This window comes from Macaca nemestrina, chromosome 4 (genome assembly GCF_043159975.1).
Source record: "Macaca nemestrina isolate mMacNem1 chromosome 4, mMacNem.hap1, whole genome shotgun sequence".
Lineage (NCBI taxonomy): Eukaryota > Metazoa > Chordata > Mammalia > Primates > Cercopithecidae > Macaca > Macaca nemestrina.
This window is the reverse complement of record NC_092128.1, coordinates 184,797,553-184,915,072: the sequence shown is the minus strand read 5'-3', so window position 1 is coordinate 184,915,072 and position 117,520 is coordinate 184,797,553. Positions and strand designations below refer to the sequence as shown.

At 49.1% G+C, this 117,520-nt stretch overlaps 3 protein-coding genes and 1 long non-coding RNA gene across 13 annotated transcripts in view; 3 read left to right on the top strand and 1 right to left on the bottom strand.

The window, feature by feature from the left end:
* Positions 1–2,340: 2,340 nt before the first annotated feature.
* Positions 2,341–15,657, bottom strand: LOC105472594 (uncharacterized). 3 transcript variants are annotated; one of them, XR_011622848.1, is made up of 6 exons: positions 15,380–15,657; positions 9,156–9,248; positions 8,531–8,729; positions 5,270–5,368; positions 4,808–5,002; positions 2,341–3,301 (listed from the first exon to the last, which is right to left on the bottom strand). It is a non-coding gene; the product is annotated as an uncharacterized lncRNA (long non-coding RNA). The 3 variants fall into 3 exon arrangements; XR_011622847.1 differs by lacking the exon at positions 15,380–15,657 and having other exon boundaries at positions 9,156–9,398; XR_011622849.1 differs by lacking the exon at positions 15,380–15,657 and having other exon boundaries at positions 4,842–5,002; positions 9,156–9,398.
* Positions 15,658–18,918: 3,261 nt separating this feature from the next.
* LOC105472595 (C2 calcium dependent domain containing 2) lies at positions 18,919–89,567 on the top strand. 4 transcript variants are annotated; one of them, XM_011725979.3, is made up of 14 exons: positions 18,919–19,513; positions 30,698–30,796; positions 50,971–51,084; positions 55,348–55,452; positions 56,068–56,190; positions 59,901–59,994; positions 62,176–62,284; positions 65,115–65,179; positions 66,842–66,966; positions 67,451–67,625; positions 68,778–68,891; positions 73,163–73,290; positions 75,496–75,805; positions 85,493–89,567. In XM_011725979.3, the coding sequence occupies exons 1-14, from the start codon at positions 19,235–19,237 to the stop codon at positions 85,711–85,713; spliced, it is 2,061 nt and encodes a 686-aa protein (XP_011724281.2). In that variant the 5' UTR covers positions 18,919–19,234; the 3' UTR covers positions 85,714–89,567. The 4 variants fall into 4 exon arrangements, with proteins under 4 accessions (XP_011724281.2, XP_011724280.2, XP_070951850.1 ...); XM_011725978.2 differs by having other exon boundaries at positions 18,920–19,513; positions 59,871–59,994; XM_011725981.3 differs by lacking the exon at positions 18,919–19,513 and adding an exon at positions 19,549–20,836 and having other exon boundaries at positions 59,871–59,994.
* Positions 89,568–96,148: 6,581 nt separating this feature from the next.
* LOC139362657 (basic proline-rich protein-like) lies at positions 96,149–98,450 on the top strand. The gene is made up of 2 exons (XM_071094158.1): positions 96,149–96,263; positions 96,386–98,450. Exons 1-2 carry the CDS (start codon positions 96,149–96,151, stop codon positions 97,123–97,125), a joined length of 855 nt encoding a protein of 284 aa, XP_070950259.1. The 3' UTR covers positions 97,126–98,450.
* LOC105472597 (PR/SET domain 15) overlaps positions 96,477–117,520 on the top strand; it is a 77,107-nt gene continuing 56,063 nt past the window's right edge. For 2 of the 5 annotated variants that reach the window (XM_024790028.2, XM_011725986.3), the window contains exons 1-2: positions 96,477–96,549; positions 117,265–117,310. In XM_024790028.2, the coding sequence (XP_024645796.2) occupies positions 117,274–117,310 (37 nt within the window). In that variant the 5' untranslated portion in view covers positions 96,477–96,549; positions 117,265–117,273. Of the gene's footprint in view, positions 96,554–112,183; positions 112,328–117,264; positions 117,311–117,520 lie in introns of those variants that run through there. The other 3 variants (XM_011725984.2, XM_011725982.2, XM_011725983.3) reach the window with 2 other exon arrangements.

Genomic DNA, 117,520 nt, shown 5'->3' with positions numbered 1-117,520 from the left:
GGGCATGGTGGCACACACCTGTGATCCCAGCTACTCAGGAGGCTGAGGCAGGAGAATCACTTGAATTCCAGAGGCAGAGGTTGCAGCGAGCCAACATGGCACCACTGCAGTCCAGCCTAGGCAACAGATCGAGACCCTGTTTCAAAATAATGAATAAAAATAAAAATAAAAATCCAAGAGCTGATCAAAACCAATCAGGAGCAGGCCCTTGAAACAGAACAGCTGTTGATCAAGAGGCATCTGGGGAAACTGCCTCATGGTCACCCAATCACAGTGACCTCTAAGGTTAAACTGGGGAGACAAACTCCAACTAATATTAAAGGAAGAGTCTATTATACATTTTAAACCAAAGGGGCCTTGGTAAAATAACAAAGTCTTTTAATACCAAAATATTCTTCACACAAATCATCTTTATACTGGACCTTATTAAAAGCAGAAGGTATATCATTCATATCAGCTCAGGGAAATTCTTCCCATGCGGCACTGAAATAAGGTTTGGGTTTTTCTCCTCATCATCTAACGTCATGTAAGTCTTTGTCAAGAAACAGACGCTGGTGTTGAATGAGGCATGGGAAAAATGAAGAGAGTTGACTGAAAAGGACGTGGTCCCCAGCCCCGTTCTTGAGGCTGGTTCTTTAGGGGGCCAGGAGGTGCGAAGCTGAACACCTCCTGCATGAGGCTTCACCCACCCGCAAGTGTATCGGGACTCTGCCTGCATAATGTCATCGCAGGCCCTGGAAATGCCCTTGTCCCCCGTGTGTCCATCTCTTGGATGCCAGATGTCCTCCATGGGCCTCTGCCCCTGAGGTCTCACCGCACTCCTGGTGGAATTCATTGACTGGGGCCTACGGAACCCCGTTCTGTGCTGCATTTGCTCGCAGGAAAATGCCAGCAAGCCCCTCCCCTGCCTGGCTAGCGGCAGGCACTTCCTCCCAGCGGGGATTGGGGAGCACTGGCTCCTGCTCCTCCTTGCAGGGCCTCGGGGGAGATTTTATGGGAACAGAGGCTCCTTTGGCCTGGGCGCTTCTGCAGGGCGTTTCCAAGTGGAGGCGGCTCCAGCTCATCTCCTCTGCCTTGTCTGTCTCCATGGCCTCCATCTGTGACCCTGACCGGGTTATCTCTGCTCCTTTTACCCAGCATGGAATAGAGCACAGCTTTCCCAAGCCCCTCTCTCCTGAACACAGCTTCCCCCAAGTCGGCTGACAGACCACCCAGCCCCAGTTTCTCGTGCATCACTGGGGGTCTCAGACTTCATATCCAGCACAGCAACCTCACAAGCCCCTGAGTGCAGTGCCATGGTACTCCTGGGAGGACGAGGGAGCCAGGGCTGCCACCAGCCGGACAGGCCCTCTCCTGCATCAGAAGGACACCCCTTCCTCCAGGCAGACGCAGTCTTCCACCAGGAGGTACACTGGCCCCACTGCTCCTTCTGCCAGGTGTCCTGGTGCAGTGAGAGGCCTGAGTAACTGAACACAAATGTGGTAGCAGTCATAAGAGCTAAGAGACTGCAGCCTCCAAGGCCACTACTGCCACCTCTGTGCAGTGCAAAAAGGCATGAAGCAGGTGTCAGGAGTGGGAGACCTACAGCCTCTAACTCCAAGAAAAGAAATGGGAGCAAGAAGAAAGAACAATTCCTACTGTGGTACATCTAAGCCAAGGACAAAAGAATATCTAGAAACAGCTAACTATAGGCTGGCACCTTTATTTTAATCATTTTCCATCTTTATAGATGTAAAATAAATGTAATATGTGGAATTTTGCTTTTGATGTGTGTTATCCACACTGTAGCAAGATGAATGGCCTGAAACGGCCCGGATGAAGAGGCTTCCTACCTCCAGACACAGCAGTGCCATGACCCGTGATTTTGAAGCCAAGATTGTATTTATTTTAAAGAGAAGCATATTGAATTGGGGAACACATTCTAACATCCCAGCTCCAGCGGGTGGAGGAATTCTGCTCTGCAAACCTCTCTCCAGGGCTGATTTGCTGTTGTGTCCCCGCTCTGTGGAAGCCACGAGGAATGGTCATGAGGATGTTGATCTTGGGCCCCCTCGGTGTGCTAGTGACTGGCAGCAACAGTGAGGGACAACCAGCTGTGTGTGTGTGTGTGTGTGTGTGTGTGTGTGTGTGGTGTGCTCGCAGGCTGGAGCCAGCCAATACCAGGGTAGCTGTGGGCATGCATGCATGTTTACATGCGTGATCTCAGCTTTGGTTCTACTTGAATATTCCTGACAACTGCACAGTCTCCTTTCTGCCCTTCACAAAAGGGCTGTCACTCAGAGGCACTGGCCAGGAGACTGAAAGCAGCTTTTGTCCCACTAACCCCCTGCCCTGAGTAAGATGCAGGAGGAAGTTCATATTTTGCAACAACAGGGTGACTAAATTCTGGGACACCAAACAAAATTGCACTTGAAAACCCAGCCAGGCATGGTGGCTCATGCCTGTAGTCCTAGCACTTTGGGAGGCCGAGGAGGGAGGATCACAATGTCAGGAGATCGAGACCATCCTGGCTAACATGGTGAAACCCCGTCTCTACTAAAAATACAAAAAAATTACCGGACATGGTGGTGGGCGCCTGTGGTCCCAGCTACTCAGAAAGCTGAGGCGGGAGAATGGCATGAACCCGGGAGGCGGAGCTTGCAGTGAGCTGAGATCGCGCCACTGCACTCCAGCCTGGGCGACAGAGCGAGACTCCGTCTCAAAAAAATGAAAATAGAAAGAAAACCTTCTTGTTGGCTTTTGTGACTTGCATTCACTCACTCATTCATTCACCCATTCATTCAATTATCTAACAACCATCTGTTGAGGCTACGCCATCTGACCAGTTCCCCATCCCATGCTGGGATACAAAGCGGAACAAGACAGTGAGGGAAGGAGACAGACCTGATCGCAGGGTGACTGTCTGCTGTACACCCGGAGCCGATGGAAGTGACCTTGTGCCAGGTCCTGTGCTTGCACATATGCTTATTAGTTACCTGGTCCTCACAGAGACTGTAAGAAGTGGATGCTCTCATTCCCCCGTTACAGATGAGGAAACTGAGGGGCAGTGAGGTGAAATGATGTACCTAAAATCACAGCAGCCAGAATTTGACCCCAAACAGTCGGACCTGGAGTCAGGGGTCTTAATCCATACGTGACACTTCCTGCTGAAGGAGATCATGTCTACGGTGGTCCGTTTCCAAGACAAAGTGCCTTGAATTGGCTTAGGTCAGCAAACTACAGAAGAAACAGGATACACTAGGCCCCTGCTTGGATCGTCAACGCCTGCTTGTCCGCTGCCCCTGCCCTCAGTTGCCGTCACCTGAACCAAAGAAATTTAGTCTAAGATGAAAGTTTACTAGCCTTCAAAATAGCTCACTTTGTCTGTTCTTATCAGCCTGCCGGGCTACTTAGGTCATAAATACTTGAAGAGCCCCTGAGCTAACTAGGATTGCAATGCATTGTGCCTGCAACAAAATGCAGCAGGACAATCCTACAAAACAAACAAACAAACAAACAAAAAAACCACCTAAAGTCCCTGCCCAACAACCAAGAGTGACATCTGGGAAGATTGTGAGCCCCGGTGTGTTAGTGACTAGCAGCAATGAAGAACCAGGGGAGGGCCCTGCACTCCAGGGGATAAATTGCCTGTTAAAACCATGCTGGGTATGCCTGCCCATCAGACACTTGATTTTGCAAGACCATCATTAAGAGTCTCACTCTCAGGCCCAGTGGCACAGGCTCAGTGGCTCGTGCCTGTAATCCCAGAATTTTGGGAGGCTGAGGCGGGCAGATCACCTGAGGTCAGGAGTTTGAGACCAGCCTGGCCAACATGTTGAAACCTGTTTGTATGGGAGGCCGAGACGGGCGGATCACGAGGTCAAAAGATCGAGACCATCCCGGCTAACACGGTGAAACCCCGTCTCTACTAAAAATATAAAAAAATTAGCCGGGTGTGGTGGCGGGTGCCTATAGTCCCAGCTACTCGGGAGGCTGAGGCAGGAGGATGGCGTGAACCCAGGAGGCGGAGCTGGCAGTGAGCCGAGATCAAGCCACTGCACTCCAGCCTGGGTGACAGAGCGAGACTCCGTCTCAAAAAAAAACAAAAAACAAAAAACAAAAAAAATTAGCTGGGCATGGTGACTCGTGCCTATAATCCCAGCTTCTTGGGAGGCTGAGGCATAAGAATCACTTGAACTGGGGCGGCAGAGGTTGCAGTGAGCCGAGATCACGCCACTGCACTCCAGCCTGGGCGACAGAGCAAGACTCCGTATCAATTAAAAAAAAAAAAAAGTCTCACTCTCACTGTTCTCCAGGTCTCTGAGTCTGTTCTTTGGGCTTGGACAGGTGAGTTTGTTTCTCACACTGCTAAGGGGTAACTGTGATCTGATTCTTGGAGGCAGGAGAGAGATTTTCAGGTGAGGAAGAAGGGGGATCTGCAGGCAGAAAATGGTAGGGGTGATGCCAACCGCTGGGCTGGCTGGGGTCTGAGGAGGCCCTGCAGGAGGCTGGATGTGCCTGTGGAGGGTCAGGGGTGCAGGGATCAGAGGGATTATCTGAGAAGGGAAGCCTGGCATTGTTTTCCAGGCTGAAGGGCTTGAGCGCTTCCCTGTGGTCAAAGCCAAGGAGTGAGTGGTCGCTTCTGCACCCCAGAAAGACACCCGGTCTCCACGGGAGGACTGATCCTGAGAGGGGAGGGGGCAGGGCAGCCCCAGCCCAGCACTGGAGGGCCTGGCTGCTGCAGGGCCTGTGCACACCTGGAGTAGTAAGTACGTCTTGCAAAGAGCAGCCCTAGACCCAACTTAACTTTGGTGCTAGAGCTACAAACCTCTAATTGAAATCAAGAGATGTTTCTAGAAAACCTGCAGATTTTTGAGGAGGAATTCAAAGGACCGTAAGGCCTGGTCCCAGTCCTGAAGAAACTGAGTCCAGCCGAGGCGATAGGCACACACACGAAATGTGAAATAGCAATCCGGGTCCCCATGACATTCCACAGGATAGAGGAGGTGTCTCTGGACAGCACCTAAGGAGAGTTCAGAAAGCAGCAGGTGCAGGCGTGCAGGTCACTGCAGGCAGCTGGTCAGCAGTGTCTTCAGCAGGATGAAGCCCAGGGGAAGGGAAACTGTGGCAAGGAGCACTGGCTGAGGATCCAGGGGACGGGTCTGGGGAATGGGGAATGGAAGGTGATTAAATGTGTATGTGGAGGGAACATAGGGGAGCCCCATTGCCAGGAAGTATTCCTAAGTAGCCGTGGGCGACACTTGCGTGAGGCAGGTCCCGGGATCCTTACCTGCCCTCTCGCCTGTGTTGGGCACCATGCAGGAGCTTCATGCCTCCTGCTGTGGTCTTCCATCCTTTCCATGGCCCAGTGAGCTAGGTAGCCTCATGCCTGTTTTACAGATGGGGAAGATGAACATTAGGAAGGGGAGATAACACGTCCAAGGTCACACAGCTTGGAAGCCCCCTGGGGGGATCCACAGCCAGGTCTGTTCCAAAGTCCCGGCAGCTGGGCTGGCAGGTGGGTGCGGGATGGTGTGAAGGAGAAGGTTCCCACTGGAGAGCCAGCAGATGGACCCAGCGGGGAAGAAGAAAGAAGCTGCAGTTCAATCACAGAGAGAGGGCTGGCGGGATTTGGTTCCTGATTGGTCGGATGAGATGGGATCGAGGTTAGAGAAAAGGAGGCTGGTATAGAGATGATTCCTGGGTGTGTGTGTGACAGGTGGTGATTCCAAGATCTGGATGGAGAAGTCAGAATATCTTCGTTGCTGAATAAACATTTAAAATGGTATTTGTACGTGGTCTCTCCAACACAGTGGGTGCTCAGTCCAGATGAGCTGCACAAATGAATGAATGACTCTCTAGACTCTCTTCACTTGTATTTAACCAAAAGAAGCATCACCAGCCAGGAGCGGATTCCTCTGTTCTCCTTTTGACTCATTTTTAATGTTTTTTAAACACTAAACAATGGAGGGGGCCAGCTCACCAACCCAGATCAGCCTCCAGGGTCACCCCCTTCTTCCCCCTACTATCTCCTGGGGCCATCTTGGTCAAGTGCAAATATGATCTCATCTCTTCTCTGCCAAGTCAGCCACTCCTTTCTTTTGCTGTAGGAACAAAACCCAAAGTTTGTTTTTGCTGCTTATTCATCTGAAGTTAAATACACTTGGCATGAAGGGTGCACTTAGAGCTAAATGAATTCTTCCCTATTCTTGGCTCTGTGTAACAACAGTCATTATTGTGCTGTACAGAGCGCCCGCCATGGGCCAGCCACCGTGTCTGTGTACATGTGTTACCTCCAGCCCCATAGCGGCTCTTTGCAGCAGGACTGGCTCCCACCTACAGTGGAGGAGGCAAAGCCCACGCCCTTCATGCTGCACCCATGTCCTCTCAGAGCCCTGAGCCCTGGAGGCAGGATGGGGCAACCCGTATGCCAGGGAAGGTACCCAACCTCCCCTCCTCACCCAGACAATTGCCCGGTGGGCCCCTCTGGTTGACCTCACTGGTCTTTTCCCATTTGATAATTCATCCCAAGACTTACTAATTACATCCTTTCCCAGTGTTTTGTGACGTTCACACCCAGGCATCAGTTTCTAGAGTCTGTTGTGTTTGGGAGCCTCGCCATTCCATTTCAAGGTGCTGCTTTATAACACGTGCCCACAGGGCGGGTGCCTGGCACTGGCTCAGCACTCGGTCTCTGCCACCCCCACTGTGGAACCCTTTCTCTTCCCTGACTATTTCTTGCCTTTAGAATTTCTCAACCCCTTCCATGGTCCTCTCCTTCGTTTCTATCTTCTGGCATCTCAGACCAACGAGATAATCCCGTGGGCAGGCATTGCTTTATCCTTGCTGGGGTGGCCTCTCCTCACAAGCCCTGCCCCACACACCCGCTATGCTGCCTACGGGAGACCCCTACATGGCACCCTCTATAGCCCACTCCCACCTGCCACCCCCTCCAAGTGCATTGTGGAGGGGCCTGGCTCACCATCCCAGCTGAGCCTCCGGGTCACCCACCTCCTCCCCCTACTGTCTCCATCTTGGTCAAATGCAAATATAATTTCATCTTTTCTCTGCCAAGTCAGCCACTACTTTCTTTTGCTATAGGAACAAAACCCACAGGCTCATTGCAGTCCTGCCTGAGCCCCTTGCCCACCCTCCAGTGGCATCGCAGGGCTTTCCTCAGACTCCTCTTGGCCACTACTCCCAGCTGCACGGCTGCCCTGCCACCCATGCAGTTCACACAGTGACTTGTGGAGTAGTCCCTCTCTCTCTGCTGACTTCAGGTCCCATGATAATTGATTTAGCTCATCACTAACCCCCCAGCATCTAGCCCAGCCCCTGACACACAGCAGCTGTTCAACAAGTATTTGCCAAATCAGTGAACAAAAAAGTGAACAAACCACCACACCTGGCCCATAACAAAAGCCACTCATAATATTTGTTAAACTAACCAGTCAAGCTCTGTTTTACACGGTGGTAAGATACACATAATATTAAATGTACCATTACCACCATTTTAAAGTGTATCATTTGATGGTATTCAGCACACTCAAAATGCTGCGCATCTGTCACCCCATCTAGTCTTCCAGAATGTTTTCATCTCCCCCAACAGAAACCCTGTGCACATCAGCAGTCACTCCCTGTCGGCCCACCCCTATCCCCTGGTAACCACTCACCTGCTTTCTGCCCCTGTCGCTCACTTATTCTGGGCATTTCATGTAAATGGAATCATGCAATGTGTGCCATTTGAATCATGCAGTGTGTGGCGTTTGGATCATGCAGTGTGTGGCGTTTGGATCATGCAGTGTGTGGCATTTGAATCATGCAATGTGTGGCGTTTGGATCATGCAATGTGTGGCGTTTGTGCGTGGCTTCTTTCACGCAGCATTGTGTTTTCACGGTTCACCATGTTGTAGCCTGGGTCAGTGCTTCATTCCTTTCTACGGCTGAATAATGTTCCATCACATGGAGAGACCGCATTCTGTCTGCTCATTCATCTGCTGATGGACTTCTGAGCCTCCCATCTCAAAAGGCTGGTATAACACTTCGCCTTCTTGCTGCTGGTCCCAGAGCTACGGGAGGAAGGCAGGGATGCCTCCTGGCATAATGGACATTCTCTCTTTTGCCTGCCCCCCTTTCTCTCCTTCATCTCAGGACAGGCTTATTAAACACCGGGGACGGACCACCAGGAGTAGCAGCTCTGCCACCGTCAGCGTGCACCAGGACAACCCCTCCCGTGGCCTCCTGGGACAGCTCCTGCAAGAGACTCTCATCTACAGCATCAGCAGTGGCCAGTCCAGCTCTCCCCAACACAGAAGAATACTCCCTTGTCTCTGCTTCTCACCAGAAGCTTTGAATCTTATAAACCTGCAGGCAAGAAGCATCTCCATGTTTTCTCTCCATCGTTTGAGCGGGGAGGAGAAGCTCTGGTGAGGAGATGGCTATCTGGATCACCTACCTTTGTCCTCACCAGGGAACCCTCCCGGGGAGATTTAGAGAGAAAGGAAGCAGTCACTTCCTGTCGGCCCACCCCTATCCCCTGGTAACCACTCACCTGCTTTCTGCCCACACATTGTTTGTGTCCATAGTGTCCATAGTTCTGGATACTCTCTGTCTAGGAGGACCTTGCGTGCTGTCGTTGACAGATGGAGGCTGTCCCAAGGCCAAAGGGTGCAGGGACTGGAGCAGGCACAGTACCATGGCCACATGTTGACCCAGTCTCCAAAGGACACATTTGCACACTGGACACACCTCTATCAACAAGAGAACTTTGCTTCAGTTGCTCCTTGAATTCTGCGTAATTTGTTAGATCAATTTTTTAAAAAGACAAAAATTTTTTTAAAAGGATCATTTTCTCTCCAAGAGTAGTGGATTATTGCATCTGAACAAATGCTTATGCACAAACCCTTCAGTTATCTCGGGCCTCCCCATGGATGCCTGGCTTTGGTGCTTTGACTTCTCACTGCAGAGCAGTGTTGACGAACATGAGCATGCATGGATTTATTATTGGAGCAAATAATGCCAACCAGCCCTTTCTAACACTTGGCTGAATATGAAATGATTCCCAAAGACATCTGATGGAACTGATGTCTTAGAAAAATGCCCTCAGGACTGAGGCTTCGCTGCTTTGCAGTCACTTGTCTTCACAGAGGCGTATTCTCAGCTAGTAAAGGGGTTACCTGTTTGGCGTCCAAGCTGTGGACACACCGCTTCAGCCCCAGCTGACTTCATAATAAGTGGAGTGTCCTTGATGAGGACTTTGGGTTCCTCACCTGCAGGACAGTGATAATAACATCTGTTTCATCCACCTCATAGCTTTTTTTGTTTGTTTGTTTGAGATGGAGTCTCGCTCTGTCGCCCAGGCTGGAGTGCAGTGGGGTGAACTTAGCTCACTGCAGCCTCTGCCTCCTAGGTTCAAGTGATTCTCCTGCCTCAGCCTCCTGAGTAGCTGGGATTACAGGCATCTGCCACCATGCATGGCTAATTTTTGTGTTTTTAGTAGAGATGGGGTTTCACCATGTTGGCCAGGCTGGTCTCGAACTCCTGGCCTCGTGATCCGCCCGCCTCGGCATGTTTATGAGGGCTAAAATAAAAATGTGCCAGTATCTAATTTCTTTTTCATCTTTTCAATTCCCTTTAAAGGGTCTTTGGTCAATCATTTATTGGACAGCCCAGGCTCCATCACATTGGCTGAGATTCTGGGTGCTTTAACCTGGCTTCTCACTATTTCTGTGGACTTGCCCTGGAATCTGCATTCCTTGCAGCAGCCTAGCCGAGGGGTCTCTGGGCACCGACTAAGGATTTCGCCCCACAGAGGGTCCTCTGCCAGGTGCCCTGAGCATTCCCACCCTGACATCCCCTGCAGAGGAAGGACCCTTCGTGTTCCCCCAAAATTCACATGTTGACCTTTCGTGTTCCCCCAAAATTCACATGTTGAAGTCCTTACCTCCACCGTGATGGTATTAGGAGATGGAGCCTTTGGGAGGTGACACTGAGGTCACAAGGTTGAACCCCCGTGAATGGGATTAGTGCCCTTGCAAAAGAGACCCCAGAGAGCGCCCTCCCTTTCTTCCCACCGTGTGAAGAAACAACGAGAAGGCGGCAGTCAGCAACCCCTCACCAGAACCTGACCCTTCTGGCCCCCTGATCTCAGGCTTCCAGCCTCCAGGATGGGGAGAAATAAATGTCGTTTACAAACCACCCAGGATGGTATTTTGTTCTAGTGGCTGAGCGAAGACACCTTCTTTTTTAAGGAATGTCTGCATGGATTTCTGAGGTTGTGCAGCTTCCCTGACTTCACCTTTTAGTCCTGGAATATTCTTTCTCCAGTTCTCTCTTGAAGGGCTCTGTTCAATGTGTGGGGCTCGCGTCCAGCAGCTCAGCAACAGCCTGTGTTCTGGCCTACAGTTTTCTTTTTTCACGATTTTCCTTTCTACAGACCCCCTGCTCCTCAGTGACAGAAGGCCACCAAGCCTGCCCTGCTTCAGAACACCAGGAACCCAGCGGGCTTAACCTGGCCACCCTTTTCCTGTTTTTGTTTGGGGAGAGACTTGAGACTCCTTTTAAAATCAAGCCTAGCCATGCATTTGGAAGACTGCTTTTGTGATTCCATGCAGTGCCCTGAGATGGGGGGAGGACAGTCCCCACCCCCTTGCTGGACACAGAGGTACTGGTTCAAACAACAGTTGTGAGGATCATGGGGACAGCCGCACTCACCCACCTGCGAGGAAGGCCGCGATGCGCTTCACAGACTGAAAGAGAATGGCTTGCGAGGCTGTTTTCTCTCCCACTGGGCCCCACTGGTGCCCCTCTCCCTGTCACCAGGGGCTTCTATTAGGTTGGTGCAAATGTAATTGCGGTTTTTGCCATAATACTAACAAAAGGAGAGCCCGGAGGAGGAGCTGGGGCTGCTTCCTTCCTGAGGGTCCCTGGCTTCCTCTTTGTTGCCCCTTTAGCCGACTGGACAGGAGAACAAGCTGGGGAAGGGGCTGGACTGGCAGGCAGTATAGATGCCCCGAGTGTGGTGACCGCCCACTCTGCAGGGCCCATCCCTCCCCCGGGCCCCGTGAGTGGGAGCTGGCAGAGCTTCTGGAAGGTGACTCCACGGGGAAATGACACACCAAGAGAATACACACAATGACTTCGCGTACTCTAGTACAGTCCCAGCTCCTTGCTCTGAGTAGCTAGAGGAGATGATGACCCATCAAAATCCGGGGAGATGACACATTGCAATAAATCTGTGTTGATAAGCTGCTCTTCTCTCATTCCACGGGGGTGTCGTATAGACTTGCTGCTTGGTGCGGCACGGGAGATCACGCAGCAAACACCTGGAGTCCAGGTCTAGCTCCGCCTCTAACCCTAACCCTAACCACATCGTTGTTGTCCCCGGTGAGTCGCTCAGCATCTCTAAGCTTCCACCTCTCATTCCCATGGTGGGGGTGATAATTCCTGCCTCTTACTTGTTATAGGATTTCTTACAATGTGCTAGGGAAACAGAAGCATGAATATTTCCTGGAGCAGCAAAATTATTCCCTACATCTTTATTGCACTATTTGGGGTAAACACTGGAATAGATAATAATTATTTGTAATTAGCACTGAGTTATGGGTAGATACATGTATGCTCCTGGATTGTTTTTAAAAGCCCTTTAATGGGATTTCCTTTAACTCTTAAAGAGACTATTCCTCCAGATATTTAGTTGATTCTACTCACTGTGCTCAATAAAAACAATAGCAGAAAGGAAAACTGTAGCCCAGAAGACAGGCAAAGCACTAATTACAAGGAATGTGCCTTGCCCTGCAGGGAACAGGGGCAGCTTTCCTGATTCCTGTGCTGGGTAAGGGGAGACCCCTCTGGCCTGCGGGGCCTGGCTCTTTTCTAGAGGAGCTGCCCATAGATCAAGTGTTATTCCAGAGTCAGTGCTGGGAACAGCCAGATGGCTGAAGCTGCAGAAGTAGAACCCACAGGTTCTGAGAAACTAGGAGCAGCTCCCATCCTGCAGTCTAGGGGCCATCCCCAGCAAGCAAGGCCCCACTGTGGCCACCCCTCGCTGGAGCCTGTGCATGGCATTCATCAAGAGTCTCAGCATGGGGAGGGGTCATCTCACTGCAGCGGAGTCATCTCTCTCTCCCTCAGTGCACTCCCCCTGCCACCTGACACATCCCTACAAACTCAACTTCTACACGATGAACACATCTGTTTTACTTTTTTCAAGACAAGGTCTTTGCCCTGTTGCCCAGGCTGCGGTGCAATGGTACAAACGTGGTTTACTGCAGCCTCAACCTCTTGGGCTCAAATGATCCTCCTGCCTCAGCCTTCTATGTAGCTGGGACCGCAGGTGTAAGCCATCACGCCTGGCTAATTTTTAATTTTTTTTTTTAATAGAGAAGGAGTCTCACTTTGTTATCCAGGCTGGTCTTGAACGCCTGAGCTCAAGCTATCCTCCTGCCTCGGCCTCATTCCAAGGTGCTGGGATTACAGGGGCCCGGGCCAGGAATACATCATGAGGTCAGTTCCTCCAGGTCAGTTACTCCAACAGTGTGATTTTGGTTATCAGTGCATAGGTGTGGGACCAGCATTCTTTGGAGTTGGAGAAAATACACAATTCAGTTAACTGCCTCCTTGGAAATATATTTAAAAATTGGGGGCAGAGACCGGGCACTGTGGCTCATGCCTGTAATGCCAGCACTTTGGGAGGCCGGGGTGGGTGAACCACAAGATCAGGAGATCAAGACCATCCTGGTCAACACGGTGAAACCCCATTTCTAGTAAAAGACAAAAAATTAACCAGGCGTGGTGGTGGGCACCTGTAATTGCAGCTACTCAGGAGGCTGAGGCAGGGGAATCGCTTGAACCTGGGAGGTGGAGATTGCAGTGAGCCAAGATTGCACCACTGCATTCCAACCTGATGACAGAGTGAGACTCCATCTCAAGAAAAAAAAAAAAAAAATTTGGGGGTTGGAGGATCTCTTGAGCCCAGGAGTTCAAGACCAGCCTGGGCAACACAGTGAGACTCTGCCTCTACAAAAAGGAATCGAGGTTAAATATTTTCATTCATAAAGTTGGTCCCAGCCTTGGGTACAGGCAAAAATGTCAAGTCACCTTGCTCCTGGGCATTCCCAAGGGAGGCTTAACCGAGCCACCTGGCGGAGGCAGGGCAGCCATCTGAGCCACATTCTTTTGTCTGCCCGGCGTGGGCACAGACTCACAGGATGCATCATTGGGATTGCCTGGGGCAGACTCTTGGCAGGACTGGCTGGCCCGCAGTGGGCTGGCAGGCCCTGCCTCAGATGCTGCCCGGCCGCCTCCCAGCATCATGGCGTGACTCAGGCTCCCTGACAGGCTGTCACCAGGGTGGGATTTGAAGGAGCAGCGTATCTGCTATTCACTCTTAGGGTGGGTGGTGGACATCCTGGGAGGCTCTTCTAGGTTGGCACCTGTGCAGAGACACTGATCATGGCAAATGCTAGGGCTGGATTCATCTCACGTCTTTCCCAGAAAGGACATGGGACTGAATTCACAGAAGCTCCATGAGTGAAGTTCCCCTCTGGGTTTGAGCAGCCATGTCTCCCGGACTTCAGAACACAAAAGACAATTCTTTAGGCGGATCTTTGCACATGAACGTGAGCAATGGGGCCTCTATTTCCAGCTTTTAACATTTTTCTCTGGTTTTGGAGAATTTGTTTGCCTTGACCTTTATGAAAGGAGATGGAGAGAACACGGCCCCTTGGGTCAAACCCTGGCTCAGCCACTTTCTTGCTCGGTGGCCTTGGACAAGTTACTTAGCTTCTCTGAACTCAGTTTCCTTATTTCTAAAATGGGGCGATGCCCTCCTTCACATGTTGCTGTGAAAATGTAGTGAGTCCATGAAGTCGAGTACCCAGGTGGTGTCTGATGGCAGGAGATGCTCAGTACACACAGCTGTGACTTTCTGAACACCCGCCAGGTGCGTAAGAGTGCCTGGTGCATCTGTGGGGACCCGGGAGGGAGCCAGAGGGAGGCAGGGGCTCAGCCGATGGCACTACCATTTCCATCAGTCTCTCCTGGGAGGGACGGCAGGCATGTGGTCTGGTCTTCACTCTCAGAGACTATCACGCGGCCATCTGAGGCTCACCTGGAGAGTTAGTGCAGTTACTCAGCATTGCTACTTTCCTCCTGGGGAAGGCATCATGAATGGTGTCTCCGTAAGTCATGTGAATGATTACAAGAAGAACTCACGGCTTCTCCTGGAGGGGAAAGCCCTGTCTGGCGCAGGGCCAGGCTCTGGCCACCGGTGACCTTTGGTTGGGTCTGCTGGCTCCGGTATTGACCGTGTGAGCAGGACAGGAAACAGGCTGGAAGCACATTCCAGCCTCCAGGTGGTGGAAATGACTAAGCCAGTGAGATGGAGCCAAGGAGATTGGGTCAAATGTCTCCACAGCCTCTCTGGTCTCCAGAAATCTCGCTTCCCACAGCAGCTGCCGAGAGCACTGAGCCAAGTCTTAAAAGCATTTTGCTCAGAGGGAATTCTCGAAATGTCTGCCCCTAAGGGCTGCTGGGGGGAAGCTGTGTATTTCCACTTGCTAGAGGTCCTTCGTAGGGCCTGTGAAGTGACCATCACAGCCCCCCGGGCCCCCCAAGGTGCTGACCTCTCAGAATATTGAGGCCCAACTTGATCATTGAAGCAATACTAATAATATGAACCGCTTCAGGGTGAAGGGAAAACTCTTCACTCAGAGACAAACTATAAATGTTTTGGACCCTCTTCTTTTCCCCGCTTCTAGAAATTTAAGAATTACATGACCAACTTAACAAAAGTCCCATATTTTTCTAAACGTATTTTTTAAAACCCAAAAGTATAACAAAGTATAACTGCTTATAGACATGAGATTCATGACACTAGACATATCTATTAATTTCTAAAAATCTCACATCATCCCAGAACCTCCTGGGCTTGGTAGAGGAAGGTGTTCAAAGACTCCCAGCTTTGACGCAGGGATGAGGCACTGCACCCAAGACTGGGTGACTCAGCAGAGATCACCCAACAAACAATTCTCATCTCTACCTCGAGCATTTTAGAAATGTTTTAAAATGAAAAATAGAGCCGTGGATCTTGACTCTGGCCTCAAACCCAGCTACTAAAGCATTATGAAGAATAATTTAGAAACCTGGCTTCCTCCTTCCTGCCCAGAGGCCTGCCCTGCTAGCAAAGCAAGTCCTGGTCCAAGGTTTCTGGTGGACCCAGCAGGTTGTTGGAAAGCGGGCTTAGCTTGACCTAAACAGCTGGGAGCTGGGAGCTCAAGGGGAGCATGCAGGAGGAGCCACAGCCACAGTGATTTCCTTTATGAGCAGCTAAAAATAGCAAACAACCACTGCAGAGTGACAGACACCCATTTGAAGGTTTTGGTGGGGACAGAAGCCCTACCTGGGCAGAGCTGCTGTCTCACTCCTCGGGTCGAAGGGAGATGGGGTGGAGAGAGCGGTGCCGGGAGCAGGAAATGACACTGCGGGGGTGAAGAATACTGTGCTCTCGGAGAACCCAGCCCTCCAGTGTCTTCTGCAGTGGGAGAAGGGGACTGGGAGCTGGTGGATGTGTGGGGCTGGGAGCTTACGTAAAGGGAGCCTGCTCTTTTTCATAGATTTATAAGATGTTTCTGTTCCAATTTCGTGTTTTAGCCAACTGCATTGTCCTGCAAGCCTGCATCATTCCTTATTTTCCCTCAATTTGCTTCTACACATAAGTAATCCAATATCTATATGTTGACATTCTCTTTGAAAACACTTAAGGGGGCTGGGCACAGTGGCTCACACCTGTAATCCCAGCACTTTGGGAGGCTGAGGTGGGCAGATCACCTGAGGTCAGGAGTTCAAGACCAGCCTAGCCAACATGGTGAAACCCTGTCTTTACTAAAAATACAAAAATTAGCTGGCATGGTGGCAGGCGCCTGTAGTCCCAGCTACTTGGGAGGCTGAGGCAGGAGAATTGCTTGAACCCAGGAGGTAGAGGCTGCAGTGAGCTGAGATCGTGCCACTGCACTCCAGCCTGGGTGATGGAGCGAGACTCTGTCTCAAAACCAAACCAAACCAAACCAAATCAAACAAAACAAAAAGGAAATTAGCCGGGTGTGGTGGCACACTCTTGTAATCCCAGTTACTTGGGAGGCTGAGGCAAGAGAGTCACTTGAACCTGGAAGGCGGAGTTTGCAGTGGGCCGAGATTGCGCCACTGCACTCCAGCCTAGGTGACAGTGAGACTCTGCCTCAGAAAGAAAGAAGAAGAAAGAAAGAAAAGAAAAAAGAAAAGACAAGACAAGAAAAAGAAAATACTTATGGAGGTGTGACAAATTCCAAAGTCGGGGTGGTGGTTAGTTTACAGTTTGTTAGAAGTCTCTAAGCCAAGTGGGATGGGCCAGCACACCTGAGACCTGAAGGAATGAGACGGGTTCCACCGGTCACACAGGACAGGCTCTTGTCACTGCCCACACGGCTGCAGGCAGCCTGTGTGCACACATGGCACGGGGGACACCGGGCCCTCGGTTTCGTCACCCCGGTTATTCTGGCAAGGGGACCAGCAGGACTCTAATTATCCAACTGCCTAGGTCTAGCTACAGGTCAGGAAATAATTAGACTTTTCTGCCAAATAAGAAGGGATTTCTTTTGTTTCTGCCTAAAGTAACACAGAATAGAAGAAAAGAAGAGCAGTTCCCCCACCCTTACAGACTGGAGTGCCTGTGTGTAACAGATGGGTCACTTGCAGGAAGTTGATAGTCTCATTCTTTTTTTTTTTTTTTTTTTTTTTTTGAGATAGCGTGTCTCTCTGTCGCCGAGACTGGAGTGCAGTGGCGCGATCTCGGCTCACGGCAAGCTCCGCCTCCCGGGTTCAAGCCATTCTCCTGCCTCAGCCTCCCGAGTAGCTGGGACTACAGGCACCCGCCACCACACCAGGCTGTTTTGTGTGTGTTTTTAGTAGAGACGAGGTTTCACCATGTTAGCCAGGATAGATAGTCTCATTCTTATTTCCACTTTCTGATAACAGACCTGGCTCGCAAGGGCCCATCCCCAGCTCACCTGGGCAATCCCCGTCTAATTTTACCTCCCTGCCAGCTTCCTATCCTGTTCCCCACAAAGGCTCCCTGTCCAGCTGCTGTGCGATTCCTTCCTCTTTCCTGAAGAAAATCCAGACCCAGGGATTCGGGGCCAGAATCCCCTCTGATGTACCAACTACCGGCCCCGCAGCAGACTCCTGGCTAGGGTAGAGAAGATCAAATGCTCAGTCTATCTAATTCCTTTCAAGGTCAAGTTCCCTTAACACAGGTGCAGAAAATAACAGGTGAATCACTTTCTCACGGTTTAGGCCTGTGTTAGGCCCTGGAGAATCTCAGGCTAGTATGTTTCTATGGCACTCCCTAAGGACCGCATCCACTCTGCAAGAGGAGGGCACAGGGACACGTCCCACACACCACACCACACACACACACACACACACACACCACATGCACTGCACTTACACTTCACACATACACACACACCCATGCACCACCCATTCACACTCGCACCACTCTGTGCACCCCACACACACCACATGCACCGCACACACCACATGCACCGCACACACCACATGCACCACACACACCACATGCACCACACATATCACATGCACCACACACACCACATGCACCACACATATCACATGCACCACACATACCACATGCACCACACACACCACATGCACCGCACACACCACATGCACCGCACACACCACATGCACCACACATACCGCATGCACCACACACACCACATGCACCACACACACATGCACCACACACACCACATGCACCACACATATCACATGCACCACACACACCACATGCACCACACATATCACATGCACCACACACACCACATGCACCACACATACCACATGCACCACACACACTACATGCACCACACATACCACATGCACCACACACACCACATGCACCACACATACCACATGCACCTCACCACACACACTACATGCACCACACATACCACATGCACCACACACCACATACACCACACACACATGCACCACACACACTACATGCACCACACACACATGCGCCACACATACCACATGCACCACACACACCACATGCACCACACACACCACATGCACCACACACACATGCAGTGCACTTACACATCACATATACACACACATCCATGCACCACACTGACACACCACACACACAAACACATGCACCATGCTTACACATCACACATACACACACCACACCCATGCACCACACATACACACACCACCCTGTGCACCACACACACCACACTCACAACACATCACACCACATGCACCACACACGTCACACCACATAAACCCCCGGCCCCATACACACTGAATGAATAACACAGCCACACAGAGGGCAGGGCCTGGGCCCGGTACTGAGTCCCTCCTTGCCTCTGAACAGCACACCCCCTAAGGCAGGCCCAGCCCACGGCTCCAGGGGCTGTCACAGATTTCCAGGGACTTTCCGAGGAGGGAGCCTGGAGCCTGTCTTGCTGGCGAGCAAATGGCAGTCCTCGAGATCACCCTGACTGCGCGCTGTGCACACGCACACTCACACGTGCGCACACACACGCACTTGTGCAAGCGCGCACACGAGCCAAGCCAGGCAGCCGCACAGCAGCCGCCAGGGTCGGGTTGATGAATCCGGAGGCCCTGGTCACCTCGCGGCCCGCGGACAGGCGCCGGAGGGGCTGGCGGCGCGCGCACGTGGCGGGGCCCGGGCGGCGGGCCCTTTAAAGGGGCGGGGGCGGGCCGCGTTGGTAGCAGCCTGGAGAACGGCGGCCCCCGCAGGCCCAGCCGCGCCCCCTCCCTCGGGCACCGCCCCCGCCCCGCCCCGCCCCGCGGTCCGAGCCTCCTCCGGCCGCTGCTGGGCCGCGGGCGGGACGCCTGGGGCGGCGCGCGCAGGAGGAAGCGCGCCCGGCCGCGGCGCAGGAACTTCCCTGACGCCGAGTCGGGAGCGCCGGCCGCGGGGTCCGCTCGCGCCTCTGTTCCGCAGGTGTGCGGGGCTTTCGCCCAGTCCCGGCTGCGGCCGCCGCGCATTTCCTCCCCGCTCGCCCCGCCCGCAGGCCCCGGGCCGCGCTCCTCGCCGGGCTCCGACCCCGCCGCGCCCCCTCCACGCCCCCCGCGCGCCGCGGCCGCCGCCAGCGCGTGTCCTGAGTCCGCAGCTTCGGCCCGGGGCTGCCGGGGAAGTTGGGGCGAGGCGGGCCGGGGATGCGCCATGGCCATGGCCCGGCTAGGCTCGTGGCTTGGGGAGGCGCAGTGGCTCGCGCTGGTGTCGCTCTTCGTCGCGGCGCTGGCCACGGTAGGCCTGTACCTGGCGCAGTGGGCGCTGGCCAGGGCGCGACCCCAGCCCCAGCGGCGGGCGGTGGAGCATGGAGAGGGGCAGCGCCCGGGGTCCGACGCGCTGCTCTCCTGGATCCTGACGCTGGGCAGCTGGAGGAGCCAGTGGCAGGCGGCCTGGGTGACCGCCCTGAACGAGGAGGCCGAGAGGAAAGGGGTGAGTTTCCGGGACTGCGGGCCGGGGGGCGGCCGATGCCGGGGCGGTCTGTCCGGGCCAAGCTCTTTCCTGGAGGCGTCGCCACAGCCCCTGACCCAGGCGAAGTGTTGAGTCCTCTCCCCAGCGCAGAGCATCCTCCAGAGTTAGGAGAGAGACGGGGGAGCGAGGACCCTTGACTGAGAGACAAGACAAAGTGATTGATTTTATTCTCCAAACGGCAGGTGCTCCAGGCCCTGGGCTCCGCGAGGGACAGGCTGGCGGTTGGAGGGACTGTCAGTAGCGCTCATCCGCGCCAGTCGGTACCTCCCCTGCCTGGAGTCCCGACGCGAATTCCCGTGCCCGATCGGACACTCACTGAGCTTGCACATGATACACGAATAGCTGTGACCCCAATGTGCTTCCACCTCTCATAGAGCTGAATTTCACCAAGAATTTATCTCCAAAGACTTGCATTCCTTGGCATATAAAAACAGCGACCGTTTGCTGAGGGCCAGCCGCTGGGCAGACATCCTACCGAGGCTTTCGGTGCGTCTGCCATCTCTGAATCCTCACAACTCCCCGGACATAGGTGTTATCACTGTTTTACAGATGAGGAAACCGAGGCCCAGAGACGGCAGGCAGCCTGCCCAGTGCCACACAGCTCGTGGGCGGCAGAGCTGGCATGTGAGCCCAGCTGCCCTGGCCTGCAAGCTAAGGGCCTTGTGTCTTACCTCTGCTGCCTCACAGTCCTGTGGGCGTTTCTGTAGTCGCCGATTGTTCCTTGACTTATTTTTGCTTTTAAGACATCTTAGTTTAATGACAAGTTCCTGGTATGTACTGTTCTTAGGCATTTCACAGGAGGAGTTGGAGCCTGGGTGAGTTTGGGGAGGCACCCCTAGTCTTGGCCGCTGCTCCGCCCTTCCAGGCCACAGTTTCCTGCACCTACATATAAAGCTCAGTGGTCATTCGCTGTGGAAATAGCAGAATTGCTAATTTTGAACGTCTGGCCCCATCAACCTTCAAAATATTCCATGGCAGGCCCTGTGCCTGGTCCTTGTGCCATGGCCTTGGAAGACATGGCCATGGAATTAAAAAACAAAAAAGCTTTGACTATCAGCAGACATCCAGCAAATCAAGAGACCTTGTTCTGAACTCTTGAAAAAGAACATAAATGACTGTACTTTTTGGAGGAAAAAAGGCTTCAGGGTCAGTCGACTGACTTTTGTCCTGGTGCCCAGAATCTGTGCCTCAGCTGTCCAGAGCTGAAGAATTTCTCAGGGAAACCAGCGGTCTCTTGTGGGAGCCCTCCACTCCTGTTGGCCTCACATCCAGGAGCAAATGCAGGTATTTCCCCAGGAAGCTTCCATCACTGACCCCTGATTGACCTAGTATCAAGGCTTCTGAGGCTGAGTCCCCTCCAGGCTGGTGGCGCGATTGGGCACCAGTCTCATCCGTGCCCTTTGTAGGAGGCAGGCGAGTGTTGGGTGAATGACCTGTGAGTTCCGCTTCTAACTCTGGAGTTTCAGGCCCAGAGGCAGTGACCTTACCTTCTGTATATTTGGGATGGTTTGTTTCCTGACATGTATGGATTGGCTTCAGAAAATATGATCCCCTTGGATATGATCCTTCCATATTCCCATCTGCCTGAAGTGTCGAGAGGCAGAGAAGAGGACGTCCCTGCCCTGACATCTGTCTTGGGCTGGTCAAGTCAATCTGAGAACACGGAAGGAAATATTTGAAAGTTTTGGATAAAAACTTTTTACCTGAGTCTTCGTGTGGGATCAGGGAAGGTTTGCATTCAGGGAGAGAGAGGGTCTCAGCTTGTCTGCACCTTCTCTGTTCTCTGTCTGCTGTTGGCCACACACTGCAGTCTCATACCCCTGTCTCTCCTGACTTCCTGCCCGGAAGAGGCAACAGTGTCCTGGATTCATGCTCAAAGCAACCCAGGACCATCTCTGCCATATTTGCATGGACATAGTCCATTAGTTCTGTGATGACAGTCTTTGGTATTGCTTACTTTCCTGGGGACTGGGGTGGGGGAACACAGTCCTGATGCCTGGGAATGTCATTTCATTTCCATTCGAATGGAACGTGTTGCTGGCAGATAGGATCTGGGTGACTGGGCTCCCTATGAGTGATGGTCGCACACCCTCCCCGCATCCTGAGCCATCGCTGCTGTGTCAGTGATGGCATTGTGGGTGAGCAGGTGGTGGTGTTTGCATTCCTGGCCGCCCTGAGTCCGGTGATTGTCACATACATCCGAGCATCCTGGGCCATCGCTGTTGTGACAGTGATGACCGTGTGGGAGAGCAGGGGCTGCTATGTCCATTCGTGGCTGCCCTGACTCTGGCAGGAGTTTCTCGCTGCCCTCCCCCACCTCAATTCCCACTAATCCCGGATTAGGGCTGACACTCCGAGCCCGCTCTCGCCCGGAAAGCCACAGCTTAGTGCTCCCCCTCCTGCCTCTGCCTTGTCCTGATGTCACTCTGTCCTACCCAGGGAGGAGACCAGTTCTTGGCCTGTCACTTAGGGATTGAGAAGACCTGGTAATAACTTAATCACATCCAGCATTCTGTCTGAAAAGTGGAGTTTTTTATACAACGGAGACAATAACTCCTCCCATTCCAAGTTTTACCCCACCTTTGTATTTTAAGATGGAAAGAAACCCTAAACTCTTCTAGCCAAGCCCCTTCCTTCTCCAGAAGAGGAGACTGAGGCCCCTGAGCTGGAGGAATTTGCTGAGGTCTGCCCATCAGTGGCTGCAGCCTGTTCCCTTGTGGGAAGCAGTTTCAACTTGGAGACCTAAATGTTTCCTTTAAATGAGAGCCAGCGAGAACGGCTCAGAGAATAGAATTGTTAATGTGTTATCCTAAACAGTGGGGCTTGCACCTCCCAGGATCCAAGGACTGGGCAGCACCCTAGGAGTCCTCGTGCTCTCTGATGACCACTGCAGCAGCGCAGACTCCCCATATCGCAGGGGACCTCGGATTCCCACCCTCACTCCAGAAAGGGCTCTAAATTTTATGTGACAGTGATTTGCACTGACCTCAGAGGAAACCATTGCTGATCTGCCAGCTGGCCAGGTGGACGCCAGGTATGCAGAGATCGCAGGAGTCCCTCCCAGAGAGCTTAGCGACACACATGCCTGCCCCCCACATCTGCCTCAGTAGGCTTGGGGAGCACACTGTGAGGGTGTCCCATGGTTGAGAATCACTGGTGAGAAGCTACTAGAACACACCTGCCATCCATCAGAGTTACTCTTTCTTTTTTTTTTCCTTTTTTTTTTTTATTGTTATACTTTAAGTTCTAGGGTACATGTGCGCAAGGTGCAGGTTTGTTACATAGGTATACATGGGCCATGTTGGTTTGCTTCACTCATTAGCTCATCATTTACATTAGGTATTTGTCCGAATGCTGTTCCTCCCCCAGTCCCCCACCCCCCGACAGGCCCTGGTGTGTGATGTTCCCCACCCTGTGTCCATGTGTTCTCGTTGTTCAACTCCCACCTATGAGTGAGAACATGCGGTGTTTGGTTTTCTGTCCTTGCGATAGTTTGCTGAGAATGCTGGTTTCCAGCTACATCCATGTCCCTGCAAAGGACATGAACTCATCCTTTTTTATGACTGCATAGTATTCCATGGTATATATGTGCCACATTTTCTTAATCCAGTCTATCGTTGATAGGTATTTGGGTTGGTTCCAAGTCTTTGCTATTGTGAATAATGCTGCAGTAAACATCCATGTGCATGTGTCTTTATAGTAGAATGATTTATAGTCCTTTGGGTATATACCCAGTAATGGGATTGCTGAGTCAAATGGTATTTCTAGTTCTAGATCCTTGAGGAATCGCCATACTGTCTTCCAAAATGGTTGAACTAATTTACACTCCCACCAACAGGGTAAATAGAGTTCCCCTTTCACCCAGCACCACCTAAAAGCAGTTGTTTGAGCTTTGACTCTTGCCTCTCCATTTGGTGTGGTGTTGCAGACACCTCATTCCCATTGATGTGATCACTCTTTGGTCATAGAGAACAGAAGATGCCAGAACTGGCTCAGTCTCAGGTCAGGCTCCTTAGACTGAGAACTAATATTATGGTATCCAAAAGCACCAGTTGAGATTTTCTTTTTGCTCCCCTGTGATTACATCAGTATTTACAAAGTGGTTCATGATCATCAGTTATACCCTCAACACCCGCTTGGGAGTCTCCGGGACTGCTGTCCCACAGTCTCCTTGACTCTGGGATCCAGCGTGCTTGCTGCCGATGGCCGCTGCCCGTGGGCTGCATAGCACTCCCCCCAAGGCTGATGCTGTCTGGACCACGTGTGGGCAGCACCCGTCCCGAAGTGAGGCCTGTGTTCTGTGGCCTGCGCTCTGGGCTTGTCTAGTAGCGGCCCACCTGAGTGGGATGAGGCCCCGGACGAGGAGGGTCCCCAATGCTGTTTGTTTCTTTAGTCCTTCAGCCCAGGGTTTCTTTAAAGGAATGTTCCAAATACAAATGATCAAGACTATAACTATCAAACAATTTGTGGTCTTTGTAAAAAGAAAAAAAAAAAAAAAAAAGAAAGATGCTGTGTGGACTTGGAACATGTTATTAATAGCACTGACTTGAATAGAAGTTTCTGCATTTACAAAGTAAACAAAGTGGCCACCAGACTTCAGAGTCTTTGCATTATATAATGACCTTCCAGTTGTGCTCACAAAGTCCAAACTCCTTGACCAGTGACAGTGACTGTGGTGTAGGAAGAAGCCAGTTGGTAGAACTGTGGCAGCCACTGTGGGGAAGGGCCATGGAGCTGCCCTTCCCTCCTCCAGTAGAAGGAACTTGGGCCTTTTTGGGGCTGTGAACCCTGCGCCCTCCACCGTGACCCCTTCTGTCGCTCCAGTGTCCAGGGACTTTTCCTGTATGGGGCCTTCCCACAGGTCATTCCTTTTGTTTGGAATTCTTATCTTTTTTTCTGCTTATTTGACTTCTCTAAATCTTTTGGATCTTGGCTCAGAGGTCCCTGATCCTCCCCTTCAGCCAGGATGCTCCCCACCCTGCCCTCCTCCCGACCCCCTGGAGTCACTTATGCCCTGGTCAGCTCCCGGCATTGTGAGCTGGGGCAGAGCCAGGGGCCGTCCAGGCAGAGCCAGTCCCAGTGCCCGGCACAAAGCCGGCTCGCGGCAGGCTCTGGTCTCAGTGGGGTGAATGATGGGCCTCTGGAGGAGGAGAAACAGTGGTGATGCCCATTCCTCCATCTGGACTCAGGCCTTCTGTCTTGGGAGCCGGCCAGGCCTGGGCAAAACAAGCTGTTTAATGTGCTTTGTTTTTCACTTCTAAAGCATCAACATTAAAGGAGGCTCTGATGACTTTGCAAGTCATCAATGCAAAACCCAGGAATAGGCGCCAGTTCAGTTTGTTCTTTGCACTCACCCATTCTCCCAACAAGACAGGAATTCAGGAAAGTGTGGGTGTAGTGTTCACATCAACTAAAATTCCCCCAACGCTAACTTCCATTCCCGCGGGCCCCTGGTAGGTTGCCGAGGAGGGAAGGCACTTCTTCAGCCTGTGGAAGAGCCTGTGGGGAAGCCGTGGAGCTGGGTGCGGGTTTGCTTGGTGCTCCAGCTCTGCCCTCCCAGCTGTGCGATCCTGGGAGAGTCTCTGTGCATCACCTGCAGGAGGGAAGACTTTGGGTTCAATCCGGAAAACAAAATCCACTCTCCTAGCGGTGAGATCAGATCTGTGTGAGGCATTTAGCAAAATGCCTGGTGCATAGTGAGACAATAAAGGTAGGCTGCTCTCTTTAAAGTCTTATTTTTTAAACTTTTTATTTTGAACTGCTTTCACAGAAAAGTTGAAAAAAAATGATTTAGCTTCCATATATTAGTCGCTCAGCCTTGCATAACCACAGCTCAATGATCAGAACCAAGAAATTAACATTGGTGCCATGTTACTATGATTCGTAACACAATAAGATTAATGTAATGTAATAATTCAAGAAATTTAGGCCAGGCGCGGTGGCTCACGCCTGTAATTCCAGCACTTTGGGAGACTGAGGCGGGCGGATCACCTGAGGTCAAGAGTTCAAGACCAGCCTGACCAACATGGAGAAACCCCCATCTCTACTAAAAATACAAAATTAGCTGGGTGCGGTGGCATGTGCCTGTAATCCCAGCTACTTGGGAGGCTGAGGCAGGAGAATCGCTTGACCCGGGAGGCAGAGATTGCAGTGAGCCAAGATTGTGCCATTGTACTCCAGCCTGGGCAACAAGAGTGAAACTACGTCTCAAAAAAAAGAGAGAGAGAGAAAGAAAAAGAGAAAGAGAGAGAGAGAGAAAGAAAGAAAGAAAGAGAAAGAAAGAAAGAAAGAGAAAGAAAGGAAAGAAAGAAAGAAAGAAAGAAAGATTAACATTGTCACAACGCCCAATGACTAAAGCGAAGGCCTTCTTTGAATGTCACCAGTTTTCCACCTGTCTCCTTGTATTGTTCTAGGTTCCCATTAAGGGTACCTGTGGCGTTGAGTTGTGACTTCTTCATCACCTGCAGTCTGTCAGGGTTTCTCAGTCTTCCTTTGTTTTTTATGACCTTGATAACTGAAGACTATTGATCATTATTTTGCTGACTATCTTTCCATTTGCTTCGCATTTTCATATGGTTGGAGTGAGGTTATACAAACCACAGAAGTGGTGTGCACTGTGTCTGGGGCTTGTGACGTCAGTGTGTCTTGTTGCAGTGGATGCTGAGCTTGGTGCCTTGGTTAAGGTGAGTTCTGCTGGGGTCATCCTCTTGTATTTTATGTCTCCTCCTGTATTAGTCTATTCTTGCATTGCCAGAAAGAAATGCCTGAGACTGGTAGTTTATAAGAAAAGAGGTTTAATTGACTGATGGTTCTGCTGTCCAGGAAGCATGGCAGATTCTGCTTCTGGGGAGGCCTCAGGAAACTTACAATCATGGTGGAAGGTGAAGGGGAGCAGGCTCATCTTCTATGACCCAGAGCAGGAGGGAGAGAAAGAGGCAGGAGGTGCTACACACTTTTAAACAACCAGATCTCATAAGAACTCACTCAATGTACAGTACCACGTGGGGATGGTGCTAAACCATTCATGAGAAGTCCCCCTACCATGATCCGGTCACCTCCCACCAGGCCCCTCTGGCAACACTGGAGATTACAATTCAAGATGAGATTTGGGCAGGGACACAGATCCACATCATGTCACCTCATATCTTTCCTGCTGTAGTTAACAGGTAGTGTGGGGACATACTTTGAGCCTGTGCAGATCCCGTCGCTCCTCGAACTTTTCCTCACTGATTTCACAACCATTGGTATATCTTGTGTGCAGTGATGACGCAGGTGCAGTTCGCTTGATGGTGACTTTCTGTTTCCTCTTCCTTGCTCTCTTTATTATCTGGAACTCTACTGCAGGAGAGATCTGTCATTTCTCCTCCAATGAGATATTTATCTGATTGTTTAGCTCAATATAGACTCAATGGGTATTTATTTTATTCTGTGGGTTATAATCCCATACTATCACTATTTATTATATTGTTGTATCAGTTTGTTTTCCCACTGCTTTGAAGGACTTCCCTGAGAGTGGGTAATTGATAAAGGAAAGACATTTAATGACTCACAGTTCCACATGGCTGGGGAAGCCTCAGGAAACTTACAATCATGGTGGTAGGGGAAGCAGGCACCTTCTTCACAAGGTGGCAGGAGAGGGAAGAAGGAAGGAGGAACTTCGAAACACTTATGAAAGCATCAGATCTTGTGAGAACTCACTATCATGAGGACAGCATGGGAGAGACCGCCCCGTGATCCAGTCACCTCCCTCCCTCTACAGATGGGGATTACAGGGACCTCCCTTGACACGTGGGGATTACAAACAGAGCCACACCAAATCAGTTGCTTAAGTTGTTCTCCTTTGGGCCATCAGGGTGCTCCTTTGAGAGTAGCCTCTTGTGTTCTTCCATCAAGCCCACTTTTTTTTTTTTTCATTTCCTTCATGTTTCCACAAAATGTTTGTTTTTGGCTCCCCACAGGCCCTGGATTCAGCCACTTCTTCAAGCAGCCCTGATTCCTTTTATTGGAGAAGTGTTTAGAAACCAAGACCTAGGCATTGGGTGTGTTCATTACCGCTTGGTTCTCATTGCTCCTCTTCAGTGCTTCAGTGTTCAGCAATAGCAAACATACATGTGTATACCAACATGTGTGCGTGTGTCTATATTTCTGTGTATTTCTCACTGCATTTAACTTAAAAATCATGATTGTATCCTGTACCTTGGGTTCTAATCCAACAGAGTTCATTTTAGTTTTTTCCCTTTCTTATTCTTAACTCCCTTCTCCAAGAGTAAGACATTGGACATCTGCTGTCTTATTTACTTACTACTTATATGTTCAGTTCTAGTATATGCATAAAGTAGTTTCTGAGTTCCCAACCTATGAAACACATTTACTGGATTACAGCATTTATGTGCAGTCAAGATGCAGTTTTCCAAGCTTCTTAGGTTATATCTGTATTTTTCCCATCCCCTTCAGGGTGGTTATATTGTTCATTTGTAGTGCATGTGTTTGTTGGTGCACCAGAGCCACACAGTTTTAATTATGGGGTTTCTGTAGTCTGTTTTAATATCTGGTGGAGCTAGTTACCCTTGTCTTCCTTTTTCAGTGTTTTCCTGGCAATTCTTGTGTGTTTCTTTTTCCATGTGGACACAAAGTCTTCCTTTAAGTGGACTGGGGTCTGGAATAAGGGTTCTCTCAGCATTGACACAGCAGCAGAGATGCAGAGATACCTGAATTTGTGGTTGTGTGTGGCAGGCAGGCACACCCTGCTCCTGAAACTCAAGGTCTTGGCAGATCAGAAAAGGAAAAGCAATCTCTCTTAATAATTCATTTTCTTTGTGAGACCACCCCTTGACCTTAAGTTTCCCAGCAAACTCTTTTTTTTTTTTTTTTTCTTTTGAGATGGAGTCTCGCTCTGTCGCCCAGGCTGGAGTGCAGTGGTGTGATCTCGGCTCATTGCAAGCTCCGCCTCCCGGGTTCACGCCATTCTCCTGCCTCAGCCTCCCGAGTAGCTGGGATTACAGGCGCCTGCCACCAAGCCTGGCTAATTTTTTTGTATTTTTAGTAGAGATGGGGTTTCACCATGTTAGCCAGGATGGTCTCGATCTCCTGACCTTGTGATCCGCCCGCCTCGGCCTCCCAAAGTGCTGGAATTACAGCCGTGAGCCACCGTACCCGGCTGCAAACTCTTTTCAAGGTTTGAATTCAGAAGGTAGCAAGGGAAGAGGGTAAACACTGCATCTGCTGCCCCAGGGGAGCATGCATCTGCACCTAGGCTGGTGTAGGGCAACGTCGTATCTTTAGACTACTACAGAAGGTACATTGTTTCTCCACTGCATCCTCCCAGCGGCTGGCATGTTGCCTGCTCATGGTTCTCTGCCTGGCACTGTTCTCTGTGCTGGGTTCTGTTCTCTCAGGCCAGAGAGCCTGGTGCACAGAACTGTCTCATCACCAAGCTCACAGCGTGGCCCTGGCCAGCAGGTCCCACCCAAACAAGCTCCCACCACAGAGAATGCCAGCAGAGCAGCCCTGAAACTGTGATTTCATCCCTGTTGAGTAGTGCATTTAATTCTTTGCTGATTTTTTTGGGATGAGGTAGATAGTGCAAGAACAGGGTGAGGTTAGAAGTGTATAAATCAAAATGTTCTGTCGCTTTTAGGTTTACTTGGGTCATTGGGAATTCTTAAGAAATAGCCTCAGCATAACCTCATTGCTTGCTCACTTGCACCATGCTTGCTGGAATTGCCATGGCACGGTTTTACACCGCTTCCCGTCTCCCACCCTCGGTCATGCCTTGTAGCTGGACCTAGCTCACTGCGGTGGAGATGATATACAATGGGAGCCTGTGGGGCTGCGTGTTTTTTAACCACCCAGTCGGAGCTTACTTAAACCTGATGTGCTTTCTACACCATGTCAGTAACAGAGTTCAAGGAGAATTTCAGTGTGGGGTTGTGTCGTTGGCAATACACATTTGGCCTTTCGAGAGCTTAGTTTTGAAAGAGCAAGACTTGGCTGGCCACATAAACCCTGGTTTCTTTGTTATAAAACGTTGGTCTTGTTGCCTTGTGGTCCTGTTTATTTAATTGTGCATCTCTTGTTTGGGGATTTAATTCTTTCTCTTTGAGACAGGGCCTTGCTCTGTCGCCCAGGCTGGAGTGTGATCCAGCTAAATACAACCTTCACCTCCTGGGTGCGAGTGATTCTTGTGCCTCAGCTTCCTGAGTAGCTGGGATTACCCATGTGTGCCACCACACGCAGTTAATTTTTGTATTTTTGGTAGAGACAGGGTTTTGCCATGTGGTCAGGCTGGTCTTGAACTGCTGGCCTTGAGTGATCTGCCCGCCTTGGCCTCCCAAAGTATTGGGATTACAGGTGTGAGCCACCATGCCTGGCCTTGCTTGGAGATTTTTAATTGGAAGAACCAGAACAGACATGAGCTGACCGAGTTTCCTGAAAGGATGCTGGGGGAACATGCAGAGCCATGGGCAAAGGTGAACCTTGGGGCCAGGTGGCTCCAGAGAGCTGTGAAGTAGGAGCCAAGGAGTCTACGCTGTGGGCAGCCACCAGCTGGGCTCATTTCCAGCCAAGGAACCTTGGTCACCCTCTCAGATCCCAGGCAGAGACCAGGCCTAGGGGGTAGGAGAAGAGAATGGGGGCACCCTAAGTAACCGTGCCATAGCAACCACACGCAACAGGGAGAGGTGCCTCTCCTAGACCAGAGTAGAGGACCGTCCCTAGCAGTCAGGGAGGGTACAGCCGGAGCCCACTGTGCCAGCCAAGGTGACCGCTAGACCCACAGATCCTCTAATGTGCACGAAGCGGCCCTGCCCCAAGAGTCTGTTTCTTTCCTTATGCTGTCAGCAGGAAGATTCCGAATGCCCTTCACAGGCTTCCTGCAGCATCTTCAGCTTCGCTCCTGGGTGCCTGTCCTTTCCCAGCCTTCTCCTATAACTGAATCCTGCGCACTGAGCACAAGCCATCAGCAGCTGCTCCTTGGATGTGCAAACCTACTGATATTTAGCCGCTGCTGCTATTTAGAAGCACAGGGTTAACAGAAAGACGTGTTAGTACATTTTCTTAATTTTTCAGAATTTTAAACAGATACGTAATTTAAAAGATGCAGCCCCTCCTGTGCATGCCCCTCCTCATGCCACTCCTCTGTTCCAGGGCCCGCCTTTCCTGTCCTTTGAGGAGGACCCGCGGCAGCAGCCCCTGGAGCTGGCAGTGCAGGAGGTCTCCAGTGTGCTCAGGTCGGCCGAGGAGAAGGTGAGCCCGGGAGCCCCTTTCCCTGCAGGAGGAAGTGAACTTGGTGCCGGGGACGGGCAGTTTGCTTTGTTTAGAATCATCGGGCCGGGTGCGGTGGCTCAAGCCTGTAATCCCAGCACTTTGGGAGGCCGAGACGGGCGGATCACGAGGTCAGGAGATCGAGACCATCCTGGCTAATACGGTGAAACCCCGTCTCTACTAAACAAATACAAAAAACTAGCCAGGCGCGGTGGCGGGCGCCTGTAGTCCCAGCTACTCGGGAGGCTGAGGCAGGAGAATGGCATGAACCCGGGAGGCAGAGCTTGCAGTGAGCTGAGATCATGCCACTGCACTCCAGCCTGGGCGACAGAGCGAGACTCTGTCTCAAAAAAAAAAAAAAAAAGAATCATCGAAAACGCAGAACCCTTTACAGTAGGAAAAAAATCAAAACCACCATCTGGTCCATCAACTGATGGGTGGATGAAGAAAGTGTGATCCGTCCACATAATGGGACGTTATTCCGCCTTGAAAAGGAGCGAAATTCTGACACTCGCTCCAGTGCGGATGAACCCTGAAAATCAGGTGTCAAGTAGAAAAAGCTGGACACAAAAAGCCTCGTATTGTGTGATTCCATGTATATGAACTATCCAGAGTAGATAAACCTGCAGAGACACAGAGGAGGTTCTTGTTGCCAGGGCCTGGGTGAGGGACTCTTGGGGGAAAATGGAGAGTGACTGCTGATGGGCTGAGGGGTTCATGTTGGGGGGATGAAATGTTCTAGAATTGATGGTGGTGTTAGTTGTAGAACTCTGTGAATATATTAAAAACCATTGATTTGTACAGCTTCAACAGGCGAATCATATCTCAGGGCATCTGATATCTGTTGCTCAAATATGTACATCCTGTTGTAGACTTTATATATTATGATATATCTCGTTTTATATACATATGTTTACATATATATGAACTATGTAGATGTTATGTAGAATTCATTTTCCTGTTGCTAACAGTTTATATGCTCAACTTACTAGACTCATCAGATACCATAAAGCATAAAAGCTTCTGAAATAAGTCCTAAGACACTTTCTCTCTGTCTTTTTTGGTTTTGTTTTGTATTGTTTTAGGGATGGGATCTCGCTCTATTGCCCAGGTTGGAGTGCAGGGGCATCAGCTTACTGTACCCTTAAACTTCTGGGCCCAAATGATCCTCTGGCCTCAGCCTCCTGAGTAGCTGGGACTACAGGCGCGTGTCACTGTGCCTGGCTAATTTTTTTTATTTCTTTTTTTGCAGAGATGGGGTCTTGCTATGTTACCTAGGCTGGTTTTGAACTGTTAGTTTCAAGTGATCCTCCAACCTCAGCCTTTGGGAGCAAGTGCTGGGATTATAGATGTGATTCTCCATGACCAGCTGAAATTTTCTCTTTAATACAAGTCTTACCCTTGTACTCATTATATTATTGTTGTTGTTGTTATTATTATTATTATATTTCTTACTCTTGGGCTCTGAATTTTCCCCATTAATAAAAACGGTTTATTTGCCAGTTATGTTCAGCATAACTAGAAAAAATCCAAAGACCACCTCCATGTGGAGAAATACAATGTTCTTGTTGGCTGCTGAATGCACTGATTTGTAATTTACAGTCTAGAGTTGCAGTTAGACATGAGGGTATGGTCTCACTTTAGGAGGGAAAAGAAGGAATCAGTGCTTCCCCCCTTCCCCATAACTCACATGTATATTTCCCATATGTGTATATAAAGAATCTGTTTTTGAAAGCATCATCTATAATGAAGTTCCATTCTCTGTTCCTCCTCTTCCTACCTACACTGATGACTGTTCTTCTAAAGTTGGTCTGCTCTTTCTTCATTTTCAGCCTGTGTTTATATGTTGCCTGTGTTGCTGTATGATGTTTATGGCTCTGTCTGCATTTTTTTTTTTTTTTTGAGACAGAGTCTCGCTCTGTCGCCCAGGCTGGAGTGCAGTGGCCGGATCTCAGCTCACCGCAAGCTCCGCCTCCTGGGTTTATGCAATTCTCCTGCCTCAGCCTCCCAAGTAGCTGGGACCACAGGCGTCCACCACCTCACCCGGCTAGTTTTTTGTATTTTTTAGTAGAGACGGGGTTTCACCGTATTAGCCAGGATGGTCTCGATCTCCTGACCTTGTGATCCACCCGTCTCGGCCTCCCAAAGTGCTGGGATTACAGGCTTGAGCCACCGCGCCCAGCCTCTGTCTGCATTTTATTATCAAGTTAGGTGTGTGGGTGCCATTTAGCAGACAGCAAGGAGGGGACGCCTGTGTGGCCCCAGATGGAGGAGAGTGTTGCGGGCCCCTCCACCCCACCTCTCACGTATCCCTGTGACAGCTGGAGTATTTGTGTGTTTAACATGTTTATCATTTTTTATGTACTTTTGCAACAAGCTTTCTCTATGTAGATCACTGTAATTTTGAGACTTCTCCAGGTTAGTTTTTGTAGTTCTTTTATTTGTTGTTCATTTTGCTTCAGCTATAATTCAGGATTCCAGATGAACCCGAGCTCACTTACCCATCTCCTATTACTGGGTAATTAAATTGTTTTCTCTTTTTCGAAAGTACAGGTTGGTATCCCTTATCTGAAATTCTTGGGGTCAGGAGTATTTTGGGTATCAGATCTTTTTTTGGATTTTTGAATATTTGCATTATTTTTTACTAGTCAAGCATCCCAAATCCAAAATACTCCAGTGAGCATTTCCTTTGAGTATCACATCGGCACTCAAAAAGTTTCAGATTTTGGAGCATTGCAGATTTGGGATTGTTGGATTCAGGATGCTCAGTCTGCACAGAGAGTGCTGCAGCAATTGTGTCTGTTCATTGCCTCCCGACTCCTCAGACAAGCACCGGAGGATCCCAAGAGAAGGCATGAGCCTGGCGGGTCGCTGGTGTGCACACTTCAGCTTGGCCAAGTATTCCTGAGTCAGTCATTAAAGTGCTGTTCCGGTTTTCTTTGCCCTAGCAGCATAGGAGAGCTCTCCTTCCTGCATACCCTTGTCAGCACTGGAGCCACACTGTTACATAATCCTTGCGATGAATGTGAGGAAGTTACTGGAAAATACTGGGGTTGCAGGAGGGAGCCCATGGCAGCAGTGCAGGATGCTGAGCCTGGCACAGCCTGGAGAACTGGGAGGGCCCTGCGGCAGGTGGTCCAGTGCCCATTTTACACCTGGGGAGCTGAGGCGCAGAGAGCCGTGGGCCTGCCCTCCTGGAGCCCGCTGCTTTGGAAGTGCCTTCCCGGATGGCGCGCACCCTCTCTATTTGTGGCAAATAGGGACTGAATCCCTTTGTGGCTGGGTGGTTTCTGTATGGTGTTTTCTGGTGCTTTCCCAGTTAAGAGAGGAGTGGAATGTTCAGGCCTGGCCTGGACAGAGAGTGGAGGAAGCGGAGCTGTGGAAATAGCAAGACTCTATCTTTAAAAAAACTTCATATTGCCAGAAAAGTGGCCTGAGACAGTAGGTGATTCAATTGTAATCCCTTTAATAAATACAATTCCAGAAATGGACATGACAAAAATAGTACATGTAAATTAGAAGTTAAAAACAGCATTGTATTTGTACAGCCATGACCATAGTAACATTTTTCATAACGGTTGAAATGTGGAAGCCACCCAAGGGCTCACTGATAGGTGAATGGATAAGGAAATAGAATAGAATTCAGCCATAGAAAGGAAGGGCATTCTAGGCCGGCCACCGTGGCTCAAGCCTGTAATCGCAGCACTTTGAGGCCGAGGTGGGCAGATCACGAGGTCAGGAGTTCGAGACCAGCCTGGCCAACATAATGAAACCCTATCTCTACTAAAAATACACAAAAAGTTAGCTGGGCGTGTTGCTGCGCGCCTGTAATCCCAGCTATTTAGGAGGCTGAGGCAGGAGAATTGCTTGAACCCGGGAGGTGGAGGTTGCAGTGAGCTGAGATTATGCCACTACACTCCAGCTTGGGTGACAAAGCGAGACTCCATCTCAAAAAAGAAAAAAAAAAAAAAAGGAAGGAAGGACATTCTGACATAGGCTATAACATGAATGAACCTTGAGGACATTATGCTCAGTGAAATAAGCCAGATGTGAAGGGACAAATGCTGTATGAGTCCACTTCTTAGCGGTCCCTAGAGTAGCCTGATTCAGAGAGACAGAAAGTGGAATGGTGCGTGCCAGGTGCTTGGGGGAGGAAAGTGGGGACGTAGTGCTTAGTGAGGACAGAGTTTCAGTCTGGGAAGATGCAGCTTCTGGAGGTGGATGGTGATGATGGTTGATGCAACAAAGTGAATGGACTTAATGCCACTGAACTGTGCACTCAAAAATGGCTAAAATGGTCAATTTTATGTTATGTGTATTTTACCACAATAATAAAAGATATGGAAGGGTATAGAGATTTCTTAAGGTTTCATTAGTTCACATAGCAAGCTTTGTTTAATTTGTTTACCCTTCCTTTACCTGAGCTATGATTTGTCAATCCTTGTCATGGGTCAGTGACTTTATTTTCTTTTTAAAATTTATTTTTTTAATTGACAAAAATTGTACATATTTGTGGTATGCATCTTGATGTTTTGATATATATATACATGTGGAATGGCTAAATCTAACATGTGGATGATGTCATATACTTAACATTTTGTGTGGTTAGAAATTTAAAATCTACTCTTTTAGCAATTTTCAGGTATATAATATATTGTTACTAACTTTAGTCACCATGGTATCCAATAGATCTCTTGAACTTATTCCTTCTAACTGAAATTTGGTATCCTTTAACCAATACCTCCCCAGTGTCCCCAACTCCCTAGCCCCTGGTAACCACCATTCTGCTCTTGGTTTCTTTGAGTTTAACTTTTTAAGATTCTACTTATAAGTGAGATCACGTGGAATTTCTTTCTGTGCCTGACTTATTTCACTTAACATAATGTCCTCCAGGTTTATCCATGTTGTTGCAAATGACAGGATTTTCTTCATTGTTAAGGCTAATATTCCATTGTGTATATCTGCCACATTTTCTTTATCCATTCATCTGTTGATGGACACTCAGGTTGATTCCATCTCTTGGCTGTTTTGAATAATGCTCCAGTATCTTTTTAAATTACTGATTTTATTTCCTTTGGATCTATAATGGACCCTTGAACAGCATGAGGGTTACGGGCACTGACCCCTTGTGCCATCAGAAATCCACATATAGGCCGGGCGCGGTGGCTTACGCCTGTAATCCCAGCACTTTGGGAGGCTGAGGCGGGCGGATCACAAGGTCAGGAGATCGAGACTGTCCTGGCTAACACGGTGAAACCCCATCTCTACTAAAAATACAAAAAATTAGCTGGGCATGGTGGTGGGCACCTGTAGTCCCAGCTATTCAGGAGGCTGAGGCAGGAGAATGGCATGAACCCAGGAGGTGGAGCTTGCAGTGAGCTGAGATCGCACCACTGCACTCCAGCCTGGGTGACAGAGCAAGACTCCATCTCAAAAAAAAAAAAAAAAAAAAAAAACCACATATAACTCTTGATTCCACAGAAACTTAACTAATAGCCTACTGTTGACCAGAAGCCTTACTGATAACATAGTCAATTGACATGTATTTTGTATGTTATCTGTATTACTCTATTCTTACAATGAAGTAAGCTAGAGAAAAATGTTATTAAGAAAATCATGTGGGCCAGGCATGGTGGCTCGCACCTGTAATCCCAGCACTTTGGGGCTGAGGCGGGTGGATCATGAGGTCAGGAGTTCAAGACTAGCCTGGCCAACTTGGTGAAACCCTGTCTCTACTAAAAATACAAAAACATTAGCCAGGCATAGTGGCAGGTGCCTGTAATCCCAGCTACTCAGGAGGCTGAGGCAGAGAATTGCTTGAAGCAGGGAGGCAGAGTTGCAGTGAGCTGAGATCGTGCTGCTGCACTCTAGCCTGGGTAACAGAGCGAGATGCCATCTCAAAAAAAGAAAAAAGAAAAGAAAATCATATGGAAGAAAAAATCTATTTACCATTCATTAACTGGAAGTGAATCATCATAAAAGTCTTCATCTTCATCGTCTTCACGTTCAGTAGGCTGAGGAGGAGGGAGAGGAGGGGTTGGTCATGCTGTAGCAGGGGTGGCAGAAGTGGGAGAAAATCCACGTATTAGTGGACCTGTGCAGTTGAAACCCATGTTGTTCAAGGGTCAGTAGTATACCCAGTAGTGGAATTGCTGGATCATGTAGTAGTTCTCTGTTTAGTTTTTAAAGGAGCTTCCATATTGTTTTCTGTAATGGCCGTAATAATTTACAGTGTCACCAACAGCGCACAAGGGTTCCCTTTTCTCCATGTCCTTACCAGCACTTGTTATCGCTCATATTTTTGCTAATAGCTATTCTCACAGGTTTGACGTGATATCTCCGTGTGGCTTTGATTTGCCTTTCCCTGATGATTAGTGATGTTGAGCATTTTTTTCAGAGACCTGTTGGCCATCTGTATGTCTCCTTTTAAGAAACGTCTATTCAGGTCCTTTGCCCATTTTTTAATTGGGTTATTTGTTTTCTTGCTGTTGAGCTATTTGAGTTGTTTATTTATTTTGGATATTAACCACTTATCAAACATACGCTTTGGAAATATGTGATTCCATTCTGTAGGCTGTCTCTTCACTCTGTTGATGGTTCCTTGGCTGTGCAGAGTTTTTAGTTTGATGCAATCCCATTTGTCTGTTTTTGTTTTTGTTGCCTGTGTTTTGGGGATCATACCAAAAAAAATCATTGCCCAATCCAATGTCTTAAAGCTTTCCTTCTGTGTTTTTTCCTAGTAGTTTTATAGTTTCTGGTCTCACATTTAAGTTCTTCATGCATTTTGAGTTGATTTTTGTATATGTGTGAGATAAGGGTCTAATTTCATTCTTCTGCATGTGGATAGCCAGCTTTCCCAACACCATTCAAGGAGTCAGGACTTTTTTTTTTTTTTTTTTGAGACAGAGTCTTGCTGTCTTGCTCTGTCACCCAGGCTGAAGTGCGGTGGCGCAACCTCGGCTTACTGCAACCTCCGCCTCCTGGGTTCAAGAGATTCTCCTGCCTCAGCCTTCTGAGTAGCTGGGCGCAGTAGCTCACGCCTGTAATCCCAGCACTTTGGGAGGCCGAGGCAGGTGGATCATGTGGATCAGCCTGGCCAACATGGTGAAACCCCATCTCTACTAAAAACACAAAAATTAGCCGGGCGTGGTGTTGTACACCTGTAATCCCAGATACTCGGGAGACTGAGGCAGGAGAATTGCTTGAACCTGGGAGGCGGAGGTTGCAGTGAGCCGAGATTGTGCCATTGCACTTCAGCCTGGGTGACAGAGCCAGACTCCACTCGGAAAAAACAAACAAACAAAACAAAACAAAACAAAACACGAGTCAAGGCTGTGAAGCAGCAGCCGTGTTGTCCTGGTTAGGAGCAGGGTTCCTTGCTCCGTTCTTTTACTTCCTTATGTGGCTCGGCTTCTTACCTGTAAAGGTAGAGGATACTATCCACCCCCTAGACAGGCTATGAGGATGGAGTGAGTTACTGCAGGTACAGCATATGGAGCAATGCCAAGCCTGTGCCAGGCTCAATATTTTCGCCTACCTCTATTGTTATTTTTGCTCACGTGTTTATTTCTTCACTGTTCTTAGACGTAGAAGAGTAGAGGTACTTGAGAAAGAGTATGTGTATTTTTAAGGATCTTGATACGTTTTGTCAGAAAAGCAACCTTAGGAAATAGACTACTTTTTATTTTTTGAGACAGTTTCCCTCTGTCACCTAGGCTGGAGTGTACTGGCACAGACACTGCTCACTGCAGCCTTGACCTCTTGGGCTCAACAGTCCTCCTGCCTCAGCCTCCCGAGTAGCTGGGACTACAGACATGCACCACCATGCCTGGCTAGTTTTTTATTTTTTCTGTAGAGATGGTGTCTCACTTTGTAGCCCAGGTTGGTCTTGAACTCCTGGGCTCAAGTAGTCCATCGTCTTCTGCCTCCCAAAGTGCTGAGATTATAGGTGTGAGCCACCTCATCCGGTGAAAGTGGATGATTAAATTGCATTTGTTTTGATACAATTACAGAAATAGTTCATGCTCATTAAAAAGTTAAAAATAAAAATGTCCCAACTTTGATTATTATTATTTTTTAACTATTGACCTCCTGCTGCCGCCTGCTGGGATGGGGCTGCTGTTAACCTTGTTCTTGGAAGTTTTTCCTGCCAGAGAAAAAGCACACAGCGGACTCTTGTTTTCTTTTGCAACAATGTTCCGCATAGCTCTTGACTTTTATGTTTTTGTGGCCAAATGAGGAAAGGAGCCCTTGCCACTGCCTTGTCCTGGCTGTGGCTCTCACTGTCCTTTGAGGTGGAGTGAGCCCACCGGTTGGGTAGACGGGTCCCCTCCCCTCCCCTCCCCTTTTACAGGGCTGTGAGTGTGGGAGGAGGAGCCCGGTCGCTCTTGCCAGCCTGGATCCTGTGCACACCACAAGGAGGAAGTCCTGTTGGGATCTGCCTGGGCTCCTGGGAAGGGTCAATCAGGAGTAGAACACCCTCGGGTGCTTGGATTCTGTACATGGCCTTTTCCATTCTTGGACGAGCATCTTGGCCAAACATGACACATTTTTAGGGCACTGTTTTTGCAAAGGCATCCAGCCAGCTTAATCTCTTATAAAATGTCCAGGGTGAGACACTGCTTAGTTCATGCGTTAAATGAAAATGATAAGACAGCAAGGCCTCTTTTTGTTAATACTGTTCTGTGAGTTCAGCTCTAGAACTGCCGTGTAGGGCACCGGGTTCACAATGGTGTTCTTCTTCTCTGGTATCTAAGCCACACACCCCCGTGGTCTCCAAATTTGCACTGAATTCCGTGTCAGCACCGCCTCGTGTTCCCTCAGCTGGGCATAATTCTTGAGAAGGAAAAAAAACTGTAACAGAACTTGAGGACCTGTGACAAATAAGAGATAGAAAAGAAATAGGAAGTTTTCATTCCAGGGCATTGCCCCTCCCTTTCAAAGCTCACGCCGTGGTGTCAGGTTGCATCTTCCTCATCTTTTTACTCAGCCTTGACAAGGGACATGTGGTTGGCATTTGAGCCAAGACAGGGACAAGGCCGCCGGAACCCAGCCTGTTATATAATGCCATCTCTGATCAGTGGGATAAGGCTGAGGACTGGCTGGCCTGAACTCCCCACCTCCTCTCCCTTGACAGACACCTGACTGGTGTTCCATCTGGAGTCTCCCTGTGGGTCGCTCTCCCAGTGGAACTGGCTGCCCTGGCTACTGGATGCCCTTTTCTTGGACTTCCTCTTGCCACCCCTGAAGGCCTCTGTGTGTCCAAGTCATCACCTTTGCAAATATCTGGTTCATCTGCTAAACCCTCTCTGCATAGTCTACACAGAGTGAGGTCTTCCAGAGCTTGAAGCAACTTGAGTCATCCCGCAGGACCAATGATGGAGAAGCGCGGAGTCTACACCCGGCCCAGCCACGGCTGCGGCGAGGAGCGGTCTCAACTATGTTTACTCACAACACTTTCGACACCAAATGTGTGTGGGTTTTTCTCACACCAACTATTAGTTCTTCAACTCTGGTGCCAACTGGGTGTCCTACACTTCAGCTCCATTCTGACATTACTGAGACTTAACACAGATCCCACAGGCTCAGGGCCGGGTCCCACAGGACTGCTCCCACTTCAGACACCAGGCATAAGCTCTAGGTGCCCCCGTTCTTCTGACTGTCTGTAGATCGGAGATTTCCCCAAACCACCCCCTGAGGTTCACATATTTTACTGGAGCGGCTCACAGCACGTAACTCAGGAAAACAGTTTTCTTACTATTACTAGTTTATTAGGAAGGATATGACTCAGGATTGGCCATGTCGAAGGGATGCTTAGGTGGGTGGAGAGGGAGGGCAGGGACTCCAGCAGCTTCATGCCCTGCCTGGGCGAACCACCCGTCCGGCACCTTGATGTGTTCACCACCTTGGAAGCTCCCCGAACCTGTCCTTTCAGGGTTTTTATGGAGGCTTCATTCCCTAGGCGTGATTGATTACATCATCGGCCATAGGTGATTGAACGCAGCCTCTGGCCCCTCTGCCCTCCCTGGAGGTGGGGTGGTGGGGTGCTGGAGGTGGGGTGGTGGGGTGCTGGAGGTGGGGTGGTGGGGTGCTAGAGGTGCGGTGGTGGGGTGCTGGAGATGGGGTGGTAGGGTGCTGGAGATGGGGTGGTGGGGTGCTGGAGGTGGGGTGCTGGGATGCTGGAGATGAGGTGGTGGGATGCTGGAGGTGGGGCTCAAAGTTTCTCAAGTGACCAGCCCCCATCCTGATGCTATCTGGGGTCCCCCCAACAGCCCTCTTGTTAGCATATAAAAGACACTTGGCCAGGCGTGGTGGCTCACATCTGTAATCCCAGCACTTTGGGAGACTGAGGCAGGTGGATCACGAGGTCAGGTGATCAAGACCATCCTGGCCAACATGGTGAAACCCCGTCTCTACTAAAATACAAAAAATTAGCTGGGAGTGGTGACACGCGCCTGCTGTAGTCCCAGCTACTTGGGAGGCTGAGGCAGGGGAATTGCTTGAATCTGGGAAGCAGACGTTGCAGTGAGCTGAGATTGCGCCACTGCACTCCAGCCTGGTGAGCGAGCAAGCAAGACTCCATCTCAAAAAAAAAAAGGCACTTTTCTCAAAAGACTCTCTCATCTCTTGGGAGATTCCAAGGGTTTTAAGAGCTTTGTGCCAGGCATCAGGAACAAAGACCAAACACATATTTATCACAGGCGGCAAGCCCTGCAGGGCTGTGGCATTTTCCTGAGGGAATTCTGCTGGGTGCCTGCCTTGCAGGGTATCTGCTCAGACCAGGTGTGGAAGCACGTTCCTGCCCGCAGCCCCTGTGAGCAGGCTCCAGCGAGGGCTGGCTTGGAGGCAGCAAAGCATGGCCTTCAGACTTTTCTCTGGGGGCTCTCTCCGCATTCTCTTCTAGTCCCAACATGTACCGAGCGCATTTATTTCTCCTAGACTTTAATTACATTCTTACACAAGAGCAGCAAGTTTCTACCTATGTTGTCTTTCCTCATGTCATGGGAGAGATTTGCTCTAGAATGTGTGACCTAGAAGAAGGAAATTCTTATTTCCATATCTCAAGCCACCTGAGAGCCAGCCCTTCCCCCGCAGGGGCAGCCACAGCCCTTCCCTGGCACGTGAGGGTTCAGAAGCTTTTCTTTTTTCTTTTTTTTTTTTTTGAGATGGAGTCTCGCTCCGTCTCCCAGGCTGGAGTGCAGTAGCGTGATCTCGGCTCACTGCAAGCTCCGCCTCCCGGGTTCATGCCATTCTCCTGCCTCAGCCTCCCGAGTAGCTGGGGCTACAGGCGCCCGCCACCTCGCCTGGCTAGTTTTTTTCGTATTTTTTAGTAGAGACGGGGTTTCACCATGTTAGCCAGGATGGTCTCGATCTCCTGACCTCGTGATCCACCCGTCTCGGCCTCCCAAAGTGCTAGGATTACAGGCTTGAGCCACCGTGCCCGGCCAGAAGCTTTTCATGCTCCCTTCCCTGGGGGTCTGAGGTCCACACATCGGTAAAAAGATGAATGTGAGTCAGCGCTTAGGAATTGTGCTGTGACAGGTTGCTCACTGAAAAAGAGTTGCATTTCTTTTAGGAAGTGTTGTAACTGAATACCCCCATTTTGTTTTTTTTGACAGAGTCTTGCTCTGTTGCCCATGCTGGAGTGCAATGGCGCATTCTTGGCTCACTGCAACCTCCGCCTCCCGGGTTCAAGTGATTCTCCTGCCTCAGCCTCCTGAGTAGCTGGGACTATAGGCCCGCCACCACGCCCAGCTAATTTTTTGTATTTTTAGTAGAGATGGAGTTTCACCGTGTTAGCCAGGATGGTCTCGATCTCCTGACCTCATGATCTGCCCACCTCGGCCTCCCAAAGTGCTAGGATTACAGGTGTGAGCCACTGTGCCCAGCCCTGAATACCCCCATTTTCTAAGAAAAAGAGAATGAGTTATTGTTGTTTATTATTATTTTTTCTCTTTTCTTTTCTCCACTTCCCCCTGCTCCCCACTTTTTACTTAGCCCTTTAGAAATGCAATTATAGCTTCTTACCTCCCTTTCACCAGACAGTGCCTACTGGGAAAGCTCGTCTAACCATGTGCTCTGGAGGTCCGAATGAAACCCTCACCCACCGGGAGGTTTCCTGGAGAGATAACAGTCGATTTACAACCCAAAGTGTGCCCATGACGAAATTCTCTCCCACCGGAAGACTTTCGGCTGTTACAACCTAGTCCTGCCCACTAAGGCACCCGTGGTCACCAGCTTGGACACTCAGTAGATAAGGTGCCAAAGCAAGTTATGTGAACCCTCACCTGCTCGCTTCTTCCCTTTCATGACATTCATGCCAAGCCCCTTTTTGAAAGTGCCTGCTTTCTGCCCCAAAATATGAGTGGTATCCTTAAGGCAAAAGCCTGTTCTTCCGCTAAGCTAAGCTTTGGAATGCAGAGTCACTGTCTTTATACCAGACCTGCTCTTGTTCATCGTACTCTGCTAGCAGCCACTGCCTGCATTTTGGTTACAGTATGGTGAGTGTAGCTTTCAACTTAACATTCATTTGGAAAACTTGCTGATGAAGGCAAGAGCTGATCACTTTGTGATCTTTGGAGACTTGAGTGATGTCGCCTGGCACGGTGTGGAGCCAGGAGTCCTGGACATGCTTTAGTTGTGTGTTTTCAGTTTCATTTCTAAATAAATGGAGGCTCCCAATGGTATAACGATCAGCTGGAATTGAAAGTTTTAAATAAAAGTTATAACCCACCTAGCCTGGGGAGAGGCCCATCTCAGAAGCCAGGGAGACCCTGATTGGATCTGGGCTTGTTTGGGGCACTTCCTTCTCTCTCTGAGCCACAGGTTCTGTGTCCGTGCTGTAGAAGCCCCTCCCTAGCAGGGCTGTAGGAAGCAGGGCAGGCCTGTGCCCGTGCAGCACCCTGCCTGGCACCTGCCATGTTGTGGCATGTGATGGTATCAGGTGTGACCAGGCCCTGGGTATAGAGCTTGTATCCATTCTCATGAGAGCTCACAATGAGCCTGTGTCAGAAGCATCATCCCACTGTACAGAAGGAGAAACTGAGGCAGAGAGGTGCAGTCACTTGGCCAAGGTATGGAGCTATGATGAAGCAGAGGCTGGAGTGAACCTCATTTGACCTCCAGAATCTGGCTCCAGCCACTGCACAAAATAAACCATGCTGCTAGTATGATTTTTTTTTTTTTTTGCATTTTTATTACTTTTTTACTTTTTAAATTTTTTGTAGAGGTGGGATCTCACTAGATTGCCCGGTCTCGTTTTGCACTCATGGACTCAAGTGATCCTCTCGCCTTGGCCTCCCAAAGTGCTGGGATTACAGGTGTGATATTATCACTTTTATTATTTCACTTAAGCTCCTGCCTCCACCACATCCTCACCATAAAAAAGACAACGAAGATAGGGAAAGGAGAACTGGTCAGCATTATCACCCTTTTCATCTGTAAAACCACAGCTACAGACGGAACTGGGCGATCGTGTGGAATTTCCCCCAGAACCTTATTCCATATCCTTTCTAGGGGAAACCCATAGCTCGCCCTGGGTGTGTGTGGTGTGTTGTGTGCACGTGTGTTCTACCTGATGCTGAAATATGCCTTGAGAGCTGTGGGGTTGGGGGGTGGGGGGCGGTCCCCTGCCCTGTCCATAACTCAAAGGGCTGCTTGTTTGGTGTGGGCACCATGATTTAAAATTGTCCACATTTGTCACTCCAGCTAGCTGTAAACAGGAAGCTCAGCTCAGTTGTCTTTTTTTTTTTTTTTGCTTTGCTTTGTATGATTTGAAATTCCGGGTATTCCATGAACCTGGAATTTATGCTAAAATGCTAACAGGTTGTGAAATTGTTTTGAATGAGGGTCTTTTCTAGGGCGGGTGGTGGAGGTTCCTTGTTGGAGACCCCGTCCTCTGAGATCCAGGGCAGATGCCGCCCATAAATGGGACTCCCACAAGGCCACCTGTTCGTCTGGATGATGGTGTGTGGAATTCTGGGCCGAGCCAGCCTGCAGGTGCAGCCTGACTGTGGCCTGGAGGATACAGAGTGAAAGACCTGTGGTGGCCCCAAGGTTTCGTCGGTTGGTGGGAATACAGAGCATGGGGCATAGGAGGTTGGTGTGGTCGAGCGGCCTGGCCCTGTCAGGAAGCACTAGCTGCCAGCCTGGAGAAGACCCACTTCCCTTCTGCCCTTCATGTTAAAGGAACTGTCTTGTTTATGTCTTTTAGTGTACACTTGATGAAAGAGAACACATTCACAAACAGATCTTTCTACTGTAGAATGCCCACATTAAACCGTGTGGTGCATTAACAACACTTCCTTGTAGTGCCGTATTACTGAAAGGCTTCCTTGTTTAAAGTATCTAACAAGAAAAGGGAGGGAGAGTGTTGCTGGGGGTGGGGTTGGAGTCAGGTTGGAGCAGGAGCCCCATGTGGTCGAGGCTCCCCCAGAAGAGGATAAACAGCAGCTCTTGGGGTTGGCCGCCATCTTGTTTCCAACCCTTTTCATCTCAGTTCCCTGCGAGAATTTCTTATAAAAATACATCTTGGGCCGGGCACGGTGGCTTACACCTGCAATCCCAGCAAATTGGGAGGCCAAGATGGGTGGATCATGAGGTCTGGAGTTCGAGATCAGCCTGGCCAACATAGTGAAACTCAGTCACTACTAAAAATACAAAAATTAGCCGGGTGTGGTGGTGCGCACCTGTAGTCCCAGCTGCTCGGGAGGCTGAGGCAGGAGAATCGCTTGAACCCAGGAGACAGAGGTTGTGGTGAAATGAGATCCCGCCAGCACACTCCAGCCTGGGCAACAGAGTGAGATTCTGTCTCAAACTACATACATACATATATACATACATACATACATACATACATACATATATACATACATTTTTAAGCCGGGTGCGGTGGTTCACACCTGTAATCCCAGCACTTTGGAAGCCTGAGGCAGGCTGAGGTCAGGAGTTTGAGACCAGCCTGGCCAACATGGTGAAACCCTGTCTCTACTAAAAATACAAAAATTTGCTGGGTGTGGTGCGGCACACTCGTATTCCCAGCTACTTGGGAGGCTGAGGCAGGAGAATCGCTTGAACCCGTGAGGCTGAGGTTGTGGTGAGCCGAGATTGCGCCACTGCACTGCAGCTTAGGGGACAGAGTGAGACTCCATCTCAAAAATAAATAAATAAAAATACATGTTTAGCCGTTTATTTTGAATTAGTGGGCAAACAGGATTAAATGTTGTAGATATTGGGATAATCTTTAGCTCTAATGGAGTTTACTTTTTAAATTGAGTCCCAGTTCCAGAGTAGAAATAGTGTTTTATATCCAGTTCATCCTGTCTTAAAGAATATTTACAGAGACGAGACTCGCTAGTGGTCTCACCTTGATTAGTGAAGGGTCTTTGCCTTCATTTTACTTGGGAGTTCTTTCCTTGGGTGTCACAGAGTGTGATGACAGTGAAAAATATTCAAGTATATAAACCTTCTGGATACATGTTCTCAGCTGCATTGCTAGTTTCTTTGGAGACAAAAGTAATTACCTGATTTCCAGTTCTCTAGAGTGTTCTAAGAGAAGGAGCGGAGGAAGCTGTACAAGAAGCTTAATTGAAAAGGAAAGTGAAAGAGCACAGTGAGATCTGAAGACTCAGGGGCTCTCTTGTTGGTGAACAGTTGCAAAATTTGGAGTAACTGTGCCTGGAATGTTTTGGCCCCAAGTCTAAACAAAGGAGTAGTTTCCAGATAAGCGCTATTTGCATAGGTATGTAACTACCTGAGGTCAAGGTGTTGAGGCTGGAGAGAGCAGAGAAGGTGAGTGAAGGCCTCCTCGCTCAGCCTGCTCTTCAGCCTTCAGTCTTACTTTCTCCTCCCCGTGGCACTTCCAGCTGCTGCCCAGGGCTCCCCCACCCAAACCCTCACCTGCCAACCATGAGGCCCCTCTCGGGCTTTCCACGTGGAGACCCTGACTTACCGCCAATAGCCCCCCCTCTGAAAAACACTGTCACTTATGCAGAGAGGAAGTTGTTTATTTGGAAAACAAAGTTCACCCTTCTGTTGCTTGATTTTGAAATGCTTTATGTAAATAATCTTTGCTTGTTTGGGGGAAAAAAAATTCTCAAAAAAAGGCAGGTTGGGGGATGGTTGGTTGTTGTCAAGGGAGCTCCCTCCTGCGGATGCAGACCTGGGCTCTGTGGAGTTCTGCCCTGGGGCTGGGGGCTCACTCCTGTCCTCAGAGGAGTTCACTGTCACTGCCGCCCATGCTAGATAATTGTTCTATTTAACTTTTTAAAATCCTGTACTAATAGCAGACTGTTTCAGAGGGAAACACTTAGGGCCCAGTCTGTCAGTTCCATAGAACTGGGATTCCCCGCACAGCTCACTTGGAAAGTTAAGAAGAGGCTCTCATGACCATGGCTGATTTGGGGAGGGAGACGCTAGGGTCAAGATCAGGGTCTCTACCCACTCGTGGGTATTTAGGTAGATGTTAACCCTTGACATCTGGCCACTTAGGAAGGCTAACTAGTGAGGAGGAGCTGCTTACCTGTGTCAGGTGATCCTGCCTTCTGCTGTGATGCGAGGAACGCCTCTCAGCCCGTGGGGGCCTTGCCACTGTTGGCATGGGTTGGGAGAATTTAATCCCCATTGTGGATAACACCTTAATACGCTAAAAGAAGATTACTTGTTTTTAAAATCTCCTCTCCATTTTGTCCCTGTCCATTTGGCAAATGGGGCATTATTTGTTAGGGTGACAGAGGCAGGGGCTGGCCCTGGAAGAGGATTTGGTCCTAATGGTTGTCCCTCCAAGTGCAGCAGGAGCAGTATTTTGTTTGGTGTAAAAATTTGAGGCAGGTTCAGAATGTTTCTTTTTGCTGGAATGCAATGGCACAATCACGGCTCACTGCAGCCTCAAACCCTTGGGCTCAAGTGATCCTCTCACTTTACCCTTCTGAGTAGCTGGGACTACGTGTGCACACCACCATGCTTGGCTGATTTTTTTTAAGAGATGGGGTCTTGCTATGTTGCCCAGGCTAGTCTTGAACTCCTGGAGTCAAGCAGTCCTCCTGCCTTAGCCTCCCAAAGCACTGAGATTACAGGCGTGAGCCACCACACTCAGCTCAGATTGTTTCTTTAATGAACTTTCCTAGCCGAACTCTGAGGGGAGGCCAAGAAAGGCTTGGTCTACACTCCAGGTTTTATTGAGAGGGTAGGGAAGCCCTACGGCTGGGGAAGACATGCCAGGGTGTCACTATGAAAAGATGTCACACATTCTGTCCTAGAGTAGAATGTAGAGATTATACTACTTTAGTGATGGGGCTTGAGTGATTACTTATGAGCTTTGGAGTCCTGCATTCTAGAAGTTTTAAAGTTCTTTTATCTATTTACTTATTTATTTGCTTGCTTTTAATCAAGTGCTTGGTTCTCTATGTATCAGGGAATGGGTGGTGGGAAGCTTTCTGCAGAACTGGATACCAAGGGAAATGAAATTCATTCTTGCTTGGGTTGAGGCGCTAAGTCTGTTTTCTTGGTACAAAGTTGATTAGCTTAGTAGAGAAGGCTCCAAAGGAATCATGCAGTGCTCAGAGTCAGTGTCGGGTTTTAAAATTTATTTTTATTTTTTATTTTTTACTTTAAGCAGTAAAAGGCGTGGGCTGTTGAGACCAAGGACAGGGAATTTTCTCAGTGTCGTGCCATTGGTGCGTGTAACTCATCTGGCCACAAAGCATGTTCCTCCAAAAAGGACTGTTTATAGATCATTTATTTTTAACATGAAGAGACGACATTTCTTATACAAACATTTTTTTGTTCTGGCCCTTTGTGAACTCTGGAGATGATGGAAATATGTAATTAACTCATGTGAATCAGTCTTCTGAACATGGCGTTATAAGAACCGGTAGAAAGAATCGTGTGACTTTCTGCCAATGTTGAGAGAAGGCGGGATTTTCTTTTTCTAGCTCTGTGGCATTGAGGTATTTGGTTGTGGACACTGGATGTTGACCCCTGCCAGGCCTCAATGCTCAGGTTCCGTTTTTGTTCCAGAGTGGAGTGGGCCAGTGGTGGGAAGAGCTGGATCCAGGACTTTGCTGCGGCCAGGAGCCAGTAGATGAGAAAGTATGTCCTAGCCCTGAACTTGGGGGAATAGCAGGCCCCGACCGAGTAATTATTTTGATAATCTTTCCATTTGGTATTTTAGATTCTGATAAATCCACCAGAGAATTAAAGAATTTTCTCTTCCTGTCCAGTGACTCCCTGCAGTGGAGTCAGTGGTTCTTTTGGGAATGAGGGGGTCAGTCTGACTTACCCTTAGCTCCTGATAGCTTTGCTTTTTGGCCAAACACTGGCCACCTACGGAACCCCCTTGTGCGTGCCCTATGGTCCAGCCCAGTGTGCCCCAGCCTCCCCTGCCCTCCCGGCCAGTGCACACCTGGCACCTGGCCTGGTAATTATCCCACACGTGTCTGTTTGGCCCTCTGCCCCCGGGAGGGGAGCGGGGAGGGGTCTGACCCTCATTCTAGATCAGCTTCTGTAGAGGAATCTGTGGCAGAAACTGAATCTCCCTTTGTGCCATGGTAGCTGCGAAAATCACGCCTCTTAATACTGTATGATTTATGATTTATGTCAGGAAGCCACAGTTTGGTTTATTCCTGATGTTATTATATTTCTCTGACAGGTTCTTGAATGAGCTCATTTTATAATTCTAGTTTTGGTATGACTGCATAATTTTATCATTGTTTGATACTTTGTATGTTTTTCCAATGACTCCCACCTTTTTGAAAACCATGATAGTGTTGAAATTATTTAGGTGAAAGCAACCCGTTGTGTTCTGGGTAATGTAAGAAAACTTTTTTTACTTTTAACATCTATAACTTGCTTTCTTTTTAAGACTCATTTTTAGCCAAAAAAGATGGCTAATGGCTTTGACTGTGTATGAATGTGGAAACATTTGGGGAATTAAAAATCAACTTTTGTGGAGAAACAGAACAAGATGATATTTAAAGAAAAAGACTTTGTTGGCCAGGCATGGTGGCTCATGCCTGTAATCCCAGCACTTTGGAAGGCTGAGGCGGGTGGATCACGAGGTCAGGAGATCAAGACCATCCTGGCTAACATGGTGAAACCCCGTCTCTACTAAAAATACAAAAAATTAGCCAGGAGTGGTGGCACGCGCCTGTAATCCCAGTTAATCGGGAGGCTGAGGCAGGAGAATCGCTTGAACCTGGGAGGTTGCAGTGAGCTGAGATTGCGCCACTGCATTCCAGCCTGGGTGACAGAGTCAAACTCCGTCTCCAAAAAAAAAAGGAAAAAAACTGCATTATATGTGAAAAGCACATGATAACTAGATTTGGTCAAGACTTTAGATCCTAAGAAAGTCATCAGGAAGCAAATATTTGAAATATTGTTCTAGTTTGCAAACTACTACATTATAGAAAAGATGTTAATCTGAATATTTATCCAACTTTGAAACTCTAAATTTGTATCCTTGCTAATGTATAAAGTCCAGATTATTTTGATGTAAAGATGCCTAGGCTGGGCGTGGTGGCTCACACCAATAATCCCAGCACTTTGGGAGGCTGAAGTGGGTAGGCTGGGGTCAGGAGTTCGAGAACGACCTAGTCAACATGGTGAAACTTTGTCTCTACTAAAAATACAAAAATTAGCCGACCATGGTGGTGCGCACCTGTAATCCCAGCTACCTGGGAGGCTGAGGTGGAAGAATCGCTTGAACCAGGGAGGCGGAGGTTGCAGTGAGCCGAGATTGCTCTACTGCACTTCAGCCTGGGTGACAGAGTAAGACTCTGTCTCAAAACAAAAAAGAAAAAGATGCCTGTGGCATCTGAGAACAGTGGCTCATACCTGTAATCCCAGCACTTTGGGAGGTCAAGGTGGGAAGATTGCTTGAGCCCAGGAGTTCGAAACCAGCCTAGGTAGACCCCATCTTTACAAAAAAAAAAAATACAAAAATTAGGTGGGTGTGGGGGCACACCCCTGTAGTTCCATGTACTCAGGAGGCTGAGGTGGGAAGATCGCCTGAGCTGGGGAGGTATGAGCCGAGATCGCACCACTGCACTCCAGCCTGGGTGACACAGCAAGACCTTGTCAAAAAAAAAAAAAAAGATGCCTATGTATGCTCTGTCCTTTGTTTTAGACACAGTTTTCTCCCTTACCTGTGCCGCCTCCAGGTGGTGCTCTGTCAGGTGGTGGGCCAGGCTCTTCAGTTCTTGGTCAGCGAGAAGCCTGCCTCAGGTGCTGGATGCCGGCTGTACAACGTGCGGCTCTCCCCGTTCCATTTACAGGTAAAGATGTGTAGATTTTGCGAGTTGTGAGACCTGTCACAGTTCTCAGACATGTGAAGAGTGAGCATGGTGTGAGTCATGGGGCTGTAACATTCATGTTTTTATTATTTATCATTCATGTCATAATTTTCAAACTGTAAGCTTCCATATAGGATTTTATGTGTAGGAAATGGTCATACACACACACTACACATTACACACACACACTACACACGCACACATACATTTATAATAAACTCAGGGGTTGACTCTTTCGGGCATTTGAACAAGGCGGGGTGTTGTTGACGGATATGATAAGGCAGGTGGCATCTGAGATGAGAAAAGTGATTCTGGTTCCGAATCTGGTACTGGTTGCAGCTTGGGAACACAGCTGAGCGGTGGCTGTGGGGCATTCCTCTTTTCAGTTTCTGACAAGGTCGATTTAAAAAGAACCCCCCCCCCTTATTATCATTATTATTATTTTTAGAAATCTGGTCTACCATATTCACCTCTGTATCCTTAGCTCTTGGTACACTATAAATACTTAACATGTTTATCAATTGAATAAGTGAACAAAACTAGATATAAATGACTCAGATAACTGTATACTATTCATTATTAGGTATTATTTTGGGCATTATGATGGACATAAGAAAAAAATGCTCAAATGTGTATTCTCACTGGAAAAATAAAATCAATAAACATGAAACAATTAGGAAATAAGACATTATTCTACAGTGATAAGTTGTGAGAAATAGATAATATATAGAGAGATGCAAAAAAAATAGTTCATTTGAAAATATGTACTTGAGCTTGAATTGTTTTGGTGATGAGTTCCTAGGAAGTAATTTCATAATGAAAAGAGGCACTTTGTAGCATCCATCACCATTCAAAGAATTCCCAGAGTCAGTTTTGTCAATATCCTGGATGCTTTTATTTCTTTTCTCTTCCTTTGCCTTCCTTGCATTTCTGCCATTCCTTTCTCTACTTTTCTCATTCTTCCATCCCACCTTTCCCTCCCTGGGTTCTCATTCCTCTTCTCTGGTTTATGATCAAGCCTGAAAATGGTATCTTATAAAGCTGGCAGGTTTGACTTGGAATCTGGGAAAGTATTTTTTTTTATTTTTATTTATTTATTTATTTATTATTTATTTTTTTTTGAGACGGAGTCTCACGCTGTTGCCCAGGCTGGAGTGCAGTGGCGCGATCTCGGCTCACTGCAAGCTCCGCCTCCTGGGTTCACGCCATTCTCCTGCCTCAGCCTCCTGAGTAGCTAGGACTACAGGTGCCCGCCACCGCGCCCGGCTAATTTTTTGTATTTTTAGTAGAGACGGGGTTTCACTGTGGTCTCGATCTCCTGACCTTGTGATCCGCCCGCCTCGGCCTCCCAAAGTGCTGGGATTACAGGCTTGAGCCACCGCGCCCGGCCTATTTTTATTTTTTATTTAAGTTCTAGGGTACATTAGTATTACCACCATTCCATGTTTTAATAATAGGCTTATAATAATAAAGACATACATATAATTATGCATATCTCTATAATTTTATATAGAGAGACTTACAGATCTCTAGTAATTACAGTAAGCCCAGTGACACTTTGGATGCCCAAATCATCAGAGAGTTTGTGCGTCTCTCACATCCGGCCAGATAGTCACCAGAGTTCCTATTTAGCTGGTATTTAAAAATTGCAGTTGTCTGGGCTTGTTTCAAGGGTCACTGCCAGTTCAATGCCCTGTTTCATCTCCCGTGTCCTTGGACTTAGCACCGAATTTGGGGGATGAGCTCAAGTCATGCAGAATTCCCAGTCGCAAGGGAAGATGACATCTCGTATGCTTTTCCTACAAAGGCATAGTTTTAAATAGCCAGCACTCACAAGATTTCCTGGTTACCTACGTGGCTTTTTTCTGAAATCCACCCTCCCAGTTCCTCAGCCCCGCCCCAGCAGCACCCCCTTTGAGAGAACTGCAGAGGTGAAAGGTTGGCACCATGGATTCATGAGGTGTTCATGCTCTCCTGCATCCCCCAGATGATTTGGACAATGTGATTAGAAAATAACCTTCAACGTCTGGGTCATATTTACCCAACATATGATGCATGTTTTGGAACTGACTGAGTCCAGAGAGGATCACAAACACAAATGAAGAAATGTCATTTCTGACATTGTGTTTATTATATCAAAGCATTCATGCCATTTTAAGCAGCTCACACAGAAAGAACACAGTTGTATCTTTGATCTGTTAACACAGTTAGAAACCGGTATGTGGATTACCTCTCAGCGCAGAGGCAGCTGCTAGAGATTGGTAAGTAATTGATGCTGGTGGCAGGAGGCATTCCCGCTTCTCTGATGTTCCTCTGACCAGAGATGCAAGAGTGGTCTCCCTCGACTCAGCTGTCTGTGTCAAAACAATTAAAGTGCACTTTTCCCCTAGAATTACCTAATTTTTTCCAGAGTTACCAGACAAGGAAGGCAGGTTGGAGACGGTTATGCAGTAAAAGTCATCTTTTTTCTCTTACCCTGCTTCTAGCCGAGGTGAGAGTCCACGTACTCAGATAGTCTAAAGTCGTTCTTCCCTTTTGTTTAGGAGCGGGGAAGGGATGGGGATGTGCAAAGTTGAGACTTTTGCTTTGGATGGAACATCTAGCTGAAGAATAAAGGATACAATAGTAGCTTTCTGTGGCTGTGGAAACAAATGACCGTGAACAGTTTAAAACAGCACAGACTGGTGATGCCATCATAAAAGGAGGCCAGGTGTCCGGCCAGGTGCAAATCCAGAAGCTGTCAGGGCTGCCTGCCTTAGTGGCGGTCACAGGGGAGTCTGTTCATTGCTTTTGGGGTTTTTGGTAGAATTTCATCCCAGGGGATTACAGGACTGAGTTCCATTTTCTTGTTGGCTGTCAGTGGAGGGCCATTTCTGGCTCCTTGAGGCACCCCATTTTTCAGCTCAGGGTGCCTTCTTCCACTTCCACACCAGCAGGGATGCCTGCAGTCCTCACTTCATATGCCCTGGCCCCTCTTCTCCCATGCCCCCCCACTCTTCAGGACTCACGTGTTTCCACTGGGCTCTTTGGAAGGACCCAGGGTCATCTCCCCATCTTGAGGTCCTTCTCCTATTGCACCTGCCAAGTCTCCTGTGCCCTGTAGGGTCCCACAGTCACAAGTTCCAGGGATTAGGGTGTGGACATCTTTGGGGGCCACTGTTCTGTCTCCCAAATGGACAGGATGGGATGAGGCATCCTTAGAGATTGGAGTCCAGTTAGAGGCTGCCGTGGCGGCCCCGGCAAGAGACAGTAAAGAGGCCTTTGTGTGACACACAATCTTCAGGACTGTGTGAGTGTGGGGCAGGGGAGCCCGCGCCCAGGATTAGAATGAGGTGCCCTGGGCCCTTCTCTCACTCCTGTCTCCTTTATGCCTTGGGGACACTCCCAGAAGAAGAAATGCAAGGCACAGCAAACTATGTTAAATAGACTGCAGGGCTTTGATGACATCTAGTTGTTGGCAACCAATACTGAGGTTCCTCTTTGAGGGGTAGGTTGAGGCCAGTGAAGGGGCAGGAAGGGAAGGGGGTAAAGGGAGTTTGGGGTCCTGCTGTCCATTTTGAAAGCACATAGTATGCCAAATGGAAAGCTAAGCAGTTTTCTATGAAAATACATGAATAAATGAGCAGGTACGCATATACATACACACACACGCACACTCACGCACACATGCACACACACGCACACACAGGCATACATGCTTACACGCACAGTTCCACACACACTCAAATACGCACACACACGCACATTCATACACTCATACATGCACACACACCCATACACGCACACACGCACATGCACACACACACGCACTCACACATGCACACTCACACTGACATGCACACACATGCTCACACATGTGCATATATGCACTCACGCACACACAAACATGCACTCACACATGCACATACACCCATACATGCACACACGCACATCCACACACACGCCCACTCATGCACACTCACATGCACACACGCTCACACATGCACACTCACACATGCACACACATGCACACTCACACGCACGCACACACTCGCATGCTTACATGGAAACATGTTCACATATGTGCGCACACATGCTCATACACGCACACATGCACACATGCTCACATGCACATGCACATGCTCACATACACACATGCACACGTGTTCACATACACAGTCACATGCACACACACACATGCACACGCACATGCACATTAAGGCTTTGGTGGAAAGAGTAGCCCTCTAATAACTTGTTTTTTAATAGCTGGAGTTCCACATGAAAGAGAAGAGAGAGGACCTCCAGATTAGCTGGTCCTTCATCAGTGTGCCGGAAATGGCTGTTAATATCCAGCCCAAAGCACTGGGGGAGGTCAGTCCGTAAGTTTTTGTGATTCTTCCGTTGGCGTGAGAACACACGTGTGTTAGGACAGCCTGTGGTGGGGAACTGAGTGCATGGCTGGTGTTGGTGGCCTCCTTCCCTATCCCCAGCCACCCCTTCTGGGGCTGGCTTGGGCCTGTCTGGATGTGGATGGTCCCTTTGGCTTGGCAGGGCCTGCGGGGGATGGCTTTGATGGGATTGAATGCAGGGCTCCCACCTGAGCTGCACCTGGAGTCACCTGGCCCCTTCAGGGTTAAAAAAACCCTGAAGCCTTCCCCAGATGCGGGTTTGCTTGGCTGGATGATTTTAGCATATGCAGCCAAGGATAATGACAGTGTAGGTACGCGCTCCATGCTCTGCCGTATCTGGTGATCAGGCGCTCTTTCCCGTGGTGAGGGCGCTGCGCTCGTAACTTGAGCTGAGTCCGAAGGCTGCTTCCAAGGGCAGGGCCTTTTCTTTCCACAGTTTTTGCAAGGACAAAGCTAAAATCTGAAGGTAATTTCCTTCCTTCCTGCTTTGCATGGTTTTAGTCACCCGAAGACATGAGGTTGGGAGCAGGGAATGGGCTTGCAAAGTCTATTTGTCAACTTTCTCCTCTTTCACCAGGACCCGGTGGCTGAGACAAGTGTGATGTCTGACACTCTCAAGGACATCTTGAAGCATTTGGTTGGTTCTGCCTCTCCATCAGTGGTTCTGATCATCAGGCCCACGAATGTAAAGGAAGCTCAGGTAAACCCATCTGGGTGCTGTGGCTGCATCTGAACCGTCAGGCACCATGGCCCGCCTCTCTTGGAGAATCTGTGTGCATTTCCAGCATTCCTCCACCTCCCATGGTAGAGCCAAGATGGCTCAGGTGCTTGCTGGAGATAATGATGGTGGGTGTGGGATAAAGCCTCGGGTTCGGAGCAGGGGGCTGCAAAGCTTCATGAAGTGGAAGGAGAATCGCTTGCACCCAGGAGACGGAGGTTGCAGTGAGCTGAGATCGCACCACTGCACTCCAGCCTGGACAACGGAGCAAGACTTCACCTCAAAAAAAAAAAAAAACAAAACCAAAAAAAACCCTGACATTTCCCTGTCCATTCAGAGCCCTAGACCTCATCCTTCCAGGACCAAGGTACCTGGGAAAGCAGCCAGCGTTGAGAACATTGCCCCAGAAGCAAGCAGAGCCAGGTGGGTAGGATAGACAGAGATAGTTTAGCCTGAGCCGGCCTGCTGCCCTGGTCTTGCCTGCAACAGCTCCTGCCTCTTGGAGGTCTGTGTCCTTTGGGGGTGCACGATAAAGGAGGCTAGTCTCATCTGTGTGACCCCCTTTTCCGTATCACCTGCCTCCCCCCTCATGCTGGAGCCTCCCTGTACCATCTGATTAGGGTGCTACTCACTTTTCTGGTTAAATTCTTATCCAGAGCATTTGCCCTGGTCAACTTCGTGGGCCTAAATAACACATCAATAATCCTTTGTTTAAGGTGTGTTCTCTTGGTCATATGCTGATCTTTTTATCATGACTATGTGAAACAGGCACTTATAGTCCCTGAAGTTTAAAAAATATATTTTTTGGCAGTGGTTTTATATAGCATGATAAAATATGTCTTTATTATAATGTCCATCTTTATTATCTAGCTCTTGGTGAAGTCAGTTTGAAAATATAAATTCTTATATGATGTCGGTCCTTGGTCTGCAGACATCACCAGCTGTCAGTAGAGTCTGAAGACTTTGTTTCACTGAACAGATATCAGTTGATGGCAGTGTTTGGTGCTAAGCCCTGGCTGTGGGGGTCACAAGAGTATAAGGAAGCACCATCACCCTCCCAAAGCCTGCAATATGCAGAAGGGGCACCGGGCCAGCAGGGCAGAACAGGAGGGGTGCGGATGTCTGAGGGGTTTCCCAGGGGCCTGAGGCCTGGGGGCACTCAGCCTCTCCAAATGGAGGGGACCAGCCCGTGCTTCTTGGGAGGTGAGAGGAGAGTCCCAGTGCTGTCCCTTTCAGTAATTCTGTCACAGTAGCTTATTTCACATCAGAGGTGACTGTGCTGAATATGACAATCAACTTTTTTTTTTTTTTTTTTTGAGACGAAGTCTCGCTCTGTCGCCCAGGCTGGAGTGCAGTGGCCGGATCTCAGCTCACTGCAAGCTCCGCCTCCCGGGTTCACGCCATTCTCCTGCCTCAGCCTCCCGAGTAGCTGGGACTACAGGCGCCCACAACCGCGCCCGGCTAATTTTTTGTATTTTTAGTAGAGACGGGGTTTCACCGTGGTCTCGATCTCCTGACCTTGTGATCCGCCCGCCTCGGCCTCCCAAAGTTCTGGGATTACAGGCGTGAGCCACCGCGCCCGGCCGACAATCAACTTTTAATGTCAAAATGTATGCAACTTTATAAAACAGTCGTATATTTTTGGAATCCATGAATTTAAAAAATAATAGGACCCAGAAGATCATAACTTCAATCATGCTTTTCCATAAATTTGTACATTTTATTTAATCAAAATAGCATATATATATATATATTATATTGGTCAAGATTTTCCAGAGAAACAGAACCAATGGGAGTGTGTGTGTGTGTGTGTGTGTGTGTGTGTGTGTGTGTGAGATCGGCTCACACAATTATGAAGGCTGACAAGTTCCGAGATCTGCATTTGGCAAGCTGCAGCCCCAGGAGAGTCTGTGGGGTAATTCTAGTTTGAGTCTGAAGCCCTGAGACCCAAAAGAGCCCGTGGTGTATGTTCCAGTCCAAAGGCCAGTGGGTTCAAGACCCATGAAGAGTCACTGTTTCAGTCCAAGTCTGAAGGCAGGAAAAGGCCCCTTTCCCGGCTCGAGCAGTGAGGAAGAGGAGTTTCCTTTTACTTAGCCTTTTTGTTCCATTGCGCCTCCAACTGACTGGATGAGGCCCACCCACGTGAGGGAGGAGAATCTGATCACTGCGTGTGCAAAGTTAAATGTTAATCTCATCCAGAAACACACTCACAGTCACACCCAGAATCATGTCGGACCAAATATCTGGGCACCCCATGGCCCAGTCAAGTTGACACATGCCGTTAACCATCACCCTCAGCGATTGAAAAAGAAAAGATTTCATCTCTGTCCCAGACAAGTAGATTGCTCTGTCCCCAGTGCTCACGCCCTTGGATTTCAGGGACTTCGGCAATTCCGTCTGCGGCTGTAGCACCCTCAGCTCACGTTTGGGAAGTGCCCGGCTCAGAACAGGGTTTCTGGGTGGGAAAGAGTATGTGTGTCTCTTGAGACATTAGGGGACGTTCCCCTGAAGAAGTGCTCAGTCGAATCAGCACCCAGGTCTCTGCCTGAAAACTTTCACAGCATGGGGGCTGGCGCCACCTCTGAGAAGCCCGTCTGGGTCCCTGAATGCTTGCAACAAACAGAGCCTCTTTTAAAAGAACACTCTTGGCCAGACGCGGTGGCTCATGCCTGTAATCCCAGCACTTTGGGAGGCTGAGGCGTGCGGATCCTGAGGTCGAGATTTCGAGATCAGCCTGGCCAACATGGTGAAACCCTGTCTCTACTACAAATACAAAAAGAATTAGCTGGGTGTGGTGGTGGGCGCCTGTAATCCCAGCTACTCAGGAGGCTGAGGCAGGAAAATTGCTTGCACCCAGGAGGCGGAGGTTGCAGTGAACTGAGATCGCACCACTGCACTCCAGCCTGGACAACAGAGCAAGACTCCGCCTCAAAAAAAAAAAAGAAAAAAGAGAACACTCTTGGCAGTGGGTGACAGGTGGAACCCGGTTTGGGAAATGCTGGTTTGAAGCTGGGCTCTTCCAGATTTGGGGGTGCTTTCTGTTGGAAACGCCCTGGTGCCTGTTGGAAGATGTGAGGTAGTGGAAGCTGGTCCCAGCTGCCCCTGCCTCTGTCCCCTCACCTGTCCCCTCTCCTATGCCCCTCACCTGTCCCTTCACCTGTCCTCTCACCTGTGCAGTGCTAGGTGTGCATAGACATTCCTCATGTGGGCGTTGTACTCTGTGTGGAGGTGGGAAATGGGTGTGGGCTGACGGCCCTGGCCGTTCCCATCTGGCTGGTGTCCTGCTCTGTGCTAGCAGGCTGTGAGTGCCTGCAGCCGGCAGAAGAGGTCCTCACACTCTTAAGCACCTGCCCGGGTCAGATAGTTTAGACCCATGGCAAAGCGAGCTCCATCTTCCCCTGTGGTAAGTTTTGGGAACCCTGTCTGTGGATGAATGCATTGCTACTTGTGCTTGCTGTATTTAGGATAGAAAATGCTCCCAGCAGGAGGATGGCGATGGCTCATTGGCTCCCCAGAGCAGACCCCAGAGCTCGGGTTCTCCGTGCAGGTTTTCCTGTAGACACCCCACTGCCACCCCCCCCATAACAGGAGTCCAGCGGCTACTTCCTTGGTCCTCAGTCTCCCCACAAAGACCAAAAATAAAGTGCTTTTTATTTTTTCAGAACTTACAGTGTGCCCCCTCTACTGCTCAGGAATCCTGTCCTCCGAAACCTCCAAGGGCTCACGAGCTAAAGCTACTGGTGAGGAACATCGGCGCCTTGCTGCTCAGCGAGCCTGGTGCCTCAGGTGGGTGACAGTGGGAGCCTGGCCTGCCTGGAGGGGCTGTTCCTGCCCCTGAGCAGAGTCAGGGGCTCTGGGGGGGCTTGGATTCTCTGGTGGCATCCTCCTGTGGGGGTGCAGTGGGAGCCCTGTCATGGTTGCAGAAAGCACCTGAAAATGTAATGGGAACAAGAGATGGTAAAAAATCCAATCCTGTTTCTGCACGTGTGAAGGCCGAGGGGAGAAAGGAATATAATTGATTTGGCCTTTTTCATTTGTCTGGAATTGTCCTGTCTTTTTTATCTTTTCTTTCCTTTTTTTATTTTTAAACTGTTGAACCCGTATGTATGTGTTAAGCATCCCTGACCAACGTGCAGCTTCTGCTTTCTTAGAAAGTGGGTGAAGGGGGATGTAGGGAGTTGATGGGCATCAGATGACTTCGGCCACACTCGGGACTCCCGTGCTGGGAGACCATGGCTGCTGTTGGAGCCAAGACAAGCAACACAGAACGGATAACCCCTTCTGGGTGGTTCTGAATCATTGTTGAGGCCCCAGACACAGAGTCACTCGAGACAGGGCACCTCTTTACTCCGCAACTCCGTTTTGCCAAGAACAGGAGTGAATTGTATTGCCTGAGTATGTTAAAGGTGACTTATCTTTATTTGCGAGGGACTTCCTCCGGTTCCAAAAGCACAAATGGGCACATCTAGCAGCCGAGACTGTGCAGAGCTAGCTGTCGAGGATTTTTTTTTTTTTTTGGTAAAAGTGCCTGCACGTTGCCCTTTCTTTCAGCCTGTACTGCTTAGTGGCTAAAAGTGGGCTCGCTGGACTCGGTCGGTCAGGGTTGGGGTCCCAGCTCCCACACGCACCTGCCCTGAGGCCAGGCCCTGTGCCTCCCTCTGCTGGATGTCCCCATGTCTGGGTCTGAGTCTTCTCTTGAAGAGTGACTGTGAAAGCTCAGTAGTGAACGTCTGGAGGCTGCTTCACCCTGCTGCGGCATGGTCCAGCGTCCACACATTCTAGCAATTACTGATTCCACAGTGTGTTAGGGACTTGGTGCTGCAGGGAGAAGCATTGTCTCAAAGCAGAAACAGCTGTTCACTAGGGACATGTCCTACTACCTGGATCAAATACCCAGCTAGTATTAGGTACCGCACCTGTCTGGTGTAAGTTGGGAAATGGGAACTCTGTGAGGTATATTTCCAAATTTAGGAGTCAACACGAACTGATGTTCGGGCTTTGGCAAACCGTTAGTCTTGTCTAAAAGTGGGGACCATGCCTCTGTATATAATGGTGCTGCCTCTCGGGGAGGGTCCCCCTAGGAGCCCATGCCTGTGGCCAGCACTGACGGAAGGGGCGAGGCACTTGGGGTCAGCCCAGGGCTGTTGATATCAAATGTAGGAAAAAATTCTTTAACTCCAATAAAGGTTGGTGCTATGAGCATTTGAAAATGGAATGAGGCCGGGCGCGGTGGCTCAAGCCTGTAATCCCAGCACTTTGGGAGGCCGAGGCGGGCGGATCACAAGGTCAGGAGATCGAGACCACAGTGAAACCCCGTCTCTACTAAAAATACAAAAAATTAGCCGGGCGTGGTGGCGGACGCCTGTAGTCCCAGCTACTCAGGAGGCTGAGGCAGGAGAATGGCAGGAACCCGGGAGGCAGAGCTTGCAGTGAGCTGAGATCGCGCCACTGCACTCCAGCCTGGGCAACAGCGTGAGACTCCGTCTCAAAAAAAAAAAAAAGAAAATGGAATGAAAGAATTCCCAGTCTCTGAAGTGGGTAAGCCTCGACCTTAGCCATTTAATTTAGCCTTTTTTTCTATGCATACAATGTCTTCATGCAATTTAAAAAATAAAAATAATGCCGGGCGCAGTGGCTCACACCTGTAATCCCAGCACTTTGGGAGGCCGAGGCGGGTGGATCACGAAGTCAGGAGTTTGAGACCAGCCTGGCCAACATAGTGAAACCCCGTCTCTACTAAAAATACAAAAATTAGCTGAGCGTGGAGATGCACGCCTATAATCCCAGATACTCGGGAGGCTGAGGCAGGAGAATCCCTTGAACCCGGGAGGTGGAGCTTGCAGTGAGCTGAGATTGCGCCACTGCACTCCAGCCTGGGCAACAGAGTGAGACTTCATCTCAAAAAATAAATAAATAAAAAGTAAATAAAAATAAACGCCAACACGATGCCCTTCTATTTAATTACAGGCCACATTAACGCAGTGTGCGTCGTGCAGCTGAACGATCCCGTTCAGAAGTTCTCCAGCACCCTGACGAAAAACACTACGGACCTCACGTGGGAAGAGGAATTCACCTTGTGAGTCCGGCCGGGTTATCTTGGGCCTGCGTGTCCACGGTCGTGTCTGTTCAGGAGCGCTGAATCCTGAGATCGTTCTGCAGCACCATTTAGGCTAAAACACTAAACCAAAACAGTTAACAACAAATTACATCTTAAGCTTCTTAAAGGTAGCTTTAGGTCAAGCATGGGTTTCGTTTTAAAGGCAACTCTTAGAGTCAGTTTTCTCCTCCTGCCCTGATATGAGGAGAGGAAGCCGTTGTTGGGTCTCTTAGAGACACACACATCATCCATCATGGAAACGGAGGGAGCCTCTGACTGAATCCAGAACCTAAAAAAGAAAATAGAAAAAGGGGCTGGGTGCAGAGGCTCATGCCTGTAATCCCAGCTGTTTGGGAGGCAGAGACGGGAGGATCACTTGAGCCCAGGAGTTTAAGACCAGCCCGAACAACATAGCAAGACCTCTTCTCTACTAAAAGTTTAAAAAAATTAACCGGGCATGGTGGCCCTTGCCTTGCCTGTGGTACTCCTAGCTATTTGGGAGGCTGACGTAGGAGGATCGCTTGAGCCTGGAAGATCGAGGCTGCAGTGAGCTGTGGTTGTGCCACTGCATTCCAGCCTGGGTGACAGAAAGATACCTTGTCTCAAAAAAAAAAAAAAAAAAAAATGGCGAGGCACAGTAGCTCACACATGTAATCCCAGTACTTTGGGAGGCTGAGGTGGGTGGATCACTTGAGGTCAGGAGTTCAAGATCAACCTGGCCAACATGGTGAATGAAACCCTGTCTCTACTAAAAATACAAAAATTAGGCATGGTAGCAGGTGCCTATAATCATAGCTACACGGGAGGCCGAGGCAGGAGAATGGCTTGAACCTGGGATTCGGAGGTTGCAGGGAGCTGAAATTGTACCACTGCACTCCAGCCTGGGCAACAAAGTGAGACTCCATCTCCAAAAAAAAAAAAAAAAAAAAAATTAGAGACAGGGAAAAATGTAGGCCATGCACATAAATAATGGTGTAAGAATCATAAATAAAATATTATCAAACAGAATCTAACAGCACATAAAAAATAAAACCAGCTGTGTTCATACCAGGAATGTAAGGATGTAAGTGTGCTTTCACATAAGGAGGTCTATTAATGGTGTTCATCATGTCACTAGATCAAAGGAGAAAATAAACGTATTTTCTCTACATAGGTCCAAAAGACTTTCAGTGACATTTAATACCCATTCTTAATTTTTAAAAACTTAATTAGAGCAAAATTTATGGAGACTTCTTTAATAAGATTTTTAAAATCACTATAAATGGTAAATACCAGAAGCAGACTCACTAAAATCAAGAGAAGGATGCCTATTGTTTTATTCTAGAAGTATTGGTTAATGCAATTAGATAAGGACAAAACCATACACAAATACCGGAAAGGAAGAGGCAAGACCGGTCATTGTTTGGAGATGATATGACTGCATATCAGGACTATGCAAGAAAATCAACCCAAAGTATTAGAAAGAATAATGGATATAACGTAGAAATGAATATTTAAAAAACTAATAGACATAATAATTTAATGAATTAGCTGAGTACCAAGGTATTAAAATCAATCACAATCTAATCCTTAAAAAATGAGCAATTAGAAAAAGTAATGGAAGGAAATTTCCCGTGTGTGTGTGTGTGTGTGTGTATATATATATATATATATATATATATATGAGCTTTTATAAATCATGAATGGAAAAGATGACAGCTGCCTTAGAAAACAGCAAAATTCCTGAACTGGAAATACAAAAGCCAGAGCTACCGATGGCCATAAATTTCTGAAAAGATGTTCAGAAACAGCATAAAGTCACGCACACTTTGGCAAAAGAGAGAGGTCATTTTTGTACCTCACAGCTTGGTGGAGAGTAAGAGAGTGATAATGCCATTGGAAGTGTCACTGGGAATAAGCATTCTGGATGCCATCAGTCAGCCTAAATAAAAAAACACCTCTCAAGTGCACATGCCATTTGACAGGCAATTAGAGTTTTCCTGAGGAAATAATCACACGGCGTGCAAAGATATATGCGTAAGAATGTGCCTCTCAGCTTGTATATGGTTTTGAAATGCTGGGGACCACCAGCACGTTAAGAAGCGTTTGTTATTGAAGAGTTGGCCAAATAAAATCTCCTAAGGCCAAAGAGCAGAATACTAGAGGCCCATCAAACATATGTTGCTCTGTAGTTACACAGAAAGACATCCGCAAAATTTTCAGTTAAAAGAATAGATTACAGGCTGGGCGCAGTGGCTCACTCCTGTAATCCCAGCACTTTGGGAGGCCGAGGCGGGAGGATGGCTTGAGCTCAGGAGTCTGAGATCAGCCTGGGCAACATAGCAAGACTTCATCTCTACTTTTTTTTTTTTATGCCTTTTTAAAGAAAATAAACAGGTTACAAAGGAGGAGGGAGGTATGTTGTGTTCTGTGTTTTGTCTTTAGGTCATTATATAGCTGTGCTTTCAGTATGGCAGTGACTGGCCACGTGTGTCTCTTTAAATTTAAGTTAACGGAAATTTTTAAAAATGACGTTCAGTTCCTTGGCTTGCACTGGCCACCTCTCCAGTGCTCTGTGGCTACCACATTTGACAGCTGGTCTGTCACTGTCATCACAGAACATCCTGTTCACTGCTCTGGAAGGCTAGTCCCTGAATATTAACGGTAGCTGTTTCCGAACGGGGAGGTTGCAGATACTCTTTCCTATTTTTGGTTATGTGTCTTGGTAGTTTGTTAAATATTGACATCTTTGTGTTCCTTTCTATAATCAGAAAAAGTGCTATATTTCATAAAAATAATAAAGGACTCATAACTTTTTTCTCTTCCAAAGCGAGTTGAATGCCAAGTCGAAGGAGTTACACCTGCAGATTTCAGAGGCTGGGCGACCCTCAGAAGGTGGGTTGAGCAGGAGCACAGAGGCCTCGCCCTCTGGAAAGGTCCTCCACTGCGTGACCTGGGCCTCGGGAAAGGGCAGTGGGAGATCCAGCAGAGGACGGTGACCCCTCCTCTAAATGACTTCGGTTTTCCCATGGGACGTTTTGGTCGAAAGGCAATTTGAGTTATTAACAAGGTCATACATTTTGGGGAAATGTTCAACTGGATTTTTTGTTTGTTTGTTTAAAAAAAAAATCCAAAATATTTTATGCAACAATTCTTGGCATAGAGAAGTAGTTCTGAACCCTCCTTGCCCCGAGAGACCTCCTTTTCTGGAAAACAAAAACAAAAACAAAGCCTTTTAACTGTAGTAAGATAAACAACGTAAAATGGATCATCTTAACCATTTCTAAGTACATAGTTCAGGGGCAGTCACTACACTCACATTGTTGTGCAACCATCACCCCCATCTATCTCCAGAGCTTTTTCATCCCCATTCTACTGCCTGTATCCATTTCATTGGGTTTTTCCTTATAAAATAAACTACAGAGGTTTAAATGGAACTTAACGATTTATACACAAGAAAGCAACAATTAGAGGTAAAGTCACTAAAACACTAAAATGAACGTGGGCCTGTATGTGTGCGTGTCTCCAAATCAGTAGTTACAATATTTGTTAGGTTTTTAAAGATATAAATATTTTCTTAGATTGTAAAACTCTCCCCATAAACATACCAAAATTGGGAAGCCCTTGCCCAGCTTATCCAGCAATAAAATCAAGCCATTTGGTTACCTCCTAAAGTGAGAAGGTTGTTATTTCTCCCAATTAACTAGTTTTATATCCTAGTTGTTATAGCAAGAATCCTGAGGCGACTTCCTTGATTTTGGAGTCCCAAGAAAACTGGGATGCCCATGAGATAATTCTGAGAGAGGCATTCCGCAGGTCGGGGACCCACACAGCATGGGGGGGCTGGTCACCTGGAGACAGGTCAACTTCTGACCCCATTCCTGGGTCCCCACTCCCGCTGGCCTCATTCAGATTTCATTCCAGCCCAGCCTGATGGAATCTATGAAATGTCGAACTTTACAAAAACAATACAAAGAACAGCCACATAACCTTTACTCAAACTCACATATCCTTAACATTTGCCCAGTTTCCTTTACTATTTGTGCTCACTCTTGATCTCTCCCCACCATACTCATTTCCTTTTTACACACACACACACACACACGAAGATAAATTATATGCATCTCGGCCCTTTATCCTCAATTCCTTAGTGTGTATTTTCCTAGGAATGGAGATACTCTCTTCTGTGTCCACGGTACAGTTATCAGCTTCCTGAATTTACATTACTGCAATTCCTTAACTTATGCCCATTTTCCAGTTTTTGTCACTGGATGACCCCATGATGCCCTTCAGAGCAGTGACCTTTCCACTCCGGCACAAGGCCAGACATTGCCTGACTGTCCTGTTGCTTTAGCATCCTCTGTCCTGCAGCGTTTTGACATCCTTTGTCTTTTATGACACTGACATTTTTAAAATGTTCTGAAACGTGAGCACTTTCGAGTGTGCCAGAGGCACGTGAGGAGCGTGTTCCGGCTGCTGGGCGTGTGGGCCTTTCTGTTCTCACGGAACCCCGTGGAAACATCAGCGGCACCCCTTGCCTGTCTCCTGTCTTTTCAGGTCTGCTGGCGATGGCAACAGTTCCTTTGGATTTGTTTAAGAAGCAGCCTTCTGGGCCACAGAGCTTCACGCTGACCAGCGGGTCTGCCTGCGGCAGCTCGGTGCTGGGCTCGGTCACGGCAGAGGTAGGACGAGGCTCCCATGGCGGCTGGTTCTGGCTTGGGGCACTTACCTAAGGAGCGTCTTCACTTATGTCTGCAGAGTCTCACTCCTGCTTCTGTGGGAAATAAGACCTCCTCTAAGAGAAGATGGTCTTTTATTGTACGCAGGACTACACTCAAACAGAGCATGTTCTGTCCACTGTACAGTTGAGTTAGCTACTGGAGGAGATGACTTTTCAGGATGCCATTTTACAGGCCTACCCCAAAGAGGCCTTTGAAAATTTTGCTTGGTTCTCCGGCTTCTATTCGGTTGCCATCATTATGTGCTGAGCCGGCTGTGTATAAGGTGGGGTCTGTGTCCATTCTGGGAATATCCAGGTTAATTGGAAATGCTAAGTGACCTTAAGGGAAGGAATTATGGTTATTTCACAAGAAGGCAGCGTTACGTGGCTGATCAGCCTGTGCAGTTTCCACAAAACCAGAAACAAGTAACGCGTCTTCTCTGCAGTTCTCTTACATAGAACCTGGGGAATTGAAATCCTGGCCCATCCCTCCCCCTGTTCCTGCTGCAAAAATCGAAAAGGACCGCATGGTGATGCCCTGTGGGACTGTGGTCACTACTGTCACTGCCGTGAAGACCAAGCCTCGTGTCGACGTGGGGAGGGCGTCCCCGCTGAGCTCCGGTGAGACAACAGGAACGCAGTCGAGGAACTCTGTGCGTGGCGCCTGCCTGTAACCACCTTGCCCCCATAGACTGCGGAGTCCTGGAGCCTGCAGCACTGAGTGTTAGGAAAATCTCACAGCACAGGAAGGGTGCTGATTGGCCACACTTGTGCTTCGTGTTTTGTTGTTGTTGGACGACAGTTATCTTTTTCTTCTGCCAAACACGTATGCAATAAGCTGAAACGAGGTTTGATTCCCGTGGTGTATTCTGAAGCTAAAATCTAGATAGTATAAATAGTTACACTTAGGTGTAACTCCAACTAAGTTAAATTAAGAACTCTATTATAGGGCCGGGCGTGGTGGCTCATGCCTGTAATCCCAGCGCTTTGGGAGGCCGAGATGCATAGATCACCTGAGGTCAGGAGTTTGAGACCAGCCTGACAAACACGGTGAAACCCCATCTCTACTAAAAATACAAAATTAGCTGGGTGTGGTGGCACATGCATGTAGTCACAGCTACTCTGGAGGCTGAGGCAGGAGAATTGCTTGAACCCAGGAGGTGGAGGTTGCAATGAGCCGAGATCACGCCATTGCACTCCAGCCTGGTCAACAAGAGCGAAACTCCCTCTCAAAAACAAACAAAACACAACAAAACACGAACTCTATTACCTGTATGTGGGGACAGCACACACTTTTTTCTTGAAAAATTCAAAGTGAGTTGGCTTTGTAGCTTTCTTCTGTTAAAAATCGTTTGTTAGAAGGCTTGACAGGCTATCATTTACGATCCAGCTGAATTCTGTACCTGTCTCCACAGCCACTGCCTTGGAGACAGAAATTTCTGTATAAGTGTATGCTTTATTTCTCACAATTCACAGTGCATCTCTACTTGTGCAAAAGCATCATCCTCCCAGAATACATGAGTTGGCACAGTTCAGGGATGCCAAATAGAATGGGAAATTCTAGCTTAGTTAAAATGTTTCTGAAATTTTATTTCAACCTGGACTCCAGACACCACTCTTGCCTTTCCTCCGTTCAAAACGGCTTTCATTAAACTTTGCCTTTGCCAACTGCACACACCAGAGTTGCAATGAGGGCTATCCTTTCACTTTTCGGTAACTGTTGATCCAGTCAACCATGGGGCCAGCTTTGTAATCAGAATCTTCCTCTGGCAGAGTCTCCGGTGAAGAGTCCCATCAAGGTGAAGGTGATCGAGAAGGACATCTCTGTCCAGGCCATCTCCTGCCGCAGCGCCCCTGTCAGCAAAACGCTCTCTTCTTCAGATACAGGTAACTGAGACGTGCCCACACCGCTCTCCCTTTTAGCACCTTTGGGCCTTTTGGGCTGTTCTGATATGAAGTACTTTCCTTTCAGAGTTTGGAAAAAGTTGTTTTGGGCCAGGTGCGGTGGCTTACACCTGTAATCTCAGCACTTTGGGAGGCTGAGGTGGGTGGATCACTTGAGGTCAGGAATTCGAGACCAGCCTGGCCAACGTGGTGAAACCCCATCTCTACGAAAAATACAAAAATTAGCTGGGCGTAGTGGCGCATGCCTGTAATCCCAGCTACTTGAGAGGCTTAGGCAGGAGAATCGCTTGAACCCAGGAGGTGGAGGTTGCAGTGAGCCAAGATTGCACCACTGCACTGCAGCCAGGGTGACAGAGCGAGACCCTATCTCTTAAAAAAAAAAAAAGTTGTGATTTGGCTTGGTTTTGTGGTTGAGTGATGAGTGAAGGAGAGGGAGATAAAGGGAACTCCAAATTGATCAAAGACCAGAAGCGGCATTCGTATTCCTTCTACATTTTAGGGAATGCTTTAACAAAATAAAAAACCAGCTGAGACTTTACGTTTTAAAATTTCTGATCTTTTTTTTTTTTTTTTTTTTTTTGAGACGGAGTCTCGCTCTGTCGCCCAGGCTGGAGTGCAGTGGCGGGATCTCGGCTCACTGCAAGCTCTGCCTCCCGGGTTTACGCCATTGTCCTGCCTCAGCCTCCCAAGTAGCTGGGACTACAGGCACCTGCCACCACGCCTGGCTAGTTTTTTTTTTTTATTTTTTTAGTAGAGACAGGGTTTCACCGTGTTAGCCAGGATGGTCTCGATCTCCTGACCGCGTGATCCGCCTGCCTCGGCCTCCCAAAGTGCTGGGATTACAGGCTTGAGCCACCGCGCCTGGCCTTCTGATCATTTTTTTCTTGCCCAACACGCTAGCTACATTAATATCAAACAAGTAGGACTTGGGACATCATCCTCACGGTCACTTTTAATTTTGTTTCCCACTCTCTGCTTAGACCTGTTGAGTAGAAGTAGTTTTCCCTTCTACTAGGAAATGGTCACTGCTAATAGGAAATGCAAATCTCCTATTATTTTATGGTCACTTTCAGGTAACAGACATTTTTGAAGAGATGTCTTACTGACTTATTAAATCACTGCACAATCTAAATTTGGGGATTAACTTTGTCCCTTTGCCCCCTCGTGACCTCTCAGGAGCAATGGGTGCTTCCTTCTTGCTTAGCTCTCCCCCGTTCACCGAGTCCTGTGTCTGACCTTGCCAAGGCCAACAACTGGACAAGGTGGGGTGGTCAGGGGAGTGGGAAGTTCTCACTGGAGGAGCACTGTCTTAACGTGGTTTTGGATTCTCAGCCTGGTGAAAGTTTACAACTGCTTCCTCCTCTCATGGGAGGTTTTATGGTTTTTTGGATATTACCGTGCTGGGTCCCCCACCTGCAATTCTGGGATGCAAGCCCTGCCCCTCCTTTCGTTACCAAAAAAGGGTATTGATCTAGACTCCAAGAGAGGGTTCTTGGATCTGGTGCAAGAAAGAATTCGGGGCGAGTCCACAGAGTAAAGTGAAAGCAAGTTATTGAGAAAGTAAAGGAATAAAAGAATGGCTACTCTGTAGGCAGAGAACCCGTGAGGGCTGCTGGTTGGCTCTTTTTCTGTTTATTTCTTGATCATATGCTAAACAAGGGTTGGATTATTCACAAGTTTTCTACCAAAGGGGTGGGGATTTCTCAGAACTGAGCGTTCCTCCCCTTTTCAGATCATATAGGGTAACTTCTTGCCATTGCCATGGCATTTGCAAACTGTCATAGTGCTGGTGGGAGTGTCTTTTAGCACGCGAATGCACCATCATTAGTGTATCACCAGCAGTGAGGACAGCCAGAGGTCACTTTCGCTGCTCTCTTGGTTTTGGCAGGTTTTGGCCGGCTGCTTTACCGCATCCTGTTTTATCAGCAGGGTCCTTGTGACCTGTGCCTTGTGCTGACCTCGTAGCTCACCCTGTGAGTAAGGACACCTCACCTCCTGGGAGTCCAGCCCAGGGGGTCCCAGCCTCATTTTGCCCAGCTCTTATTTGAGATGGAGCCGCTCTGACACTTTTGCCGCTGCCCCTGATGCCCCTTCCTCAGTTTCTTCCCCTGGCAGTGCCCCCACTGTGCATATTGTGGGGTCCCGTCACCTGGGCAGGATTCCTCTTAAAACACCCAGACTGATGTTCCCACTGTGGGTTCTGGTGCATGGGCCATGGAGCCAGCCCCAGGCTCACCCGCCACAGTGCAGCCAGGCACTGTAGCAGGTGTCCAGGCTATACCTAGCACCTGGACCGGGCTCTCGGGGGACTGAACAGAAGCACTGGGCCTGGCCTGAGGAGGATGCGCTCCCAACGCCTCTCCCTTGGTGGCTTTGGGAATTACAGCACAGCTTTCTCCTAAGGAGTCTTCCCCAACTCCTTTCTCCAACACTTCTCTCTTCTCAGTGTGGCTCAGTGGCTAAACAAAAATCTGTTCCTCTACTCACAACACTCCTGACGCCAAATGTGTAGATTTTCTATGGCAAGCAATTTTCTGTTTCTCTGCAGACACCAACTGGGTGTCCTACAATTTAATTCAATTCTGGCATTACCTGGAGTTAGCTCAGATCCCACAGGTAAAAGGCCCAGCCCCACAAAACCACCTTCCCACCTTAGACGCCAGGCGCAAATAGTGGGTCCTCAGATTACCACACTTTTGTCCCACTTGGCTACAAATTGGGGTTTCCATGACAGCCTCTTCGGGTTCCATAATTTGCTATGATGGCTCACAGAACTCAGGGAAACACTTTACTTGGGTTTACCAGTTTATTATCACACAAATGCACAGCCAGATGAAGAGGGGCGCAGGGCACACTCTGGAAGGGTCCTGAGCGTAGAAGCTTTGATCTCCGTGGAGTCGCCCCTCTCCCAGTACATGCATGCATTGGTTCACAACCTGGACCCTCCCTGAGCCCTGTCATTTTAGGGCTTTATGGTGCTTCTATAAGTAGATATGTAGGCATGATTGATTCACTTATTGGCCATTGGTAATTTGAACTCAATCTCTAGCCCCTTTCCCTTCCCCACAGGCGAGAGGAGGGCAGAAAGTTCCAACCTTCTAACCACAGGGTTGGTGCCTCCGACATCCAATGTCCATCCTCATTAGCATTCACTCAGGTGGGCTGCAGGGGCTTGTGAGGAATAAGAAAGATGCCTCAGCTCAGTGGCTCTGGAATTCAAAGGGTTTTTTTGTTGTTGTTATTGTTCTCTGTGCCAGGAACTAGGGAGGAAGACCAAGTATCTGTTATTCCCCAGGGTCATCGTCACCGGTTCTTGGCCACTGTGGTCTTATCTTGACTCCCTTTGGAAATGCAGCATCTGTAAGCCTCAGGCCATGGCCAAAACTGAGACAGAAGTTCCTTTTACTATCCTGCTACTTTAATAGCTTTGTCGTTTTGACTTTACCTGAGCGGGAAAGTGTAAGTTACAAGCATCAGTTCTGAGTCTCACGTCAGCTCTGGGGCCTCCTGGCTGCTGGACATCCTCCTCAGCGGTCAAATGGGATAAAAGGAAGGATCTGCTCATGGGGTGTGGAATAGGAGTAAATGAGAGAATGTGCACAGAGCCCTCTGAACAGCACCTGGTTCGCCGTAAGCATTCTATTGATGTTGGCTGGTGTGTGGTTATTCACCTAGGGAAGGAAGTGCTTTTATTAACTGGCCCTTCATAGCTCTAGTTACTATTCTGTGTGTTTAGCCACTCTTGGGAGGGAAAAGCAGTCACTACCTTGCCTTTCAAAGTTCAAAATCTTCCAAAGGGTTAGATATTTTTTTTGTCGCTTGCTTGCTTTTGCCATTTTCCATCAACTCTATTCAGGTATAACTTAAATAAAATAGATGAATGTTAAGCAGACACTTTAGTGAGTATCTTGTAACCACCCAGGGAATCAAGTTGTAGACCAAGAGTCAGCAAACATCAAACTATGACCCACAGGAAAAATCTGGCCCGTCACTTGTTTTTGTAAATAAAGTTTTACTGAAACCCAGCCATGCTCATTTATTTACCTGTGATCTCTAGCTAGTTTCACTCTACAAAAGCTGCGCTGAGAAGTTGTTGCAGAGACCACCTACATAGCCTAAACAATGTACTCTTTGGCCCTTTTTAGAAAATATCTGCTAACCATTGCTTATCGACCATTTCCATTATCCCTGGAAGTTCCCATGGAAGTCTTTAATTTTTGCTGATGAACTTAACACTGCCTTCCCTCTGGCAGAATTGTTGGTGTTGAATGGTTCGGATCCAGTGGCTGAAGTTGCCATTCGACAACTCAGTGAATCTTCAAAGCTGAAACTCAAGTCGCCACGGAAGAAAAGCACTATTATCATATCAGGGATCTCCAAGGTACCATGGTGGTGGCTGGGGAGGTGTTTGTATCTGTCAGTGACCTGCTGCTCCTCTGCCCTTTGAAGAAGTTAGCCCAAGCGCTTGGTTAACATCCAGAGAGTTCCATTTACAAATGTCAAATTATGTTCCTCACCCCACAAAGGAGTCACGCGTGGTATTGTGTTTACGCAGTTTATCCCATACACCAAGGACATGGGAGAGTTTCTAATCAGTGACGCTTTACACACTGAGAGGTTGGCAAATCATTTCAAGAAAAATTACTGAAAGAGAGGAACATGACGTAAGACTCCTCTTTGGTGCAGAACCTCTACTCTCGTCACCACCCAGTCATGGAGAACTTACACTTTCCGTGTGACACGTTTCCAAAGCCTTTTGCTTTTTTGCAGTGAATGTTTATTCCTTTTGTAATCAGAGAGAAATGAAGATTGTAGTGTCCCCCATGGACATTTCACTCCCTTTCTTCCCCTTCTCCCGCTCTGGGACGTCTGCTCAGAGCAGGTGGTGGCAGGCGTGTGGTTCAGGCTGCGGAGAGGCCAACCCCTCAGGTGAAGGGCCATGTTACAGATCCTTACTCTCTTTATTACATTTTTTAATTTGATTTTTAAATTTTTATCTATCTATTTATTTATTTTGAGACCAGCTAATTCATTATGAGACTGGCTAAATTTTGTATTTTTGGTAGAGACGGGGTTTCACCACATTGCTCAGGCTGGTCTTGAACTCCTGGACTCAAGTGATCCATCTACCTTGGCCTTCCAAAGTGTTGGGATTACGGGTGTGAGCCACTGCTCCCGGCCCTTACTCTTTTTTGACATTTCCAAGTGAACAGGTTGAGGGAGAGTTGGGAGATTTTGATTTGGTGTGGGAAGGGGATGAGGAAGAATTGTGGACGAAAGAGTGGGAGGGTGGGCCAGAGGGCACGCAGAACGTGGATTCCTCAGTGACTGGAAGACGGGCCAGAACAGGACCTCGGAGGTGCCAGAGATGAGTCATCAGCCTTGCCATTGTACCCAGAGGGTGGCCTTGCCCACGTCCCAGAGGCAGGCAGGTGGTGGTTCTGGGGCTTCCTGACCCCTCTAGAGCCCCTCAGCAGGGGATCCATGACCTCCCTGGAAGTCCGGGGCCCGGTAGTTGGGTTTTCTTCAGTCTTGGGTGAATGAATGAGCAAAATAAGGACAAGACCCGTGGAAATCTCCCATATACTTTTTCCAAGATCGTATTTAAAGCTCACGAGGAACTCCTGGATCTTAGTATTTAATGTTCTGAATCCACTGCAGTGATTATTCGTATTGGTGCTCAGATTATCTAATCTTTTTATTATTATTATTCTCATTATTATTTGAGACGGAGTCTCGCTCTGTTGCCCAGGCTGGAGTGCAATGGCGCAATCTCAGCTCACTGCAAGCTCCACCTCCTGGGTTGACGCCATTCTCCTGCCCCAGCCTCCCGAGTAGCTGGGGCTACAGGTGACCACCACCACGCCCGGCTAATTTTTTGTATTTATTTTAGTAGAGATGGGGAAATTATCTAATCTTGAGTCAGTGGGCTCTTCCACAGGCCAGCACTTAAGTCTGAACTGCACATTATCCCTAAGCAGACGCCTATGTCACTGCCACCCACACCAAGGACAGCATGACTGGCCCTCAGGGAGCCCCCGTGCCCTCCTTCCCAAACTTTCCCCCTCCAAGGAAGCGCTATCCCGACTCTCAGAGGTTAATTTAGTGCTTAAATATTTTTACACAAAATATAATCTTTCAGAGGCTGCGCCAGTGAATTTCTGCTTGCAGGTAACATAAACGTGTGGAGGAACAAAGACAACTGAACCCGAAACACCCACAGCCACTTCCTGTGTGCTGTCGTGGACTCTGAAGGACGGGCTCTCTTGCATCTCATTTCTGCGGCTTGTCACAAATGCTCCCACCGCTAGGCCCATCTGCGGGAGGAAGGGGGTTAACCTCTGAGCCCCGGGGGCCACCCCCCAGCTGCCTAGGGACCCTGAGCCCCGGCTGTAAGGGAGACCTTTTTTAGCCCAAGCATGAGCAACAGCCGTGATGTATGAGCACCTTCTCCGAGGCCTGCTACTGCATCTTCTGAGACTTTGAAATCGACTGTTAGAATGTTTTGGAGAGTGCTTTTCAGGTCTTTGCGAACCCTCTCTTCCTTTCACGTAACCCTTGTCATCTTCCCCACCGCCCCTGACAGACCTCACTATCTCAGGACCACGATGCTGCCCTGATGCAGGGTTACATGGCCTCTGTGGACAACACCCGCCAGGAGGATGCCCCATCCCATCCGGAGGGGGCCGCAGCCTCTGCCCTACCGGAGGAAGCTGAGTCAGCCCAGGCATCCCTTGCCCCCAAGCCCCAGGAGGATGAGCTCGACTCCTGGGACTTGGAGAAGGAGCCCCAGGCCGTGGCATGGAGCAGCCAGGCCCTGCTGGACCCCGACGGTGATGAGCTATCAGAGAGCTCCGTGAGTGTCTCGGAGCCGGGCGCTGCCAAAAAGCATAAAGGTACCTGCTCCGGAGCCCCCAACCCCAGGCCCCCCACTTGGAGGCTTTGTGCTCATGCTGGCTTCCAAGCTGAAGTCGTCTGCTTTCGTTCCCTTTGTCCCTTACAAGCTCCCTCTGGACCTCACCCCCCTGCCCCTCCAGAAACGCCCTGTGCTGACTGTTTGAACCCATGGGGGGCATCTGCAGGTCCTTCTGTGTGAGGGTTGGCGTCATCTCTGCATTTGGGACCAGTGTGTGTCCATGCATAGAGGCCCCTTCCTCAGTCCAGGCTTGCTCCACCTGGCTTCCCGAGGGGTTACCAAGAGCCCTACACGATGATGGGCCACAGAGACTCAGAGCAAAGCCAGGCAGAGCCTGGGGCTCCTTCCACTGCCGATATGGGCATCTTTGCTCCTTTATGCCTCTCAGAGTCTCCCTGCACCTCCAACAAAACCAGACCTCACCACCTGACCCGAGGAGGCTCTACGGGGAGAGGAGCTCCTGGGAATAATGAATTGATTAACTTAATATGTGGGTGGCGAGGAGGTGATCGTTTCATTAGTACTGATTGTTTCCATCAGCCCTGAGTTTCAGTGCTTTAAAACTATAAATTCCTTAGGCGTGTGCAGATTTGCCGAGACAGTGCCTTGGCATGAGTAACCTGAATGTATTTGCTAAGGGCATGTAGTCTAGGGGCTTGGGGTCGGTTCCAGATGTGAGACTCACCGAGCCTCAGCATCCTCCTCCATAAGATGAGGAGCATGGCCGCTGCCTGTGCCCACCTGACTCCACCATTTGGGGGACAAAAGGACATCTCGGTGCAGAAGACAGGACTGGGGGCAAGGCAGGCCAAGCTGTGAGCTCAGGTGAAACTCAGCATCAACTCCTGGCTCTGGCTCTTGTGTGGGGCTCCAAGGCTTTCAGCAGAAATCTCAGGATGTCCTAAGACTGTCTGTGTCGGCAAATTGCAGGGGCTCCTTGGGGGAGCTTTGTTAAGCGCTGCCGTCGCTGCCTCCTGTCCTCTGTTCTTGATGCCATAGACCAGTGATTCTCAAGCCCAGCACTTTTTCCCCCAGGGAATATGGCAGTGCTGGAGACACTTTAGTTGTCACAGCTGGGAGTCTGGGGTGCAACCGGCATCTAGTGAATAGAGGCCAGGGATGCCATTCAGTGCCCTGCCGTGCACAGGACACGCCCCCACAAGGCAGCCTCACAGTGCAGCACGCTCTGGTCCCAAATGTCCCTGGTGCCAAAGCTGACAGCCTGTCGTGGGCTGGACTGTCCTTAAGTCTGTCCTCATCCCCTCTCTCCCTGTCTTTGCTTCGTGTCCCTCAGCGATGGCATGGTGGCCGCCCTCTCCTATGCCCCCGTCCTTACCAGTGCAGAGTCGGGATAGGTGCTGGGGGGAAATGGAAAGTTAGAAGAGGAAAGGGAGAAGGAGGAAATTCCTGGATAAGATTTCAGACCCCTTGGATCTGTTTGCCCACTGCCTGGCCTTGGGGCGCTTTATGCGCGGACCCCCCTCCACAGAGCTCTTGAGGGCTGTAAGCTGCACACTGACCTCTGCGGTCCTGTGCTCCTGTTAAGAGGCCTTGGCTTGGGTTACGTCAAAGGTGACCTGGTCACCTGACACACACCTGTGGCCTATTCTTTGTCTTGGAGATGGTGAGTGCTGGGTGAGGCGGGACAAACATGGGCGCATGGTGGGGTAGCTCTTCCTCTCCCTTCCCTAACTCAATGACCCGTTTCCTCTTGTCCTGGCAGAACCCAACCCCCCGTCCGCCCTCCTCATTCGTTCTGAAATGCCAAGCCTCGCTCACCCTGTTCATGCAAAGATCTGTGTTCCTCCGCCCGGTCCCTCCTGCTTCTCTGTCTGGTTTCCCTTCGGGAGAGTCCTTCCCTGGGTTTCCATGCTTGCTGTGCCACCCACCCTGCTCCTCTCCCTTCACGGGTCAGGTGGATGAGGGGCCACCCTTTGGGGACTGGGTGTCGGGCAGGTGTGCTGGGGGCTGGTGCTGGCCACCTACAGCACAGGCTCAGAACTCCCCGGAGGCTCGGCAGTTGGGAATGCAGCAGAGAGGCTCAGCCGTGCCGTGCGTTTCACTCCCGTGGCCCTACCGCGTTGACCCCAGGGTTTTGAACAGGACATATTTGGCAGCAGTTTTAAATGTTTCCTTCCAGTGTTTTTAAAGAGACTTGTAATTAGCATCTCTGTGAGATGTTGTCACAATCTGACACGATTCTGTGTTATGGGTGCCAAGTCATTTTCATTTTTTGACCAAACATTTTTCAAAACTGGTGATAGAGGGTGTCGTTTTTAAAAACTAAAGCTTGTTTTTTTTGTTTTTTGTTTTTTTTTTTTTGGTTTAAGAACTACCTGTATCTTCTGTCCTGCTAAGGAGTCTATATTAGGTTTCTGAGAGTGCCTGTGTATTTAGAACCCTCCTGAGGTTCTGCTGGTTGGAAACCAGCCCACACAGGAAATGTATTCCCCAAATTTTGGTTTACTTTTAGTTTAAAAAAAGATCAATGAAGTTGGCCACCGTTGTAGATAGAGTCAGCACCACTGAACTGTGTAGGTAGAAATGGTTAAGAAGGTATATTATGGGTGTGTTACCACAAGTAAGAACAAAAGTTTCAAGGGAGGTTTTGGGAAAAAAACTTTAACAGTAAGGAACCTTGCCAAATATCCTGCACAGCGGCGTCCCGTGTGCGTGTGGTGTCTGTAGATGGCTCAGAACCCTTACCCACGTCCACTCTGATGTTGCTCTTGCATAATTCTTTCTGCTTCTTACTTCTCTTCATCTCATGCTCATTCCCTTTAACTTAAGAGGATCACTATGCCAACCAGAATTAATTGCCTGCACAGTAAGTTATTTTTGTCTTATTTTTTTCAATTACATGTAGCCATCCTAGGAGTGCAGCCTGTAGCTCAGCAGCCAGCCGACCTGCCTGCCTCGTGTTCCCTCCCATCTCCGCCTTTCCCCTCCTAGGTTGCTAGTTCCCCGTGTTCCTCCTGAAACTGCTCTGGCTGAGGTTGTACAGTGCCTATCGGGTGAGGGTGCTCGCTCTGGTACCTGATGTGACTGGGCGACCTCTCTGTGACACCCACAGGAAGAGGCTGATTCCCTTTTTCGTCCTCCAGAGCTAAAAAGTAGTCACTTCTATCCATGGACCATCTGTTGTTCCAGTTGAAATCTGATGCTGTTCTTGGGAAGCCAAAGACAATTTTTTTTTTCTTCTGGTCATTGTTTTTCCCTTCTGCTGGGTTTTAAGACAGATCCTTCAATTAACTATATCTGTTAGACTCTGTAAGAGACAAATAGGAATAAATTTGGAAATATTTATGACATTAGAGCTATAATTTAGATGATGTTTAAATTCTTTCATGTATTTGTTTATACTTCAGCCTTCTTGTGATTTGTTTTTTAAACTTTGTTAGAACCAGGGAAGGACTTTTATTCTTCTCCCTGTCTCCCATTTAAAATCTTGGTTACTTGCCTCAAATTTCACATACCCCCACCCAGATTATCTTCAGGAATCTTGAAGCTTGTGGGTGAGGTCTAAATCTTGCTTCTTGCTGTTGGCGTAGAGAAGGTAGCCTAGAGTCAAGTAGTCAGGCTTCCTGAAATCAACATGGCACCGGCTATTCTTGCCTGTGGCGTGAACTTCACTATCAGCAAAGGGCAACAGTTTCTGCAGGCTCAAAGTCAAGCAGATGATGTGCTTGGTCCAGATCATCCAGATGGTCTGATTATCCAGACCATCAGTTCCTGGATCAGTCAGGGTCCTCCAGAGCAGCAGAACCCATAGGTTACATATTTAAGGAACTGACTCATGAGATTGACAGGTCTGAAATCTGCAGGGCAGGTGGCAGGCCACAGACCCCGGCAAGAGCTGATGCTTTAGTCTTGAGGCAGAATTTCTTCCTCCCTGGAAAACCAGTGTTTGCGCTTAGGGCCTTCAGCTGATTGGACGAGGCCTACCCACATTCTCCAGGATACTCTCCTTTCCTTAAAGTCCACTGGCTGGGGTTGTTAACCACATCTACACAATGCCTTCCCAGCCGCATCTCAGTTCATGTTCTGTTGAATCTCTGGGTGCTGCGGCCAGGTTGACACAGCGACACCTCACAGGCTTGCTTATCGAGGTGGGCAGACTGGTACATTCCATACGGGGTTACTGCCCAATAGACAAGAGCGTGCTCCAGTCTCAGCCCCGTCCCTTGCAACCACCGTGGGGCGGCTATTTAGTGTGCACTGGCAAATCCGGGGCCGTGTTCTCCCTGCATCGTTTACCCAAAAGGTGACAGTGAACAATCTGCTTCCAAGTCGAGACAGGCTTTCCCATTGCTATGGAGAAAGGGAATGGAATGGCCTCCGTCCGTGTGGTGGTCCTTCATGGCTGACGATGAGTCTGCCTGAGATGAGTCTGCGTGGCTGGAATCCTCTCCTGCCCCCTGCATGCCTCTCTGGAGACGCAACTCGTTCTGGGAATCCTGCCCAAGTCCTTGCTGGATTAGGGGGCTTTGCTCCGTGAGACCCCAAGGGCTTTGATGTATCCACACTCTCCAGAGTCTCCTCCCCAGGGGCCACAGACTTGCCCATTTTTCCAGACACCTGGCTGGCCACTTCTCAGATGCCGTCCTTAGCAGCACGGAAGAGCAGGGCCTGGGAACATGAACTTCAGAGCCAGAAAGCCCAGTGTTACACACCCGCCCCGTTAGTGTGCGACCCAAAGACAGCCACCTCTCCAAACCTTAGCATCCTCATGTGTCCCTACAGAGTCTAGCAGACATAAATAGCTAATTAAGGAATCTATCTTAAAATCCCATAGGTAGGAAAACGGTGACCAAAAGCAACCCTAAAAATGGTAGGGATCAGGCCTCCTTCCTCAGAGGCGGCTGGGGGATATCATTGAGGGTCCAGTCTACAGAACTGCAAACCTCAGTCCCTACCCGCACATGACCATCCCCTGTATGAGAAGTTGATGCCATCCCCCTAGAAGCTGTGACAAATTATCAGGTTAGGGGAAAGTGCAAGTCACACAAACGATTTCAGGAAGATTTGCACATGGGCACATATGACCATAATCTGGTTTCTGGCATTGATGTTGAACTATGAAATTCAACAAAACAGGCCAGGAGCGGTGGCTCACACCTGTAATCCCAGCACTTTGGGAGGCCAAGGCGGGTGGATCATGAGGTCAGGAGTTCGAGACCAGCCTGGCCAACATGGAGAAACCCCATCTCTAGTAAAAATACAAACTTAGCCGGGCGTGGTGGCTCGCACCTGTAATCCCAGCTACTCGGGAGGCTGAGGCAGAAGAGTCACTTGAGCTTGGGAGGTGGAGGTTGCAGTGAGCTGAGATCACGCCACTGCACTCCAGCCTGGGCAACAGAGCGAGACTCCGTCTCAAGAAAAAGAAATTTAACAAAACAGCAGACATGCTCTGGAGAGCGTGAGTGAAGATGGAATAACAGAAAATAACCTTGTTTCCAGCCCCTCGGGGTGGGGTGTGGCCCATGGAAGAGGCGTAGGGCTCCCTGGGGCGGGGATCTGCTGCCAAAACAAGTTAGTCCCTCAGGGTCCGGACAGACAACGGACTGGAGCCAGTAGTGAGGTTAAAACAAACACGCCGTGCCAATCTTTCTTGTCTACCATCTTTTTACATGCAGGCTGCAATCCTTGCTATTTCATCTTAATATGCCAAGAATTAGAATTTTAAGGAGTTTTTATTTTTATTATTTTATTTTATTTTATTTTATTTTATTTTATTTAGAGATAGGGTCTTGTTCTGTCACCCAGACTGGAGTGCAGTGGCAAGATCATAGCTCATTGCAGTCTCAAATTCTTGTGCTCAAGTAAAACACCTGCCTCAGCCTCCCAGGTTTAGGCACTTGTAGTTCGATTTCCCTTGCATAACTTAAAGTAACTGCTTGAAAATGTGCATATCCCATTTTATTTTTGTTTTTTTTAAAGTTTAATTTTTTTATTTTTATTTTTTAAATGGAGATGGGGTCTTGTTATGTCGCCTACGCTAGTCTCCAATTTCCTGGGCTCAGGGGATTCTCCAAACCTCAGACTCCAAAAGTGCTGGGATTACAGGGCTGAGCCACCGCGCCCGGCTCCTATTCCTGTTCTGAGGTCTTTTGAACACAGCCGTGCCTTGCCTGTCTGCACACCCCACTTCCCTCTTAACCTGGGCACACCGCGCGTCTCTGGCGTGGCATGGGGCCCTGCGGGTGGGCTGCATCAGCTTCTCCCCACACAGCCCTGTGGTCTGCAGGCCCCCAGAGTGAAGCGTGAAGGAGCATGAGCAGCGGCACACAGGAGAGCAGGTACGGTGCCCGTGTCCTTGGCCCTGGCCTGTCCCTGCGTTGTCCACTGTGGCCTCCAGGTGCTCTAAGCACTAGTGGCATTTTGGCCAGACCTGGGCTAGCAGTGGGCAACCCCAGCTGCATGTTTGAAAGACCTGGGATCTTTTGAAAAATGCTCATGCCCGGTGTCCCCAGACCCCATCGTGCCAGATTCTCCAGGAAGGGCCTGCACGCCTGTAGTCCTTAGAGCCCGGCTGATTCGAGGGCTTGGGGCTGAGGACACTGCTCCACTGTCCTCTCCGCTCCCCCACTCCTCCAGGTGTCTGCCTGGATTCTGAGGACTGAACAGGAAGACATGGCGGGCGTTCCTGGATCCTTAAGCCAAATGTACCCCCTCTCCTCCCAGGGCTGTATCAAAGTACCACAAACTGGGTGTTTTCAACACCAGGAGCACCGATTCTCTCCCTGTTCTGGAGGCTGGAAGTCTGAGCTGCTGGTGCTAGCAGGGCCACCCCTTCTGAGGCCCTGTGGGAAAGCCTGCTCCCGCCTCTCCGCTCCTGACAGCTGCTGACAACCTTTGGCGCTCCTTGGCTTGTAGAAGCATCGCCCTGTGCCCCGCTTTCATCTTCCTGTGGCGTCCTTCCTGTGACCCTTCACAATGTCTTCCCCTGTGTGTCTGTCTCTGTTTCTGAGTTCCCCCTTTTGATAAGGACAGCAGGCATATTGGATCACGGGCCACCCTGATGATCTAATTTTAAATTGATGACTTCTGCCAAGACCCCGTCCACAAATAAGGTCACATTCTGTGAAGTACTGGGGGTTAGGAGTGTAACATATGAATTTGGGTGGGGGTGGGGGAGCCAAGTTCAGCCCATCACAGTGTCCCTGCTCATACCTCAGGCCTGGCTCCAGACCCCAGGCCAGCTTCAGTGCAGGGATGCCTATGAAATGGACTTTGGAGATGGAGCAGGAAGGAACCTCTCACTGCTGGGGGTTCTGAGACCGTGGGTCTGTGGTTGACCCGGGGGATGGGTTGGTGTTCCCTCCTCCTAGGCCCCCATTCCCCCTGGGAAGTGAAGGGGGTGATGTTGGAACAGTCCAGGTGAAGCTGTTGGATCCACCCTTTCCTCTCCCCCGTTCCACCTGAGAGCCCATGTCCATAGGCCCTTCAGGGCCTCCAAGGTCAGCCTAAAGCAGAGCTTCAAGGCAGGTGCCTACAGATCAGAAATACCATGAGGGTCCCCCTCATCCCCCAACCTCAGGTCACCTGGTGGTCTCAGAGCCCCCTGACAGCTGGGGGTTCCTCTGCCTGGGAGCCCCTATCACCATGCCCCGGGCATTTCCCCAGCAGGTGCCCTCTGATGCAAAGGCAGTTAGCCACATCGGCACCACTGCATCTGCCCCACTGGGCAAACTCCAAAGCCATGTCCAGGTGGGGGTCATTATCCAGCCGTCAGAACACTCCCTACTGATGGCTGGTTTTTCACGACGTGCTGCATTTTTCAGGGACGTGAATCACTCCAGAAACTGACACTGATGTCCCACAGGTGTACCATTAGGCCTGCGGACAACAGGGACATCATTTACATGTTGATACTATTTACTCTCCTTTTTCATTCCTTTTCCAGCAGTCCCTGAAACCCCTGCACACAGGCTTCTAACTTTAGATCACTGTAAAAAAATGTCCAAATGATACATCAGAAGAAGTGATTTGGTTGTATTAAGAGAGTCAAGTTTTTAAAAAATTATGGCCGCTTTGATCAAATTAAATTCAGTCCATTGCGGCCCTTCATCTTCTCAGTTTCTGTCCTGTATGTAACCTGGGCAGAGCAGATGGGACACAGTAGTAGTTCGTGCTTAAAGTCAGGCTCAGGGGCACATGCTTCTTTCCCCATAGCAGGCTTTGATTATACAAAGATTCATAGGCAGGTCTAGGTCAGGTTTCTCCGACTGCCCTCAGATGCCACAATTGTTGGTGTGCATTTCATTTAGAAGAGGGAATTGATATTCTTCATCCCCTCCTTTAACCTCCTCAACGTGAGTGGCGATTTGCATATGTCATGGCTATTGAGATGTTTATTGGATATGCCTATCACAAAGGGAATAAATTATCACATTAAGAATAAAGCTCCTCTTCATGATGATCAGACCTGTCTTCTTTCAAAGTCATTACCACCTACATGCAAGTGGTAATGAATTTCACAGGCTGGACTGAAATGCTTACTCCCTCAACCTTGCCAGCCTTGGTTAATAAGATGTTAAACTAATTTGTGAAAAAGCAAATTAGTGGGCTCTTGCACCCTCTACATTAGCTCATACTTGATCTTTAAGGAATCATTGCTGTTGAAATTATTGTTGCTGCTGCTGCTGCTAATTTTTTTCTATTCCATATTCTACTACTTGATGGATAGCTATATCCAGATAAATATCTGTATATAGAGATCTGTATCTATCTGTAAACAGATAGATCAAACGACACAAAATTGAGGTTTTGTAGGCCAAATATGCCCAAGTGACAAACTTCAATGGCATGGCCTAATAGATATGATAGGATCTGGAATTATTTTTTAATAAAATCTTATTCCCAAAAAAGCAACTATTATTTAACATTCCTAAGAAAGTGAATACCATTGTTCTCAGGGTCTTAATTGGGTTTTATGAGTGTGATGATCCTTTCTGGGGCACAGTACTTCTTTGCCACCTACACCTTTCTTAATGAGGGGAAGTGGGTGGCACAGAAGGGACCCAGGTGTTCTTGGTGTCCCAACCGAGGCAACAGCTGTCTGCCTCCATTTGGTCTGATAGAAAATCAGGGATATAAGCCAGGTGTGATGACTCATGCCTGTAATCCCAGCTCCCAGCGCTTTGGGAGGCTGAGGGTCGTGAATCACCTGAGGTCTAACCAACATGGTGAAACCGTCTCTACTAGAAATACAAAAAATTAGCTAGGCGTGGTGGTGCGCACCTGTAATCCCAGCCATGTGGGAGGCTGAGGCAGGAGAATCGCTTGAACCTGGAGGTAGAGGTTGCAGTGAGCCAAGATCGCACACACCATTGCACTCCAGCCTGGGTGACAGACAGCAAGACTCCATCCCCAAAAAACATCAGGAATATAAATACCATCCTTGGAAAGGGATACCAAGCGATAGTCCAGGCTTACTGCTTCTACTGTTATAATCTCCTTTCCATTTCATCTTGAAAAATCTCGTTTTGTACAAGCCAGATTCCAGTTGTTTTTTTCTCATGCAGATAGTGACAGCACATTGAAGTAGTAAACCTGCCCTTTGTTAGAGGCATTTTAGCCTCCTTTTCCCTTTGTCCCATTGGAGCAGTCATTCAGCCCCTCATTCCCCGCCCACTTGACCAGCCCCTGTGCTTCCCTCTTCCAGGAGGAATTCTAAGGAAAGGGGCAAAGCTGTTCTTCCGCCGGCGGCATCAACAGAAAGACCCGGGCATGAGTCAGTCACACAATGACCTTGTGTTCCTGGAGCAGCCAGAGGGTTCCCGGAGGAAAGGCGTCACCCTCACCAGGATCCTGAACAAGAAGCTGCTCTCCAGGCACAGAAACAAGAACACCATGAACGGTGCCCCCGTGGAGCCCTGCACCTAGGGCCTGAGGTCATCACCTCCAAGCCAGAAGACGTGCACCCGCGTTAACTACCCTCACCAGGACGCAGCCAGTGTGCCCGCCTGATGTCCAGATGCCCCGCTTGTCTTGCTGGGTTTCTTCCAACCATCTAGTCTTTTAAAGGGAAAACAAAAATCTGAGTCTCCAGCCAGGAGGTTCCCTCAAGAGAGGATAAAAAGCCCAACTCGCCACCAGATGCCAAATGAGACTTGACAGCCGCAGAGCTTGGGCTGTGCTCAAAGCTAAGAGTTAGGGTTCAATATTAGAAGGAGATTAACATTGTAAGTGAAATAATGTACTCTAATGGATTGTGGAGGGCAGGTGTGAGGGACTCAGTTTACCTATTCTACACTAACAAGTGTTTTTGGTCCATGCCTGGACCATGTCACAAAAAGGAGGTGCCCCCCTGTGCTGTCACTGTGAATGGAAAGGGTGGGTCACCTCTCCTCATCTGCTGCTTGGAATAAAAAATGCAGCTGGCCCTGAGTACAGGGAAGTGGAACATAGACAGGATGTGGATAAATAAATTTTGGTAGGAATGGAGACGCTATGACAGATGTAGGAAGTCATCTACCTTTGATATTAGCCATAGAACTTGAACACTAACTATATCCTATGCATAGTTTGCAGAACACTTTTCTAAGTTTACTTTGAGCCTACTTGCAAGTGGAAGATACATATATTCTCACATGGTTTTTACATTTTTCTCTATCGTGTTAAAAGCTCTAATAATACTAGTGGAGAAGTTGACATCCAAGTTTTTTTTTTCTCCCGCCTGTCATACTTGCTAAACGAGCGCAGCAGGCCTGTCGGATGAAGTCAGGAGCCATACGTGACCGCTCGTACAAAACGGTAACCAAACACATACATGGATTTTGCCAAATGCTGCCAGTAGCCAAAACAAAGTCCTTTTAGGGCAGTGGAGGAAATTATTTTGTGTCTCAGGTGTCAGTCTTAGGAATGGAAGTTTAATAACAAATGGGCCAAACTTGCAGGAAATTCTTTCTATGAGCACTTCAGAATTTTGCTGTGAACAGTCCTCTTGGACACAGGTTGGGGTGCCCTTGTTTGGGTTTGTTTTGGTGGAAAACGTGATCACCTGGCACACCATTTGAATATCCCTAAGTATCATTCCAGTCGCTTTCCTCATCAGTTGCCTTTCTGTTTCAGTTCATTCACAGATTTCACTTTGGTCTGCCCTGAATGTGCCACTTCCCGTAGACATGCTGGTTAAAGAACAGTCATCATTGGGGTGAAGTGTTTTTGACAGTTTAATATGATTCACTTTTCTCCAAAGAGATGTAAAAGGCCATTATGAAAGCTTGACTTCTGTCATGAAGATGGAAATGGGCGAGATTCCTTCCATAGGTTCTTTTGTTAATCCTTAAACATGAAATGTTTTGGGGGTAATAGAGCCACTGGTGAGTAAAAACCTATATAAAAACCAAAATTTTAGGATTTTTTTCTTTTTTAGTGAAAACCTGTATAAAAACCAAAATTATGGGATTTTTTTTCTTCTTTTTTAAGGGGAGAGATTAGAAAACGACATTAGGAATTTCACTTTAGAATGCGCATTACAAATTTCTTAGGTGTTCCAGGAATTATCAAGTGACTTTAAAATGACTTTTTCAACCTGCTTTGTTTTTAAAAATTATATTCCAGTTTTAATCATTGTAAAAAAAGCACCTGGAGTTTCAAAATATGTGAATACTACCAAGTTTCTGTCCCCAAAGTCAGGCATCACTGCTAGTCTTTTGGGACAGATGGGACAGATGTTCACTTGAATGTTTTACTTGAAGTTTTACTGCTCTTGGCCATGTGGTAAAAAGAGCCTGAGACATGTAAGAATTCCCAGAGGATATTATGTGTCAGAATTTCGGACACTGATGCGAAGTTTTTAATTGTTCTTTTTTATTTGATTTTGGAATTCAGGTGTACTCTATTCAAGTGCGAGGAGATCAGAAGTTTTTTTAATTTTTTTATTTAAAAAATGTTTTTTTCGAGACGGAGTTTCCCTCTGTTGCCCAGGCTGGAGTGCAGTGGCGGCTCACTGCAACCTCTGCCTTCTGGGTTCAAGCGATTCTCCTGCCTCAGCCTCCCAGGTAGCTGGGATTACAGGCGCCAGCCACCACGCCCAGCTAATTTATTTGTATTTAGTAGAGATGGAGTTTCACCACGTTGGTCAGGCTGGTCTCGAACTCCTGACCTCAGGTGATCCACCCACCTCGGCCTCCCAAAGTTCTGGGATTATAGGCATGAACCACCATGCCGGCCCCAGAATTTTGTATTAAGCCTTCTTGCTCTTAAAAAAAAAAAAAATAGTTTTTAACTATTCCATTTCCAGATGAATCCCATGAGCACTGCTTACTGTTGAATACCTAGGTCTAGGGCTCTGCTTCCTGTAGACACACTCACGTTGTCTCCATCCAATGGCCTTTTCTGAAGTTACAGAAAACACCAATGTGGGAGGGAGTTTATGAAGCAAAGGCAAAGGAAACACATAGGCTGGCTTCAGGGTAGCACCGTGAGAAACGGCCTGTATTGATACTGTGAATGTTTCTTTCCCGAGCTATTTTGTACAGGTTTTTTTTTTCATGGTGTAGGGTATTTATGATAAAGTAAATGTTGTGAAGGTTAAAGATAAATTAAGATTATCCACCAAATGCTAAAAATACTGACGTGTAAATCACCTTGATCGTCTCACCTCTTCTACGAGCTTTTGCGGCTTGAGGGCTTTTGTTTTTGGCTTTTGTCTGGATGAAAGTTTTGCTGAGTGGTGTTTTAAAAGCGATTCCTCATGAACACTAAGATTAACTGTGTCTGTATCTCTGGAACTGGGTGCTCATGTTGGTTTTAATGAGCTTGCAACCCTTCCCCGTTTGCTTTGTTTAAGGAGGTACCTCTGTTCTTTGTGGAGGAGTGAAATGGAGCTTTCAGTGTGTGTGTGTGGTATGTGTGTCTGCACACAGGTGTGTGTTATTGTAGCAATAACAAAAGTAGCCATCTTCTTGTTCCTGCTGAAAACTTGCTGTGAGAGTTTTGACAGAGCAATTTATTTTAATCAAGTTCCAAGTCTGGGTTCAAACCCAGCCCCGATCCCTTATGACCGAGGCCCACTCAGTGGCACCTTGGTGCCCATTTAGATTTTTGCTTGGGTTTTACTGGCCACCTCTATAGACGAGAGTTGCAAAGTTGCTTTGAGCAGAGAGGGAAAGATTAATCTACACTGCTGGCCACCGAAGGCCAGTGTTTCCTGGGTAATAATCTCACGGCTCTTGATCTGGAAACTTCAGAGTACAAATTGGTGGACGGTGGAAGTCAGGACATGGATCTCTGTCCGATGGAAAACAGACCTCGGGGCTGGCATCAACCCTGCTGCCAGGCCCTCTCCCCACTGCCCCAAACCGGCCCAGACACGATGACCAAAGCAGCCTGCACAGGGCAAGGCCCCTGCGGAATCCTGCAGAGCAAACTCAGGTTACCTTGGGTCCGTGACTGTTTGCATTGGAAACACAGTACACTGCCCCGTTCTCTCAGCAGCTGGGCAGTAGCGCACCATTCATCATTGAGGCTTGTCGTTTACCACTGTTAGGTCCAAACTGCATTGTAAAAAGAGAAGAAAACAGCAGGTTTTCCAGGTCTGCGGAAGGGTTTGGCCTGACACTGGAGCGCGGTGATGGACTTACGTGACAATGATTGTATTCCTCAGTAGCACTTTAAATGCCGAAGACGGTCCCGCACCAAGCCTGCACACGGGCTTGGGTGGGTTCCTTTGGAGAAGATGTGGCTGGAACACAAACAATCTTTGAAGAAATAAATGTGCACACAGAACACTACACGCTGAGTTGTTTTTCCTGAGTCCTGTTCTGTCTTAGAAGTCCCAGGGGTCTTCTCTGAGCGTCCCTTTCATCAGGTCACTGCAAGTGACCAACCGTCACAGCCAATTAACGTAAAAGAAGAGGCAGGCTGGGCGCGGTGGCTCGTGCCTGTAAATCCCAGCACTTTGGGAGGCTGAGGCAAGGGATCACTTGAGGTTGGGAGTTTGAGACCAGCCTGGCCAACATGGTGAAACCCCGTCTCTACTAAAAATACAAAAATTAGTGTTAGTGGTGGTGCATGCCTGTAGTCCCAGCTACTCGGGAGGCTGAGACAGGAGAATAACTTGAACCCAGGAGGCAGAGGTTGTAGTGAGCCAAGATCGTGCCGTCACGTCACTGCACTCCAGCCTGGGCAACAGAGCAAGACTCCGTCTCAAAATAAATAAATAAATGAAAATTTTAAAATAAAAGTAAAAGAAGAGGTGGACATTGCCTTGCGCTCGCTTAGTCCTTGCTTCGTTCTTTGCAAAGGACTTTCCTAACGTGCTTCTTACATGATTTTAAGCCGTTTAGCGTCCTTTCTAGGCCTAGGGCTAAAATCATTAACTATAGAAAGTGTTTCCAGGGGGCCAGGTGGGTGGCTCACACCTGTAATCCCAGCACTTTAAGAGGCCGAGGTGGGAGGATCATCTGAAGTCAGGAGTTCGAGACCAACCTGGCCAATGTGGTGAAACCCCATCTCTACTAAAAATACAAAAACTAGCTGGGCTTGGTGGCACTCACCTGTAATCCCAGCTACTCGGGAGGCTGAGGCAGGAGAATTGCTTGAACCTGGGAGGCGGAGGTTGCAGTGAGCCAAGATTGCGCCATTGCACTCCAGCCTGGGCGACAGAGTGAGACTCTGTCTCAAAAGAAAAAAGAAAATTCCAGTGACCCTGGGGTCAGGGTAACTGTGGATTCTACATGTCAGGGACTGTTGGCCTGGACTCCCCCAGCGGCAGAGCCCAGCATGCGGTGGCCTGAGGGTGACACACTTGGGAAGTGCCAACAGAGTGCTAAGGTCCGGCCGAGGGAGTGGAACGGGGGTGAAGCCCACACGAGGGTGTGTGTCAGGTGGTCCACCTGTGAAGGGCAGCTGTGTCCCCACGCCATCCACAGGGACCTTCTGAGGAGCTCTCTTCACCTGGCATCAGGGGACGCGCTCATCCATCCTTGGACTTTACTGTCCATTCCCCACCGCAGTGGGTGGCCCGGGCACATGCAGAGGGGGACAGGGGTGACGGGTACCTGGCTCAGCCACAGGTGGAACGGTGTCTGCTCTTGCCTGGGGCTCATGGTGGTTCTGGGATGGAGGCGATGGAGTCGGGTCACAAACGTGTCCTGCGGGCCCCATGCAGGCATCTTGCCTCCTCTGTAGTCATCAGTGCCTGTGGTCTCCCTCAGTCTTCATTCCCCCTGTGGTGCCCAGACAGCAGAGCACGTGGAGAGCTGGTGTCCTGGAGGAAGCTACTGGACAGGCCCAGCCTCCTGCCCCCGCACTGCCCACCCCTCCTCTCAGCTGTCCCGCCCACTCACTGATGCTTCCCAGCTGGGTTCCAGGTCGTCCGCTCCATTTCCTGGGCACTGCAAGGTGGTCATGGCAGGAAGTTTGGAGTTAGAAGTGGTTCAGAACCCAGTGATGGAACTGTTGCTTCCTCTGTGTGGCCAGTGGGACCCACTTTGTGCTGATCCTCCAGGAGGAGGCTGGACGGAGTTGCTGGAGGCCAAGCTTGTCCTAATTTGTCAACTTTCCTAAGCTGATCACCTCCAGGTGAGCCCTGTGTTCTTGCGAATGCGTCTCCACTGCCCAGATTAATCCAACTCAACCACCCTCGGTCATTCTGGGTGCGCATCCTCGTGCCCAGCAGTTCACACTCTTCGAATGGTCTAACCCAACTCAAGCCCTGCCTTCCCCACGAAGGAGCTTCTCTGCAGGCTGTGGAATTGGCGTGCTTACAGCAGCGTGGTTCAGGCCTCCAGCTCTCAGGCTTCGCTGTCCTGCATTGCTCTCATTTCCTATATCCCCCGGGGCTTCGTATAGTCACTGCCCACCTAGCAGAGCAAGGACAAAGGTCAGCTGATGACCCTTACGTGACCACAGACAGCAGGTTTGTTTCTACCCACCTCACACCCCTTCACCCAGGACCCGGTGCTGGTGGCAGAGCAGGACACTGGAGGGGATGACCACATGCTGTTTTGACCTTAGCACCCCTACAAAGCCAGGGTGATGTGTGTATATGTCAATAAAGTTTATTTTTAAAATGCAGATCACTCACCAAAGGGGCTAGACACTAGGATGGCTGACATAGCACAGTGATCCCCCTAGAGAGAAAGCTGCTGAGGCTGGACCCTCCTCCCAGTGATGACCTAGAAACATCAGCTTTCCTCCACTGCCCTTCCCCAGCTCCACACTGCGACGGTCCACAGTGGAAACTACGAGTCACACCCTGCTGTAACAGGCATTCAAAACGAGTTGCCTATGTATTTATAGATCTATATTAACATCATTGATATTTATAAAGTTGGATGTGCAGGTATCTTGGGCACCTTAATAGAAGGGTTATCAGCTGGTGATCATCATTGCCGTACCAGGTGGAGCACTGGACTAAGCCCGGGGGATTTATTTATTTATAGTCTAGCTCGGTAGCAAGCATAGCTTTTATAAAAATAAAAGGCCAGGCACAGTGTGGCTCACGCCTGTAATTCCAGCACTTTAGGAGGCCAAGGCGGGTGGATCACCTGAGGTCAGGAGTTCAAGACTAGCCTGGCCAACATGGTGAAACCCCATCTCTACCAAAAATACAAAAATAAGCCAGGCGTGATGGCGCATGCCTGTAATCCCAGCTACTTGGGAGGCTGAGGCAGGAGAATCGCTTGAACCTGGGAGGCAGAGGTTACAGTGAGCCGAGATCACGCCACTGCACTCCAGCCTGGGCGACAGAGTGAGACTCCATCTCAAATAAATAAATAAAATAAAGTTAGAGAAAGACTTGAGATCACAACAATAGCTAATAATAATTTCACACTCATCATGTGACAAGAATTTTTAAAATAGTTTTATATGTAGTGCCTCATATATTCTCTGAAACAACTCCATGAGGCATGATCTATTTTAGCTTTACAGGTTAAGAAACTGAGGCACAGAGGTTAAGTAACTTGCCCAAGCTGACAGCTGGCTAGACCAGAATTTCAGCGCTGGTTGTTTGCCCGGAGAACCTCTGCTCACAGCCTCGAGTCTCTGGCTCTGCCTGTGTCAACTGGAGAGATTAAGGACTACGGCGCTCGCTCGCACGCGCGCGCTCGCTCGCTCTCTATATGTGTGTGTGTGTGTGTGTGTATATATATATATATATATATATTTTTTTTTTTTAGAGGTTGTCTCACTCTTGTCATCCAGGCTGGAGTATAATGGCATGATCTCGGCTCACTGCAACCTCCTCCTCCAGGTTCAAGCGATTCTCCTGCCTCAGCCTCCCAAGTAGCTGGGATTACAGGCGCCCGCCACCACGCCCGGCTAATTTTTGTATTTTTAGTAGAGATGGGATTTCACCACATTGGCCAGGCTGGTCTCAAACTCCTGACCTCAAGTGATCCACTAGCCTTGGCCTCCCAAAGTGCTGGGATTACAGGCGTGAGCCACCGCACCTGGCCAAAAATTTTTAACAATTTTATATATATATAAAAACTGGTGTAGTAGAGTCAGGCATATGATGCATTTTATTTGTTGAGTTAAACAAATGTTTAAAAACCACCAAAGATTAGCATGAGGAAAAGGCTGGTCTCCTTCCCTGGAACCAGGATAAATCACTGAGGAAGTCAGAGGCAGGGCCAAGACTAAAATTCAAGTCACACAACAGTACTCTCTGAAAAATCTACATACTCCTATGATAAAGGTCTACTAAATTGTCCCGATATATCATCCCCTAATTTGTGGATATGTAAGCAACTGTGAAACGTGTCTCTAACCTGGTGATTCACTGTGCCATAAGGCCCACTGCCAGTGAATAAGGTCAGCAATTACTCTTCCAGGATAATATCAAAAAAGTAAAGTTTTTTGAACTTGAATGCTGCCTGTTTGGGGTGAGAATAACGCGAAGTGAGAGTCAATGTTTCATATTTAGTAGGAATTAACTTATTTGCTGCTGATCAGACTTCCCTCTTTATGAGAAAAATTAGCCAATTTTTTTTTTAAATGAAAAGCTGGAGGTGGCTGGAGAGGTGATTAAGGATGTCTATCATGCTTTGCACAGGAGTAGGTTTGTATTTAAATTATAACAAAACCGGAGCCAAGGAGACATGCTAATTGGAAAGGTACTGATCTGAGGCAGGCAGGCCGTCCACAGGACTGCGGGCGTAGCCCTCAGTGATTAATTACCTCTTAATCCCATCTAGTATCTGTTCAGGAAGAAGTAAGTAGTGTTCACAAGGAAATTCACTGACAGCCACGGAAGCTCTTGTCTGTTGTTTTTTAAATTTTCAACTCTTTTTTTTCCCCAAACCTATGGAACAACCCATATAGCCTTCACTTACATTCACCAATTTTGCCGTATCTGCTCTCTGTCGGTCTCTATCTGTCGTGTTTGCAGATATCATGATATTTCACCCTAAATCCTTCAGAACGATTTGCTGAGAACAATGAATGGCACCGGCTATCATACTTTCAATACAATGATCACCCTTGGGAAATTTAACATTGATCCAATACTATTATCCGGTATCACCATTCATGTTCACATTTCCCATTTTCCCCAATAACAACCTTTATAGTTGCTTTTTCTTTTCTGCCCATTATTCTAAGTTGTATATTGCATTAGTTGTTAATAATGAACATTTGACACTTTAAGCAACAACTTTTCTTTTTTTTAAATTTTGGAGATGAATCTGCCTTAAGAGGTATTATTTCTAGACTGCACTGAAGGATTATAGCGGACACATTGACAATCCTCTCGAAGATGAGATGTCGTTGTGTAAGTGAATTCCAGCCGTGGGCTGTATGTAGTAATAGGAGAAATGGCTTGGGGGATGTTGAAGTCTTTGGTTTACTTTCAGTTATTTGCACTTGCCATGGACCTGTCACTTTTTTTCTGTAAACAACCTTTTATTCACATATGCCGAGGACCATTTCACGTCCTGAGGCCTAGAGAACCAGTCATCTGGCCATTTTTGAACAGTGAGTGATGTCACTGGAGGTGCGTGTGTAGAGGGAATGTCCATTAGCTGTAGTGGTGGTGGTGGGAGTGGGGTTGGGCGGATACCTGAATACAGAGAAGGTTGTGGAAAACCTAGGAAGTGTCTGATGGAGTACGGAAGGCATTGGGAACAGGCTTGAGGGACAGGAGGCTGGAGGGAGGCGTGAAGTCCCGGGTGGGGACAAGCAGGGAGACGATGGATGCCGGGGATGCTCCAGAAAGGTCTGGGGGGCCATGGGATGGCCTACTGTAGAGCAGCACGGAAGCCACTGTAGAATGCTGGGCCAGGCAGATAAACCAGCCTTCACAGAGCAACTTGCCTAATCTGTCTCCGGCTGCCTGGCGTTGCAGCTTATGTATGTGCCCAGGTGCATCCAACACTTCCCATGGGATGGCACATAGTTATGACTAACCTTTATACATATGCCATTCATACAAGTGAGTCCGTCTCTGGCATCATTCCTGCATGTGGGTCAAAGGCTACGTGCATTTAGAATTTTTATGGATATCCACAAATTATCTGAATGGAAGCTATACTAATTTATTCTCCTACCAGCAAAGGAGAGAGCTTGTTTCTCTAGTCAAAATTATGCTATTAAACTTTTTTTTTTTCCTGTTTTTTGAGACAGGGTCTCACTCTGTTGCCCAGGCTGGAGTGCAGTGGCACGATCACAACCCACTGCAGCCTCAAACTGTGGGACTCAAGTGACCCTCCTGCCTCAGCCTCCTGAGTAGCTGAGATCACAGGCACGTGCCACCGAGCCCAGCTAAGTTTTTTAGAGACAGGGTCTGGCTATATTGTCCAGGCGGTATTAAACGTTTAAAAAAATCTTTGCTAATCTAATAAAAATGATCTCACTGCGACTTTGTTTTTTCTCTTATTACAGCATAGTTGAATAGCTTATATGCTTAAGAACCATTTAATTTCCTACAAACTGTCCATCCATATACTTTGCTCATTTTTCTATATACATATATATTTTTATTGGTTCACAAGAGTTTCACATACATGATGGAAACGAGCCCTTTTGTGGTATCAATTTAAAATCATTTTCCCCGGGTCATCACTTATCTTTACGAATGGAGGTTTTTGCCAGGCCGCAGTGAACTCTGAATGTGGGCGGCCAGGACTAAGGTGAAAAGTCTGTCCCTTCTCCGTCTCACGTTTTGTGATGGCACACACACTTGGTGGAGGGGGTCAAGAGGGGCGACACAGGCCCCCAGGGAAGAATGGAGAGCCAGGCCCGCGGCTGGCCCCGTGCTCACCCGTCGCGTGGCGGAGCCCGCCCGGCCCGACTCCCCTCCCGGCCCCTCGCGGGCACAGAGCTCGTGTCCCAGGGCCCCGCCAGCCAAATCCAGAGGTCACCGTGAATGGGGGGCAAGTCCCAGGCCTGTTCTAGAGAAACACTCTACCCATCCACCGCCACCACTCCCCAACCCCGCAAGAAACGCGTCCGGGGAGAGGTGGAGGGAACTGCCTGCGAGCGTGGGCGGCGGGGCCGTGCCACGTGGGAGGGGGCCGCGCGCGGAATTCCCTCCGGCCAGTCCCGCCCCGCGCGCGCCCGCTGTCCAGTCCACGCAGCCCGCGCCCCGCAGTCCCACCCGCAGGACCCCCGGCCGCGCCAGCGTCTCGCCTGCGCCCCTCGCGCCCGGCCGCGGACTACAAGTCCCGCCATGCCCCGCCACCGCCCCCCGGCTTCCGGTGCTGCGCAGTTTCCGGAGCGGATCGCAACCCGGAGTCCGGATCCGATCCCGCTCTGCACATTCCAAAGGCAGGTAAAGCTCCGGGCCCTGCGCCCGCCGCCCGCCCCGGCGCGCGCCCCGCCGGCCCCGGTCCGCGCCCGCCACCCCCGCGAGCCCCGGCGCGCCCCGGGCCCGCCGCCCCCCGCCCCCCGCGCCCGGCAGTCGCGCGCCGCCCCGGTCCAGCCGCCATGCCGACTGTTCTTTGTTACATTCGCCGGCTGCGGGCACCGTTGGCGATCGGAGTCAAAACCCGGCTGGATTTCCCGGAGCCGCTCCGGGATCGCCCTGCGCGCCGCCCGCCCGCCGGGTCCCGCCGCCGCGGGCGCTCCTGGCCGGGCTCCGCGCCCCCGCCCCCGGCCTCGCGCCCCCCGCCTGCCCGCGGCCAGGCCCAGCGCGGGGCCGCGGGGCTGCCGGGCCCCGTTCGCCCGTGGGCGCGGCGCAGGGTCTCCGCCGCCCCCGGCCCGCGGCCCCCGCCCCCGGGAGGCCTCGTCGCCGAGGGCCCCGGGGATGTCGCTGTCCCCCGCTCTCGTGTACAGTCCATGCGGGTGGCACGGGAGGGTCCCTGGACCCCCACCCCCGCGTTTAGAGAAGCTGAGTCCGGGTGATGGGGTCTCCCAGACCCTCTGCGCCTTGTTTTTTTTTAAGGCTTTTGGTGGCAGAGAGAAGGTAGCGAGGTGGATGGACAGGTGACGCGTACCTGCCCGGGGTGGGTAGCCGTGCGGGGACGGGGCGTGCCCGGCCGCTCAGGTGAGGCCCGCCTCGCGCGGACAGGTGGGCACGGGGACCACGTGCGGCCTCCGACGAGAGGGGCGGTGTTCACACAGGTGAAAACAGAAATGAAAACTCATGGAAATAAATACTTCTACCTGGTGGTTAGAGTTATCTCCCATTTACCTTTTTCTTAAGCTCCTAATGTAGTGGATGGGGTTTTTCCCTACAAATGCTCAGAAATTGCCCCTCACCCCCAAGTCCCCAAAGGGAGTTTAAAACGGTAGAAACAAGTGTGTGATCAGAGACACGTGGACCTATGTGTGTATTTAAAGCTGCCAACACTCGTTTTAAAAAAGCCACATTGGCTTAAGCCAGATTCAAGTGAATTTGGAGAACCCAGCTTGGTTCCTGAAGGTGTTTTTAAGGGTGAGATGTAAAGGAGCCACTGCTTTTGTGATGAACCTTAAAAGGTAGCAATGACAGTTCTCCTTGGAGAATGCAGTGATGTCAACACCACTACCGTATTTTGTTTCAAGCTCGGACATTTTCACGTATTCCACGTTTTCACTGCTTCACTCCTTCCCCAGATTTCCTGACATCGCTGCCTCACGGTGAAGGATTAAGGAATAGTAGTTCTATAATTTAGATTTTCAAGAGGAAAAACACCAATTTGTTTTTATAGTTTTTCTTCTTATATCTGTGATTCATACTTTTTGCAGCAAAGTAGCCAGCAAAGAATAGACTAATATGTTCCATTTTGGAAGCAGGCAGGACGGTTATTTCTCCAGAAGACAAATAAATTTAAAAATCAACTGTAGCTGGAAGTCTGCTAGCTTGTCTTAGAATAATTATATTTGACAAAGGAGTCTGTTCACTTAGGATGTGGCTCATATCATTTTCGATGTCATTATCTGTGCAGAAGGCCGGGAAAGAACAGTCCTGCCATTTTGCAGATTGAAAGGAGATTTAAGGCAACTGTCTTCCACCCGTGTGCTCAGAGGCTGGGATGGTGCTCGGTGACTTAAATGCTTTTTCAGACTTTGTTCCTCATTTGCAAAGCGTGGATGGCCCTGCTCAGCTCCCCTCACAGTGCTGGTGTGTGCAGATACTCATTCATTCGGCCATTCATTCATTCTTTCCACCAGTGTTTACTGAGCACCTGTTACGTGCCCCACGCTGTAGTGAATGGAGAGGGGGCTGCACCTGGTGGACCTAATGTTCTGGGCAAGGGGGTGGGAGGTGGTATAGATAGAAAATCATAAAACTCTCAGGTAAGGGGGTGGGAAGAGCATGAAGAAAGGAAGGAGGGCAGGCAGGTGGCGGGCAGGGGTTGGGGTACTTGGGGGCTGGGACTAGAAGGGGCTGTCGGAGGAGGGGCCACAGTGGAGATAGTCCTGTGAGGGAGCCTCTGGTGGACGTGGGTGGGGTGGTGCCTGCCCCCACCAGGCAGATGTTGGCAAATGCTGAGGCCCTGGGGTGGGATGAGCCCAGGATGGGACAGGCCACTGTGGCCGTGAAGGTGAGGCAGCAGGGGCCATGCACCAGGCAGAGATTTTATTCTGAGTGCCTTGTGGATGCCACTGAGGGGCTTTGGGCAGTGGCGGGGCAGAGTCTGCATCTTTTGGCTGTGTGTGGGGAATGGAGTTGGCATCACTGGAATCCAGGCCCTGCATGATTCCACTCCACAGAACACGGAGGTAGAAGGGGAGATGGGGCAGGACAGAGCCTAGTTCCAGAGCCAGGCAGGCCTGCTGCTGGTTTGGTTGGGAAATGCATAGTGGGTAACTGGAACTGCTGTTTACTGAGGTGCAGCTGACAGCTGTGTCCTGGGTGTGGGGGTGACCTGAGGGAATCAGGGGCCCTGTAGACCGCACATCTTCAAACTCTCCCTCAGAGTGGGAGAAGCCCCTGCTCTGGGGCCACGTCCACTCCTCAAAAGGCTCCTCCTAAGGAAAGGTCCCTCCTCTTGCAGTCATGGCCGTTGGGCGTGGGAACTGCGGGGGAGTCCCAGCAGATTTAAGGGTGCTGGGGAATGGCTCCCCCGTGGGTCACAGGCCTGCAGCAGCTGCGGGAGCCTCTGCACCAGCGGTGTTCATGGTGATCGTTGATGACAAGTTGATCTTTGATGAATTCAGGCTCAGAATTCAAGAGGATATGTCATTGGGAGACTCTGCTGTGGCCAAGCCCCTTCTGCTCCCATCTCCTTATTTCTGGAGCCAGCTTCTCTGTGCTCACATTTCTAGAAAGAGGAATAAGGAGAGACGTGAGCATTTGTCCATGATACGTGAACTGATTAGGGGAAAAAAACTCTTTCTCTTCTATTAAACACAGCTTTTATGTTATAAGATGATTTACCAAAATGTAGACTATTTCTGTTTCGATCAGTGGTGTTCCAATTGTAGTCACACCGCAAAAAGGAGATTTGGTTCAATGGTGGACCACATATATGATGCTGGTCCTGTAAGATGATAGTACCACATTTTTACTGTACCTTTTCTATGTTTAGATAAGCAAATGCTTACTATTATATTACAGGTACCTACAGTATTCTGTTAGTTAAGTGCTGTACAGGTTTGTAGCGTAGGAGCCGTAGGCTGGGCCGTATAGCCTAGGCATGTAGTAGGCTATACCATCCAGGGTTGTGTATGTACACTCTATTATATTTGCACGACTACAAAATCCCATAGCAATGCATTTCTCAGAATATATTGCTGTCATTAAGCAACATGTGACTGTACTGCAGTGATAATTCAGGAGACGTTAGCACAACCCTATGGTTGTAGAAAATCAAGACAATTCAGTTTATATGCATGTTTGTGTTGCAGAAAGTTACAGGAGGGTGAATCAATACAGTAATTTCAAGCACGAATATATGACGTTGGGTTTACATTTTGTAGTAACACAAATAGGAGTTCCTAGAGGAAGAAGTGTATACTTTCTGGCCTTAAAGAAGAGCTTGCTCGTGTGCATTGTAAATAGATGACCGTGGCTGTCACGTTGTCATGCCTAGATTCTAATAGGTATGTTTACAAGAGTGACATGGCAGTTTTATTTTCAGTATTTACAGTATGCTGGAAATGATGTCCCTTGCAGCTGTTTGAAACAGGGATGAACAGTTTATACTGTCAGCTGAGATGCAGGGAGTAGCGTTTTAGGAAACATTTTCATGGGGATACTGGCAAAACTCGAAGAGCCTGGCTGCTCCTGGTTCCAGGCGTCAGGTGGAGCTACCGTCTGGGGCCTGGGGAGGGTGAGGGGCCGCCAGGATGCTGACTTGGGAGTTGGGGGTGGCAGGTAAGTGCTGCATCTAGAGGGAGGGAGGTCTAGGTAGCCAGCTTGGGGTACCCCCTGTGGAGGCTCTGGAGGGGAGGTACAGATAGCAGAGGGGCTTAGGAGGGAGCATGCAGTGAGAGGGACCCCCCAGGGCAGAAGGGGTTTCCAGAGGAGGCAATAAGGATGACTTAGGGTACAGAGGAGCTTGGACTGGGCAGGGGCCCTGCTGAAGCCACTCATCCTACATGAATCCTGCTCAGAGTAGGAGAAGCCGAGGTCTGCACCCTGTCCTGGAGTCCTCCAAGCCTGTGGGGTCTGATGAGCACAGGCGGCTCAGCTCTTCCGTGCTTCCATACACTTACATAAAACTGGAGCTTGGCTTTCTCGGAGAAGATGCTTTTCTCTGCCTGAGATGCACCGTCTGTTACTGGCTCCGTTTGACCAACCTCCGTGTTCAGCATGGTCCAGGTCTCCGCTTGACAGCTCTGAGTGTTGACCTATTGCAAGCATCATCAGTAAACCTTGACTAAGCGACGCAGCTTGAGGCAAACTCATTGTGAGTCCAGGGTCCTTAATCCTTGATGTGGGTGGGGCCTGCAGGAAGTAACTGTGGTTGGACCACAGTTACTGCCCACTCACTGGACCAGAGTCTGCTTTTGAGAAGGGGTGTTTCAGGTGTCTCAACCCTCTGGGCTTCTGGTCTTTTGTAAGTTTCAAATTATGTGTATATATATATGCTACTTAGTTATAGTAGGTTTGTCTTTTATTGTGACCAAAACCATAAATGTTATTTTAGCACCACGTTAGGCAAGAGGTTAACAGGGTCCTTGTTCTGAGCAGGCCGCCTCAACTCTGACTGTTAGCTGGTCCTGTCATCTGGATTCCTCTTGTCTCCCTGGGTCCCTATCCCCCAGCACATCTGACTTCTCCAGGCTTTGCTCTCTGCCTATTCTCATTCTCTCTGCTTTTTAAAATATGCTAAACCAGCACTCACAGCCTTTCCACCATCCAAGCCCTCTAGGGTCACACAAGCCTCATCATTAAGTAGGAATCAGTCCTCCAACCTTTTTTTGTTGTTGTTAAGTAAACACAGGACAGCCAGTTAGAGCAGCCATCAGTGTGGTAGAGTCTACACTACCTCAGTTTTTTTTTTTTTTTTTTTTTTTTTCCGAGACAGAGACAGAGTCTTGCTTCGTCACCTAGGCTGGAGGGCAGTGGTGCGATCTCCATCTCGTCTCACTGCAACCTGGGCTCACTGAAACCTCTACCTCCTGGGTTCAAGCAGTCTTCCCACCTTAGCCTCCCGAGTAGCTGTGACTACAGGCCTACATGCCTGGCTACAGTGCCACCATGCCTGGCTAATTTTTGTGTTTTCTGTAGAGATGGGGTTTCTCCATGTTACTCAAGCTGGTCTCAAATACCTGGGCTTCAGCGATCCTCCCACCTTGGCCCCTCAAAGTGCTGGGATTACAGGTGTAAGCCACCGTGCCCAGCACAGTTTCCATTTTTAATGTGGCGGAGTGTACACCTTTCTCTCCCTCTAAAAGAACCAGATGTGAAAATGAGAAGTATAGATGTCATCTTTGATGAAACTAAGAGGTTCAGTCCGGGCGCAGTGGCTCACGCCTGTAATCCCAGCACTTTAGGAGGCCGAGATGGGCGGATCGCGAGGTCGGGAGATCAAGATCACCCTGGCTAACATGGTGAAACCCCGTCTCTACTGCAAATACAAAAATTAGCCGGGCGCGGTGGCGGGCGCCTGTAGTCCCGGCTACTCGGGAGGCTGAGGCAGGAGAATGGCGTGAACCCAGGAGGCGGAGCTTGCAGTGAGTGGAGATCGCACCATTGCACTCCAGCCTGGGCGACAGAGTGAGACTCTGTCTCAAAAAAAAAAAAAAAAAAAAAAAAAACTAAGAGGTTCAGAAAGTGAGAACGGAGAAGAAATCATAAACAGTACAAGAAAACGGTAGGGCTGAAGGGCATGGTGCCAGGTTGAAGGCCAGTCAGTACACAGCATCAAAGCAGGTCATGGGAGCTAGAACAAAAATTCCGAAAGATTCTGGAGGTAGAGAGCTGCACACAGAAGATTTGCTGGCACGAAAGATACCAGATGCATCAGCTACGATGCTGGAAGCTGATGGACCATGGAGTCCTTCCTTGGACATTGTGCGTTCATAGGGAAAGTGACCAGTGGCAGTGTACCCAGGCAGCCCAGTTGAGTTGTGAGGGTAGAATAAGGACATTCACAGACATGACAAATCCTCCTGCAAGCTATACCCCCATGCGCCCTGCTAGGGAAACTACAGGAAAATGTGCTTTCCAGATCCAGGGAGCAGACCAAGGAAAGGGGAGTCACGAGGCTCAGGAAACAGCTTCACGTGCAGGAGAAAGAACCAGGCGCCCTCAGGCTGATGTGGAAGGGGAGGCCCAGGATGCAGCTTGTGTTAGACCTCGAGGGCATGGGACAAAGAGGGGAGGTGCTAGGAAACACAGCGGAACCCTTGGTCTGTCTTGTTGGTCTGACCCGGTGAAAAACTAAGGAGAAGCAATCGCAGGGTGCGAGAAGTTGTAGCCATGGGTGTCTTCCCCTCCTACTACCACCAGCAACAGAATGCGTGCACGAGCAGCACACAAAACCTGCACACAGCAAAGACAAGCTGCGTGCACATGAAGCCACCTAGCACAGTTCTTCTACAAACTGGCTATAACCTGCTCTCTCAAATCTTATTTCTCACTAAATACAGTGCTTTCTTCCAGCTGAATCCAGTGGTTCCGCGTGCCCAGGAGTGTGCATTTCGTGCTCTCCTTGGCCCTCACCGCCCCTGACCTCCTGCACCACCGCCTCTGCCCCACACAACGGTAGCAAACAAAATGTGTGCACAGCATGTTGAACGTGTCCGACACAAAGAGATGATACATGTTTGAGATGATGGATACGCTTATTCCTCTGATCTGATCACTATCCATTAGAAGCATCAGTTTGTACCCCATAAATAGGTACAATTGATTATATGTCAAAATAAATTAAAAGTATAAAAAATGAGGCCTAAGCAAATATAACAAATGAATTAAAGTTATTGATAATGAAGTTGTTTAAGTTCATTCATTTCATTATTTCTTTTGAAGAAAAAAATGTATTAATAATGAACTTGTTAAGGCAGCCAGTATTTTCAGAGTCATATACATGGATTTAACTATAATCATACTGGGAAGTGGTGGGGGGGAAGAGAATGTAAGAAAACTAGCCCTTCATCTGCCTGTAAGAAGTAAAAATGCAAGATCCAACTTTGAGAGATGAGGGATCTCAGAGGAGCGTGTTATTTTGAGGTGTAGAAGCAGATACAGCAGAAAGAGGCTTGAATGGCTGCCCTGGGGAATGGGATAGCAAATGGGGAAGGGGGAAGGGGCACTTTTCGTGTTTTAAAGCTATTTATATAGATCCCATTTGGATGAAACCAAGAGGTTCAGAAAGTGAGAAAAGAGAATAAATCATAAAAGAAATACTCTTAAGAAAACCTTGTACTATTTCTAGCTATGTATTAGCTATTTGCTTTATTTTAGAGAAGACAAAAAGAAAGACTTGGAAATAAAAGGGCCGATGTTCCATTGTATCCTGGGGCTTTCCTTGCAGATGGGCAGGGCTGGGCCAGAGGGGGGTTCTGGTCACGTAGGTGTGCGCTGCTGCGTAGGTGGAGGCCGGCATGCTGCAGGAGAGGCTGTTCTCAGCGGGGCTGGTCAGAGAACCCATGTGTCCCCATGTCCTGAGCCTGGGTGCTGGAGAGGTGACCAAAGGAAACTCAGCCATCCCCAGGAAGGAGGCTGCTGATTGGCTGTCAGTGGTAACAGCAGAGGACCACTGTTAGTTTCTGTCATGTTTCAAGACATGTGGAGAGGGACGGTGGGCTTCTTTTTTTTTTTTTTTTTTTTTTTTTTTTTTTTTGAGACGGGGTCTCGCTCTGTCGCCCAGGCTGGAGTGCAGTGGCCGGATCTCAGCTCACTGCAAGCTCTGCCTCCCAGGTTCACGCCATTCTCCTGCCTCAGCCTCCCGAGTAGCTGGGACTACAGACGCCCACCACCTCGCCCGGCTAGTTTTTTGTATTTTTTAGTAGAGACGGGGTTTCACCGTGTTAGCCAGGATGGTCTCGATCTCCTGACCTCGTGATCCGCCCATCTCGGCCTCCCAAAGTGCTGGGATTACAGGCTTGAGCCACCGCGCCCGGCCGCTTCTTATGTCTACTTTCGTGACCCACTGTTGGTCTACAGGTCCCAGATTGGAAACTAGACGGTCAGTGAGTAGCTCTTGGAAACGTCCCTAGGCAGTGAGGTGTCCTACACTGAGCCACTGAGCCCTGTGAGGCCTGCGACTGCAATCCTGCCCTACCTCCTGGTGGGCTCACTCCAGTAGGGGAGGAAGGATATGGGCTCAGACAGGGACAGCCTGTGGCTTTAACAATGGCAGCTGCTGCTCAAGAGGGACAGTGACAGGGAGGGTGACCCCAGGCAGAGGCAGAGGTGGTGGTGCCGGAGGAGGGTGGTTTGGGGGAGTGGAGGGCCAAGGAGAGTCCCCCAAACACTCCTGGGGCTTGTGGAACCCCTGGATGAGGCTGGAAGAACGCATCATATTTAATGAAAAATAAGATGAGAAAGAAAGGGAGTTACCGCCGGCTTGTAGAATGCATGCATCTTAACTGCTGGGCAGCAGGCAGTGAGGAATGGTTGCTGTATTGAGGAATGTTGTGCCATTTCATCACAGCCTTGGAGGCCAGGTGAAAAACCTGTCTGCCCATCTGTATCTGTGTTTTATCTGCATGTCTGTATCTGTGTTTTAACACTATTTTATGAGATGGTAACAATGAACTGAAATTTGGAAGTTGTGCCAGCTGAAAGGGACTTGGTGAGTACTAGGCCACCTCTTATTGTAAGGTGAGGAAACTGAGGCCCTTGGAGGGACCATAACTCGCCTGAGGTCTCTCATCTGGTAAACAGCAGAGGCAGACTCACACCCTGGGTCTGGTGTCTAGTCCTCTTGTAGCAAAGCCAGGCCCTGCCAGGCCCTGCCAGGCCCTGCCCCTTTGCTGACCCCAGGAGTCTGCACTCTGGACCATCCTTCTTTAGCACGTTCATCAGCGTGTGTGAAAGGTGCTCTTTGCCCAAATAAATTTGGGAACCTGCTGGACAGAACACATCTCAGCAGATATTTTTGTTAAAGGACTTTTCGGGGCCTCTCCTGTGCCAGTGTATGTCGTGACTCCAGAGTGGGAATCTGCAGCGTGTCACAAATTGACTTAGCCAGAGTCCCTCTCCACCCACCCACTAGCCCCCCGAAGCCCACGCACAGCATCTTTCAGGACAGTTCTGCGGCACATATTTCTGAAAGTGCGTTTGCTTTTCCCGTTAGTGGGTTTTCCCTGAGTGCTTTTAATATTGTTACGAGGGCATGTGCCCAGTGGGAAAGATGTTCCTTCTGCTTCAACAAAAATTCCCTGAGCCTCTAGACCAGGGCTGGCTTCTGAGCACTTGAGATGTGCCTGGTCCAAATTAAGATCAGCTGAAAGGGTAAAATACACACTGGATTGCTAAGGCTTAGCATGAAAAAATTCCTTAATACTTTTTTATATTGTATTTTTTGTATATTTATATTAATAGATGTTGACATATTTTGGGTGTACTGGATTAATAAAATGTTACTAAAATTACATATGTGAATCTTAGCAAGAATTTTTATGGCTTAAACCAAGATTGTTCTAAAGTTTATATGGAAAGGCAAAGGAACTAGAATAGAATGGCTGGAACAATTTTGCAAAAGAAGAATAAAGTGGGAGGAACCATTCTGCCCAGCTTTGAGACTTGATTAAAGCTACAGTCATCAAGACTGCATTGACTGGGTTCCGCCGAGTGTGGTGGTGCTGGAGAGACGAGTGGAGTAGAAGGGAGACCCAGGCATCGACTCACGTAAGTGTGGGCACCCGGCTTTGACAGGGACGCGGTAGCCAGTCAGCAGTGCCGAGGCCAGGGGGCATTGTAGACAAAAAGGTTGACCTCGGCCTCAGCCTCTCAGCTTATATAAAAATTAATTCAGATTGGATAACAGATTTAAATGTGAGATGTATAATTGTAAGACTTTACTAGCTGGGCGTGGTGGCTCGCGCCTGTGATCCCAGCACTTGGGAGGCCGAGGTGGATAAATAGCTTGAGCCTAGGAGTTCAAGACCAGCCTTGGCAACATGGAGAAACCCTGTCTCTACTAAAAATGCAAAATTAACCAGGCATGGTGGTGCATGCCTGTAATTCCAGCTACTCCAGAGGCTCAGGCAGAAGAATCACTTGAACCTGGGAGGCGGAGGTTGTGGTGAGCCGAGATCAGACCATTGGACCGCAGCCCAGGCAACAACAGTGAAACTCCGTCTCAAAAAAAAAAAAAAAAAATAGCCGGCGATGTGTGCCTGTAGTCTAACAACTCAGGAGGCTGAGGCAAGAAGATTGCTTGAGCCCTGGAGGTGGAGGTTGCAGTGAGCCGAGATCGCGCCCCTGTGCTCCAGCCTAGGTCACAGAGTGAGATTCCCTCTTAAAAACAAAGACTTTTCTAAGAAACACAGGAGAAAGTCTTTGGAACCTTGGGCTTGGCAAAGATAAGTCTTAGATGTGATACCAGAAGCGTAGTCTGTGAAAGGGAAAGTCAATCCTTTAGACTTCAACAACATGAAAAACCATTGCTCAGCAGAAGACCCTTAAACTGGGAGTGGGAGGAATGAAAAGACAAGCCCAGACAGGGAGAAAATACTTGCAAACTACACGCCACAAAGCATCTAGATATACAGATAAGGAACTCTCAAACACAACTGTAAAATAACGCTGTCAGTCCAACTAGAAAATGGGCAAAAGGGCCGGGCGCGGTGGCTCATGCCTGGAATCCCAGCATTTTGGGAGGCTGAGGCAGGTGGATTACGAGGTGAGGAGTCCAAGACCAGCCTGGCCAATGTGGTGAAACCCCATCTCTACTAAAAATACAAAAATTAGCCAGGCGTGGTGGCGGGCACCTGTAGTCCCAGGTACTTGGAGGCTGAGGCAGGAGAATTGCTTGAACCTGGGAGGCAGAAGTTTCAGTGAGCGAGATCATGCCACTGCTATACTCCAGCCTGGGTGACAGAGTGAGACTCCATCTCAAAAAAAAAAAAAAAAAAAAAAAAGGAAAAGGAAAATGGGCAAAAGATGTGAAGAGACCTTTTACTGAAGAAGATTTATTGATATTAATACATGTGGCCTACAAGCACGTGAAAAGATGTTCAGCGTCTTTAGCCACTAGGGAAATGCAAATTAAAACCACAAGGAGACACCAAACGTAGTGACCCCACCAGATGCTGGGGAGGCCGCTGAGAAACTGGATCTCTCCTGCATCGCTGGCGGGAGGTGCAAAGTGCTGCAGCCTCTCTGGAAAACAGCCTGTCAGTTTATTAAAAAATGAAACATCCTCCTAACAGATGCCCCAGTCATTGCACTTCTGGGCATTTATCTCAGAGAAATGAAAACGTATGTACAAAAAAACCTGTACACGATTGCTCCTAACAGCTTTATTTGTGACAGCCCCACGTGGAAAAAACCCAAATGTCCTTCCGTGAGCGAGTGAATTGCTGAACAAACAGTAATGCACTCGAACCGTGGAATATTATTCAGCAATATAAAGGAATGAGCTTTTCATTGAGGCAACATCCTGGAAGGATCTCAAGGGTATTATTTCAGTTAGAAAAAGCCAATCTTAAAGGTCACAGGCTGTCTGATTTCATTTATATGACATTTTTTTGTTTTTGTTTTTGTTTTTTTGTGATGGTGTTGCCCAGGCTGGAGTGGATCTCGTCTCACTGCAGCATCTACCTCCCGGGTTCAAGTGATTCTTCTGCCTCAGCTTCCTGAGTAGCTGGGATTACAGGCTCCCACCACCACACCTGGCTAATTTTTGTATTTTTAGTAGAGATGGGGTTTTGCCATGTAGGCCAGGCTGGTCCTGACCTCAGGTGTTTCGCCCACTTTGGCCTCCCAAACTGCTGGGATTACAAGCTTGAGCCACCATGCCCGGCCTATGTGACATTCTCGAAATGACAAAATTGTAGAGATGGAGAACATTTTCTCTAGACATGTGTCTTTTAAAATCATGAAGCTGGCCGGGCGCGGTGGCTCAAGCCTGTAATCCCAGCACTTCGGAAGGCCGAGATGGGCGGATCACGAGGTCAGGAGATTGAGACCATCCTGGCGAACACGGTGAAACCCCGTCTCTACTAAAAAATACAAAAAACCAGCTGGGCGAGGTGGCGGACGCCTGTAGTCCCAGCTACTTGGGAGGCTGAGGCAGGAGAATGGCCTAAACCTGGGAGGCGGAGCTTGCAGTGAGCTGAGATCCAGCCACTGCACTCCAGCCTGGGCCACAGAGTGAGACTCCGTCTCACAAAAAAAAAAAAAAATCGTGAAGCTTTCGTTTCCCAATATTTCAAAACCAGTAGCTTTTTCTAAACCTTCTCAGCCCTTGCAGGTCACATTAATAAATAATCCTCAAAACTGTTTTTCAAGCTGGGCACAATGGCTGCACTCCCAGCTATGCGGAGGCTGCGGCAGGAGGGTCACTTGTGCCGAGGAGTTTGAGGCTGTAGTGCGCTATGTTCACGCCTGTGAAAAACCACTGGGCTCCAGCCTGGGCAACATGGTGAGACTCTGTCCTTTCAACATGTTTGTTTCACCTGTTCTGCTGTAGTGTGTAGAGCTCAGCTTGCTTTCCTTTCACTGCTTTCAGGACCCTTTGCACAAAACTTTTCCTGGGGGAACCAGGAAAATCTGCCCCCAGCCCTGGGGAAGATTGTGAACGGAGGAGGTCAGGGCTAGAGTAGAAAGGAGTTGCGTCTTAACTCCTTTCAGTTTCGGGGAGTTTGACTACCGGCGCAGCAGAGGCCCCTGAGTGGCTGCTTTCTGCAGGGTCACTCTGTGTGTGAATAGAAAATCTGTGCAAAACTCAGATAGTCAGTGAGGTTTCTGGGCTTTCTGAGCTGAGGGTGTCTGGCATCTCCCCACATCTCAGAGCTCAGCACAGAAAGGAGTCCCTGCTCCCTTAGCCCTGCCTGGGGAGGTTACTCTCCCAGGTGAGCAGGTTGTGGTTGAACCTGGCGGGGCACACCCATCTGGTAACAACAGAAAGGTCAGATTCCTTGTTCTAGACCTTTCCCCCTTTGTACTGAGAAGGGAGTGGATAGGGTCTCCCCAGGGAGTGGAGGTGTTCTGGCTTCTCCCCAGGAATCAGGATGCAGCTCAGGTGGTCCAGCCAGATCTGGGCTCTACCAGCCCTCTCTAGCGTCCCCTGTGCAGGCCACGGTCGCACCCTTTGTTGTGTGGCGTGTGTGGAAGGGGAGAAGCTTTGTGCTCGTTCTGCTGCCCCACATGAACAGCCCTTCAACACCAACTGCCCATGGCAGGTGTCCCTCGAATATCTGCACAAGAAATGGACTTCGTTTTATTTGAGCTGATAAGATATTCTTGTGGGTGCCAGGCTGCAGATTCCAAGAACCACATTGTTTCCTTGCAAGATTTCTTCAGTAGCACAGCCTTTATTTGAACTTTCTTTCAAGTACGTGAACCTGGAAACCCATAGACAGGCTTAGTGTCAAGTGGAGGGAAGGCAGTGGCCTGGCCAACGCCAGACCAGGGTGGTCCCCGGAGGCCACTATGGAGAAAGACCCCAGGCCGGGGCCACCTCCTGTCGTGGGCCAGGGATGTCAGAGGCCAAGCACAGGTCGTTGTGGTAGCATTGGAACCTTGCACCTAGCAGGTGCTTTGTAAATATCAAAAAACAATATAAAAGTCTAAAATCACTTTTTATATGGAACATGGAAAATTTCTCTTCCAGATCTTAATGCTAATCTAACTAAACTTTTGAACTTTCTTGGCATAACTTGTGCAAACAAAACATTTGGAACTTTCCAACCACTCTTAATTATCTGGAGGTGAAGGTGTCAGGTCAAAAGATTTATCAGGGCTTTCTTGTACGTGGGGTACTACATACAAAGTACATAAGAACTGGACGAAGGGAGTAAGAGGAAAAGTCAGTTTTAAGCTTCTGTCTTTCATGGTTAAAGATCTAATAGAGGCTAGACGTGGGGGCTGATACCTGAAATCTGAAGTGGGAGGCTGAAGCAGGAGGATTGCTTGAGGCCAGGACTTTGAGACCAGCCTGGCCAACATAGTGAGACCAAATCTCTACAAAAAAATTAAAAAAGTTAGCTGGGCATAGCGGTGCATGCCAGTAGTCCCAGTTACTTGAGAGGCTGAAGCTGGAGGATCGCAGGAGGCCACGAGTGTGAGGTTATAGTGAGCTGTGATGGGACCATTATACTCCAGCTTGGGTGACAGAGTAACCCTGTCTCAAAGTAAAATGAAAGAAAATAAATCTAGTAGAAAAAACAGACCATGTGCATGACATTATGTGAAGCTGAGATAGTGGTTTAGGAAGAGTCAACTTTTTGGGGGGATCACGGAGGAGGTGAGAGTAACTGAAGGGAGGAAGGTGTCTGGGAGGGTGAGGTTAGGGCTCTGTCTTGAAAGATGGTAGAACCCCCGTGGTGGACTGAGGGGAAGTGGCTGTGCCTGGGGTGGACCTCGCGTCCGCAGCCTGGGGTGTGGTAGGGGGTGTACCAGGAAGTGGCCGATTCTCTTACCAGACATCAGCCTGTCCCATGTGCCGGTGCCGAGGAGGGTCCAAGTATATTCTGCTGTACAAGGCTGCTACAAGTCTTGCCCTCTTGGCCCTTGAAGTGTGGTGGGAGAGAGACATGAGATCAGTTACACACAGGCATGGCCACACGGGTGACAGTGCTGTGAAGGAAATCACAGAGCACTTTTGGAAAACATGCCACACTTTGGACAGGTGGATCAGGGAGACCCTCCCCGAAGAAATGAAGTTAAGCTAAGACTGAGGAGTGAGCAGGCATTGCAGAGAGGGCTGGGGAGTGAGGAGTGAGCAGGGGAGTGAGGAGTGAGCAGGGGAGTGGGGGGTGGGGACTGAGGAGTGAGCAGGCATTGCAGAGAGGGCTGGGGAGTGAGGAGTGAGCAGGGGAGTGGGGACTGAGGAGTGAGCAGGCATTGCAGAGAGGGCTGGGGAGTGAGGAGTGAGCAGGGGAGTGAGGAGTGAGCAGGGGAGTGGGGGGTGGGGACTGAGGAGTGAGCAGGCATTGCAGAGAGGGCTGGGGAGTGAGGAGTGAGCAGGGGAGTGGGGGGTGGGGACTGAGGAGTGAGCAGGCATTGCAGAGAGGGCTGGGGAGTGAGGAGTGAGCAGGGGAGTGAGGAGTGAGCAGGGGAGTGGGGGTTGGGGACTGAGGAGTGAGCAGGCATTGCAGAGAGGGCTGGGGAGTGAGGAGTGAGCTGGGGAGTGGGGAGTGGGGACTGAGGAGTGAGCAGGCATGGCAGGGGGCTGGGGAGAGGTCCAACCATGGGGGCGAGCATGTGCAAAGGCCCAGAGGCAGGACCCAGCTTGGCGTTCTGGGAAGTGTGGCTGGAGAGGGTGGGGTTGGGTAGGGTGAGAAGGCTACCGAGGGCAGTGGCTTGGCGTTCTGGGAAGTGTGGCTAGAGACGGTGGGGGTGGGGTGAGGAGGCTGCAGAGAAAGGCAGTGGCTGGTTGTGTGTAGGAGTTCGGGGTTTCTTCCTGGGACAGTGGGAAGCCGATGAAGCTTCAGGCTGGCAAGCGATGTGATTGGATTTTTGTTCTAGAAGAACCGCTCTGCAGTGTGGAAAATGGGTTGGCGGCCCAGGCAGAGGAGGAAGAGTTATCTGGAGACCCTTGCAGCCTTACAGGTGGGAGAAAGTGGGGTGTGGCTAAGGGAGGTAGTAAAGGGAGGTAGTAATGGGGGCTGTAGGTAGTTGGTGTGATGGGCAGGTGTGAGAGGGAGGCTGGAGAGGTCACAGCAGTTCCAGGTCTCTCTGACGACCGCGACCTAAGATGCAGGAGGTGGGGGCAGAGAGACTGTCAGGAGAGTCCAGATGTTTACTTTTGACATGGTGGTTTTTGGGTTGACTGTTGCCGTCTGAATGAAGATGCAAATGGTTTTCCTTTTATAGATTGTGTTTTTGGTGACAAGTCTAAAAACTGTGGCTTGCTCTAGAGCCCAAAGATTTTCTCTGTTTTTCTAAGTTCTATTATTTAATATTTTATGTTTTAAGACTGATCCATTTTGAGTTAATTTTCTAATAAGATATGAGGTTATAGTTCATTTTTTTCTCTGTGGATGCCCAGTTGTTCCAGCACCATCTGCTGAAATGGTTGCCCTTCCTCAGTTGGACTTTAAAATCCAATCCGCTTTTGTCTTTGTAAAAAAAAATGCAGGCCGGGCACGGTGGCTCACACCTGTAATCCCAGCACTTTGGGAGGCTGAGGTGGGCAGATCACGAGGTCAAGAGATTGAGGCCCTCCTGACCAACATGGTGAAACCCTGTCGCTACTAAAAATATAACAGTTAGCTGGGCGTGGTAGCACATGCCTGTAATCCCAGCGACTCGGGAGGCCGAGGCAAGAGAATCGCTTGAACGGGGAGGCGGAAGTTGCAGTGAGCTGAGATCGCGCCACTGCACTCCAGCCTGGGCGACAGAGCAAGACTCCGTCTCAAAAAAAAAAAAAAGCTTTGGGCGTGTTTGTTTAGGTCTGTTTCTGGGTTGTCTGTTTTGTTCCATTGATGTCTGTTCACCTTCTCACCGGTATCAGAGTTTTTTGACGGTAGCTTGATAATGAAGTTTGAAGTCAGGGACACTGAGTCTGTCACTTTAGGCTTCTTTTTCAAAGTTGTTTTTAACAGTTTTCTTCACTGAGCGTTCCGTATAAGGAACATTTGTCTGAAGTCACCCCTCATTTCCCATTTACCACCAGGTTAGATGCAGATGGTCCTGGTCTGAGCTTCATTGACATTTGTGATAAGTGTGGTTTCCTGGTTTCCTGATATTATTACTGTGGTCTTCTTGGGATGGCGGTCATGTTTAGTTAGTTTTTGTAGTAGTAGTCATAGAAATTTTGAAGAGATTTTCAGGCAAAGCGGTGGTTCTCAGACTTGAGCTGCATCCGAACCACCTGGAGGGCTTTGCAAGCAGAATGCAGGGCCCTCTGCCAAGTCTGATTCAGCAGGTCTGGGGGTGGGAGGCAAGGATGTGCATTTCTGAGACGTTCCCAAGCAATGCTGGCACTGCTGGTTCTTGGTTCAGAGACCACATTTTGAAATCACTGATGTAAGGTAAGTCTTCCCAGGATTGTTTGTTGAGATAGGGGGATCTTGAACTTTTTTTTTTTTTTTTGAGAGTCTTGCTGTGTCGCCCTGGCTGGAGTGCAGTGGCACGATCTCGACTCACTGCAAGCTCCGCCTCCCGGATTCATGCCATTCTCCTGCCTCAGCCTCCCAAGTAGCTGGGACTACAGGCGCCCGCCACCACGCCTGGCTAATTTTTTTTGTATTTTTTTAGTAGAGATGGGGTTTCACCATGTTAGCCAGGATGGTCTCGATCTCCTGACCTTGTGATCCACTCACCTTGGCCTCCCAAAGTGCTGGGATTACAGGCGTGAGCCACTGCTTCCGGCCTTTTTTTTTTTTTTTTTTTTTTTTTTTTTGAGACAGAGTCTCACTCGGTCACCCAGGCTGGAGTGCAGAGGCGTGCGATCTTGGCTCACCACAACTTCCGCCTCCTGGGTTCAAGCGATTCTCCTGCCTCAGCCTCCCGAGTAGCTGGGATTACAGGCATGCACCTCTGTGCCTGACTAGTTTCTTTTCTTTTTTTTTTTTTTTTTTTTGAGATGGAGTCTTGCTCTGTCACCCAGGCTGGAGTGCAGTGGCGCAATCTCAGCTCACTGCAAGCTCCACCTCCCGGATTCACGCCATTCTCCTGCCTCAGCTTCCTGAGTAGCTGGGACTACAGGCGTCCACCACCACACCTGGCTAATTTTTTTCTTTTTAAGTGGAGACGGGGTTTCCCCATGTTGGCCAGGACGGTGTCGATCTCCTGACCTTGTGATGCGCCTGCCTTGGCCTCCCAAAGTGCTGGGATTACAGGCATGAGCCACCACGCCCAGCCTAGTTTTTGTATTTTTAGTAGAAATGGGGTTCACCATGTTGGCCAGGCTGGTCTCGAACTCCTGACCTGAGGTGATCCGCCCATCTTCGTCTCTCAGAGTGCTGGGATTACAGACGTGAGCCACGCGCTTGCCTGGGATCTCAAACTTCTAGTTCTTTTTTCCTCTCCTTTTCCCTGAAACAGTACTTCCTGTGTGCCTTGTTCTGGGATGTCTTGTGTGCCTTAGCGGTCTGGAGACCACACTTCCCCTTCTACAAAGGCACTTTCTGAGTGTTAAAGAGATTTTTGCTAAGACAGCAAAGACTTTGAAGATGCTCCATTACTCAGGCCTGATCTGCAGCCCAGGGTGGCTGTGGTCTCTGATCCTGGGCCCAGAGGAGCCGTTTTAGAGAGGCCATGTGATGGGGACCAGATGCTGCTAATCAGGACCCTTACTGCCAGGACTCAAGACATTTACATAGAATCAGAGTGTAGCACAGGAGGCTAAAACCCTGCTCTCCTGCTTCCCTCGCCTCCTTCTGGGTTTCCTTTCCCAGCAGCTCTGCTCAGAGGAGCTCTTCTTTGGGGACACCTGGGGGGTGGGCAGTCTGTGAGAGGTGGAGGCCAGAGGCAAGGTCTGCCCCGGGGAGAGGCGGCCACGCCAGGCCTCAGGGGATTTGTGCAGGTTCCCAAGTAAGCAAGGCCAGGACGACTTCCTGCCATCCTCCCACTCCGATTCCAATACCTTTGTTGGGACTCTGTATTCTGCGGTGATCTAACCACAGTGTGGGGAGCCTCTTAAGGCCTATCGTTCCCATTGCCCAAGCTTCTGACCGTGAGTGGCGTGAGTTCCTGCAGGGGGCGCACAGGTCCTACACCTCCAGCAGCACAGCAGCAACTCATGAAAGCATGCCCCTACACACCCCAGCCTGGGTTTCTTCTGCCCTTTGCCCCTGTTCATCTCCTGTTCACTGCCCAGCTGAGCCCCCATCCCAGACTGGTCCCTATTTGCGCCGAGGTGCCCAGGAACTGGGGCAGGCGAGGCCAAATGCGGCTGTGAAACTGAGTCAGACTTGCTGGAGCCGCGTGAGATACCTTTGAACATGAATGTGTGTTCCCAGGAAAAGAAGATACAGTGCTGTTCTGGGAGAAAATTTCACCCCCCTGGTTATTTCTGGCATTTTAAGGGCAAATTGGAACTCTCTCTCCTCTGCCTCACTTCCTCGTAGCTAATTCACTCTCCTAACTTGAAGTTTTCAACCCCACACTGCTCTCAAACACGCATGTTCAGTGACTGTGTTTCCATATGGGTTTTGCATGGTCTGCTTTTCACCCTTCAAGCTGCTGGGGATGAGTGGGGTGGAGGGCATGTGGAATCAGCATTCAAGAAGTGCCAGCATATGCACGCTTTCCTAAACCACCAGCAGCGGGCATCAGAGAAGCAGGATGCAGGAAGGACGTGCCAATGGGCACAGTTGGGAATGGGGGTGGGCAGAGGAGGAATGATTATTCGGTAGCACATACTGTGTGTATCTCGCTTTATGCTCCTCCCAAATTGCATGAGGTGGGTGTTTTTATTTCCATTTTACAGCCCAGGAGTGAACAATGTCTAGATCACCCTGTAAATATATGTGTGTGTGGGTGTCAGTTTGTGCTCATCTACCCACTATGCAAGTGTTTATGGAGGTGAACCTCAAGGATGGATAGGGAATAGAATTATTGGATCTGATAACAGCTTATGTGGGAGCACGAGAGTCCTCTACAACATCACGCATTTATTTAGTCCCCAGAGAAACAAGTGTTTATGGGGCACCAGCCATAGGTTAGGAACTGTAGAAAAAACGTTGCATTAGACATACCCGACCTTGAGGAATTCACGGCCCAGTGAGTGAGGGGAACAAAAGTGACAACTGGCTTTTTAAAAATGGTGATATAGGTGGGCACGATGACTCGTGCCATAATCCCAGCACTTTGGGAGGCTGAGGTAGGAGGATTGCTTGAGCCCAGCAGGTAGAGGCTGCAGTGAGCTGTGATCTCGCCACTACACTCCTGCCTGGGTGACAGAGCAAGACCCTGTCACCACAAAAAGGTGATATATTTGTTTTAAAAATGGTAATTTATGGCTAATATGAAAAGATGAAAATCTGAGTTCACGAGACTGTTCAAATCCATTGCTTTTATTAAAAATAACATTATTTGAGGTGAGAAGGTGTTTCAGGGACCCCAGCCCCATCCCACAATAAGAGGAGACCCCACTGTGTGCTCTCTTTAGAGCACCACGTAATGTCCCTATACTGGCTGGAGGAGGCCCTTAGTAGGAATTGTCTTTAAACATTATTTTGTTAAGAGGCCAGGCGCAGTGGTTCACACCTGTAATCCCAGCACTTTGGGAGGCCGAGGCAGGTGGATCACAAGGTCAAGAGATTGAGAACAGCCTGGCCAACATGGTGAAACCCTGTCTCTACTAAAAATACAAAAATTAGCCGAGACTCATACTTGTAGTCCCAGCTACTCAGGAGGCTGAGGCAGGACAATCACTTGGACCTGGGAGGCAGAGGTTGCAGTGAGCCAAGATTGTGCCACTGTACTCCAGCCTGGGCAACAGAGGGAGCTCAATCTCAAAAAAAAAAAAAAAAAAAAAAAAAAGTATTTGGTAAGAGTATTTTGGTATTTGGTAATGAGGCTCTCTTGTATCCTGACAGGTGTCAGAGATGGCTGAAGATGGGAGCGAAGAGATCATGTTCATCTGTAAGTGGCCCGGGGACCTGTCTGAGACCAGCCCTATGTCATAGAACACAGATGGGCATGGCGTTTGCTGTCTAGGCAAAGCCATGTCCACATTTGGTTTTTATAATATAGAAAAGTTGTGTATTTAAATTTTCCCCACGAACCATTTATTTCCTAAGCAGTGCACTTACAGGGGTGTGGTTTTAATAGGATCACCTTTCTCAGAACTCC

Excerpts from the sequence above, each read along its gene's own strand:
- LOC105472595 (XM_011725978.2), top strand. The coding sequence starts at position 19,235 with ATGGCCATGGCCCGGCTAGGCTCGTGGCTTGGGGAGGCGCAGTGGCTC. Across the intron at positions 51,085-55,347 it reads TCTCCCCGTTCCATTTACAG|CTGGAGTTCCACATGAAAGA; the intron begins GTAAAGATGTGT and ends GTTTTTTAATAG. Across the intron at positions 56,191-59,870 it reads CGAATGTAAAGGAAGCTCAG|AACTTACAGTGTGCCCCCTC; the intron begins GTAAACCCATCT and ends TTATTTTTTCAG.
- LOC139362657 (XM_071094158.1), top strand. The coding sequence starts at position 96,149 with ATGGGGGGCAAGTCCCAGGCCTGTTCTAGAGAAACACTCTACCCATCC. Across the intron at positions 96,264-96,385 it reads GGAGGGAACTGCCTGCGAGC|GACCCCCGGCCGCGCCAGCG; the intron begins GTGGGCGGCGGG and ends TCCCACCCGCAG.